Consider the following 144,179-nt stretch of genomic DNA (forward strand, 5'->3'; position numbering starts at 1 on the left):
AAACCCATGTGCTTTTCTGACAGCTGTCATCCGCCGTCTTTAATCCAGAGAGAACAGTGCTACCCGGTGGCGGCAAATTCCACGTGCTCTTGTTTGGAAACAAAGCCATGTGCTTTTTTGACAGCAGCCATCTTTAATCACCGTGCTGCCCTCTTTGTGGTGGCGGTAAATTCCACGTGCTTTACAAACCCATGTGATTTTCTGACCGCTGTCATCCGCCATCTTTAATCCAGAGAGAACAGTGCTGCCCTCTTTATGGCTACTACCTTAAGCACGTAGTAGCGGGCAATTTGAAAAGTTCTGTTAGCTATCATCCGTCATCTTTAATCAAGAGAGCGCCGTGCTGCCATCTTTAGCTAGATACCTTTGAAATGTGGTGGCGGATAATTTGAAAAATGCTTTTTGACAGCAGCTATCTTTGAGCACCGTGCTACCCTCTATGTGGTGGCGGCAAATTCTACATGCTTTACAAACCCACGCGCTTTTTTTGACAGCCATCTTTAACCAACAGAGTACAGTGCTGCCCTCTTTGTTGTGGCGGCAAATTCCACGTGCTCTACAAAGCCACATGCTCTTTTGACAGCTGTCACCCGCCATCTTTAACCAACAGAGCACTATGCTGCGGGCAATTTCGTTAGCTGTCATCCGACATCTTTAATGAACAGAGCACCGTGCTGCCCTCATGCGCGGCAATTGCGTTTGCTGTCATCCACCATCTTTTAATGAACAGAGCACCGTGCTGCTCTCTGTAGTAGCGGGCAATTTGAAAAGTTCTGTTAGCTGTCATCCGCCATCTTTGAGCACCGTGCTGGCCGGTGGCGGCAAATTCCACGTGCTTTACAAACTCACGCGCAGCTGTCATCCGCCATCTTACATCGCAAACCTCAGTGCTACACTCTTTAGTTGAAAAATGGTGGCGGATAAATTAAAAAGAAAAATTCTACAGCAGCCATCTCTCGACGCTAATTGCACAAGATGGTGGCTATACATGACTCCTTAAAGGTGCTTATGCGAGATGATCGCTATACATAGACGCTCTTGGGATGCTTGCGCAAGATGGTGGTTGCTCTTATGAGGTGGCTTAAGGATTCTTGGCTAGAGACGCCGCCTAAGGATGCTTGCGCAAGATGGCGGACGCAAGATGGCGGCTATACATAGCTCCTTATGAGACAGCCGGTACTCGATACAACATGTGATCAGAACATTGATTGATGTGTTCAGAACACAAAATAAGTAGAATCGAAAACTGTACTCGATACAACATGTGATTAAAACATTGTTTGGTGTGTTCAGAACACTACATAAGTAGAATCGAACGCTGTACAACATGTTAGGGGATACCTTTGTTTAGATTGAAACATAACAAGACTAGAATTGAACACTGCACTCGATGTCGTTACATGTGAACAGAACATTGATTGATGTGTGTTCAGATCACTAAACAAGTAGAACCGAACACTGTGCAACATGTTAGGGGATACCTTTGTTCTAAGAAAATTAGATTGAAACATGTGATCAGAACATTGATTGATGTGTTCAGATCACTAAACAAGTAGAACCGAACACTGTACAACATGTTAGGGGATACCTTTGTTCTAAGAAGATCAGATTGAAACATAACAAGACTAGAATTGAACACTGCACTCGATACAACATGTAATCAGAACATTGATTGATGTGTTCAGATCACTAAACAAGTAGAACCGAACACTGTACAACATGTTAGGGGATATCTTTGTTCTACGAAAATTAGATTGAAACTAACAAGACTAGAATCGAACACTGCACTCAATGTCGTTACATGTGATCCGATACAACATGTTAGGCGATACCTTTGTTCTAAGAAAATCAGATTGAAACATAGCAAGACTAGAATCGAACATTGTTTGATGTGTTCAGTACAACTTCAATGATTAACACGCACTGTTCACATATTGCATAGCTATCTCAAATCAAAAAACACACTGTGCACATATCGCATAGCTAACACTTCAAATGATTTGCTTAGTACGAAAATAAAAAAAATCTATACCGCGTAGCTAACTCGTTCATCGCACTGCTAAGACGCTTAGTAATTGCAAATATATCTCATACGAAAATCAAGAAAGCACACTGCGCAGCCAACTCGCTCGGGTCACTCGCTTAGTAATTGCAACACTGATACATACACGGATAAGAATGTTGCGAGATACTACATACTTACATGTTAAAAAAATATTAGGTGTGAAAGATCATAAATTATATGTGCACATATTGTCTCCTCCAAGTTGTAAGATGAAATAGACGCAGTACTGCGAGTTTCCGCTCTAGCTCGCGAACGGAAGTAGCATGATATCTCAGCAAAAAAAAAAAAAATACGCGTGAGCTTGCAAGTCAGACACAATGATGGATACCGCGATTCAAATCCTGGCAACTTATGCCGTCACCGATTCTCGTGTTAGAAGTTGTAAAACAGATTCTTAATTCCAGTTCTTTGACGTCAGGAAGGGCAACCGGTTGAAAACAATAGTGTATGATGTAAGAGGCTAGATACTGCCAGTTTTGCGTCAGGAAGGGCAACTCAACAAATTCTTGCGATTTAAAATCTTAGTTTTGCGTCAGGAAGGGCATCCAGCTGTAAAAAAATATTTCATGATACAGCGATTTGAAATCTAAGAAGAGCATCTAGCTGTAAATCCCCGATTCTCGTGTTGTAAAACAGATTCTTAATCCGAGTTCTTTGACATCAGGAAGGGCAACCGATCGAAAACAATAGTGTATGATGTAAGAGGCTAGATACTGCGAGTTTTGCGTCAGGAAGGGCAACTAGTCTTAAAACAAATTCTTGCGATATAAAATCTTAGTTTAGCGTCAGGAAGGGCATCCTGCTGTAAAACAATAGTTCGTGATACAGCGATTTAAAATCTAAGAAGAGCAACTAGCTGTAAATCCCCGATTCTCGAGTTGTCAAACAGATTCTTAATCCGAGTTCTTTGACGTCAGGAAGGGCAACCGGTCGAAAACAATAGTGTATGATGTAAGAGGCTAGATACTGCGAATTTTGCGTCAGGAAGGGCAGCTGGTCTTAAAACAAATTCTTGCGATTTAAAATCTTAGTTAGGAAGGGCATCCGGCTGTAAAACAATAGTTCGTGATACAGCGATTTAAAATCTAAGAAGTGCATCTAGCTGTAAAACCCCGATTCTCGACAGATTCTTAATCCGAGTTCTTTGACGTGAGGAAGGGCAACCGGTCGAAAACAATAGTGTATGATGTAAGAGGCTAGATACTGCCAGTTTTGCATCAGGAAGGGCAACTAGTCTTAAAACAAATTCTTGCGATTTAAAATCTTAGTTTTGCGTCAGGAAGGGCATCCGGCTGTAAAACAATAGTTCGTGATACAGCGATTTGAAATCTATGAAGAGCATCTAGCTGTAAATCCTCGATTCTCGTGTTGTAAAACAGATTCTTAATCCGAGTTCTTTGACGTCAGGAAGGGCAACCGGTCGAAAACAATAGTGTATGATGTAAGAAGCTAGATACTGCTAGTTTTGCGTCAGGAACGGCAACTCAACAAATTCTTGCGATTTAAAATCTTAGTCAGGAAGGGCATCCGGCTGTAAAACAATAGTTCATGATACAGCGATTTAAAATCTAAAAAGAGCATCTGGCTGTAAATCCCCGATTCTCGACAGATTCTTAATCCGAGTTCTGTGACGTCAGGAAGGGTAACCGGTCGAAAACAATTATCGAACACGCATCGCGAAGGCAAGAGTGTGCAGCGATATGCATGTTTAGACTTGCGGATTACGAAAGAAACATAACAAGACTTGAGTCTTAAAACAAATTCTTGTGATTTAAAATCTTAGTCAGGAAGGGCATCCGGCTGTAAAACAATAGTTCGTGATACAGCGATTTAAAATCTATGAAGTGCATCTAGCTGTAAAACCCCGATTCTCGACAGATTCTTAATCCTAGTTCTTTGACGTCAGGAAGGGCAACCGGTCGAAAACAATAGTGTGTGATGTAAGAGGCTAGATACTGCCAATTTTGCGTCAGCAAGGGTAACTAGTCTTAAAACAAATTCTTGCGATTTAAAATCTTAGTTTTGCGTCAGGAAGGGCATCCGGCTGTAAAACAATAGTTCATGATACAGCGATTTAAAATCTAAGAAGAGCATCTAGCTGTAAATCCCCGATTCTCGACAGATTCTTAATCCTAGTTCTTTGACGTCAGGAAGGGCAACCGGTCGAAAACAATAGCGTATGATGTAAGAGCTTAGATACTACCAGTTTCGCGTCAGGAAGGGCAACTAGTCTTAAAACAAAACAGATTCTTAATCCGAGTTCTTTGACGTCAGGAAGGGCAACCGGTTGAAAACTATAGTGTATGATGTAAGAGGTTAGATACTGCTAGTTTTGCGTCAGGAAGGACAACTCAACAAATTCTCGCGATTTAAAATCTGTAAAACACATTTTTATTCCTAAGAGAATCGAACCCGAGACTGCTGGGTGAGAGGCATGCACACTAAACTAAACTGTAGGCTATGGGTTTGTTCTACAGTCTTTGAAGTTGTATCGACGCAGTCATTCTGAGCGAGTTGTGGAATGCATGTGTTAGCTGAAATTGTACACGTATCTTCCGGCTGTAGTAGTAACCTTGAACGAAGACACGGTGTGCTGATAAGCGACTTGTAACTCACGAACGTCTTCTTAGCTGAGTAGCATTCAGCCCATGTAAGCTCTGTACGGAGAGGTTAAAACACAGTACTAATTAAAGTTGTAAAATATTCTGAAATAGTCCTCCTCTGTGGTGTAGTAGTTAGTGTGATTAGCTGCTACCCCCGGAGGTCCGAGTTCGATTCCCGGCTCTGCCACGGAATGTGTAGCATTTAGCCTATGTAAGTTCCTAACGTAAAATATCGTGATTGTACGGAGAGGTTAAAACACACACAGTGCCCACTCCTATCGAAAGAGCCTGCACGGTGTCGGCATGTAGGCTTCTCCTGATGAAGGAGCCTGCACAAGGTTTAACACCCCCTATCAACAGCCCTTACTTATTGCTGGCTTTTTTGCACACCCCGCCTCTTAGATCATACACCATAGGTTTACGACCGGTTGCCCTTCCTGACTAGGATTTTAAATCGATAACTAGATATCCCTGTGCCGGCACATAGCCTACTCCTACCGAAGAAGCCAGCACAAGGCTTATTGCCTCCAACCGACAGATGAATCACCATAAACGTCTTGTACTCAAAATCATTTTCGAAGGAGTCTGCACAAGGTTTAACGCCCCCTATCAACAGCCCTTACTAATTGCTGGCTTTTTTGCACACCCCGCCTCTTAGATCATACACTATAGTTTTACACGACCGGTTGCCCCTTCCTGACTAGGATTTTAAATCGATAACTAGATGTCCCGACATAGCCTACTCCTACCAAAGAAGCCTGCACAAGGCTTATTACCTCCATCCGACAAATGAATCACCCTCAACACTCTTCAATCATTCTCGCTACTTCGGAAGATAGCGGGTTCGAACTAGAAGCCGTAAAAAATAGCAAATGTTAGGCGAGGGACCTGCGCGATCGTCATAACATGATCTAGCTAGATGCCCTTCCTGACGGCATAAGTTGCCAGGATTTGAATCGCGGTATCCATCATTGTGTCTGACTTGCAAGCTCACGCGTATTTTTTTTTTGCTGAGATATCATGCTACTTCCGTTCGCGAGCTAGAGCGGAAACTCGCAGTACTGCGTCTATTTGATCTTACAACTTGGAGGAGAAAACATGTGCACATATAATTTCTGATCTTTCACCCCTAATATTTTTTTAACATGTAAGTATGTAGTATCTCGCAACATTCTTATCCGTGTATGTATCAGTGTTGCAATTACTAAGCCAGTGACCCGAGCGAGTTGGCTACGCAGTGTGTTTTCTTGATTTTCGTATGAGATATATTTGCAATTACTAAGCGTCTTAGCAGTGCGATGAACGAGTTAGCTACGCGGTATAGTTTTTTAATTTTCGTACTAAGCAAATCATTTGAAGTGTTAGCTATGCGATATGTGCACAGTGTGTTTTTTGATTTGAGATAGCTATGCGATATGTGCACAGTGCGTGTTAATCATTGAAGTTGTACTGAACACATCAAACAATGTTCGATTCTAGTCTTGCTATGTTTCAATCTAATTTTCTTAGAACAAATGTATCCCCTAACATGTTGCATCGGATCACATGTAACGACATCGAGTGCAGTGTTCGATTCTAGTCTTGTTAGTTTCAATCTAATTTTCTTAGAAAAAAGGTATCCCCTAACATGTTGTACAGTGTTCGGTTCTACTTGTTTAGTGATCTGAACACATCAATCAATGTTCGGATTACATGTAACGACATCGAGTGCAGTGTTCGATTCTAGTCTTGTTATGTTTCAATCTAAACAAAGGTATCCCCTAACATGTTGTACAGTGTTCGGTTCTACTTGTTTATTGATCTGAACACATCAATCAATGTTCGGATTACATGTAACGACATCGAGTGCAGTGTTCAATTCTAGTCTTGTTATGTTTCAATCTGATCTTCTTAGAATAAAGGTATCCCCTAACATGTTGTACAGTGTTCGCTTCTACTTGTTTAGTGATCTGAACACATCAATCAATGTTCTGATCACATGTTGTATCGAGTGTAGTGTTCAATTCTAGTCTTGTTATGTTTCAATCTAATTTTCTTAGAACAAAGGTATCCCCTAACATGTTGCACAGTGTTCGGTTCTACTTGTTTAGTGATCTGAACACACATCAATCAATGTTCTGTTCACATGTAACGACATCGAGTGCAGTGTTCAATTCTAGTCTTGTTATGTTTCAATCTAAACAAAGGTATCCCCTAACATGTTGTACAGCGTTCGATTCTACTTATGTAGTGTTCTGAACACACCAAACAATGTTTTAATCACATGTTGTATCGAGTACAGTGTTCGATTCTACTTATTTTGTGTTCTGAACACATCAATCAATGTTCTGATCACATGTTGTATCGAGTACCGGCTGTCTCATAAGGAGCTATGTATAGCCGCCATCTTGCGTCCGCCATCTTGCGCAAGCATCCTTAGGGGGCGTCTCTAGCCAAGGATCCTTAAGCCGCCTCATAAGAGCAACCACCATCTTGCGCAAGCATCCCTCATAAGGAGCCATGCATAACCGCCATCTTGCGCAAGCATCCCAAGGGCGTCTATGTATAGCGATCATCTCGCATAAGCACCTTTAAGGAGTCATGTATAGCCACCATCTTGTGCAATTAGCGTCGAGAGATGGCTGCTGTAGAATTTTTCTTTTTAAATTAACCGCCACCATTTTTCAACTAAAGAGTGTAGCACTGAGGTTTGCGATGTAAGATGGCGGATGACAGCTGCGCGTGAGTTTGTAAAGCACGTGGAATTTGCCGCCACCGGGCAGCACGGTGCTCAAAGATGGCGGATGAGAGCTAACAGAACTTTTCAAATTGCCCGCTACTACAGAGAGCAGCACGGTGCTCTGTTCATTAAAGATGGTGGGTGACAGCTAACGAAATTGCCGCGCATGAGGGCAGCACGGTGCTCTGTTCATTAAAGATGGTGGATGACAGCTAACGAAATTGCCGCGCATGAGGGCAGCACGGTGCTCTGTTCATTAAAGATGTCGGATGACAGCTAACGAAATTGCCCGCAGCATAGTGCTCTGTTGGTTAAAGATGGCGGGTGACAGCTGTCCAAAGAGCATGTGGCTTTGTAGAACACGTGGAATTTGCCGCCACAACAAAGAGGGCAGCACTGTACTCTGTTGGTTAAAGATGGCTGTCAAAAAAAGCGCGTGGGTTTGTAAAGCATGTAGAATTTGCCGCCACCACAAAGAGGGTAGCACGGTGCTCAAAGATAGCTGCTGTCAAAAAGCATTTTTCAAATTATCCGCCACCACATTTCAAAGGTATCTAGCTAAAGATGGCAGCACGGCGCTCTCTTGATTAAAGATGACGGATGATAGCTAACAGAACTTTTCAAATTGCCCGCTACTACGTGCTTAAGGTAGTAGCCATAAAGAGGGCAGCACTGTTCTCTCTGGATTAAAGAAGGCGGATGACAGCTGTCAGAAAATCACATGGGTTTGTAAAGCACGTGGAATTTACCGCCACCACAAAGAGGGCAGCACGGTGATTAAAGATGGCTGCTGTCAAAAAAGCACATGGCTTTGTTTCCAAACAAGAGCACGTGGAATTTGTCGGCACTACATAGAGCGCAGCACTGAGGTTTGCGATGCAAGATGGCGGATGACGTACCACATTTCAAAGGTAAGTAGCTAAAGAGGGCAGCACGGTGCTCAAAGATGGCGGATGACAGCTGCACGTGGCTTTGTTTCCAAACAAGAGCACGTGGAATTTGCCGCCACTACATAGAGTGCAGCACTGTAGTTTCGGATGCAAGATGGCGGATGACGTACCACATTTCAAAGGTAAGTAGCTAAAGAGGGCAGCACGGTGCTCAAAGATGGCGGATGACAGTTGCACGTGGCTTTGTTTCCAAACAAGAGCACGTGGAATTTGCCGCCACTACATAGAGTGCAGCACTGAGGTTTCGGATGCAAGATGGCGGATGACGTACCACATTTCAAAGGTAAGTAGCTAAAGAAGGCAGCACGATGCTTAAAGATGGCGGATGACAGCTGCACGTGGATTTGTTTATCTCGCGCTAGTGAGGTTAAGTTGGTAGCACTAAGGTTTAGGCCCGCCAAGATGGCAGCACTACCGATGACAGGCGATGAAAGAGGGCAGCACAGTGCTCTGTGGTTTAAAGATGGCGGATGACAGCTGTCAAAAAGCACGTGGCTTTGTTTACCACGCGCTAGTTAGGTTAAGTTGGTACCACTAAGGTTTAGGCCCGTCAAGATGGAAGTACTGAGGTTAGCGATGCGTTGTTGTCTGTCAAAAAGCACGTGGCTTTGTTTACAAATCTGTCAAAAAGCACGTGACTGTCAAAAAACACGTGGCTTTGTTTACCTCATGCTAGTGAGGTTAAGTTGGCACTGCTGAGGTTTAGGCCCGTCAAGATGGCAGTACTGAGGTTAGCGATGCGTTGTTGCCTGTCAAAAAGCACGTGGCTGTCAAAAAACACGTGGCTTTGTTTACCTCATGCTAGTTAGGTTAAATTGGCACTAGTGAGGTTTAGGCCCGTCAAGATGGCAGCAGTGAGGTTAGCGATGCGTTGTTGTCGATGAGAGCTGTCAAAAAGCACGTGGCCTTATTTACAAATTCAAATCGCCCGCCAAAATTCAAATTTCCCGCTTAAATTCAAATTTCCCGCCAAAATTCAAATTTCCCGCGCCGCGGGCGGCGGAGGAGGCCGCAGAACCCGCTTATTATACTACTTTTGCTATATTGATATTGTTGTTTACCGAGCGAGTTAGCTACGCGATATGTGCAATATGTGTTTCCGTGGATTCGTTTTTTCTATTAGCCAAAACATTGAAGATGTACGTTTGGTTTATTCATATTATCGTTTGCTGAGCGAATTAGCTACACGGTAAGTGCACTATATGTTTCCGTGGATTCTGATTTCTCTATCAGCCAAATCATTGCAGATGTACGTTTGCTATATTCATATTATCTTTTACCGAGCGAGTTCGCTACGTAGTATGGTTCTTTTTCTGTACTTTTTTATTTTCGCACAAGACAAATGATTGAAGGCAAATCATTTGAAGTCGTGCGTTTGATATATTCATATTACCGTTTACCGAGCGAGTTCGCTACGCAGTATGGTTCGTTTTCTGTGCTTTTTTATTTTCGCACAAGACAAATGATAGAAGGCAAATCATTTGAAGTCATACGTTTGATATATTCATATTACCGTTTACCGAGCGAGTTCGCTACGCAGTATGGTTCGTTTTCTGTGCTTTTTGATTTTCGCACAAGACAAATGATAGAAGGCAAATCATTTGAAGTCATACGTTTGATATATTCATATTACCGTTTACCGAGCGAGTTCGCTACGCAGTATGGTTCTTTTTCAGTACTTTTTGATTTTCGCACAAGACAAATGATAGAAGGCAAATCATTTGAAGTCGTACGTTTGATATATTCATATTACCGTTTACCGAGCGCTCAGCTTGCTAAGAGAAGTGCCGTTTAGTATGTCGAGAAGGGAATTTTTTTACAAAGGTATCTCTCTGAACAGTGTTCTGTTCTTCGATGCTAGTCTTGTTTATCTCTTGCAATGCAGTAAACAGTATTTTGAACATCTGTTGAATGTAACGACATGGGCTATAGTGTGCGATTCACTTATTTAATATTCTGAACACTCACATCAAATGTAGTATGTGATTCTAGTCCTAATATGTTCTGAACACTCACAACATTAAATATAGTATGCGATTCGAGTCGTGATATGTTTTCAACAGCAGCTTCGTAAGTATGTGATCAAGTGTAAACATGTATAACTATGATGATGTCATCGCTGCAGGTTAAAAACACGTGCACACTCTTGCCTTCGCGTCGTTACAGTAATGCACGTTTAAACTTGTTCGATAAAGCTATGCCCTGGCAGAGGAATAGGAGGAGGTGGTGAAGGAGGAGAAGGAAGAAGTCATAACCGCTTATGTATAGCCCCATCCTGTGTAGTAGTCTCTAAGCTAGCTTTCTTCCAATACAGCCAATCTATAGCCGCCATATTGTGCCTTGACAGAGGAGGAGGAGGAGGAGGCGGAAGTCATAACAGCCTATGTATAAACCCCATCTTTTGTAGTAGCCTCTAAGCTAGTAGCTGCCATCTTATGTAATTAGCGTCGGGAAGTGCATCTTGACGTAAAACTAAGAAGAGCCCCTTCAAGATGGCAGATATGAGGATAGATTCGCTCTCTTAGGCGTCGAGAATGCATTGAATTTTTGTTGTTTAAAGATCGCCGCTGACAGCTCTAAAAAGCACATGGCTTTGTTTGCAAGTTGCTTTACGTCGCACCGACACAGATAGGTCTTATGGCGACGATAGGACAGGGAAGGGCTGGGAGTGGGATGGTAGCGGCCGTGACCTTAATTAAGGTTAAATCCCGGCATTTGCCTGGTGTGAAAATGGGAAACCACGGAAAACCATCTTCAGGTCTGCCGATAGTGGGGTTCGAACCTACTATCTCCCGAATACTGGATAGGCTTTGTTTGCAATCAAGAGCACGTTAAATTTCAAATTTCGCGCGCCCATGTGCCCAAGGTGGCATCATTGAAGATTTAGCCCCGTCACGATTCTCTCTTTTTTAAAGATGGCCGCTATCAAAAGAAGCGTATGGCTTTGTTTACTAGAGCTGACAGCTGTCAAGAAAGGACGTGGAATTTCAAATTGCCCGCCACTGCATGTCTAAAGTGATAGCTATAAAGTTTAGTGCCGTAAAGATATCAGCACTAAGGTTAGCGATGCGTTCTTGTTTACTGTCATAAAAGCACGTGGCTATCAGCTTGACAGCTGTCAGATAATCAGGTGGAATTTTTCAAATTGCCCACTATTACGTGGCACAGTGAGGTTTAGTGTCGTTAAGATGACAGCGCTGAGGTTAGTGATCGTCTGTTTTTTAAAGTTGGTAGATGTCAAAAGCACGTGGCTTTGTTTACAAAAAGAGCAAGTGGCTTGGTTTAAAGATGGCTGCTGATAGCTGTCAAGAAAGCACGTGGAATTTCATATTGCCCGTCACTACATACCAAAGGTGGTGACTGTGATGTTTAGTGCCGTAAAGATGGCAGCACTGAGGTTAGCGATTAGTTGTTGTTTAAAAACAGCGAATGACAGCCGTTAAAATGTACGTGGCTGTCAAAATAGTATGTGGCTTTGTTTACAAACAAGAGCACGTGGTGATGACGACACGGTCACGTGGTCAATGACCCCGGGTGGTGACGCACCAGAGAAAGTGCCGACTCAGCGTGTTTAGAATTCTGTTTGCTCCCCTACTTATTAGAACGGAATGTCGTATGCAGGTCCTGTAATTTGACATCCGTAGGCGACCTGCGTCGTGATGAGAATGAAATAGTAATATAACCAGTCTCCGTGCCAGGGGATTTAACATGCCGGTAATCTAACCCGGGGCCCCTGTGACCAAAGACCAGCACGTTGGACAGTGGTATTAGTGATCACGAAGCTGTTCTCCTCGTTGTTAAAACTAACAGTGATAGAAAGGACGGTCGTAAATGCAGGACTATTAGGCAGCACCATATGGCTGATAAGACAGGCATGAGGGAGTATGATCACGGGAAGACCGTAAATAAATATGTAAACAGTCCGTGGGATGGGTTTACAGCATTTGTCGAGGAATCTGAAAACAGCTATATACATTTAAAGATGGTAAATTCTTGCTGTAATATAACAGAGAAGTAAAGAGACTAAGAAGAAGGTGCAGGTTACAAGAAATGAAGTTAGACATGTTCAGGAGTAACGAAATATTGAAGGAGTTTATTAGAAAATTGGATTTGGGGAAGAAGACAGCTAAAGATAAAATGATGTCAAGCATAATTGACAGTCATACACATTTTAGTGAACAATAGAATGGTATGTGTAGGGATTATAACAAACGGTGAAAGTCTCTCACATAGTTATGAGGGTGTTTAGGGGTTTTAGTAGGGCTGAAAAGGAGAGACTAGGTAAACAACGGATAGGTGTCATTACCAAAAAAGCAGATGAGTGGTGATTGTTTGGTTGATTGATTGATTAATATTTTAATACAAACGGAATAAATTAAAATGTACTGAACACTTGGTGGTCCATAAAGGATACCTACATTTCTTACCTATCAGCAATTCGCATGAGATCTGTCTCTTGGGTCGTTACGAGCTCTTCGTCACTTGCTGAGGTAAGGGCGGCTTTCATTATATCTACTTGAGCTACTCGAATGAAAGATTAACTGAAGAAAATGCTATGTTTATTAAAGAAATAACGAGGAAAGTTTTAGAAATCATCATTATAATTTGATCTCATCTTGCCCAATCAGTGCAACAATATTTAAAACGCAAAGGAGATGTATACTTGTTTGAGCCTTTGACTTAACTGCCTGATGGGCATACTTCCAGGAAACCATTGTCTTAAGTTAAGAATGAAGAAACGAAAGTCTGGACATCCTTAAATTCGGCTTCCATGTGATACTACATGTACCATCATAATGATTCGTGATGGTCCCGCCCTCGTAACACGAAATCTGGGGTATTGGTATAATTAAGGCAATCCAATCGGTGCGTGCCACACAGTGGTTGTAGGCATTGACCCTTAATTGAGTCGATGTGACCTGCGGCTGTCATTGACCGACATTTAACCTCCTAATTTACTTCAAAGTCATTGCGGACGATGTCGGCTGGGAAAATTATAAAATAGTGGCATATGGCCTTAATCTAAATCACTGAGGATGATGACACCATGACCATCCAAGTTTCTAAGCTGAAGGCTTAACACAATTAAGTTACATCGGTTGATGACCAAGGTTTCCACTTTACTAATCCAGCACATTTAATGCTCAATCAATCAAAGTCAAATAATACAACATAAACAATGCTCACAATTCTTTGTAGCAGTAAAATGCATTACCTTCGGACATTTCCCCTTAAGCGTTACGTTAATAATTCAACTTTCCCATAAAATAAACTAGGATTTCCAGAATACACGTTCAGTTTATTCACTTGGCTTTAAGTTATTTCACAAATACGGTCTTCACTAATTTTAATAATGTAATAAATTGAAATGATTTTTTTAAATCCTAAATAACAAATAATTCTATGTCCGCGGACGAATGGTTTCTTTAACTAGTACCTACTCAAATTATGACGTGATTATATTGTATAACTCTTTTATAATATTTATCGTCGTTTGGTATTGCGCTGCGGGAAGAAAATTTACATAATTTATTTCGAGTATTATATCTTGTTTCATGACATGACACTATAAGTTTAATCTAACACTAGCAATTATTAACACTTGGATAACCCTAGTTATTAAGAACAAAAAATCTGCATAAGTAAGTCGCCGTAAAATGTAAGCCAAATACTGTCATATCCCATCATGACATTTAAATAATGCTTTGTGCGCCCCTCAAAAATAAATCAATAACTACTACCAACATTCTAATTTTGGACACCCTGAAATTGGCTGACTTCGCTCATTATAGTCTAACTTCGTGGCTTCAAATACACATTCTGTTCTCGGTTAAGCAAGTTTATATTATCGAATGCTATCTATTAACACACACGTTACTCATGAATGAAAATTTCTACTAGTTCTTGCAAAGTTACGAACTTTATTCTAAAGAATACAATCTCATTTTAAACACTTAACAGGCAGGACAAATACCGTTATCTCCGAGCAGCGAACCCTCGCTCAGCTGGCTAGCGGGAAGAAGGTACCCTTCGCTGTCATAGCTTTGAATGAAAACACCTGTCCTATACGTTCATGCTTAACAGGTTTTGAGAGAATGAAATCTTCGACTTCGCAAATAAAATTACAAATACGACATTCATTGCCCAAACAGACATGTACAGAGATTTCCTTAAGATGTCATTCAATAATTATACACATCACAAATTAACACTTCCGTAGATTCTCTCACGATTTCGTCTCAAACATTATAGAAATGTCTTCCTCTGGTTCACGCAGAATCTCCCAGCATCATTACAGGGTTCCAATCACCTGTTCACAAATCCTACCTCAACTTATACGACAAATCCAACCTCTTGCCTCAAACTTGACAAATCTCAATGACAAAAGAATGGAATAATAATCTTTAGAATCCACAACGCATCTTCCATAACGTGACCTCGTATTTTCTTTAAAAATAGATTTTCCCAAAAATTACTGACAAGCTTTACTGTCATTTATTGCCAATTAGACACAGTTTAAATGGACATAGAATAGCATTACCCTTCGTGGAAGATATTCGCCGATCTGCATTATTCAACTCGACAGCGAGCTTACACCCGATTGAAACTGGGTAACCACGGATATCTCGCACCACCTAGGTCAAAATTCCCAAAGAAATATTTTACGTCAGATTAAACAAATAATAACTTGACACCACAAAATAATTTCACGGAAATGATCTACTTTGGACGTGACCCTCATTATTGTCTATTTATAACACATTACACGGCACTCGCAATCATTTATAAAATGAAAACAAATGACCTTTCATCATATTTCTGAAAATCACGAAACAAGTGGGTGACCAAACTGCGTCATAAATGCCCATTACAAATACATATAATTGTGACATCGTAAAACAGGCACAAAGGCGGTAATTTTGGCATTCCACCTACCTTACCTGCACGAGAGCTTCCATACTAGCTCACCAGTAACCCTCCTACATTTATTTTGCCACTTTAATACTTCTGGCTTCACGTTTGGTTTTATTCATGTTTCTTTCCTGAAAAATAGAGCACAGAAAAAAGAAATGCCCTTCAATCGATGTTTTCGCGGACCAAGCTCGAATGATTGGACTGTCGTCCGCACACGAAATACTTTCTTTTACGACACAATATTATTAGAATTTCACTACTACTACTACTTCGGTATCTTGACAATCGTCTTTACATCAGATTGAATACTATCTCCACTTGGAAGCAACCCCAGCCACATCGGCCAAAATCTAAGTTTCGCTGGACGTAGTCTATTTCTCGCCGAACAATTGACTCAGCAGTATAACCTTCCCTCGCGAGCTTCAATTACACAATGTTGGGTGATTTCAAGATTGCGCCTCCCTCTATTTATAGTTTTACGTCCCCTCTCTTACGCATATGTGTTGCCGCCGAGAAAATTTGCGTACTTTTTGCGACTTTGTGGAAATGTATTTGAAGCATTTTTTCCTGTAACCAAGTACTTGCTAAATTGCTTTTCGTATCAAATTAACTGGTTAATTGACCTCATTTGATAGGCACTATACTCTGACGACTTGGCGTGGGTTGAATAGACACGCGCGTTTTTCATGAAATATTCACGGAAACGGCTTAGCAATCTCAAATCTGTATTACTAAGGACCGATTGTCTTACAGATTATTACAGGAGACTCATTGTACTACGTTCACTGCTAATTCATTTTATTAGACATACTTACACCTCCCTCTGTATCCATCCACCCTCGACACGTGCGGACGACGTCACATCTCATAGCGTGGGAAAGAAAGTAGCCACCTTCCTGCCTCGTGTCGCCTCTGTGATATAAATACATATTCTAGATTCTAAAATACGATTAATATGGGGCCTCATGTTGTAACTTTACGACACAAATTTCTTGGGACACAAAGCTCATGGGTTCAGTATATATTCTTAAAAATCTGTGATGAAGGTTCTCACTGAAATAAGGAGCACCATATCAAGGTTTAGACTCGGCAGTTTGAACGCAAGTGCATTTATAGCAGTAGCGCATCTGTACATTTTTGCATTCACACTTGGCTTTTCTAGGAGTGTACTGCTGAAAACCAGGATACCTTAAAGTAATATACAATCTTTCAATGTAAAACATTGCCGTATGGCATAGAAAATATGATGCTTGGGCATTGCCGAGTACTCTAATTCAAAAATATATTGCACTTTCGTGACTATACATACCGGGTAGCATGGCAAACTTCCATGTCGAAGTGGTAAAGTTTAATAAAGGTGAAGGAATGGGTAACAAATAATTCAAATTTAGAAATAAAACAGAATATCATCTAAAATTAGTTTAATGGCACAAAGTTAATCATAGTAAAATATTGTTATTGTTATCGCTGATCTGATCATCTAATATTAGCTTACAATCATTTAAATCACTGAACACATCTCAATGCTCTGATTGGTTTGTCCAGCCCAACTGGAAATAAATAAAAAATTATTTATAATCAATCAGTTTATTCCATTAAGAAGAATTAAAACTTATTTAAACAGACGCTGATAGCCTAATGGACAGCATAAAATATCATCACACAATGGTAGCATTTTTTATCATATTGCATTTAATTACAGATGAAACAAGGCAGAAAGGTTATCATCATAAGTTGCTTGTGGCTAATTATAATGATTATTTATTAAATTTAGACGTAATAATTTACTATTATTATTAGCATGAGGGTGAGAAATCAGAATAATTATGACATATTATTAGCGATGGTTAGTCACCATCCTGCGATCATCTGAGCTACTTTTAACATGGAACCTTAGCATAACTAAACTAGAGAATTGTGGAGGTCTGAACCGACACTCCACAGACTACAGAGAACACTACCAACAACATCACTAACACTACTATTTACATGGAAATAAATTACAATACCCTAGCATGGTGAGTGGTCTCGCGTAACTTTCACAAAACATTCAACAGCAAGACGGTTTGAGAACTGTGCATCTTACTGAACAGGTATAAGCTAATCTAAGAGCTCCAACCACACAAAAACAATATTTCCAGAGAAAAATTACATATTACCAGGCTCACATCAAGGACTCACCAAGAACATCGCAGATTCATATTACTATCGCCACATCAAGGGCTCATTAACAATATCGCAGATTCGTATTACTATCCTCACATCAAGGGCTCATTAACAATATCGCATATTCATATTACTATGCTCACATCAAGAACTCACTAAAATCGTCGCAGATTCGTACTACAAGCCTCACATCTAGGACAAAAACAACATCGCACATTCATATTAGTACCCTCACAGCAAAGACTCACTAACATCATCCCAGATTCGTACTACAAGCCTCACATCCAGGATCCACTAACATAATCGCATATTCATATTACTATCCTCACATCAAGGACTCACTAAAATCGTCGCAGATTCGTATTACTAGCATCACATCCAGTGCTAACATCATTACTACCGGGAGAGTTGCCATGCAGTTAGGGGCACGCAGCTGTGAGCTTGCACCCGGAAACAGTGGGTTCGAGCCGCACTGTCGGGGGCCCTGACGATGCTCTTTTCCGAGTTTTCCCATTTTCACACCACGCAAATGCAAATGTACCCTAATAAAGGCCCCGGCCGCTTCCTTACCACTCTTAGGCCTTTCCTATCACATCGCTGCCATAAAACAGCTCTGTGTGGGTGCGACGTAAAGCAAATTATAAACCTCATTACTAACCTCACATCAAGGACTCACTAACATCATCGCAGTTTCGTATTACTAGCCTCACATCATGTACTCACTAACATCATCGCAGTTTCGCATTACTAGCCTCACATCTTGGACTCACCAACATCATCGCAATTTCGTATTACTAGCCTCACATCATGGACTCACTCCCATCATCGCAGTTTCGTATTACTAGCCTCACATCAAGGACTCACTAACATTACCGCAGTTTCGTATTACTAGCCTCACATCATGGACTCACTAACATCATCGCAGTTTCGTATTACTAGCCTCACATCAAGGACTCACTAACATCATCGCAATTTCGTATTACTAGCCTCACATCATGGACTCACTCCCATCATCGCAGTTTCGTATTACTAGCCTCACATCAAGGACTCACTAACATTACCGCAGTTTCGTATTACTAGCCTCACATCATGTACTCACTAACATCATCGCAGTTTCGTATTACTAGCCTCACATCATGTACTCACTAACATCACCGCAGTTTCGTATTACTAGCCTCACATCAAGGACTCACTACCATCATCGCAGTTTCGCATTACTAGCCTCACATCAAGGACTCACTACCATCATCGCAGTTTCGTATTACTAGCCTCACATCAAGGACTCACTAACATCACCGCAGTTTCGCATTACTAGCCTCACATCATGTAGTCACTATCATCACCGCAGTTTCGCATTACTAGCCTCACATCAAGGACTCACTACCATCATCGCAGTTTCGCATTACTAGCCTCACATCATGGACTCACTAACATCATCGCAGTTTCGTATTACTAGCCTCACATCAAGCACTCACTAACATCATCGCAATTTCGTATTACTAGCCTCACATCATGGACTCACTCCCATCATCGCAGTTTCGTATTACTAGCTTCACATCAAGGACTCACTAACATTACCGCAGTTTCGTATTACTAGCCTCACATCATGTACTCACTAACATCATCGCAGTTTCGTATTACTAGCCTCACATCATGTACTCACTAACATCACCGCAGTTTCGTATTACTAGCCTCACATCAAGGACTCACTACCATCATCGCAGTTTCGCATTACTAGCCTCACATCAAGGACTCACTACCATCATCGCAGTTTCGTATTACTAGCCTCACATCATGGACTCACTAACATCATCGCAGTTTCGTGTTACTAGCCTCACATCAAGGACTCACTACCATCATCGCAGTTTCGTATTACTAGCCTCACATCAAGGACTCACTAACATCACCGCAGTTTCGTATTACTAGCCTCACATCAAGGACTCACTAACATTACCGCAGTTTCGTATTACTAGCCTCACATCAAGGACTCACTAACATCATCGCAATTTCGTATTACTAGCCTCACATCATGGACTCACTACCATCATCGCAGTTTCGTATTACTAGCCTCACATCAAGGACTCACTAACATCACCGCAGTTTCGTATTACTAGCCTCAGATCATGTACTCACTAACATCACCGCAGTTTCGTATTACTAGCCTCACATCATGTACTCACTAACATCACCGCAGTTTCGTATTACTAGCCTCACATCAAGGACTCACTACCATCATCGCAGTTTCGTATTACTAGCCTCACATCAAGGACTCACTACCATCATCGCAGTTTCGTATTACTAGCCTCACATCATGGACTCACTAACATCATCGCAGTTTCGTATTACTAGCCTCACATCAAGGACTCACTACCATCATCGCAGTTTCGTATTACTAGCCTCACATCAAGGACTCACTAACATCACCGCAGTTTCGTATTACTAGCCTCACATCAAGAACTCACTAACATCATCGCAGATTCACATTACTAGCCTCAAACAAAGAACTCACTTATATCACCGCAGATTCATATTACTAGCCTCACATCAAGGATTCACTAACATAATCGCAGATTCATGTTACTAGCCTCAAACAAAGAACTCACTTATATCACCGCAGTTTCATATTACTAGCCTCACATCAAGGACACTAACATCATCGCAGATTCACATTACTAGCCTCAAACAAAGAACTCACTTATATCACCGCAGTTTCATATTACTAGCCTCACATCATGGACTCACTAACATCATCGCAGATTCACATTACTAGCCTCAAACAAAGAACTCACTTATATCACCGCAGTTTCATATTACTAGCCTCACATCATGGACTCACTAACATCACCGCAGATTCATATTACTAGCCTCACATCAAGGACTCACTAACATCATCGCAGATTCACATTACTAGCCTCAAACAAAGAACTCACTTATATCACCGCAGATTCATATTACTAGCCTCACATCAAGGACTCACTAACATAATCGCAGATTCGTACTATTAGCCTCATATTAAGGAATAACATCTATCAAGGAATAACATCAATGCAGATTCACATTACTAGCAATACATCAAGGGCTAACTAATATCATCGCAGATTTCTATTACTGGCCTAACACCAATGACTCACTAACATCATCGCAGATTCGTGTTATTAGTCTCACATCAAGGACTAACTACCGTCAGTGCAGATTCACATTACTAGCCTAACATCAAGGACTCACTAACACCATCGCAGATTCGTACTATTAGCCTCATATCAAGGAATAACATCAATCAAGGACTAACATCAATACAGATTCACATTACCAGCCTCACATCAAAGACTCACTAATATCACTGCATATTCATATAACTAATCTCACACCAAGGACTCATTAATATAGCCGCAGATTCATATTACTAGCCTCACATCAAGGACTCATTAATATCATTATTTTACACAGTTACAGTTTACGATTAGCAGACATCGGATTTGTATAAAAATGCTGACATGTGGAGCTACAAAACCGAAAAGGAAGTGCGCTTGAATGCAATATTCGACCAACTATTGTGTTTAATAACGCATGCATAGATATATTTTAATATATTTGAGATAAGTGCGTTCATTTCAAATGTCGTGTTTATTGTGCATGTTTTCGACATTTATATTACATATTTGAACCTATTCTAAACGAAATATTCATAAAAGTTATGTAATTCCTGCCTGAACCCTTTCGGCAATGAACCAGTTGAAAGGGCGCAGGCATCTATTAAGACATACTTCGAATTCATACTGGGATCAGCTAAGAAGCTGCAAATACGTTGATTGTGTCTTGGAGGACGTGAAGTGTGATCTGAAAGGTTTCCCAGGAAACCTCGGATAAGGAGGATCCAAAGGAATGTTTAACACCTACACTCACTCCCGAATTCAAGTACTGTCCGGTCACATCCGTAGATGTAGAGAGCACTGAAGCTAGTTTTAACGGACAAACACCACAGAATCAAAACCGAAACATGGAAAATGCAGTTGTAGTGCACTGCAAGACATAAGGACAAGGTTCTCATCGTGCATTTGTTGTAATATATTAATAAGTCTTAGAACGCAAAATAAATACATAAATTCTCCTTATTCCTAATAAATGCATGTATGATATATATGTAACCCTTTTAACATAAAAATGAGAAGGACTCCAGCAGGGTTAAATGGGCGTCGAAGGCATAATTTCTACCTCTCAAAAAGTTGATCCTCCGATGTCCATAATGTGGCGTCATAAATATCTCATGCGAAGAATTATATTCGGTACTACATGAATGTTACTGCTGTTACATGAAACGGAATGGAATGCACGTTATATTCACCTAGAACAACTTTAAATGATAAATACAAACATTTTTTAAATCCAATAGATTTTGTGGTTCGGTCCAATTTTGATCCAATCCATTCTAAGCTCATAAAATGCGTCACAATCGCTCGTATACATGGAGCATTCTCCAAGCGAAACATTTGGCTAAGTCCTTGATTCTTGACTGAAATGATGACTATTTTTATGTAACTTATTTTCTATCTTACCGTGTATGTGATTAAAGTATTCATAATAAAGGTAGGTTGATATTTAAAGCTATTATTATTTGCGCGTTTTTCAAATGTTTGAATGTTACAGACTATCCCAGTTTTATTTAATCAATTCCGCTGCAGAGGTTTGGCTAGATCATTATTATTTAATCAGTAACATGATTATTATGGACAGTATGGCGCTGCAATCGGTATGCCAAGAAACATACCGCATTGAGGCTTGTCGCCAGTGTGAGTCCAGATGGCACTTTTAAGTTCCACGAGTGGATATCTGATAGCATTAGTCAGCGTACGTTTGCCCTGTAGCACGTATCCGTACAAGTTTGCTACAATAGCGTTGGCCTCCGGGTGAATGTATTTCTCACCAGCATGGCTTCTATCCTGTATGCAGCCGTCTTTAGGTAGATTGTATATCCACCTAAAGACCTTGCCACACGTATTGTAGGAGCAGGGCTTATCTTCTGTATGCGTCCACAAATATATGGTTAGATCGGCTTTAAGACTATATTTCACATACATTGCAAAATTACGGCCTATCTCCTGAATGCGTTCGAAGGTGACGGGTAAGATTGTTCGTACGATTAAAGACCTTGCCACATATATTGCATGAGTTTGGCCTCTTTCGTGTGTGCGTTCGGAGGTGACTGCTAAGATTATAGGTACGGCTAAATGCCCTACCACACGTATTACAGGTGTAAGGCTTCTCCCCTGTATGTGTCCACAAATGTTTGATTAGATCACCTTTGCGGTTAATAGCCTTGCCACACGTATTGCAGGAATATGGCCTCTCACTTGTATGCGTCCGCAGATGATGGGTGAGACTGTCCTTACGACTATAGAGCTTACCACACGTATTGCAGGTATAGGACTTCTCGCCTGAATGAGTTTTAAAATGGTCGATTAGACTGTGTTTATGGCTATACGCCTTGCCACATATATCACATATGTACGGCCTTTCTCCTGCATGTGCCTTCAAGTGTACGGCCAGACACTCTTTACGGCTGAAGGCCCTGCCACACGTATTGCAATAACAGTACTCGTCTCTTGTATGCGTGCGCAGATGTTTGGCTAGGGCTGTTTTAACGCTGAAGGCCATTCCACACAAATTACAACAGTGTGGCCTCACACCTGTATGTGTACTCAAGTGATTCATAACATTAGTTTTTCTGTAAAACCCCATCCCACATGTATTGCAGGAATATGGCATTGTTCCTGTATGTGTCCGCAGGTGTTTCGTCAAATCCGCTTTATAACTAAATAACTTGGCACACACGGTGCATAAGTATGGCCTAACGCCTGTATGCGTATGCAGATGTTGGGTGAGACTGTCTTTACGTCTAAAGGGCTTACCACACGTATTGCAGGTGTAAGACTTCATGCCTGTATGAGACAGCAGGTGATTGACATGATCGGCGTCACGGCTAAAGACTTTGCCACACACATTACAGGTGTATAGCTGAATACCTGTGTGCGTTCCAATTTGTTTCGTCTGAACGCCTTTCTCCCTAAATGCCTTTCTACAGATATTGCAAGAGTTTAGTTTCTCACCTCTTCGGTTCCTGAACAGCTTTCCACAGTGATTGCAAGTGATCGGAATATCCCCTTTGATTCTCTTGAGATGACGTCCGCTTTCCGGAGGTGGATGATTTGCGTTGCTCAGTTCTGGGCTCGATCTACAGTGACAAATTTAAACCATGTGACCCATAGTTCAACATTCAATCCCACTACAATTCTCACTCACTGATATCCCCTGCAGAGAGCTCGTTCCTAATAACCATCACATATCTGAGGATGAAAGACATCTCAAGTCAAATTTAGAGTGTAATAGTGAATATCAAAAGCACATGTTTGTTACGAGGAGATGTTGCGTCTTTCCTCTCGAATGCCTAACATCACAATATAGAACGCAATAATCTTCTGAGTATTTAGTAATGTACGAGCTCACGGACTACCTCAATTAAGGAATGAACGAGGAGAAGTGGTCAAGCCAAAACGGGCGGCATATGCTTTGGAGTTCAGATCTTATTGAACCACATTGTGGTTTGTGTCAGGAGTGTAATTAGATCTTGTAAAAGCCCTTGTCGTTTGAAAGAATCCCAGTGTTCAGGACATTCTTTGCCGACAGTCAGTAAAATCCGCTCAATCGTGGCAAATAGTTTATATACCGCGCTCGATAGCTGCAGTCGCTTAAGTGCGGCCAGTGCGGGAGATAGTGGGTTCGAACCCAACTGTCGGCAGCCCTAAAGATGGTTCTACGTGGTATCCCTCTTTCACACCAGGCAAATGTTGGGGCTGTACCTTAATCAAGACTACGGCCGCTTCCTTCCCGCTCCTGGCGCTTCCCTGTCCCATCGTCCCCATAAGACCTACCTGTGTCGGTGCGACGTAAAGCAACTAGCTAAAAAGTTTTTTTGCTACTTGCTTTACGTCTTGTTTTTTTGCTATTTTCTTTACGTCGCACCGACACAGGTAGGTCTTATAGCGACGACAAAATAGTATTTACTGTGACGCGAACATAGTATAACACTCTCAGCTGGACCGGGAGACCAGTTCAATATCACAACGCAAAAAAGTACGAACAGACAGAATATGCGGCGGAAAGAACAATAATCTTTTGTCGTTTGTTCTGAATGACATCCTGTATGCCCGGGCAAGAAAAATTATGTACTTGTGAATGAATAAGGATTCGGGAATTTCTGAATGTTACTTTGATTAAAATTATCAGTATTACTGTGAACGTGTTTGAGTACAGTTTTCTCAATGTCGCTCCGACACAGACAGGTTTTATGGCGACGATTCAATAGGAAATGTCTGGCAGTGAGAAGGAATCGGACGTAGGCATAAAAATGCAGAGTTCAAGCATTAGCCTGGTAAGAAAATGCGAAATAACGGAAAACTCTTCTCATGGCTGCCGACAGGGGGGTCGAACCCCATAACTCCGGACAGCAAGCTCACAACTGCCTACCCTTAACCGCACCAAAAAAGAAGTCCATACGAAAGAACAGGGCTACTGCTGAATTGAGACTAAAATGAGAGAATGTTGCATGGACGATGCGTGTGAATCCACCACGTGATATTTGCAAAACTCCGCGGTCTACGTATAGAAGGCAGCCGCGACCAATGTGTTGACTAGAGAAGTAAAAACCACTGCCTTGGTTATTCTTCAGCAAGGTAATGCGTTAGACATACTCCTAACGATTCCAGACAGTCAGAAAACTAATTTCTATGCTCTGGAGGCCCGATTAGAGATGAGGTACGATGATAAAGACTTTCAACAAATTTACAATAGTCAACTTCACAGCAGACACCAAAAACATGAAGAGACACTGCAAGAATTTGAGGCAGACTTCGCGCATCTTGCTTGTATGGCATAATCCTAAGCCTGATCAAAAATTAGATGTATGGCTTTTCACGCGTTTGCTCTATTAAGCAGCGTTTCGTCTTTGGTCTGACACTAGACTCATCAGAGTGGGATGTGTCAGACCCTACCCACTGACGGTGGGGTGTATGCGGGTGTTCTCATCAGAAGCCTGTTTAAGAGGCACAGTCTGATAACTGCATTCGGGAGATAAAACTCCACAATATTCTCCATATTCTTAAGCTCCAAACAATGTTGAGTCACTTGTGATGGGAACATACGACCCAGGATTGCAAAGAGCCCTTCCTCTGGCGCACACAAACACGATAGATGATGCGTGAGTTCGTGCATTTTAATTTAAATCTGCTACACAGACCTAAAATATACAGGCACGGCTTCGACGGCTCGCCGAAGAGGAGTCTCTGGACGGAAAAGTAGAGAGGATTGCTTTGAAAAAATAGTCCAATGAATATGGAGAATATCGAAGGCGGAAGATTCGCAATTGGAGTTTTGGTGAGCTTAGACATGTCAGTAGTCACTGCCATAAAGATTTAAAGTTTCAGGAAAAATAATAAAGGGCCGGTGCTAAGGGGCGATCACCACTTGTCAACCCTGCTGCCCCGAGAAAAGTGGTACATGTCATTACACTTGTGCTTCACTTAGACAGTATCATTGTCGAAGGATAACAGAATGGTTTGGCTCGTAATTTGCTTCTGGACACCGGGGCCAAACCAACGTTGTCGCGAAGGACACTGTAAAACGAGATCTGAAACCTACAATAGATTTATTGAAAACCGCAACAGAAGACCCAATGAACACGTCCGGCGAGAAATAATTCAACATCGTACTGAGGAGCAAGTTGACAGAACATCGAGTAATAGTGGCTGATGTCACAGATGTTACTTTGCGAGGGTTGTAATGACTAAATTTGGGCTCACATTGGATCTGAAATGAGGATGCTTGAAATTCGTAAACGAAGAAGTCATTTATCGCAGCTGAAGCAGACGAGTTACTTCATCACAGAAGCGATAATGGGATCGTGGGTAAAATGGTTAATACAGACCGAGAAGAGAGGGGAATTGTCGAGACCGTTGCCGAGGAGGAAGTCTGCCCAGGATTATTAGTGGGAAAAGGTGCTGTAAATGCTAGGGAGTCTACCATAATCACAAAGGTGGACCTAAATGTTTTCCCAGTATCACTGAAGAGAGGCATTCAGGTGGCCTGCTGTAATCCGTTATAATCCACTGTTCGTGTAGAGAACACAAAGGAAACCCAGAATGTTCATCACGGCCATGCCTCTTGGACTGTGCAATGCATCAGCTACGTTTCAAAGACTGATGGAAACAGTACTCTGAAGTCTGGCATGGGAAACTTCTTTACTTGTAAGACGTGATAGCAAAAGGTAAGAATTTCGATGAACACCTATCGAACCTGGAGGAAGTTTTTAAGCGTCTGCAGCGAGCCATGCTCAAGGTGAATCCAAATAAATGCCAGCCCTTCCGGAGAAAGGGCACTTATTTGGGGGATGTCGTTTCCAAAGACGGAGTAGCCGTAGATCCAGAAAAGATACGTGCAGGAAAAGAATGGCCTGTCCAAAGAGATGTATATGAACTCCGGAATTACTTAGGACTATGCTACTACTCTTCACCTGCGAACCATGTGACCTTGCCGCGGTGGGGAGGCTTGCGTGTCCCAATGATGCAGGTAGCCGACCCGCAGGTGCAACCATATCGGATGGGTATCTGTTGAGAGACCAGACTAACGAATGGTTCATCGAAAGGGGGTAGCAGCCTTTCGGAAGTTGCAAGGGCGGCAGTCTAGATGATTGACTGATACGGCCTTGTAATAATACTCAACATGGTTTAGCTGTGTTGATACTGCTACACGGCTAAAAGCAACGGGAAACTACAGCCGTAACTAACTCCCGAGAACATGCAGCTCTCTCTGTATGAATGTTATACTGATGATGGCTTCCTCCCGGGTAAAATATTCCGGAGGTAAACTAGTCCCCCATTCGGATCTCCGGGTGGGGACTACACCAGAGGGGTCGATCATCAGGCTGATGGATACTGACATTCTGCGAGTAGGAGTGTGGAATGTTAGAAGTTTGAATCGTTGTGGTAGATTAGAGAATCTGAAAAGGGAGAAGGATAGACTAAAGTTGGATGTAGTTGGTATAAGTGAAATACGTTGGCAAGAAGAACAGGATTTTTCGTCAGGCGACTACCGAATTATCAACACAAAAACAAACGGGAAATGCAGGAGTTAGTTTAATAATGAATAAGAAAATTGTGTAGCGGGTAAGCTACTATGACCAGCATAGTGAAAGAACTATTGTCGTCAAGATAGACACCAAACAAATGCCCACCACAATAGTGCAGGTCTGTATGCCTACTAGCTCAGCTGATGATGAGGAAGTCGAAAGGATATATGAAGAGTTAGAAGATTTAATACAATATGCAAAAGGTGTTGAGAATCTAATTGTGATGGGAGACTGGAATGCAGTGGTAGGCCAAGGAAGAGAAGGTAATACAGTGGGAGAATTCGGATTGGGACAAAGGAACGAAAGAGGAAGTCGGCTGGTTGAATTCTGCACTGATCATAATTTAGTCCTTGCCAATACTTGGTTCAAACACCACAAACGACGGCTGTATACGTGGACGATACCTGGAGACACTGGAAGGTATCTGTACCGGGCGGTACACCTCTACGCCGCAAATTTAAATATTCCGCCAATAAATCTTCCTCTACCGGAGAAACTGTGAACTTTTAGAACTGTATTAACACATGAGTTTTCTTAGAAGAAGTCTCTACTATAAATTTTGGGATTACAAAGTTGTCTATACTGTGTGGATTTAAACGTGTTTTGTTTTCTATGGATCAAGAAGTGTGGATATTCGCTAACAGATGTCTCTACTCAAAAAACAATGATCGTGCACACTGGTGCGAAGTGAAGGAACTTTTGTTGAAGAATTTTGTATTTATAAGTTTTGGTCCTTACTAAATTTTGTTCTTTAATTTGTGGGTAGGCAATATTAAGCTTTCTTTCCGCCTGTATTGAACTCGGCCAATCAGTGATTTCTGTAATTAATTTTCCACCTATCAGAGGTTTCATCTTCGAATTTCCATTTGTAACTCTTAGCTACCCAATAAAGTTGAGTTGGTGTGTCTTTATTATTCATGAAAGGTCTCAAATCTTCCACGAGGGTTTAAAAACTGCTGATTTTCTCGGCTCTTCGCCACTTCAACAACATCTAGCTTAGTGTATGGAAGTATAGCAGGGGGCGGGAAGCGCCTCTTCCTTCAGGCAGCTTCTCTTGAACAAGGTAATGGCCGTTTAACATCTTTCTTTTTTCCTTGCTAGCTCAGCAGTTTAACCCGCGGGGCAGGTTCGAACCTTTAATATGTAACCCATAACATAAAACATGTAAATCTTTTCCTATCTTGTAAAACTTCATTTATCTTCAACTGTAATTCGGGGATAGAGAGTGCTTTACCCTCTCGAGCTACCCTTCATTTTGAATTTGAGGTGACTACGTTTTCGTAACCGTTTTTCTCTTCCTTCTTAATGTGTTAAATTTATTTTGTATACAAGTCACCTCCATAGATTGGGATTAGCCCCTATGCAATAGGCCTAGTGCCTCTTAGGTTTTAAAATGTGTATTTAGGAGTGCTAATTCACGCCTCCATTTCTTTTGCGTTTTGGGCCCTTTAAATTAACCTAGTATTTGTCCACTAAGGCCTGGTAAATGGGTACAAGATACCCCTGTTTCTTTGTAAGTGTGCCTTGAGGGCAGTTTGTAGTAAAGTCCGTGTATGGCCTTTTGATACGCTTGAAAAATCGAGAGCGGTCCGGCTCCTTCTTGTATTTTGATAAGTGCCTCTAGAAGGCCTGATTGTGTTAGGTGGGAGCAAGTGCTCCTTGTGTGAAAGGGTTTTCTGCCCTTTTGATCAAGTGTGTACCGTGGTAAAGTGAAGCTAATAGCTCAAGGAATGTAAAACTGGGGCTTGAAGCCCAGTACGTGTAAAGATCCCTGAACTTGTGTTTGAGTTTGGAAAATCATACTTGTACCTGATTTTTGTTTTATTACCTAGTGAAAATATGTTAAATTGCTTCTAAATCCTGACATTCCTGGTCTTAGACCTTATTGTTGGTTATTGGTTGAAGTCTAAAACTCCTTGTTAAATCTTGTTAAGTTTTGGTATATTGTGAAAATATAACCTTTACTGAAATTTTAATGCATCTTTCGGCTTTGTAATTAAACCCATTCCAGTCCGCACCTTCTTTCACCTCCGCTGATCCACCAAACCCTCGGAACAAGTGGTAGCAGAGCGTGGTTGAATGGGTCTCAATTTAGCCCCTTTTGACGGCAAAACATTACTTTGTTTTGAACTCTAACAATTTTCTCCGTCGGTGGAATTTTATTTCTTATTTTCTAAATTCGTCAATCTTTTGTCATCCAGAACGCCATTAGACTGGCAAAACAAGAAAAGTCGCAGGTGGAGAACAGGGGGCGACCTCGTGTAACTACTCCTCGCGTAGACAGACTTACCACTAGGGAGGTAAAGGAAGACCCATTTTTCTCAACATCACGGCTGAAAGCCACTTTGTTTAGCGACAAAAATGGTGTTCAACCATCAACCTCAACGATTCAAAGACGACTGAGATCCGCATTGCGAGACAAAAGCCACATGTTTCAAAAGCTAATGTTCGGAAACGGTTGGCCTTCGCCCGGAAAAATGAACAAAAACCTAATATTTGGTGGAAGAACATCCTTTGGTCCGATGAATCCAAGTATAATAGGTTTGGCTTAGACGGAAAAGTCTATGTGCGCCGCCCACCAAACCAGGAATTTAATACCAAGTACACTTTAAAAACTGTGAAATACGGTATGGGGATGTTTTTCATGGTACGGCATCAACGGCATAATGAACGCAGAAATATACAAATGTGATGCTGCATTATGCTGAAGAGGAAATGCCACGATAACGATCCAAAGCATACTGCAAGGATCATAAGGCAGTTTTTTCAAGATTATTTTCAAGAAGTATTAGAGTGGCCACCTCAATCCTCTGACTCATCACCCATTGAAAACATATGGGAGATGGTAGACATGAGAATTGACCGCTCAAAAGCTACATATTTAGATAACCTTTGGGAAGAAATCCAGAGAGCCTGGTATGCGATCAGCAGCGACGAATGCAGATGTTTAGTCGACTCTATGGGTAAGAGGTGCAGCGCAATCCTCAAAAATAAAGGTTACCCCAAGAAGTACTCATGTACTCCTGACCCTGTGGTCTGGTATTCTTTTGAATATTATTGATCAGTTTGAGTTGTGTTATCTATAAAACTGACTGTGGTACAATGTGACTCTGTTGTAATGATTCCTGTACAACGTAAAATTTTGTTTCCATCATAGTGCAAACATGTCTAATAATAAATTTGCACTTTATTCCAAACCTTTGCCAGGTGGCTCTATTATTTTGACCACCCCTGTATGTAAGCGAACTTAAAGCACAAAGAATAGCTATGTTAAAAAATCTCGTAAACAGAGCAGCAGTAGGAATAGCAAAGTTTAAAAGCGTGTACGCCATCACCTATCAATGATGCATGCATCAACGATTGTACTAAACTTCTCCCGCTAGAGTGTACAACGTTCGCATGTGTTTGTGCTGCTATCTTAGCATAGCCTATGTGCACGAACTTAAAGCACAAGGAATAGTTATGTTTAAAAATCTTGTAAACACAGCAGCAGTAAGAATAGCGATGTTTAAAAATCTTGTGAACATGGCAGCGGTAAAATAGCAAGGTTTAAAAGCATGTACACATCACCTATCAATGATGCATGCATCTTCTGCTAGAGCGTTTGACCATCGCTTGTATCTGCTGCTGTCTTAACATAACCTATGCGCACGAACTTAAAGCATGAAGAATAGTTATGTGTAAAAAAACCTTGTGAACATAGCAGTGTGTTAACTACGTAGGTGTAGACATTGAACTTCGCATGCTGACGTAGCATATCGCTTAACCGTGACGTCACGACCACGTGCTCTTGTTGGTAAACAAAGGTACGTGCTTTTATGACAGCTGTCTTCTTGACGGACCCTAACCTCAATTTGAAGGACAATAGAGCATCGCTAACCTCACGGTTGCAATCTTTACGGCGGTAAACCTCAAGGCTGCCACCTTATGCATGTCGTAGCGCAAAATTGAAAATCCAACAACAGAACATCGCTAACCTCACTGCTGCCTTCTTGAAAAGTTCAGTGTTCCAAACACTTAAAACAATCAAGCAGATACTGATTTATGTTCGAAAAACGCAACTCATCGCACGTCGGGGATTTTATAAGGTAATTCTCATAAGACGTGCCCCCTAGGTACCATTCCTTGTTCTGAATATAAAACCATTTACCAATAAAGATTAATTTTCTACACTTAACACAGTAGAAGCGTTCTTGCTGATAGCGATCGAGGAGGGCGTTAAAATGTATCTACTCCAGCTAACTCCTTCCGGAAGGAGGAGGGCGTAGGAAAGTATTGGAGGAGTCCTTTTTCCCTTTAGCCCATTAGCCCCTTATCCCATTAGCCCTTCAGCCCTTTATCCCATTAGCCCTTTAGCCCTAGGAGGATGAGGAGGAGGAGTAGGAGGAGGACGCAGTCAGGAAGAGGAGGTGGAGCAAAAGTCCTTTTGTTCTGAACACATCAATCAATGTTCTAATCACATGTTGAAGTTAACAACATCGAGTACAGTGTTCTATTCTAGTCTCGACCACTTATTTAGTGTTCTGAACACATAAAGCAATGTTCTAAACACATATTGAATCGTTCCGCATGAGCTACATGCTTGTAACCCATGCCAACAGATTGACTGATAGTTCATGTTACATGTTTATGCGATAACTTTTTCGACTGCTAGGGACTTAAATGTAACCAATGTATTTCTTATAGCACCAATCGTTCTCTTTAATTTTTACTCTCCGTGTTTGCGATAATAGAACTAGGTTTGAATCTATGTTTTTCTATTGTAACTAAATCAGATTATCGTTTACCGAGCGAGTTGGCTACGCAGTATAGTTTTTTCTGTAGCTTTTTATTTTCGCACAAAACGAATATCATAAGTTGTACTTTTGCTATATCGTTCACCGAGCAAGTTGGCTACGCAGTATGTGCACAGTGTGTTTTGATTTTTACACTAGGCAAATCATTGAAGTTCTAATTTTTCAATATCGTTTACTGACCGAGTTAGCTACGCGACATGTACACAGTGTGTTTTTAGATTTTTACACTAGGCAAATCATTGAAGTTGTACTTTTGCAATATCGTTTACTGAGCGAGTTAGCTACGCAATATGTACATAGTGTGGTTTTCGAATTTTACACTAGGCAAATCATTGAAGTTGTACTTTTGCTCTGAACACATCAAACAACATTCTGATTACATGTTAAATTTAACAGCAACGATTCTAGTCTTGTTATGTTTCAATCTCATCTTCTTAGAAAAAAGGTATCCCCTAACATGTTCTAAACGCATGTTTTATCGAGTACAGTGTTCGATTCTAGTTTTAATCACTTATGTAGTGTTCTGAACACGTCAATCCATATTCTGATCACATGTTGAGGTTAACGACATCGATTCTAGTCCTGTTATGTTTCGCAAGTCTAAATATGCACAATGATGTTATCGCTGCACACTCTTGCCTTCGCGATGCAGCTTTAAACTTGTTCGATAGAGCGATGCCTTGACATAGGTAGGGGCCTTAACAGCTTATGTATAACGGCTATTGTTTAAAGATGACCGCTGTTAGCTGCCAAAAAAGCACAAAGAATGTTTTTAATTACCCACCACAACATTTTTAAAGTATGAGATTTAGTGCTGTAAAGATAGCGGCACGATGCTCTGTTGATTAAAGATGAGAGCTGTCACAAATTTCCCTCCACCGCATGCATAACAGCAGCCGTCATCTTGCGCAGTAGCTTCTAAGCTAGCTTTCTTCATAAGAGTAGCCGCCATCTTGTGCGAGCACCTCTAGGCTGTCTCATAAGGAGCTATGTATAGCAAACATTTTGTGTCTGCCATCTTGCGTAAGCATCCCTAGGACGTCTCCAGCCATCTTGTGCAAGCACGCTTAAGGTGTCTCATAAGAAGCTTTGTATAGCCGCCATCTTGTAGAATTAGATAGCTGCCAATGCCAAAGGGTCTAAGTAGGAATCGAACCGTTGATCTCATCATTAGGCTACTGTTTTCTTATGCTATCATGTTCCTTATACTGAATACCTGGGTACTGGGCAGAAACTTTTCTCCGTTTTGCTCTAGGATGCACCGTTTTCGAGATATTTAACATTTTGCATTTAAGCCCCAAATTTAATGAATCGAACCAACATAGCATGTTATACTATCTACCATAGCTAGACCTGATCATGTTATGAAGACCTGCTTCAATACAAGCCAAAACAGAGCAAATGCCAAAGGGCCTAAGTAGGAACCGAACCGTTGATCTCAACATTAGACTATCATTTTCTTATGCTATCATGTTCCTCATACTGCGAGCGTGGGTATTGGGAGGAAAATGTTGTCCGTTTTGCTCTACGATGCACCGTTTTCAAGATATTTAACATTTTGCATTTAAGCCCCAAATTTAATAAATCTAAGTAGCACGGCGCGTTAGCCTCTAAGCTAGCTTTCTTCATAAGAGCAGCAGCCATCTTGCGCAAGCACTCTTAAGGCGTCTCATAAGGAGTCGTGTATTGCCGCCATATTGTTTCCGCCATCTTGCGCAAGCATCCTTAGGGAGTCTCAAACCATCTTGTGCAAGGACCCTTAAGCCATCTCATAAGAGCAGCCGCCATATTGAGCAAGCATCCCTAGGGTGTCTCATACGGAGCCATGTATAACCACCATCTTGCGCAAGTATCCCAAGGGAGTCTCATAAGAACCTGTGTATAGCAGCCATATTGCGTAAGCAGCCCTAAGGAGTCATTTATAGCCACCATCTTGTGCAATTAGCATCGAGAGATGGCTGCTGTAGAATTTTTTTAAAAGTTATCCGCCACCATATTTCCAAGGTATCTAGCTAACGAGTGCACCACGGTGCTCTCATGTTTAAAGATGGTGGATGACAGCTGTTAAAAAAGCAAGCGGATTTGTTTTCAAACAAGACAATGTTGAATTTTTCAAATTACCGCCACCACATTTCAAAGGTATCTAGCTAAAGAGCGCAGCACGGTACTGTCTTGATTAAAGATGGCGGATAACAGCTAACGGAACTTTTCAAATTGCCCGCTACTACGTGCGTAAGGTAGTAGCCATAAAGAGGGCAGCACGGTGCTCTGTGGATTAAAGATGGCGGATGACAGCTGACGAAATTGCCTGCAAGAAGGCAGCACGGTGCTCTGTTAATTAAAGATGGCGGATGACAGCTGTAAAAAAAAGCACGTGGCCTTGTTTACTGCTTCAAATCTCGCGCTAGTAAGGTTAAGTTGGCAGCACTGAGGTTTAGGCCAGTTAAGATGGCGGCACTGAGGTTAGCGATGCGTTGTTGTCTGTCAAAAAGCACGTGGTTGTCAAAAAAGCACGTATGTTTGTTTACCAATTCAAACCTCGCGCTAGTTAGGTTAAGTTGGCAGCACTGAGGTTTAGGCCCGTCAAGATGGCAGCACTGAGGTTAGCGATGCGTTGTTGTCTGTCAAAAAGCTTGTAGCTGTCAAAAAAGCACGTGGCTTTGTTTACCAATTCAAATTTTCCGCGGGAGGAGGAGCGGGCCCCTGGGAAGGCCTCCCGTGCGGCGGAGGTGAAGCGGGCCCCTGGGAGCCGGAGGAGGAGGTAGCGGCAGAATCCTGTATTTAACTACTATTTAGGTTCCTTATCAACAAACTAAAACACGTTCAGTCAGCATCGCTGTGCAGTAGTCAGAATAGAATGCGTTAGCCTGGATATCCTATCATTCTTATGAACACCATCAGCTCCACGAATGTTCATCAAGCGGGCCGCTTTGATGAGTTCTGTCAGAATCTCACTGTCAGCAGTAGAACAGTCATCAATCCACAGAGGTACAAATTGGTTCTGGAGCACGTGCATTGCATCCTCAAGAAACTCACAGTCCTTCCTCGGCAGCAATGATGGAAATCTTCTTATAAAGAATTGTACAGAAGTAAACTGTTCATCTTCAATTTTTGCATGTTTCAGTACTTCATCATTGAGAGGGAACTTATACTCACATGCTGTGCAGAAGTGAGCCCTGGCAGATGAAAAAATTGTATGGAACTTTGCATAAAGGGGAATTTTTGATCACTTTTCGTTTAACATATCTGGAAAGCAGCTCCTTTAACAGGTTCGGCGTGAGTTCTAGTAGTTTATGAATGTGAGGGGAAGCACTCTGAAATGTAGTATTGTGATTCTCAAATAAAGAAATGACAGCATACAGGAAGGCGCAGTATGCCTTACTTAAGCCTGATGACAAAACCATAAAAAATTCTTCACGATTTTGAATAAGTTCTTATTGTTTAGCACAGGAGTGTCAGATTTTGAGACACAAGCGAATCTTCTTGGCGCGACCTATTCTGACGACTCTATAGCTTTGCTCTTTTCCCGTTACTTGGAACTGCTAGGCTCGGCTTTCGGAATCGTAAATGATACTAAGCATCATGCACACTGAGCATTAACAAGCACCTCATCTTGAATGAAACCAAGTAGTGGATCCCACTGATCTAACAGCATCTGCAGACACCTTCCTAACGATAGCCATTTTGTGCAAACAGGTTTCAGTGTTTTCTGCTTTTCCTTCTTGTGAAACTCTTGGATCTTTAAGGCGTTCCTTCCTCTTGCAACACGTTTCTAAATAATGCAAAGTGCTCGCACCTTTCTCAGATGTCAATTTAATCAAATGGCACGAGTAACCCAGTACAAAGACAGACTACACAATTTTGAACTGGTATTTTAACACTCTATTACATCCCGTTGAATCACCCACCAAAGGATGCGACAGAGAACAGACTACTTTTTCCTGCTTTGCCAAGAAACAGGTGATGACAATAGGGTAAAGGTTAGCACTAATATTATTGCTCCTATCTTAAACCAAAGAAAATGGTACACGTTGCATGTAACGAACGAGTTCACTTCTTGAAACCATGGTCATATCATTCAAAATATCGGTGGTTTTCGAACGACCAGAGAAATATTTTTTGCAATTTCTGAACCAGCAAACAGAGCACCACCAGGATTGGCAACAGCTAACGGGATATTCAAGTGAACAAGCATTCCGCTCTTACTATATCAAGGTCGGCTCCAGAAGTGGTAAAAAGCGAGTTAATTTTCTGACTGCCATCCTTAAATTTTGTATTGGAGACGTGTTTAACAGACGTAATGTGATTTACTAATTGCCTTCTTCCTCCGTAAGAAACGTTTATACCACACGAGCACATGGAAAATGAAGCGAATGTTTCGCCTTCCTGTACTGGTATAAAACAAGGAAATTCAACAGAATATGCCTCCCTAAATGACCGATAATATCTTTTCTTAATTGAATTCATTACGAGCACCACTAAAAATACTAAATCGCTTACAAATTTGTCACAGAATTCCGCGAGTTTCAGAACTACCGCCAATAATACTCACACCAATACACAGGAAGCACGACACATTCACAACCTGCCAATTTTCATTGATTCCATTGCCTCAAAATCACCGCCTGTTACTTGTTTGGGAACATCTCAGTGAATGAAGTAGCAGTTGAAGTCGAACAGGTGACAAAAGCACGGTGATAATCGATAATGTGATTATCGATATATTTACCGGTCGAATTTCATACACTGCTACTGTCAAAAGTCGAACACATCCGATTAGACCGCGGATATTCAATGACGCTGTTCATCCGTAGAACCGTAAAACACACTCAATAAGGAAAATCCGGAGTACTTGGCAGGTGTGTTAGTGGAGTGGTAACACCGTCTATGCAGAGTGGTCTAGATATTCTAGGAATGAAGACAAGAAAACAGAAATTACTTGCTTAAAGGTATAATCCGTTTACAACAGACAGATGGAAAAAGTCAATCACGCAGGCCAAAATAAGCCGTAACATGAAGTGGTACCTCCCATTTGACTCTGTATCCCGTGCATTTACATGTCGCTGCGGGATGCATGACTTCCTAACAAGCGCAGTAGGGGGAGGCTCGATCTCGTGATGTTGCACTTTTAGGAGAAAATAAGTGGACAATAAAAGGGGTAATTAGGTTCTAGATACGATAGGCTATACCACTTCACCATCACACAAGATATTGCCACCACAAGACAACACGACACCGGTCTGTATGTCATATGTTTTGTGGCTGCTGAAAAAGGCGTCTTTTGTCCATGTGGGGAGAGACCTAGCAACCCGCTGGCAGCAGTTCTACATTGCTTGATAACAGGCACCGTTACCAGTCAGCCGTACAATTACAGTGTTCAAATGACGAATTAAAAACGGCGATTGTTGAATTTTTAACCAACATGAATGAACTTTATTTCATCATCATCATTATATGTTTTAATCTTCGAGCCATTTTATCATATCTTTACCTTTTGTATCATCATAACATCAATGTATTTTAATTGTCTTGCCATTTTGTCAATTTTAGCTGAAGATGTTCCATAATCGGAACGAAACATGTACTAGAGACTATATGGTTTATATTATGTAATTAATAAGCCTATCATATAGAAATTGATAAGTATTGGAAGGTGGGAACCTACTCATAACTTAACCTTAGTTGTGCTGAGCCAATACGGAATAAATATGAGCTTTATAAGCTGCAATTTGGCATATATTGCGTGGAGAAGATGATGTATTATCAAAGTAAGCGTATAAACAGGAAGTCTGTGGAAAGAGGCGCATTATTATTCATTAATTTATCATATGGCATCTACATGAACAGTGCAATAAATTACAGATTTATATCTACATTATTTACAGGAAGAATTCACTTGTTTCTACATTGAAACATCTCAGTGGTCATTCTTGTGTGATGTGCTTCGCAGCTTGCCTCCCAGCACCAAAATCCCAGCAGGATGATGACTTTTTCCACCATTTATACAGCAGATCTGCACACACATCATGGTTGGTCCGGATCCTGTTTAACTTCGACCACACTTTCCGAGGTTGTTCAAAGCCAGGTACCTTCTGTGTAATGCATGGCATATATAGGGATTCTGCTGGAGCAAACTGTCTCAATTCATTGGACCATCTCTCAGTCAGATTGAAATTACTGGCTATAAGGTTCTCCGCCATACAGATGGGTGGATGTCTTGACTAAAGTCTGTCTATATGTAGGTGTAGGATATCCTCATGTATGGGCAATCTTTGATTATTCTGGATCTTATTGTATTCATTCATCAGAACAATGCATCTACGGAGGAATATGGCTTAGTACGGGCAACCATTGAATTGGAATTGATCTGATCATTCTCACTGTGTCATGTAGCTATTCTCTTTACATGAGGATTGTTCAGCCAATACTCCGCAGTAGAGCTGAGCAGCTTAGAGTAGTTGTACTTGCACCCTAAGAAGAACCACACAGTTTTCGAATTATGTTCTTACGTGTCTGAATCCTGGCAGTGTTCTTTCTCAGATGTTCTGTCGAGTGTAACACCGAGTGTTATCGAAGTATACTTTGAGGTTCGTTGAAGACTTGGTTCGAGTCTCCATTTTCGAAAGTATTTTCTTAAAACAGAGAGATCTTTTGTCAACGTTTCTTCTGTCTGCTCGAAGCAGAGGTCTTTAATGGTAAGAGCCCAGTCATCTGCATACCCAAATTTCCAGGATTTTGTGGAAGGTATATCCAAGAGTGGAGTTGCTCACGTCCGTAGGTTTTAACCTAAAAGTACCCTATACGTGCTCCAAGCGAGCAACAGCGATCAGGCTGAAAATGAAAGAGGTGTAAGGGACGAACAAGACAGCGAAGGGCCGATAAAGTGCACAACCACCTGAAAAGTGTAAGACTACATGCAGATATGGCCCGAGAATGAACTGACGGGACAAAAGGAATCACAACACTGGGCATTGCTAGCAGGCAGGACAAACGCCAAAGAAGCATATTGACGAATATTCTACTGTAAAAATGGAGAACAATAGATATTTTACACATCCTAGCATTCAAATTAACATGTTGAAATTATCTCCCTTAAGGTCTGTGCCCAATATCTATAAACGACTCATGTTCACAAAATATTGCTTTACTGAGAGAATGCTTGTTGAATTTCTGTTTAATTCACTCCATTATATACATTACTGAGAATATATATACAGGATTATCTAGGTTAATTGGCAGTGATAGTTTGAATATCAGGTGAAATTTTATGAGTAGCAACAAAAGTAGAGTCTCTCAGTGTGTTCTAGGCTGAATGGAATTTCACAATACATCTTTCTGCTCACACCACCGTAGATAGCAGACGATCTGATCCACTATTTTGTTATTTCACCATGATCACGTCTATAAATAAGAAGACCCTGGAGGAGTGGCAAAATATGGTCAGCTCATGGCCATGTGACGCACTGCAAGTGGAACGTAACTGCAGCACTAAATGGCTAGCTCAGGGCCATATGTCTCTCGACAAGTGGAAGCTAACTTCGGCACTAAGTGGTCAGTTCATGGCTACGTGTCTGTCCACAAGTGGAAGCAAACTTCAGCAGTAACTAGTCAGTTCAGATCCATATGTCTCTCTCCATAAGTGGAAGCTAACTTCAGCAGTAGGTGGTCACTTCAGGTCCATACGTCTCTCTCCAAAAGTGGAAGCAAACTTCAGCAGTAACTAGTCAGTTCAGATCCATATGTCTCTCTCCATAAGAGGAAGCTAAGCTTGGCACTAAGTGGTTAGCTCAGGTCCATATGCCTCTCTCCACAAGTGGAAGCTAACTTCAGCAATAAGTGGTCCGTTCAGGTCCATGTGTCTCTCCACAAGTGGAAGATAACTTCAGCACTAAATGGTCAGTAAAGGTCCATATGTCTCTCCACAAGTGGAAGATAACTTCAGCACTAAATGGTCAGAAAAGGTCCATATGTCTCTCCACAAGTGGAAGATAACTTCAGCACTAAATGGTCAGTAAAGGTCCATATGTCTCTCCACAAGTGGAAGATAACTTCGAAAATAAGCAGTCAGTTCAGGGCTATGTGCCTGTCTACAAGTGCAAGCAGACTTCAGCACTAAGTGGTAAGTTAAGGTCCATATGTATGACTTCACAAGTGGAAGATAACTTCAGCACTAAGTGGTCAGTTCAGGTCCATGTGTCTCTCCACAAGTGGAAGATAACTTCAGCACTAAGTGGTAAGTTAAGGTCCATATGTATGACTTCACAAGTGGAAGATAACTTCAGCACTAAGTGGTAAGTTAAGGTCCATATGTATGACTTCACAAGTGGAAGATAACTTCAGCACTAAGTGGTAAGTTAAGGTCCATATGTATGACTTCACATAGTGGAAGATAACTTCAGCACTAATTGGTCAGTTCAGGTCCATGTGTCTCTCCACAAGTGAAAGATAACTTCAGCACTACGTGTTCAGTTCAAGACAGCATGTCTCTCTCCACAAGTGCTAGGTAATGTGAATACCAATTATTTAGCTCAGCACCATGTGTGTCTGCACAAGTGGAAGATAACCTCAGCCTACTAAGTGTTTAGATCAGGACCATGTCTCTATCCACATGTGAAAAGTAACCTCATCACTAAATGGTAAGCTCAGGGCCGTGTGTCTTTCAAAAAGTCAGCAATTACATTTTTTGTCTTTCAAAAAGTTAGCAATTACATTTTTTTTTCATCTTCTTAGCATGTTCTTTTGTGATTCGGTGCCAAATTGAAATGGAAAATATTTTAGACATTTTGGAAGAAGTCATACAAGTTCCTGCCTTATATTTGTAGACTGCTGAAGTGACAGTCAGGTCAATACAGCACCAGAAATGAGATATAAAGAAAAGGTGGGAAGCAGTAGATACTGTAAGAGTCTGTCAACTGGAGATTTCAGAAGCACCTAAAACCTGTGATATTCAACGGACTAAGCTACTGTCCCCTATCTTCTATACCAAGAAGAATGATTATAAGCAAAAGTCTTGTTGCTTTCCTGGTTAGAGAGTGCCTCTCCACAATATATTATGGTGTGACAAGTTGGTGGGGTAGTAGGATAAGTTCCTGATAAACATACACAACAGGAAATTCTCCTTCACTCTCAACAATAGCTATAAAGACCAACGGTAAATTTCATTTTAAATATTGTGCAGAGACGTGAAAGCATGATCTTGAAACATGATATAACTCCTTCATTTAACCCAATTTTTTACACAAGGTGTTACATTAAATAATACACATCTTACGAGGGGATAAAAGGCATAGTAAGACGAAAAAGAGGGCATAGATAGTATGTGTAGTGCAAACGCATAGATGGTTTATTGGTTAAGCTGGAAGGGTAGCCATGTTATTTATTTACGTCACTTGGAGGAGACTTCACGCACGACCGAGTGACCAGTGTTGCCATCTCCTGAACTATGTCAAATTACCTCAGAGTACGATCAATAATAGATCAAGTAACGAAATATTTCCCATGCTATTATGAAGTCCCTATCAATTATACTATTTTACTACAGCAAATTCACGTCTAGAGGTTCAGTATGGCAGGCGGTAACGCGCGACTACACCAACTGAAAAGAAGACATGCTAGGGAAAGTGCAAACATCACACGTCGCGTGGAGAAAGCATGAGAGTTTACTGAGTCTACCTCTCCCGAGGATTACAAATACTGTAAGGATAGGTTAGAAGAGACTTTGGATAAATTAAGTGCCCTGGACGATGATGACCTAAGTACATGTAAGGAATACATAGAGAAAACTTGAAAGCGATGTCGAATCTTAGACTCACGAACACACAGACGGTACCAACACTTGCCTCAACCACGTTAAGACTCCCCACAATAAAACTAGAACCCTTCTCAGGTAATATAGAAACATGGGCACGTTCCTGGGAACAGTTCAAACAGTCAATCAATAAGGACACATCACCGTCTACTATTAATAAACATTTAAGTCTGCGGGGTTATTCAGAGGGGGAACTGAAGCACTTGATTGAGGGCATCGCAGTGACGGCCGAGACATATGAAGAGACTAAGAAAACTCTTGAAGCTCGCTACGGCGACAAGAATATAATCATACAGGTCCACTTGGACTACACAGTCCATCCAGTTTGCCACACCGGACGCACTTAATTCTACGTGTATTGACTGCAATCGCCGCATTCAAGCTTCGTCATAAAATTGTCATAAATCAAGATGCATTCAAGCTTTACGTGCTCTCGGGGAAGATGTGGAAACCTATGGCCGAGTACTTGCACCGAAGATTCTCCGAGCATTTCAAGACGATACATGCCGTCACTGGATCATTCATGCCAAGCGATAAGACCTTTCGAAGGGTAACATCCTCAAACTAATGGAGTTTCCCGGTGAGGAAGTTAACGGAGCGCTTACTACACAAAAGATTCGCGGTGAGACCTCGATATCATCAAGCCAATACTAAAGGTTTGGCAGGAAAAGAGGTCAAGGGACCGTTTGTGAATCAAGAGATCACTGGGCTCAGGACTGTAAGAAAATCACAAATGTTACGCAGCAAAAGGAGAGGCTGAAGAGAGCTTACCGGTGCTTCCTGTGCCATGGCGTTCAATTGTCACAAGAAAGGAAAGGCTAACTGCAAGAAGTCGCAACATAGGTCCCTTTGCGACAATGGGAGAGTCACAAGACCTCAGTAGATCAGGCCAACACAGCCTCTGTAGGATCACCACACCAGGTTTCACATTCTTGCAGACAGCTCAAGTAAGAATCACTGGACCTACAGGGCTAAGCCGACTTACTCGATGTATACTAGACAGTTGAAGTCAGACAATATTTATATCAAAATCACTGATAGACGACCTACAGCTACTAACCACCCACAAAAGAGAACTGACTCTTTGCACATTTGAGTCCAAGACTAACCCATTATGTCAGCGCAGAGTCGTCAGGTTCAGTATGAAGGGAGTTTATACCAACTTTACGGATACCATGAATGCTTACGAAAGTGCACACTCACTCTCACCTCAACCAGCAGTTCCACAAGACATCAAAACTTGGGTGCACGTACGCAAATTGCAGTTACCAGACCCTGGGTCTGATTCGAAAGAAAACATACCCGTGGAGATCTTAATTGGCAGTGACGAATATTGGAAAATGTGAAGGACGGTTCACCGATTTGAATATCTGAATCGATCGTTATGATTCCGACACTTTTCGATGGATCTTAAATGGAAGCCGATCAGGTAGTGTGTGAATTCTACTGTTGTCAACTTCATTCGACAAGCTAGCTCACGTCCGGATAATGAACTAAAAGAAATCTGGGATCTAGAGACAATGGGAATAGTTGAAAATTAAAATCGAGATCTAAATGAGAAAGACTCTGCTATTCTTCAAGAATTCAAGGCAACCTATCGCGTTGAAGGTCGTTGGAGAGTAGTCTGCCTACCAAGAAAGCAGGATGTTCTTCCTTCAAGTATCAAGATAAATGCAGAACTTCAATTTCATACCTTGATCAAAAGACTTCAAAACAATAGCACTCTAAAGGAGGTGTACTACAACCAAATACTGGATCATATTATGAAACGACAAATAGAAGTCACACCCACTGAAGGTCCAAAGAACACCACACTGTATCTCCCACACAAAGATGTAAAGGAGAAGCTGGGAAAAATAAAATGGAGAATAGTTTTTGACGCGTCTTCTCACAAAACCAACTCGCCGTCCCTCAACGATGCTTTAGAGGCAGGTCCAAACCTGCTACCGGAGACACTGGCTATTCTAATATGATTCAGGCTACATCCCAAGGCCATCATTACTGATATTACACAGGCATTTCCTCAGCTTGTCTTGCACGAGGATGACAGGGACTTGACCAGATTCTTGTGATACAGGGTCACCCGGAATAGCAAAGGAAGTTACTACACGACAGACGAGGTAGTGAGCTATTGCTTCACTAGGCTCCCATTCGGTTTGACTTGCAGTCCGTTCTTGCTTTCAGCAACACTGAGGGAACTCGCCGACAGATACAAGACCACATTTCCTATTGCAGCACCACTCATAGATGACAAAACCTTTATGAACGACTTCGCATTCGGCACAGAGAATGACAATGGTGTGATTGCCCTGTATTACGAACTTACTGCACTGATATAATTGATGAAATTCCAACTAGCGAAATGGGCCAATAATTCAGACTCGCTAAAGGCCATCTGGAGAGCTAAGGGCCAAGAGGTCAACGTAGAGACGCAGGTACTAGGCGTTTACTGGAATACAGAAACGGATAACCTTTACATTGACCCAAGAGAGATCACCAAGGCTACACCTGAAGGACCAATCACCAAGAGGAAGTTATTAAAAATTACGGCTAGATTCTATGACCCACTCGCACTGTTATCCCCCGTATCCCTCCTCAGTAAGCTGTTATTTCAGGATTCGAGGAGCAGAGGAATTGACTGGGATGAGTTGCTACCTCTTGATATCGGAGCATCATGGAACATTTGGGCATCCTCCTTATCCTCTCTTTCATGGGTACAAATTCCGTGGAGGCTAGTTACTTCAACAGAGCACAAGGTTCAGATCCACGTATTTTGTGATGCCTCAGAAAGGGCATATGGGGCGGTTTTGTACATTCGCACGAATGCGCAAAGCAACGTACTCGTCCATCAGGCCTGCAGCAAAAAAGGGCTCACACCCGTCAAGGAGAGAACCTTGCCACGACTCGAACTACTAGCAGCGCTAGTGGTAGCGCGATTGCTGTCCTATTTCTGCGCAGCCACAGGCCACAATAACACTCAGGCAATACAATGGACGGATTCTACTGTCACCTTAGGTTGGGAACACAGTGACCCAAAGAGATGAAAAACCTTCGTCTGCAACAAAGTAACGGAGATTCAATCGTACTCAACTCCAAGTCAGTGGAGGCATTCCCCTGGACATGAGAACCCAGCTGACCACCTTACACGAGGATTTCATGGTGACCAGATAAGGATTGAGTGCAAGTGGTGGAATGGACCCACATGGCTTGCACATCGTGAGGAATGTTGGCCATCCGGTGCTCAAACTCCAAGTGAGGAACTTCCCGAGGAGAAGAGGAGAAACATATTCTAGCGTTATCGACAGTTCTAAGTTCAGTTCCTACTGGAAACTGATGCGTATTACTGGTTGGATTCTTCGATCTACACACTACACTCGCCATCCAGAGAAGCTTACAGGAGAACTAACAGCGGTGGAGTTCGCAAAGGCACGTACATACTGGATAGGAGCTGTTCAACGAGAATGTTTTGCACTAGAACTTCAAGCACTCGAAGACGGTCGACTAATTCCTAAAGAATCCAAAATAGGACGCTTCAACCCCTGCATTGAAGGCGGATTACTCGGCCTGGGAGGTCAATTTCACTGTGCGGACCTCGCTAAGGAGTGACGAGACCCAATACTTTTACGGCTCTCATCGATACACGTATCTACTCATTCGGCAAACACGTATCAGATTACATCATTTTGGAGTTCGGGTAATACTGTCGGTGCTCCGGAAAGAGTTCTGGATCCTTAGAGCTCGTCAAACTGTTAAGAGGGTCTTGCACGCCTGCCTCCCATGCAGAAGCCTAGAGGGCAGCAAATCGAAGCTTCACTACCTGCGGATAGGGTGAGACCGTCGAAACCCTTTGCAATTACCGGGAGAGACTTCGCCGGTCCCCTCTACATCAAAGTAGGAATGACGATGGAAAAGGCTTACATAGCACTATTCACATGTGCTGTTACATGTGCAATGCATTTAGAGTTATGCTCCAGTATGAACACTAACACATTCCTTGTGACCCTTCACAGGTTTTCTGGTAGGCGTGGACTGCCACATTCCATATACACGGACAACCCAAGGACATTTCAGGCCACCAATGCAGAACTGTCGAAACATTGTAAGACACTGTCATCCTCAGAGACCCTTCGATTCCTCGCCAAAGACGGTATAACTTGGAAGTTCATCCCCCCACGGGCAGCTTGGTGGGGAGGATGGTGGGAGAGAATGGTAGGCACAGTTACGTTATGTTTAATAAAGGTGCTGGGACTATCAACACTTACAGAAGAACAGCTTAACACCATCCTAGTCAACATTGAAGCTGCAGTAAATTCAAGATCGATCTCCCATGGAGATGTTGCTGAACACCTGACGCCGGCACACTTTCTTGTTGGTCAAGGAGTCATGACCGTGCCCACAAGCACCAGAATCGACTACCAGACTTGCCTTGACAAGAGAATTCAGACTGAGACAAAAAGCTGTCAGATGACTTCTGGAGAAGATACACCAAGGAGCACCTCTTAGAACTCAAGAGCTTTCATGAAGCTCGAGGTGTGTCTGGGAGATCCATTGAGTTCCAACCCAGAGATTTGGCGTTGATTCAAGAAGATGGACGACCACGCCAATTATTGAAAATAGCAAGAATAGAGAGGTTACTAGAAGGAAGGGACCAGAAGATAAGGACTGTGATTCTTCAAATCCCACAGGGACACTAAACAGCCCGACCAATTCAGCTGGTCATCCCCCTAGAGGTTGACCAGGGTGGGGAGAATGTTGGAAATTGATAAGTCACAACTCGAGAACCTTCTTTGGACTGTGTTATGTGTTATACCTTTATTGATGATGATGATGCTTGTTGTTCTAAGGGGCCTAACATCGAAGGTCATCGGCCCGATATATCTTTACTTAATATCATCGTGTCACAACTGTTGTATCTTAGGTTCTCAGATTTTGGTAATAAAAAAAGGAACGAGTTACTAGTCATGTTTTCTTGACTGCTCTCCCAATATCACGACACTAAGATTTATTACTTAGCACTAAACTACACAGGACTACACATACGCAACTTTCGCTCACACACAGTTCGCATGCTCTCTCTCTTAGTTTCTCGCTTGTTCTCACACTATATACTTTTACATTCACACACAAGGTAAGCAGTTATGTCAGGAAGTCACACGTTCTCTCCTTTGCCGTCAGTCCACACTCAAGCACGCTTGTCCGACAGTCACGGCATTCTACCCACTTCACAGTACTTGCAGTCACTCGCTAACTGAGCTCACGACTGGACAACACCAATGCCAGACAAGTCATTCCTCCCTCATATACCTGTACCGGCCCTTTCAGAACAGTCCGGATGCTAGATGTATCCAGGAACCTCACGAGTTGTAAGACTCCTGATTAATCTTCGGGTAATTTTCGTAGGGCTCTGATGGTTACCACGAATGGAGGTGAGAGGGGACCAGCCTAGCACTTGAGTCTTGTTCGTGATTGGCGTGGTCGAAGCGTAAGTGGGTGGGCCGATACGGTGACGTCAATGGCCCGTAGCAAGTTGGCATGGCGGACGCTATAACCATTACAATAGTAAGAATGAAGCAAAATTAAACCCCATCCGTAAATAGAAATAGGCACGGTGGAATAAGGATTTTCATAAGCAACATTTTTATTCGTGGTCATATTTGAAGATTGTTTTCTAAATTAGTTTACTGTGTCCCGTTACACAAGACCTACAAAGAAACATGACAATTTGAACGTAGAAGAGTATGTATATATAAGAGCATTCTTCAGTTATGTGCATGGCTCTGCTATGACTACTGAGAGAGTATAAGCCGGTATTGGATGGTTCTGAGGACTGTGCCACTACTCGTGAATGTGCAGTAGGAAAAACTCAATGCACCACACAACAGAAGAGAAGACTCAAACAGAAAACAACAAATAATCATTTCAGAATTCATAATATCCATCATCAAGTCAAACCTTAGGCTACGACTAGCGATAGCAGAACCTGCCGAGAGCACAAGTGTGAGCTCATACAACCACATCCCACGGAGCACAGGAGTGATGATCAAAGCTTGTTTCATGCACTTGTGACAGCAAGAACGTAACTAGCAAACAGCCCAATGGCACATCACTCCTAAAATAACAATTCTGAAATAAAATTATATCATTATATTATTATTTACCTAGATTTGTGAGATAGTAAATTCAATTACGTGAAGATCTCTGGCAAATTTTCAGATCAAGTTATCAAATTTAAAATTCTTCTTGTAGCTGTCGATTTTATTACTTTGTACTAATTATGTAAATGTGATTGCAGTCACCACACTAAAAGCACTTGATTGACAATGTGCACTAAAATGAAAAGTAGGAAATAGCAACAATCCACAACACTGGAACAAACTTGTAATCAACACCATGATACCTTGTTATGCTTACAACAATGTGGAAAATTTAGTTTAAAACTCTGATATCTAAGATGTGGATCTACTGCACTTAATGTTTCACTTCTATAACCCTTCTGCTTCGGCGTCCACAAAGAGAGTAATTTTACTTAACACACAATAGAACTGGACAGATCATAAGAAATGAAAGCTAACCAAATAAATAAATTTAATAATGACAATATTCTTTATGTTATTGTACTACTGAATGGAGCCATCAATATACTGGTTAATGGAGCTAAATTATGTAACTTGAAGTAATTACGTTGTTTTCAACGTCCATAAAAATCTAACAATTTTGAATTTGTAGATTTCATTTACTATCTATAAACATGGCTTCCTCTGTGTGTCACTGCTAATACACACATACATAATTTCTGAGAATAGTTGCAGATGACATTTCAGAAGATAAAAATATGATGAACAAATGATGCAGTGTCAGTGAAAGAAAGAATACATTTTTCATCATTTCTTAAATGTATTATGAACAAATACACTTCAGAAATATCTGGATCTACCAGATTATTTTGCAGATATATATTCAATTATACTACACTGAGGATCATTAATATGATATTACAGTTTCTGAATATTTAAGATAATTTAACCAATTCATTTTTAATAAATTACAGTTAAATGTAACCTTGTAAAGAAAGGATTAAATGGATGAAAATGGTCAATTTTTGGAGATAAAATATCCACAAATGAACACGACAGTGAATAGGTACAATCTATTCCTTTTAGTATAGGGTTTGTGGTGTACGTACTTTGTTTCTTCTTTGATGTAGGGCACGAGCTGGCCAACAGTGTGTTGTTCGATGAATATTTCCTTCTTAATGTCTTCAGAATGCTGTAAGTAAGAAATAAGAAAAGTAGAATAAAGAAGTGAGGAAAGAAATATAAACAAGGAACAGCTGAGGAAATAATTTTCATAGACACAATAAGAGTATAAGTAATTTACCTCCCAATGTAAAAATATAAGAATGGAAAGGAACAGACAAGTGATAAGAGAGATAAGAATATGAAGAGAAACATATGATAGGATAGCACTACACGAGGTAGCAATAGGAAAGGAGAAACATGAAAGGACAAAGACTGTCTCCAAATCCTTACACAATATCATTCCTTGCTCCCTCTTCTTTCCTTTTCCTTTCATTCTTATTTCCACACTGACTAGCTAATTTCTTTATCCTCTTACACTCACATTACCCTGATCCCATCTTTCTACACATGACTTGACTTGTCGCTTCTTCGTTCCTTTCCATTATCTCATGTACGTTCCTTCCCAAAACACCTCACTATAATATCAAATAATCCCACATTACTCCTACCACTCTCCCAACAAGTGGACAATAACCATAGAAATATCCAACATACCTCTCTGTACATCACATTAAGACCAACAAGCATAAGTAAATAAATAAATGAATTAACTAATTAATTAATCAATTAATTAATCAACCATAAAAACAATCAATCAACACCTGAGCTGTCACACAGGTGGCTGAATGTTTATCAATTGTTTACGTAGAAAAAAAATTTGGAAATTTATGTAACAACACTCTTTGTAAATTATTTATATTGCTAACTCCCCTTCCTATAAATGAACATTTGCCAATATTTGTCCATTGAATTTAAATTATCTTCATGTTGTGATCTTTCTTACTCTTAAAGAACACTGACTAAAATTTATTCATGTACTAATGTCACTCCAAGCGATCTCCCCAATGACAACTCGCAATATACCACTTAGTCTTGCAGCTTGTTTCCCTTCTCCAAGTCTTCCCAGCCCAAACTCTCCAACACAACTCCTTTGTCAGAAATCACCCATAAGAAATGGAGCTGCTTTCTGTTTATTTTTTCCTGTTCTGTAATCTGGTGATGACCCCATACTCTAATTGTGGCCTTGCTGGAAAATGCCCTCTCCTTTACAACACCTATATAACCTTCTTTCTTTGTTTTCTTGAGTCTCCTGTGAAACCCATTTTATGTATGCCTTGTCCTTTCATACCTTATCATGGACTGGAATCATCTTTAAGAGCGTTTGCTTGTCAATATGGTAGGAACTAGGTTTAGCTGTACCCAGGATTGCTGTGAGAGTAGCAGTGAAAGATCTTTAGAATGTCATATTCAGGTCAACGGAAGGGAAATTTATGCTCTCTGCTAGGGTCTCATTCTGATCTTCCAGCTTCTACCTCTTGACCTTCCCAGGAGGTATCCATTCCTCCACCTGCACAGAACTTAGAGGTCCTTAAATCCGCTATGACTACCTTATGTTGAGGTGCCACACCGTCATATACTTTACTAGTCAGAGATCATGGTGCAGAACAAGGAAAATGTCAATTTGGTTGCTGGAGCAACACAGGTATAGGTGACGAGGTAACTGATACAATTGTTTAATAACACATTACAAATAAAACCCAGTGATTTGCCTCGGTGAAATCCAAAATACGATTTCCATCATCATTTTAGGTACCATAGGTATTACCGCCATGGCAGATATAACCATTCTTGGAGTGATCAATATGCAGAGATTGTGGCATATAAGTGAAAAACACATCCCTGACATCTTGGGATTTCTGGCTTTTCAAAGCAAGCAAGGTACGACCTAATTAAAATAAGTATTCTTTAATTATAAAATTCACCTAAACATATCCTAATTACAACAAGTTAAATGAAACAATAGAAATTTAGTGACAGCAATTTTCCTATGAAGATTAAGCTCTACAATGTAAAAATTGTGTAATAAAGAAGTGTGTGTAATATTTACCAATCAAATAACTACGCCTAATTACAACAGTTTAACTGAAAAAAGAAATGCAGTTAAAACTATGAACATATAAATGTTCATTGACTCTGTACACAACATTTAGTTTGATGATGTTTCCCTGATTTATGGTAAAGACAAAAAGATGAAAAGTTTGAATGTAATTAACAGTCAATGAACAATGGCCACTTGGATTACTAACGAAGATTAATTAAACATAACCTAAGGCAAATTAGGATTAGTTTTGATGATTTTTGCAGTTTCCCTTTCACCAAATAATTATTTTTAACAATCTACAGTACTTTACATCACGCCCGCACTGATAGTTCTTATGGCGATGACGACATAGAAAAGGGATAATATTAATGTGAAACCATGGAAATCCTGCATTTCGGGGCTAGGGAATTCGATCCCGGCCCTTATTTCTAATCCCGGGATTTCAGGATTACACTTTGTCGGTCCCGGTATCATGGGATTATCCAGGGATTGAAGAATAAAAATTTAAAAAATATGAATATCTTACAGAAATCAGCTGTTTAACTAGCAAATCGAAATTTAAACAAAATCAATATATTTTACGGTATACACCTAGCTAATGTAATCACTCTACCTAATCAGACTTAGGGTCAGACTTACCAGACTTTAAGTCACTCAGTCTCTATGTTATAATTACTCTTTTCCAAGAATCAGTGATATCTCTTTAAATTTACATAAATTTAAAAAAACTTATCCAACAAACTCCGCAAATAAACTCTGGAAATTAACAACGATCTCTCTGGACATAGACTAAATAGATGACTTTCATGTAACAACATAAGAAGTAGGCAGACAGTTTCTTAGCAAAAAGTATTTAAAAATAACATTAATCAGTCAAATTTCACATTTCTCATATATATAAAGAAAACTCATTTAATAGGAACATTCTAATTTGAATTGCGAAAATATGATCCGAGAAATAACAAAGCGTCCAGTGTCTCATCATCAACCCTGCTTCTCAATTTGTTGCACATATATGCAGCTGCTAAGAAAAGCGCATTCAGGTTCGATGGAAGTTGGAGGAATCATTAGTAAACACTTATAAACCTGCTCTAGGTTATAGCTCCGAGTAGAATTTGAAGACCGGCATAGGCTCATTTCCTTCTTAACAATTCTGGAAAATTCATTTTCATTCAATGCTTCAGGGGACATAATTATCATGCTGTTTTCTATTTCCAGCTGAAGCTTTTCTTTGAGTGCCAAATCACATTATTCTGTATTTGTAGGCTCGAAATTTTGTTCTTCATCTTCGTCATTCCTTTTACCATTTAATATCTCAATTCAAGAAACAATCTGTTTTCTTTCTTTTTCTGGACTTTGCTCGAACTTGAAAATGTACGCTTTATTTCATCATCGAACGTCAATGCCACATTGTCACTACAAGGATTTTGTAGGTAGCATAACACGCCACTCAACTCATTTCTTCGGCGAACTTTCAAGCGCTTTTGTAAATGTATCTTGAATTTAGAAGCCAACTCGGAGATATTGTTATTTAACTGCCTAAAAAGAAACATACGGGCAGCAACAGCTGTGCATAAATTCGAATCAGTGCAACACAGTGCTTCTATGGTTAATTTGACTGGAGCCACGACTTTAATGATTTCATCGATGAGCTCCAAATTGGACTCTTCCACACCTGTCACACACCTCTGGGTCAATGATTAATGACTAACAGATGAAATGATATTGGAGAGTGTTGCTGGAATGAAAGATGATAGAAGAATCTTGATAACCCGGAGATAAACCTGTCCAACCCCCGCTTTGTCCAGCACAAATCTCCCACAATCAATGATTTTGTCACTAGCCAGACTCAAATATGTACACCTATACTGTTGTTTCTAGTTCCCAAGTGTTGGCAGCCTTGTGTAGCACACTGACCCATATTTCCACATAAAGAAACATAACAGAAACATACCACGTGTAAATTCTCATGCTGCAAGTGGTGACTGCTGGTGTTAATACTGGATAAGCACATAGTAAATTTTGCCGCTACCAAATTTATTCAGCTAGTAAGGGTCAAATTCTGATCCCGACAAAGATATCTGGAATGAGACTTACAAGTGAAGCATTTCCTGTTCCTTCAAGCCAGGCTGGTTCTTCTTTGATCTTTGTTTCCAGATCCATTTCGCACTGAAAGTGAAGTAGTTAGAAGGTACTCAGTTTGTTGATTACTTCCAATGATCTTACCCTGAAATACAGGCCAGGAAAATATATTATAATTTTGCTGTCATTATTGTCTAGGTTATTTGTCAACAGACTAAGCTACAAGCCTGTGATATTACATGATTGTCAATATCATGGCCGTAGCAAAAAACCCAAATTTGACATGACTGTTGATGTTATGATCATACATATAGAGCCACAAGTTGTCTACGACTATATTATGATCATAGCCAAGGACCCCCAGTTTTATATGACAGCTGATATTGCAATCATGTAGTTTTACATAGAAATGAAACCACAGCAGGATGACCTTTCCATTTAAAATTCAAGGTAAGTAACTGAAACTAACTGAACAATTCCCAGATCCTTGAGATTTTCTCTATCAAACTTTTCCCTCTTAGGATCAAATTCTCACAAACCGTTCACCAGTCATCAAGCTGATCCACGATTGCATTATTTGAGACATTTTCTACCCATCTGATCTTCATCAACTTCCGATAACACCACATTTCAAAGGCTTCAACTCTGCTTTTCTCAGCACCAGTTATTATCCCTGTTTTACTTCCATACAGTGCCTTACTCCATACTAAATGTTATTCAATCTGCTGAATCTAAAGGAACATAATGGAGAAAATATTGGAATTCAGGCAGGATTTAATGATGATATTAATATTGAGAAGGGAAATGATAGTGTACCATGGCAACTGGTCTTGGATACAATATAAAAAATGAAGGCACACAGAGTAAACCAAATTATCAAAGCCGTATATGAAATGTGAGGAAGTAGTGTGAAAACTATAACTGGATAAACAAACTGGTTCAACGTAGAAACAAAACTTCAACAAGGATGTGTATAATCTCCTCTACTTGTCATTACAGTCATGGATGAAATCCACAAGAGTATGCAATTACAAATGGGAAGCAAAGAGACAAAGGCCTTACTCTTTGTAGATGACATTGTAATTTGGGGAGATGAAACAGAAGTACAAGAGCAAGTTACAACATTGTATCAGGAGGTAGAGGTAGAGGAATACAGCATAAAATAAGTGTGGAGAAGGGTACAACAGCAGTAGTAATGAGAGGTAATAGAGAAGGAAGAGACAATATTGAAGAAAATGGAAGAATATTAGAAGTTGTGGAAAGATTCAAGTATTTATGGAGTATTCTTGAAGAAGATGAGAAGATAATATATAATAATAGTTATTTGCTTTATATCCCACTAACCACTTTTTTTAGATCTTGGAGGAGCCAAGTTGGTGGAATTTAGGCCCACAGGAATTCTTTTATGTGCCAGTAAATCTACCAACATGAGTCTGACATATATTTGCACCTTCAAGTACCTACAAACTGAGCCACATTCGAGCTTGCCAAGTTGGGGTCAGAATGCGAGCGCCTCAACACTCTGAGCAACTCAGCCTGGTGAAGATGGGAAAATGAACGGAGAAATTGGAAAGAGAACTGAACAAGCTTTACCAATGTGTGCGATAAATAGTGTGGAACTGAAACGTCCTAAAGAAATGCAAATAAATTCTGCAACCTATGTGTTTCACTCCAATTTTGATATATGTGGCAGCACATGGACAGCAACGAAACATGACGAAAGCAGAATCCAAGCAGCCAACGTGAAATTCCTTAGAGGAATAATTGGGAAGACATGAAGGAATAAAAGCAGAAATATAGAAATTAGGGACAGAATTGGAATTCCTAAAGTGCAGGACAAGTTAGAGACCAGTAACCAGAAATGGTATTGACACATGATGAGAATGGAAGAGGACAGAGTTCCAAAGAGAATGTTTAGAGAGAAAAGAATAGGAGAAAGGTAATGGGAAACGCTGACAAAGAGGTGCCTGTATAACGTGATGGAGAATACAGAGAAGAGAGGAGTAAAAGTACCAGAAATATTGAGGTAAGGAGGGGAGTGGTGGAGAGATAGAAAAATGAGAAGGCCGTTGATCCACAACTCAACCCACAAGAATGGAAACTGAAAATGAAGAACAATCTCTTCAACAGAAGCCAAAATTTTATACACCACTGCTATCAGCTCATTTCATTGAACAATGCTACCAACCTTTCTTTATTTGTCTGTGCATGTCGTGTCTAATGAAAGAACTGAGGGGTGTTTACCAGAGCGCCCCTTGAAGGGAGTTCCATGTCAGACATTGATTTCAATGTTTAGCAGTTTTTATTGTTCCCCTCGTGGTATGAAACTTGTCTGTGTTGAATACCTCTCGAGTGGTGCCTCACCTAATTCATTTCAGTCAATAGTAGTGTTTGTTAGTCAATAATATTTTACTGTAAAGGTATACAAACTGCACTGACTACCATTTCTCACACATGTAACACGAGCTCCGTTCCTGTGGCCAATTGTGTTGATTCTTGCTTATTGCCAAGGAACTGTTATATAAAACATGAGAAGTAAACACTGGATATAGCTGTTATGGGGTAATAATATGATACAGAAGAATACCCATAACAACACTGATATGCCAAGAATTCTACACATTCGGATAATCATACAGACATCCCAAATGGAACAACTCACAAGATTCCAAACCTTAATACCATATTTTGCAGCCTACAGTGTACAGAACACATCAACATTCACAGCGTCACTTTTAGATCACAAACAGATGTAAATAACAGTTCAACACATTATTACAATTATCAACCAATCAATCAATCAATACTGATCTGCATTTAGGGCAGTTGCCCAGGTGGCAGATTCCCTATCTGTTGATTTCCTAGCCTTTTCTTAAATAATTTCAAAGAAATTGGAAATTTATTGAAGACCACATTTGGTAAGTTATTATAATCCCTAAATTCCCCATCCGATAAATGAATATTTACCCCAATTTGTCCTCTTGAACTCCAACCTTATCTTGATACTGTGATCTATCCTACTTTTAAAGACACCATTCAAACTTAATCATTTACTAATATTATTCCACACCATCTCTCTGCTGACAGCTCAGAACATACCACTTAGTTGAGCAGCTCATCTTCTTTCTCCCAAGTCTTCCCAGCCCAAACATTGCAACATTTTTGTAACGCTACTCTTTTGTTGGAAATCACCCAGAACAAATCGAGCTGCTTTTCTTTGCATTTTTTTTTTCCAGTTCATGAATCAAGTAATCCTGGTGAGGGTCCCATACACTGGAACCATACTCTAGTTGGGGTCTTACCAGAGACTTATATGCCCCCTCCTTTACATCCTTACTACAACCTCTAAACACCCGCACAACCTCGTGCAGAGAGCTGTACCCTTTATTAAAAATCCCATTTATGAGGTTACCCCAATGAAGATCTTTCCTTATATTAACACCTAGATACTTACAATAATCCTCAAAAGGAACTTCCACCCTATCAATGCAGTAATTAAAACTGAGAGGACTTCTCCTACTTGTGAAACTCACAACCTGACTCTTAACCCTCGAACCATTGCCTGCTGTCCATCTCACAATATTATCGATGTCATGTTGCAGTTGTTCATAATCCTGTAACTTATTTATTACCCTGTACAGAATAACATCATCTGCAAAAAGCCTTACCTCTGGTTCCACTTCTTTGTACATATCATTTATATACATAAGAATCCATAAAGGTCCAATAATACTGCCTTGTGGATTTTGCCTCTTAATTATTACAGGGTCAGATAAAGCTTCATCTTCTCTATTTCTCTGAGATCATATTTCTTGAGATATCACAACCCATTCAGTCACTCTTTTGTCTAGTCCAATGGCACACATTTTTGCCAGTAGTCTCCCTTGATCCACCCTATCAAATACTTAAGGCAGGTCAATCGTGATACAGTCTATTTGACCTCCTGAATCCAAGATATCTGCTATACCTTGCTGGAATTTTACAAGTTGAGCTTCAGTGAAATAACCACTCCTAAAACTGAAGTGCCTTCTATCGAACCAGTTATTAATTTTGAGTACATGTCTAATATAATCAGAAAGAATGCCTTCCCAAAGATTACATGCAATGCATGTCAAACTTACTGACCTGTAATTTTCAGCTTTATGTGTATCACCCCTTCAGGGGCTACTATAGCAACTCACCATTCATTTGGTATAGCTCCTTCAACCAAAAAAATCAGATAAGTACTTCAGATGTGGTACTATATCCCAATCCAATATCTTTAGAATATCCCCAGAAATCTCATCAATTCAAGCTGCTTTTCTAGTTTTCAACTTTTGTGTCTTATTCTAAATGTCAATGTTATCATATGTAAATTTTAATATTTATTTAGCAGTAAACTTCCTCTATCTGGACATTATCTTTGTAACCAACAATCTGTACATACTGCAGACTGAATAATTCTGGCCTTTGAAGATCCTCACATACACATGCCCCTTGTTCCTAATTATTCCTGGAATGTCCTTCTTGGAACCTGTTTCTGCCTTAAAGTACCTATATATACCCTTCCATTTTTCACTTTTGCATGACTGCCAATTATGCTTGCCATCATGTTATCCTTAACTGCCTTCTTTACTAGATTCAATTTCCTAGTAAGTTCCTTCAATTTCTTCTCACTTCCACAGCCATTTGTAACTCTATTTCTTTCCAACTTGCACCTCCTTCCTAGTCTCCTTACTTCACTGTTATAATAAGGTGGGTATTTACAATTGCTTAGCACCTTTGGAGGTACAAACCTGTTTTCACATTTCTCAACAATTGCTATAAACCCATCCCAGAGTCTGTTTATATTCTTATTTACCATTTTCCACCGATCATAGTTACATTTTAAAAACTGCCTCATGCCAGCTTTATCAGCCATATGGTACTGCCTAATAGTCCTACTTTTAAGACCTTCCTTTTTATCACATTTATTTTTAACTATGACAAGACAGCTGCATTATCACTAACGTCATTTATTACTTTGGTTTGTCTGTAGAGCTCATCCGGTTTTACCAGAAGCACATCCAGGATATTTTTCCCTCTAGTTTGTTCCATTACTTTCTGAATCAGCTGTCCTTCCCATATTAACTTATTTGCCATTTGCTGGTCATGCTTCCTGTCGTTCGCATTTCCTTCCCAATTGACATCTGGCAAATACAGATCTTCCGCTACAATCACATTCCTTGCCATCCCACATACCTGATTATCTTATCAGATAATTTTGAATCTGTGTCAGCACTACCCTTTCCCAGTCTGTACGCTCCAAAGACATCAAGTTGCCTATTATCTTTAGAAATGAGCCTTACACGTAGAATTTCATGCTTGTCATCCCTACTTGACTTCCAGATCTCTGTACCCTCATCACCACTCCCTAGACCACCCTGTTCCCCTGAATGTACCTCACTATTACCCTTTGAAACAAATTTTCTAACTTATACGTACCACTGCTGTTTAAGTGAAGGCCATTTGAGCACAGATCCCTATCTCCTACCCACCAATTATGATCTAGAAACTTCACTCTCAGTTTCCCACATACCCACTCCATAGTGTCATTTAAATCCCCAATCACTCTCCAATCAGTATCCCTCCTACACAGTATTGAAATGATAATAGGCTAATCTCTGCTACCTTAAACTTCAAACATACTGCATTTACCAGATTCCACACGTCCCGAACTATGTTAGTAGGTACTTACACCAGCTTGCCTTACGTTGTTGGTACCTATGTGAAACACTACCAACTTCCTTCTCTCCTACATTCCTAACATCTGTCTCAACCTAATTCCTGGAATAAACTCTACCCTGGATCCCTTTCCTCCACACACTTTCCCCACATGTCTAACCATGGAATCCCCCATGACCAGAGCCTCAAACTTACCCACCTCATTTGATCCCCTCCTTTCCTGGTTAGCCCTATCTTTCCTGATACCTGCAGAAGTTACTTTCCCCTCCCTTTTCTCCCTCCCATTATACACTAAATCCTTAAATTTCTTTAACAAATCACCATCCTTAATACTTCAGCTGCGTAGCACTTCAGAAAAATTTTCCATACCATAAAATCAGTTATCTGATTCACTTAAACTGAGATACCTACATACCCAGTTAGAAGACAATAGGGAAAGACTTAATGGCAATTGTAACGCAAAGGCTGGGTTTTATCAAAAAGAAAGTTAGTTATATAGAAATAAATTATTAATGCTAAAGTATAAAAAACATTTAAAATATAGGTCCTTTTCAACATGTAGAAATCCGAAAATGAGAAAGATTAGTATGTACTTGTACAGTTCTCAATTGAGTTCCATAAGCATGGCAAAAGTAAATAATTGACACTTGAACATTACCGACAATATGTTAGAGCTTGTGGACACTGCGTAAAACGATAGAAATCACAATTTCTCAATGAAGAAAACTTTAGAGAAGTAACCCAACGGAATAGGTCGTACGGTAGGCCTACTACTGGCTAATACATTACATACCTCTCACTTCGAAACGAAACCAAATATTGCGATGTAGGTTAATAGTAGTAAATTATAACCTCGTTCACAAACGCTTGATGAACAACTTTGATATCTATCAGGCAGTAGAACTGGCTGGGTCACGAAATTGACTACTCGAGAATATACGGACACTTATTTTTCTTCATCGTTATTGGACTCCGCATAAATAGCCACCGTCCAACCACTGAACCTCTTCGATGTATACAATTTTTAAATTAAAGGCCTTACGAAATAAATTGTTCAACTAGGGAAAGGACATAACCATTAAAGTAGGGTCTAGATGACTGTCTAGATAGTAAAACATTAACGTAGGATCACAATGCGTGTGTGATTCATCACGGTATTTAACTAGCAAACAGATGGAGAGATTAATAATGGAAATATGAGAGAACATGAGCTCAGCGCTCAGAGGCTCGATATCTCGGTGAGTGTCGCGTATTGTCTCTACTGTATTTGATGCTAGCAATTCGGCCTGGTGTAAGTTACCATTGTAAAATGCTGCCGTGATTTTAAAGAGGGTGTTCTTTAAATGACAGAGTCTGTATGATACGGTAATAATAGCAACGTAATTCTTTAAAATTAAAACTATATTTGTTGATAAATAATTTATTCCACAGGCTAAAACCATTAAAAAAATGTTTGTGACTATGTTTCGCGTTTCTTTGGATTGCGATCGCCTCCTTGGCGTGACGTCACAGCGCTGTTGCTGCTTCCAGGCGTACACGTGTACGCTTTTCTCGACTTCGATCTGCTTCTTATAAAGGTCGCAACTATTACAATATCCAGCTCTGAATTCCCACAATCCTTGGTGTCTGAAGGGTAACTATTCTCGCATATTCGCCTTCGCTTTAATCATGCCCTCACTCCTCTGTATAAACATCGATTTAACCTCTCCCCACTCCTCCTGTCTATGTGGTACTCCGAGTGCTGATGTAAATCAGTTATTATTCCAGTGCCCTGTGTATGATTCTTCTCGTCCGGCTTTTATTTCTCGTCTTATCAGTCTTCAGAAATCTCTCCCCACCAATGTCTCCTGTTTGTTTACCCATATATCTCCTCCTATAATTCATGCTATCAATCAATATTTGGATGATTCTCATATTAATTTGTAAATTACTGTCTTTTTCATTTCGCACGGTTACATACTCCTGCTTCCACTGTTTTTTGTTTCTGCGAACTTCCTTTGTTATGTTTCTCGTTACTTCAGATGTGCACATAGACATGATGCTCAACTCTGTTCTTGTGACTTTCGTAGTGGGAATAATTGCGTGTGATTTCGCATTATCAGTGTAATATCACGATAATATGTGTTGTGATTGGGTGAAATATAGAGCCCATAACTTCTCCAACATAGAGGTGTGATGGCCCAGAAATAATGTGTCACTGCTTCAACTGCTCCAGTGACACGACTGGAGCAGTGACACGTTGCTGGTCCAGTGAAAAACCGGTCCAACCACAGATGGAGCTGAGGAGCATGACTCGACGGTGACACGCTACCGGTCCACTGACAGCCGGTACAAGCTCAAATGGAGCTGAGGAATATAGCATTGTAGGCTTACGTAGTCGGCTGATGCACGATTTGCTCTGTTCTTCGAATATGTCATGATCACGCCTGTCTTATCTGAATCGACAATGGCACACTAGTGGTAGGTTGAAAGTATAGAAAATATTTTTTATCTTCAATTAATAAATTCATACATAATAATGTTATTTCTTTTACGTACCAATAAGTACATTTACGGTTTTCGGAGACGCCGAGGTGCCGGAATTTTTTCTACAGGAGTTGTTGAACTTGCCAATAAATCTACTAATAATAATGTTATTTGCTTTACGTCCCACTAACTACTATTACGATTTTCGGAGACACCGATATGCCGAAATTTAGGTCCCGCATGAGTTCCTTTACGTGCCTCTAAATCTACCGATACGAGGCTGACGTATATGAGCACCTTCAAATACCACCCGACTGAGCCAGGATCGAACCTCCCAAGTTGGGGTCAGAAGGCCAGCACTGTACCGACCAAGCTACTCCGCCCGGCACAATTTTATTTCAAGAAGTAAATTACAAGTAGACTTTCTGGAAAAAGTAATCCGATTACTTTTACCCAGTTACTTCCCAACTAGGAAAATGATAACATTTTGTGTGCAATTCTTCCCTAAGATTGTGACATGTGAATGACCTATAATGTTGTTTAGAAATCGCCGATGATCATTTTGAAATATCTGACGTTTTAAAAAGTATTAAGTGTTGTGAATTTAAAATGTTCATTGATTATATTCGCCAGATTAAATGATTACTTATAGTATTAAAAGTGACGTTTAACTATATTTTAACTATGTTAAGAAAAACAGTCATTAATAATAATCACAATAATGTATTATTATTATTATTATTATTATTATTATTATTATTATTATTTGTAAAAACGTTTTAATGCTGAAGTAGATTACTGTGGATTTCTTTCGTTCACATGAAATATTGAACACCATACCGGATGTCTCCGTCCTGTTCTTGTCACAACCTCCCGAACGGTGCGGGACGACGACGGCTGTGTCACTGGACCGTTTGCGAATAGCAGTAACAACACTTCCGGGTACAGCAAACTGCGAGTCGCAGCGCAAGACTGTCACAGTAGCAGTGGACCGGTAGAGAAGAGGATCCTGGAGCAGGTTGTCACTGCTCCATTCGGAGAATAGGTGACGCGAACCGGTACGCCAATAGCGACACACCTCTAGAACAACAAGAACGACTTCAGAGGTTGGCGACGATGATGCTTTATCTGATTATAACATTTTCAGATAATCCAGAAGACACTGGTAGTATTTCTTCGCATATGTAGGTAAGATGAAAAGAAATAGACGAGTGGTAATTATAGTGCAGTAAATGTTCGAACTTAACACTGCGACCGGTGGTATTTGAAGGTGATCAGATACGTCAGCCTCATGTCGGTAGATTTACTGGCACGTATTATAAAGGAATTGTGGGAATAAATTCCAGCACCTCGGTGTCTCCGAAAACTTTAACAGTAGTTAGTGGTACGCAAAGAAAATAAAAATACCGGTAATTATTTATTACTATCACAAAGTCAGTCGTTTCCTGCCAAATTAATTGTATAGTTCACCATTATTCCAGTAAAAGAGTGTATGCGTAACTTCCAGTCTGTGTATCACCAAACTTTGTTTGTGTAGAATATTTATCAGCAAAATTCGTATCCATTTATTACCTGGTCGTTATTCATTGTTCCTGCTTATGAGGCCACAACACTAGTTGCAAATCGAGGATTGTGGCGACGTTTAGTAAATTCACAGAGGCTTGCAGACTGAACGCTGAAAGGCATAACAGTCTATAATGATAATGTATGTATGTATGTTGATTTACTCTTGATGCTTCGCTTTTCGTACTCAAATGTGCGGTATATGGACTTTTGTTTTCTTTAGCTCAACATAACTTCACGCTGGGTATTATTATTAAGTAATTGATGTGTAGCGATGGCATATTCGTATGGATGAAAAGTACTATGAAACTGTAGTTACAAATGTATATACAACCCATAAGAGGTTTATTTTTGAAGTGGTCGGTTTGTTCAAATCAAATTCTTCATTTGCAAATGAGGCCTCTACCTCGGTGGCAAATGATACAGAAGGTGACGTGAACGCTACTGATCCACGAAATATCACTGTAATATTTGTCACAAATGAAACCTAATCATTGATTTACTCAAATAAAGTCTAAAATCCCAGGTAGATTAAGAAATAATGGAAATATTTAATTTTACAGAATACATACTTTACTGCCTTACAGCTATATACAATTTTTTCTGCGTCGCAGGGCTTCCGTGTTTTGTTTGTGTGTAACACAACACTTTCGTGTGTCATGTCTTTGCTCACGGTAATGCTTTGGTGTCGTGTCACTTCAACTGTCAATTGTCTAATAGTGCTGTTCCTTTAATAAATATATATTGGTCCAGGGATCATGCTATTTTCCGGTTGCTTCGGCACGAGATTTAGGTCTTGTAATTTCCTTATTACATGGTGATTTTCGTCGTCAAAAAAAGCGATAACATCCTTAATGTTGTTCACCTCCATTTTGCTTTTTGAACTGTCCGCGCTAGACAAATGTACAAAGATAATGAGAATCCACAGACATGGCACTTCCATTCATCGGTGCCAGCCCTGGACCTCAAGAAACAAACAAAAGACGGCGCGAGCAGCGATATGCAACATGATCGACTCCTGTTTACAGCTCGTAAGTACGTATTCATATTTCTTGCTAGTAACGACGGTATTTCTTAATCTACCTGGGATTTGAGACTTTATTTGAGTAAATCAATGATAACCTTTCACATTGTGACAAATATTACAGTGATATTTCGTGGATCAGTAGCGTTCACGTCACCGATACAGAAAAATACATTATTCTCATCGGTTATGAAGACGAAAGGTATCCACGAAATGCCACTGTAATGTATGTCCCAAATGGAAAATAAAAATTCATTTTACTCAAATAAAGTGTAAAATCTGCGATAGGCCCAAATTAAGAAATACTACGAAATATTTTACTACCTACAACTATTTTTTCTGCTGCGTCGCAGCACTTCCGTATGTGTTTTGTTTGTCTAACACTTTCGTGTGTGTTGTCCTTGCTCACTGAAGTTGTTTGAATTAATTAGGTGTCTTTTTCTTCATGTTACTCATTCCTTTGTTGCCTTAGCTCATTCATTAAGGCCCGATTGTATAAAACAGTTGATCCTAGATCAAGGCGTAAAACTTATTCTAGATCACGTTGATCCTCAAATTTGTGTTGTATAAACGTTGATCCGAGATCATTTTTCCTTAATCACGAATCAAAATTGATCCAACGATTTCCTTGGATCAAGCCTTGTGATCCGGATCAAGTAGTGTTCTTGTACCGGTATTGTAGGCCGCATTTATCAACGTGAAAAGAAGAGGGCTTTTGTAGTGCAAAATAGTGCCGTAACAATAATCACGCTAAGAAAAAGAAAAGATGTTCTGCATTTTTAACGGTATTTAATCTGATGAAGGGATTTTTTATCGCGATTCTGTCTTTGAATTACAGATGTCTGACTTCTCCGATTTTTCTTCAGATGACGATAATGAAGAATTTCGGCGGTCTCTCCGAGTATTCCAAGAAAGAGGAAACCCATTATTAGAACTTAGCGACAAAGCTTTTAAGATGAGATTCCGTCTAACCAAACACACTGTTGAGGTTATGGAAGGTAGACTTCGAGACTGTCTAATGAGACGAACGAATAGAAACCAGCCACTTACTCCAATGTTCCAGATTCTATTGACTCTGCGATTTTACGCGACAGGGAGTTTTCAAATCGTAGTTAGTGATTTATTCAGAATTGATAAAGCTACGGTTTGTCGAGTCATCCATAAAGTAACGCGAGAAATTGCTGCGTTGAGACCTCAATTTATCAATATGCCGACTGACCAGAGAGAAGCAAGGAGAATCATGCGTAATTTCTATGACATAGCTCATTTTCCAAGAATTCTTGGTGCTATAGACTGTACACATGTGCCTATCATATCGCCAGGGGGTAACAACGCCGAAGTGTTCAGGAACAGGCACGGATGGTTCTCCTTGAATGTACAGGTTATATGTGATGCTAATCTGCGTTGTCTAGACATAGTAGCAAGGTGGCCTGGATCTGCACATGACAGTAATATATTCGATAACTCTAGAATTCATACTCGGTTTGAGGCGGGGGAAATGCCCAAAGGATTTCTTCTCGGAGACAGTGCCTACCGTTGCTGCGAGTACCTTCTCACTCCAGTATTACACGAAGCGACACCTGCAGAGATGGCATATAACAGAGCTCATAAGAGATCGCGATCCACAATTGAAAGAACTTTCGGGCTAGTTAAAAGACGATTTCCCTGCTTGAAGATGGGTCTTCGAGTGAAATTGCTTCGGGTTCCTCCTATTATAGTGGCAACGTTTGTCCTACATAACATGGCCTTAGATTCCATAGATAGTGAACCTGAAGTAGAAGGAGATATTTTTGCAGGAAGAAGGGTTTTCGAGGAAGCTGGGATGAATGGAGGAAATACTGCTGTTAGGAATGAAATAATTAACAACGTGTTCAGGTATGTTTTTAATATTTCTAAGTACTAACAAGGCTGTACATTTGCTTTGGCTTTAGCCGTTGCTAGCTCATATTTTTTTAATTTCCTGGTCTAGTTTGAGATTTTCCATTTTAATGGTGTGTTCTGCCTCTAGACATTCCAGTCTTCTCTTGTAGAAGTTGTCCCTTAAACTTCCCTCAGCTTCAGCTCTTCTCTTTTTAGGAGGTGAAGTTCGGCTGCTGGGGCCAGGACTGACATCTGTATCTGGTACTTGTTCCTAAAATCAGTCAGTCAGAATTGAAATACGAGAATGTGATGATAAAGAAGAAGAAGAAGAAGAACGGTCATGCTGTAAAAGCTAGTCGAATAGTAATAAGGAACAGTTAAGCATGTGAAAAGTATATTTGATTTATGACCGGTTTCTGGAATGACAGTTATCTATAGATGAGTAGTTATCAGTGACCGAACATGGTGATACATTTAAAATGAGTTTCCGAAACAACAGTTATCGGCTTATTCACAGTTATCTGCGCAAAGACTGGTAACTGCAGCTAGTGCTGTAGGTACCTCTATGCTAGAATTGATCCCAGCAAATTAGTTTTGTAAACATTAGTGATAATGAACTGACTATACTATATTTACAGTCATTCATTCTAGTTTTAACGTGCTTGGGTGTGCTAGAGTTTACAATATTTCGGTCCGTAGGTTTACTTCCACGTTATCACTGGCTTAGTAACTGATTCCACCTGTATGGTGTCATCTGTCCCAGCTGTTTCGATTACAATCACCTCGGAGCATAACGCTCCTACTGTAGATAAATATTCTAACACGGGAAATGAATCGTCAAATAAAATGGAACTCAAATCAAACGGATTTTTACCAGGCTCAAATTGATATTTGAGTGCAACTATAATGTTAAAAATTTCTTTCATCAGGCTTTGAACCACGAGTCTCACCAACAGTTCGTGAACACCCAATCTGAAATTAGGGAGTATTTACCATTAGCATTTACATTTGTACTACATGATCTCTTAGGTACCGGTATGCACTTACTATAAGCCTGCTGAATAATAAATAGTCTACCGATTTTTGTTGCTTTTTTAATGTTACCGTATTATATCTTTTAACCGGTGACGTGAGGTCTGATAGACTCCCAATAAACATAAAACATCTGGACTTCTTTAATAAAAAATCTCGCAGGGAGCTGTAGTTTATGTTAGCTTCTTATCTGTGGACTTAACGTCAGCAGTTGCGAGAGTATTTTTGTCAAGGCATGTTGTGTGGTCAGTGTAAGTAAAACTTCTCAAGTGACTAGTCCGTTGCAGTTATAAGAAATACAAATCCTCAGTTCGAAGAGTACATTACGGAAATACTAATGAAAAATGTAGTGGTACCGGTATCTATTTTATTTTGGCTATTAAAAATTGCAGTTTGTAACGCTTTCGTATTGTTCAAGTTGTGCCGTGAAAGCCCAGAAGAAATGGAATTCTTGAAGAGTTTGGCATCTGATCAGGTGAAATTACACGCACTTTTTTTCATTTATATTATTATTGTTTACGCTTGTGTTCTGGATCAGAAAAAAGTGATCTGTTTGGTAATCGCGGTGTATTTCTATAATTTTAGTGACGAACGCATCTAGGTGAAATTTAAGACTATATATGCGTGCTGTGAATAAGAAAGAAGGGGAAATATAACTAGTTTTTGCGTTATTAGATCAGATATATTCTTATTATGAGAGATTATTACACGCTGAATCAGATAGATTGAAATGACTGTGTACATATTTGCCAACCAGTTCTCATTATAGGAAACTTCTGCTAGTAAAAGTAACTAGATATTACCAAAATTACCCTAAAAACATTTGCGTAGATACATCTATTGGAGGACGAGAAATACTTAACATGACGATATCTGTACTGTTAATCTGTACTTATTAATATGGATTTAAGTTTCCAGTTAACAGCGCAGTTAGTTAAAAGCACATTTAGGTAACTCATAGGGAAATGTAGTGTACCAGAAATCGGCCATTATATGTAATATCTATCTGAATTAACACCCTTAAGTTTTTTGCAACATACAGTAGTCACGTAACTTGATACGTTACCATGTTGTAAGAAACCCCACTGACAGCTATTTCCTCCACGAAAGCAACAGATTGAGTTTGAGTTTGTGATTCGTTCACTGCAGTTTCCATTGCAAGTGCAGGATCCTCCACATCACATTCACGTACATCTAAATAATAAAATTAGACATTATGTACTTCCATAGTAAATGTGCAATGTATTTAGTTAACCTGTCATTCGTCAACAAGGGGTAGTTTGTAATTTTTTATTGGAGTTACCGATGACCGATTAATTAAGGTAAAGGGCTTATCGCAATATTTACTAGAACGAAAAACAAACTAACATCAGACATAGTCCTGTGTATCGGTAATTAATTTACAATGCCTTATGCTTGTGAAAAGCGTAGCTCTGTATGAGTCTACACTTCGAACATCCTGTACCAGTATTCCTAATTATTTATACCAGGATTTCAAGGTTAACTTACCAAAAATAACTTCTTGGTGGAAGTTCGCATCGCAATCGGACTCGCAGGCTAGTGGAAGGAATTGGGGTTTTAATGCTGCTACGAGTTTCCGTCCAGCTTCATCCACCGTAGGTTGTACGAATGGACCTCCGCCTGTTTTATGAATGCTGACCTAGTAAGAATGTACAGTTGGTTAAGTACGATACTCCGAAGTCTCAACTAGTGATTAATACGCAAATATGTATTTCTTTACTTACTTTATCGTCTGCAGCAGACTTCTTCGTTCGTCGTTTTACATTCTTGTAACATAACTGCAATGTTTTCCAATCCCGTCGTGCCACATTTGCGTGGGAATTGAAGTCTGAAGCTAGTGCTTTCCAGGCGTTTTCCTTCTCTTTCGTACTTACAGCATCAGTCTTTTTATTTTCAATCGTATTCTTATATTTAGTAACAACTAAATCAATCAACAACTCCTTTTCGTACGCTGTAAAATTTGGCGCTCGATTTCTTCGCTCATTGACATCCAAGTTCATGTCCATTTTTCAATCGGTGTTTGAGATCTGATTGACACCAAGATTGACACTACGTCACAGAGATTAAAACATGAAATAACGTGACTTTACTACCAACATACTCCTGATTAGTACGAATTTCCCACGCTGTTTACGACGTTGCCAAGCGAAATTCTACGATGACGGATCAAAGTTGATCCGGATCATGAGATCCGAGATCAATGTTATACAACACAACGAGCAGCTTGGAAAGGATCATTTTCTGATCTTGAATCAAAATTGATCTCGGATCAGCTATGTTTATACAACCGGCCCTAAATGATATATGTATTGGTCCAGGGATCATGCTATTTTGCTATTTGAACTGCCCGCACTAGTCATATGGATGAAGACAATGGCATTTAACAGATATGGTCCTCCCATTCGTCGGTGCACCTCAAGAAGGAAACAAAAGGCGGCACGAGCAGCGGAATACTACATAAAGGAGTTCTGTCTACTGCCCGTAGGTACATATACATATTTCTGTAGTAACGACGGTGTTTCTTAATTTAGCGCGGATTTTTCACTTTTTTGGTGTAAAAGCATCTACTGTATTATGCTCCACTTGGGACAAGTATTACAGTGACCTTTGGTCTTCATAACCAACAACTACCTTTTAAGCTAAAAAGAAAAGAAGACTCTTTTCCTAAAATACAGTTAAATACAATTTACATTAAGATTTTTTACAAATTCTACTCATAATATCTTCTGTAACACACACAATCAACTCATATACAGTATGTGGAATCACTTCAACAGATACTATAGACCTACACTATTGCTCCATGATTTAAATGTCCACTGCTTTTTTTAAAAACTCATTTTGTACCTAATGTGCATAATGACCTGCTGCATCTTAACCAGATCCTCATTTGAGACTGCTTTTTACAGTTCAGAGTTGTATATCGTCGATTTGGTCTAACATCTAGGTCATCACCCCTGTTTAATATTGATATAGATTTGGTTTTTGGGACTTATCGTCATACATTGTGCAGTTTTATTGTGTCAAATGTGTTATTTCTGTACGGTTTGCTTCATTAAGGAACTGTGGTGTCTTTTACCTTTTCCCTACGAATATAACCTCTAATGTGCCAGAACACCTCTGTTACTGCGTGCAGGAATTTTAAGTGAGCACAATTTAGGCTGCCTGAATGTTGTCATTGTATGACATGAGGTGTATAGTACTGTACTGTAATTGATATATACTAGATGCACTCGATACAACCTAATAAGCAAGTCAACATGTCTATGTGTAGTGCATGATCTCTGCTTATCCTGCAGATCCAACCTCGTATTTAGCCCGTGCTTATGAGTGGTATATTGCTTAGATATATTAAGTCTCTTAACTCATGTACGCATAATGCAGCCAAAAGAAGCAGAATAGCTGCTTTCAAATAGAACTTTCGAAGTGTGCTGCAGCAGGCACCCAGTGTCACCAGCGCAGCCAACCTACCACTAGAGCCTCTCGTCTCACCTGTGATTTTACTGAATTGTCATCTCATCTGATCAGGACGAACTGGAAGAAGAATTTGATTTCCAAATTCATTATTAAGGTGATCTGCTGGATGATGTTGATTAAAACAACCAGACAAATGTCCTCTAGTTCAGTGTGTGAGACACAATTGCAAACAGGAAGTGTATTTCAAATTGACAGGTGTATTTACTACGCTGAACTCTGGCTTATTTTAGTCGTATTTGGAGTCTTTTTAGCATAACATTTAATGAACTAAATAAATTATTCTTTTTGTACTCATAACTATAGTTATTTATCTCAGCACTGACCTAATTTGGTTCTTTTGTTATTGACACTGCCGTATGAAAGGTGGCCGATGTATTTTTCACATTTCAGAATTTTTATATTTGTTTCAAATCATATTGTCCCCGTACTAGTTCTGCCGGTGAACAAGACTCCCCAGGGGTGCTCAGTTCAACAGGACCGCTGACTTAAAAAATATGCAAGTGGCAGGATTGTCATAAGTTTCAGAAAATAAGAATGTTTTAAGTATAGAGAACATATCACACTTTTATTCAAAGAAAATAAAATATTTGCCACCCTGACATCTATGATAATGTAAATGATCACTACGTTACGTTAATTACTATTGCACTTGATGTGACAAAAAAAAAAAAACTAACTAATGGGATGGTACACGTAACTTAGTTTCCCTACTATTCTAACAGAGTGTTGAATATAACATTATTTTTTCTTCGTTTGAATACATTCGTTTAGTAATTTAAAGTTTAGTAAATTAGAAAAATGAGTTCTTGCGTAGAATTCCTCGAACAATCTGGAAAAATGCATTAATTTTAATAAAGTGTATAATTGAAAATATCCAAGATTAGTTAGTTTTACTACCTTGACAAAATATGAGTGAAATTCTGTTCATCAAAAAAATTTTAACATCTAAATGAAAATTTGAATTTGCCTTTGTTTTCTAAAAGTTAATTCGAGACGTCGAGTATATCTGTTCACGTCTTCCCACTTATCTCCTCGTGAGAACTATTAACAAAACTTATTATCGCTTGGTCATTATATGAACAAAATTTAGCATTACGACCCTTCGGAAAGATCAATAAATAGAAAAAAATATTTCCTCAACGTGGAAATCCTGTCCACACAATGAATTAACACCATCAAAGTGTCACACATCACCACAACACAAATGCACAGAAAATAAATGTCTTATCAATAGAAAATCTCTAAATCTACAACTACCTACTGTAAAATGCCAAAGAAAGAAATATCTACAATATTTACACGTCATCATCTGGTGTTAATCAATCTCACCACTCTCCCATTAGCTCGTTCCAACATGTTGAAAAGATAAAGTCTCCACGTTAGTACGAAATAAGACATCGAAAAGGGGGCATGCCTGGTTCCGAACTGTAACATTATCAGGGTATTCAATTGAGGATCTGTTCTCCAGACCTAAGGTCCTCCAGTAAGATTTACACGTACCATAAACTTAGAATTACTGACATTCATGAGCACTATTAAGATGTTATCCTGAATTATGGAGTACATCGATCAACATGGACTTGTCCTTATCATCAGAAGACATTACTGTATTAACTACACCTCGTATAATCTCGAAGATTCCGTATTTCCATTATACCATGATCAACATCATGTATAAAATATTACTACATTAACACGTGAAAATTCAATTTCACAAAGACTCCTATTGTACGTACCAATTTCTCATAAACTACACGTACAGTACAACATAACGACGACCATAACTCATCATAACCACTTATCACACATGTGTAGTCATGAAAATTATAAGGACCTGTCATCGTCCCAAAACAAGTCTTATCCTCATTAAATTTGTCTTGATGATTAACTAATCCATTAGTTATCATATACCACAATGCATGTACTCTAAATGAATTCATGCACTCGATTCGGAATTAATATCCTGATGACATGCTATCGTAAATATGAGGTACGAGTAAAAGTCCAATTTACCATGAAAATGTTAAAAATATTGGGAAAATATCACCTCGATAAATTCATCTGACACAGATTAACTTACTAGCATAATGAAATTCGTACAATAGGAAAGAATGGTTCCGAAAACACATGGATAACTTCAACTGATCCATCGTCTTCAAGCTCGACAGCACATGGTCATGAATCAAGCAAGTATGCAAAATAATCTACAAGTCCTATCACACATCTAAGAAATAACCAGTGAAATACGGTGAAAAATAAATAAACTAGATATTATAGAACAAATCTAAAGAAAGATTAAGAGTAGAAATAAGGAGCTACATAGAACAGATATAAATAAGACGTAGTTGACTTAACTTATTTAGTTGTCTTCATCTCGAAGTCTGGGGTCCTCAATCCCACATTCTAAGGCGAAAGCCCCTGCATTTCGCCACTGCTGATGCTGGTCAATGCGCTTCGAACTTCATGATGAAATGTGTGGAGTCACTGGCACGAACTTCCATCTTCTGGCGATGATAATGTAGAGGTTCTCTTCCACGTTTACTCTCGTACGATTGCTGAAACTTGTACCAAATGTATTAAGAGAAATCCTGAGCACACATGTAATTTAGGATGAAAAGAACAAGTACATTAAAAATTTATCTGCTATTTCGACGTCTGTTTATTGTACTAATTCAGGTCGTAGATTTACACAATTCGTAGAAAGCGTCGAGCACAGGAATGAGTCCACTATCCCTGATGATAGTATTCTACTGACGTTCTGCGTTGAAGTCCGCTAGCGAAGTACACGAAGTGACTGCAGTGAGTAAACCAGGAACATGTGAGAACTTGTACTCTTATCACTTGCCTTAAATATCGTAGTTGCAGGAAGTGAAGTCAACTCAAGTACTGAATTCTTACGGGGTTTGATTAAATACTTTCACCTTCATTTCTTGCCAAAATACCGTTGACATCAAGTAAAAATTCAGTTATTAATTTTAGAATTCACGCGGGACATTATTAATACGGCTCAGTCAAATATGATTCATGTGTATCTTCTTAATTATGCGTATCACGCCGCCAAAGATCTTATAAATATTTTATTTATTATAAATCGATGTGATTGCAGATGAACATATTCTGGCTATTTTATCTCTCTTATCTTTTATTTTTATTATTTTTTCCCAGTCAGCCAGCTAACCCCTTCAAGTCAGAAACAGGTTCTCTATCATCTGGCCTAGGCCACATGCGCTGCTGCCGACAAAGCGAACCCCAGTAACACACTGACCCATATTCAGTCAGCCGAGACCTTGGTACGGTCACAATATATATATTCTTTACTGCATATTCTTATTTAACATTAGCATTAATGTAGTATCTCACAGAAAAAAGGGTGACTGGCAGTGGCGAAGCGTGCTAGTATCCACTGTTACTACTGGTAACAGTTTGAAAATATAAAACTGAATATTCTTTAATAATTAATATTTTTGTTTCTTCGCTAGGATGTGTCGCGAAAACTCTATTGCAGGAGCCTGCCACCACCAGAACTAAGCGAGAGGCTGTTACCACTTCATGCAGAGGTTACACAATGAATCACTTCTAACAGCTAGGCGCCTGCGCCAAGGAATGCCCCATTCCCCTCAACACCAGGATGTATCCTACTAAGTTCTCCGCTCGTGTTACCACAGGAAAGTGGAAACAAATGCTTATAATGTTGGTGCTGAGTTTTTTGTCTGTTATTATTGTGTTATTGTTTACTATCATAATACAATGTGACTTTTCTTCTTAAAGTGTGAATTTATAATTAATTTATATTAGGTAAGGATAGCTTATAGGACTTCACAACATATTAAACACTAAGCACTAAAATGATTGCTGTCACTTCCACCTCAAATATAAGTGATTTGGTGGGCCCAGAATATTCATGTAGGCCTATAATAGAAAGGTTAATGATCATGCTATTTTTGTTGAGAATGTATGAAGAAGAGAAAAACACAATTGAAGACATGCGCGGAAAAACGGGTTAACCCTCAAAATTGAAATATTTGAGTTATGCGCTGCCATCTGTTGTCGGATGCGAGAGCTATCTTTCATGATATTCGGCTATCCTCCAGGGATCATATTACGTTAAATACAAAAGGCGAATGTTCTTGCGTTTCTGGATTTGCTCTTTCTGTAATGTCGAGATCGGGATAACCCACTGCTGCAACTGACATCTTCGGCATAAGCAGTGGGCGAATGTCTCATATAATTCAACAGAAAAACATATGGTTCTCCTCAGGTAAGATTGCATGTTTTACTTTTATTATGTACTACTAGGTAAAGCAGTAAATTCACATTAATGGAAATTTTGCTGTGTTTTATAATACAACCCAAGTTTTTTATTAAATAGCACATTTATTATTTACTTATTAAAGGTGGGCAAAAGAGGATGTCATAGCAATCACCCAAGTAAATGCAGTGATGAAGACCTGGCATTTGCTCGAGCTCACATCAGCGGGCTCAGTCCAGTCATTATTCTAGGAGAAGAAACCCGAATACGAATTACCTAAGTGGAGAACTAAATGTATGGAGAATGTACTCCCTCTATTAAGATAAGTGCAACCTCTCAGCCTTGGCATGAATTGTAAAGTATTCTACAAGTACAGTATTGGCTTAGTAACATCACGTACTGACATGTGATAGCCTTAAAGTATTCTACAAGTACAGTATTGGCTTAGTAACACCACGTACTGACATGTGATAGCCTAAAAGTGCAAATTTCATCGGAAAAGAACATTTAAAAAAGATAGAACTTGAATCTAAGTTGACCTTTCATACCAAACAGGCTAAACTGCATATGAAAATCTGATGAAAGACGCATAATCTTAAAAAAATAATTATTCTGTAATGGTTATTGCTTTTGATACGCAGCAGTGTAAGCAACCTCCCCACCCCCAGCCCCCATTTGTCTGTAGGACTTGTATTTTATAAACGTCAACTTTAGACATACAACTTCTGTATTCATAATATTTCTAATAATGATGCAACAATTTTTATGTGGTCGGAAGACATTGCAGCGGGGGGGGGAGCGGATGACAATGTTTCTTTTATTTAGCATTATGTAGAATCAATCCCCCTGCGTAAGTGCATCACTTAATTGTCTATTTTGATTCTTGCTTTGGCGAAATCAAGAACCTTAGCTTGGTTAGTTTCTGGCTGTATCTGGCACAATCTGGCAGGTTTGATGATGTAGTACATAAATATTTGCTACCCGGACATGCATTTTTACCTTGTGATTTCTTTTTTGTTTGTTTTACGTCGTACTGACACAGATAGTTCTCATGGTGGCGATTGGATAGAAAAGGGCTAGGAGTGGGAAAGAAGCTGTATGGCCTTAATTAACGTACAGCCCCATCATTTGCCTGGTGTGAAAATAGGAAACCACAGAAAACCATTTGAACCCACTATCTCCTGGATGCAAGCTCACAGCTGTGTGCCCCAAACCGCATGGCCAACTCGCCCGGTTTTACCATGTGACCGGGACTTTGGTCTTATTGAGGAAAAAAGAGGCAAGTGTCTTATATTTATGTTCCTGATCAATGGATGGAGCTAGTTAAGAAAACTAGAGTTTAAAATCCTTTCAGTGTTGTCGAAATGACAACTGGTATCTTTATCACAGCAAAACCTCTTCTCGATAAATTCAAGACAAAAATAGTGTCAGAATATGGTCAAAAGGTACTGCTGAGCAAGATTACTTGTTTGAAAGTAATTAAAACCCAACCTTTTAAGCTCTTTCTTAAGTATAGCTATGATGACATTGTGATGGGTGATAGGTGTGTGAAGGATTGAAGAAGTTTAATGTAAAGTTTGTTTTTGTTTATTGATAATGTCTTGTTTTGGGTAATAAAATGTGAAAAATTATATTGTCTGCTTGGACCTTATATTTACAAAAAATAAATGAAGATAATGTCTTTTTCTTTTTTTCAGTCTCATTCACAAACCTCAAATTTTGGGTATTAGAAAGACAAACACATTACCTGGTATACCTTCACTTAGTTATGAGACATTTCCCCTCGAATATCTTGGTCGAAGAGCTACAAATCCTGCAAAACTGAAAGATTTACGGGAACTGATGTAATATATTCCACCAGTTTATCATGAATACTACCAAAACCTTAAATCTGAGACTATTCCCTATGAACCATAGCACTGATTACTGTTAAATAACACTTTTAACCATATATAAGATACTGTTATACTATTTTGGAAATGCAATAGACATAATATAACATGTTAAAAAGGGGGTAAATGAAATATGTAATGATTACTTTTGTGATCTTACAAAAAATATATTTATTTTCAATATCATCTGGGATAGGTGTGTATAGGATTGAAGAAATTTAATCTGAAGTTTTTCTTTGTTTATTGATAATGTCTTGTTTTGGGTAATAAAATGTGAAAAATTATACTGTCTGCTTGGGCCTTATAATTACAAAAATGATTGAAGATAATGTCTTATATTTTTTCAGCCTCATTCACAAACCTCAAATTTTCTTCATTTTAAATAAGTGTCGGTTAACCCGTTTTTCCAGGCATGTCTTCAATTGAAAAATGTAGACCCATGCCTTCTCTTAAAAATTTATTCAAGGAATCATAAAGAACAGTACGATATTTTCATGACTTGTGGTTCATACATCAGGACTGGTTATGTGGTTGTGCAAGAATGAATAAAGTGTATTGTTGGCCATGTATTCTATTTTTCTCAGAAAATAATGCTTGGAATAAAGGCAGTGTGTACAATTAGATAGTTTCAGAGTTTTGAAGAGACACCATGAGGTGTCTCAAGTACACATCAACGCTGTTGCTGATATGACTCAGTTCAGAAGGTCCAGAAGAGAGTTTTGTTTGAGTACAGCGTACAGAAAGAAAATTGATGATGATTATGCTTGTTGTTTAAAGGGGCCTTACATGTAGGTCATTGGTCCTCAGAAAGAAAATTGTCGATCATAATAAGCTAATAAAAAATAATAGATATATTGTCATCACTTTAATAGATACTGTGTGTTTTCTTTCAAAACAGGGATTACCTTCCAGCGGTCATCGGGAAACTGAAGAATTCGATAACAGAGGTAATTACAGGGAGTTACTAGCACTAATTGCTAAGAAAGGTGATGTATTTCGGCACCACTTAGAAACATCTACAGTTTCCTCAGACTTTCATCAGATATACAAAATTATATTATTGAAGCCATAGCTACTTTCATGACCAGCGAAATTAAAGATGAGGTTAAGAAAGCAAACTACATATCTATTATTTTGATGAAGGTACAGACGTTTTTAACAGAGCACAACTCTCGACTGTGTTTAGATATGTTAGACACGAAGGTGAGATTCAAGAGAGGTTTTTGAGATTCATTGATGTAAGTGGTGACTGTCCTGCTGTTTCCCTCTCTAAACATCTCTTTGGAATGTTACAAGAATTTCAGTGTGGTGAATAGTTAGTAGCAGGAACATTTGATGGCACAGCAGTGATGGCACAGTGGGTTGCAGAAAGTTAGTCAGGGTTAAGTATGACCAGACTATATTTGTTCATTGTTACAGTCACAGGCTCAACTTGGTATTACACCAATCTGTTAACCACATCAAGGAATGCAAAGTACTTTTCCAGACCTTGTCCCGGATAGCGCGTTTTTTTCCATCATCCTCCAAAAGGGGTGCTACTATTAACAAAGTACTGCAGAAGCGATTACCAACTGTAGCACCTACCTAATGGATATATGCTGATAGGTTCATTGAAGTTGTGTCCTCTCTCTATGTATATCTCCTTGATTTCCTTGATTTCCGACAAAAGAGTAGCGATACAAAAATGTTGCAAAGTTTGGCCGGGGAAGAATTGGGAGAAAGAAGAAGAGCTGCTCGACTACGTGGTATGTTCTGAGCTGTCAGCGGTGAGATTGCCTGGAATGACATTAGTAGACAATTAAGTTTGAGTGGCGTTTATAAAAGTAGGAAAGATCACAATATGAAGATAAAGTTGGAATTCAAGAGGACAAACTGGGGCAAATATTCATTTATGGGAAGGGGAGTTAGGGATTGGAATAACTTACCAAGGGAGATGTTCAATAAATTTCCAATTTCTTTGAAATCATTTAGGAAGAGGCTAGGAAAACAACAGATAGGAAATCTGCCACCTGGGCGACTGCCCTAAATGCAGATCAGTATTGATTGATTGAACTCTACAGAGAAATGAAAGCTAACGCAGACGAATGAGATGGTGGAACGAGAATTCAAGCTAAGGGTTACTATGTTACCCTGCAAGACATCAATTTCGATTTCCCATTAAATTTATTTGCTGAAGTGCTTCCTCAATCTTTTGTTCCATATCAGATTCTTCAGAAAAAAATGTCATATAACCTTCTGTTTCAAGGAGATCCAGCAATTTTATGCGTTTTCTTGCAGACAATCAGAAGTAATTTTGAAACTATCTGGTCAAAGTTACAAGAAAATGAAGGGAGGCAAGATTACCCTCAAAAGCGCCAGAGAATTGATTTCATAGGAACTAAGAAAACATCATATCTCCGATTGTATTTGGAAATAATTGACATATCTGTGCAACTATCAGATAGATTTTCTGATATTAACAACCTGAAGTTCCTTCAGTTAATTGATATTTTCCAGTTTACCAATTTTGCGAAGGAGTTCCTGAACAGTGCCTGTCAGTCGTTAGTGAAGACCTAGGCTATGGACGAAATTTTTACTGCATGAAACTTAAAAGTGAGCTCTCTCTCCTCTACACGAAGTCAGACCTTCTGAAAAATAATGCATATGACCTCTACCATTATCTGCAACCCAGTGGTCTTAAAAAGCATAATCAGAAGCTATGGAATTGATTGACCACATTCTCACGATTTTGGCAAGTAGATCTAACGCTGAAAGAAGCTTCTTGGGCTTAAAAAGGACATCCACCTTCAAAAGAAATTCACAAGTACAGGACAGGCTCTCTCTTCTTTGATTGTGATTGAGAAGAAATTTCTGAGTGACATAATGAAGCGGCCTAATTTCTACGATGCTGTGGTAGATATTTTTGATGCCACAACAAGCCGTAATATCAAGCTCAAGTACAAATAGGAAATACTGAGCTAAGATTTCAAGCTGTGTTAGAAATTCATTTTAAACTTTAGGTGTTCAATATATTATGTGCCATTTTCAAAAGATGTGATCTTATACAAAAGTAATGTCAATTATCAAGTCTACCATTTTTATTAAAGACATCTGTACTGCTCATAAAAATGCTGCGGTGCCAGTAACAATATACTTTTTTTTGCTAGTTGCTTTACGTCGCACCGACACAGATAGGTCTTATGGCGACACAATATACTAACAGAAGGAGTGTGGTAACACTTTTCAAACATCACATGTCGTCACTGATGATTGGTAAAGATAATCTTTTTCTACAGTCCCAGTTAATCCTTTAACTCTGGCGGCGTGCTGTATCAGTTGTGTTGTATGGTAGACGGTTGGGGAAATTTGACCTTTATGAGATCTAGCGGTTGTTCCAAGAGCCTGTAGTGACTAACAGAGGTCCATACTAGATGACAGGGAAAAATTAGAATTTTAGGGTTAGAGTGACGTTCATGCTTGTAATGTCCCATGTAATTCTCATTAATGGCCAGTGTATTAGCGCTCCTATAGGTAGCTTCAATGAAACATATAATATTTCATAATGCGTGGAAAGCTATTTACTGCAGGTGAAGCTTTATCCTCATGTCAGGTTTTGACTTTCAAGAAAATTAAGACTCAGCCAGATCTGGCCAAAACTGTAGATCTAAAACAAGTATGGGAAGCTTTGCATGAATGAAAACAACTAAACCTAGCTCGATAGCTGCAGTCCCTTAAATGCCGCCAGTATCCAGTAGTTGGGAGATAGTGGGTTCGAGCCCTACTGTCGGCAGCCCTGAAGGTGGTTTTCCGTGGTTTCCCATTTTCACACCAGGCAAATGCTGGGGGTGTACCTTAATTAAGGCCACGGCCGCTTCCTTCCTATTCCTAGGCCTTTCCTACCCCATCGTCGCCATAAGACATATCTGTGTCGGTGCGACGTAAAGCAAAATAGCGAAAACAACTAATCCATTCGCAAATAAATTTGACAGACTATATATATATTTGCTATTGGCTTTACGTCGCACCAACACAGACAGGTCTTATGGCAACGTGTATATATTTTAAAAGAAGTTAGTCAACCTGTGTCTCAATAACGTAAACATGCGATAGTGGAGAGTGGAAATTATCCCATACAGGGGGCATGACCAGCCATCGTAGGCAACCATCCCTAAGGCATATGTTTTCACGTTGCTGGAGTGAAAAGGTCAGATAATTTTGACTGCCTGTGATAAAGTATAAATATTTAGGTAAACTGAGAGTGGTGTTGCAGCTTTTGCAATTCAATTTCACCTATTTTCTCGATAGTTTCCAGTCTCTTTTAATTATCATTCTGAGCAAAGTTTGCCCAATCTTGTAGGTCTTGCCTTATGTTCTATTTATCAGGGTCTTTATCGCAGAGAATCAAATGACTGTGATGTCATTGTAGAAATGTGTGGTAAAACAAAGCGCATGGAACACATGCTAAAAAAAGGGCATTCTTATTCAGTGGTCCAGTCTAGCAGCAGTATAACACTCTCCTTCATGTTTACCAGAAGACACAGATATATTTCCAGCTTCTGAAAATTTATTAGTTAAGAAAACCAGACCCAAGTTTTGCACGGGTACTGTGTTCAGTGTGTTAAATGTCATGTAAATATTCATCTTACACTGAACAATATTGACCTCTGCCTCATTTGTCAACATGTCTAGTGATAGCTGGGGGCGAGTGGCCGGAATGATGAAGTTTACTTGTTGTTTTGTATGTGATTGTTATGGTAAGCACAGAGGTTACTCAACGGTACCAAATGGCTGATAACATAATCACTTAAAAAAAAAAAAAATAATAATAATAATTGTAAACCGGGCGAGTTGGCCATGCGCGTAGAGGCGCGTGGCTGTGAGCTTGCATCCGGGAGATAGTAGGTTCGAATCCCACTATCCGCAGCCCTGAAGATGGTTTTCCGTGGTTTCCCATTTTCACACCACGCAAATGCTGGGGCTAAACCTTAATTAAGGCCATGGCCGCTTCCTTCCAACTCCTAGGCCTTGCCTATCCCATCATCGCCGTAAGACCTATCTGTGTCGGTGCGACGTAAAGCCCCTAGCAAAAAAAAAAAATATGTAAGGGAGTATGAAACACAATTAAGCATTATTGGTCATTGCTGAACTCTGGATACAGTATGGCCGCATTGTGGTTCTTCTTTAAAGTGAAAACAAAGGTAATATTTGCCCAGTGTCTGAACTGAATAAATTAATGGAATCTGAAGTGTACCGGTTGATACACCTCTACGCCACACATTTGAATTTTCTGCCTTAAGGTACTTCTCTACTGCAGAAACTCTGAACTTTAACAACTGTATCAACTCAAGCGGTTCTCAAAAGATGTCACTACTATAAAATTTGTGATTACAAAGTTTCCAATACTGTGTGGATTTCATAGTGTTTTGTTCTCTATTGATCAAGAAGTATAGACTTCCTCTAACGGATGTCTTTTAAAAAAAAAAAAAAAAAAAAAAAAAAAACTATGAACATGCACCCTGGTGCGAAGTGAAGGAACTTTTTTTGAAGAAATTTTGTATTTATTAGTTTTTGTCTTTACTAAATTTTGTTCTTTCATTGGTGGGTTGGGAGTATTAAGCTTTCTTTCCGCCTGTTTTGAATTTAGCCAATCAGTAATTTCTGCAATTAATTTTCCTCCTATCAGAGGTTTCTTCTTTGAATTTCCATGTGTAACTCTTATCTACCCAATAAAGTTGAGGGGGTGTGTTCTTATTATTCATGAAAGGGCTCGAATCTTCTGCAAGGGTATAAAACTGCTCATTTTCTTGTCTCTGGACCTCTCAAACAACATCTAGCTCAGTGTGTGGATATGTAGCAGGGGGCGGGAAGCGCCTCTTTCTTCGGGCAGCAGTTCTTTAACAAGGTAATGGCCGTTTAACATCTTTTTTCTTGTTAGCTCAGCAATTTAACCCTCGGGGCAGGTCCGAAGCCTTTAATATGTAAACCATCCATTGAAACATGTAAAATCTTCTGGTCTTTGTTAAATTTTCATATAACTATAACTGCAAATTGGAGATAGAGAGTGCTTTACCCTCTCGAGCTTCCCTTCATTTTGAATTTGAGGTGACTATGTTTTTGTAACCGCGTTTCTACTCTTTCTTTCTGTAATATCTTAAAAATTTGCTTGTACGAGCCCCTGCTTATCGGCCTAGCGCCACTTAGGTTTTAACAAGCTTCATGTAGGAGTGCAAGTACACGCCTCCATTCATCCTTGTATTTTGGGCCATTTAATTAATCTGTTCTTTTTTGACGAAGGCCCCGTAGGTTGGGTACAAGTTACCCCAGTTTATTTGTAAGTGCCTTGAGAGGCAGTTTATGGGGAAAGTTGTTGTGGCCTTTGATAGGCGTGAGAAATTGAGAGCGGGTCAGCTCTTTCTGATGTAATAAAGTGCCTCTAGGAGGCCCGATATGGTTTTCAGGGATTTCTGCCCTTTGAATAAATGTGTGAAGGTGGGCTAATTGCCCAAGGGTTGTAAATATTGGGGCTCGGACCCCTGAAGTTGTAAACCCCCGGAACTCGAGCTTTCTTTGTAAAACTATACCGTGTACCTGATTATTGGATTGTTGTTGATTGTTTTTGTTATATTCTATGTGAATATTGTTAAGTTTGGTCATTTTCAAAAATATAACCTTTGTTGAAATTTTAATTCTTCTTTCGGCCTTGTGGTTAGACCCATTCCACCCCGCACCTTCTTTCACCTCTGCTGATCCACCAAACCATGGTTACATGAAGGATGATGGATTTCATGATTTATGGTCACCAAGCGTTTGATCATTTTTGATATTTTATTTCATTAATTGTTTTTATATTTTCTTTCAATGTGTGTGTGAGTGTTTGTGTGTGTTATCGTACTAGCTTCGGTCAGTGTTCTTTTTCTCCAGGAATATGAGGTGACTATTCATTGTTGCTATCCATTTATTTGTAAGAATATTCTACCATACAGTTAGAACCATGTCCACTACCTGGTGCTTGCCTTGGTGAGGGACTCAACACTATTCCTTCCACACTTCCCGTCCAATCACCACAGGTATTCTATTGAATCAGGTCCTTCCCTCCACATCACAGTGCTTACAATGTCCTCTCTCTTCCTGCTACCCGTCCTATATATTTCTTAAAGTTGGCTCACATCTACCAACCAGCACTTGATCGCTATGAACTTGTCCACTGGGACAGGTCCAATGGTAGGAAAGGAGGTGGAGTAACACTTTATCATAGAAATGACTTGTAACCCAATGCATGTTGCTCAGCTGGGGCCTGAGTTCAGGTTTGTTGAGATTACTGTTAGCACAGCAAAAGTTCCTGGTGCATTAGTCCATAAAGCTCGTGGCACAATGGACATGACTGAGTTTGAAGCTTGTTGATTCGACTTTGTGCCTATCTATGAACGTGTAATAATAATAATTATAGGTAGCTTTAATATCAACCTAAACAAAGAATTAGCCCATACTGCGATATTTGTAGATGTGATGTCTTTCTCTAACTGGGCAATCCTTCCTTCAAATCCTGTTAATCACAGATATACAAATAAACACAGCTCATATATTAATGGATCTTACAGCTAACAAGCTGCAGAAGGTTGTAAATCATGGCCAAATTCCTATTCCATCAATCTCAACTCATTACCTCATGTACCGAAATACAAGATAAACTTCAACACCTGTAGAAATATAAAAAATATCAATTTGCCTAACGTAAGGTATGATGCCCATAACGTAACCTGGAATGATACTCTACTTCTAGAAAATATCGACACAAAAGTCGACAGATTTAATGCTCTTGATACCAGACTGCAGGACAAGTTAGTCACCCTCCCTACCCGTGGTGAAATGAGAAAATTGAAAATACGAATGTTCATTATCATGCACGTTTGTGAGAGTACAAGAGAACTGTCAGTGGATGTGATTTCCAAAGCTACCTTGTGGTTAGAAACTGAGTCAAGTGAGTCCTAAGAAATCAGAAATATAAATACTTAACTCTTCGAGGTAAACTGAACACAAGTAACAGTTGTGCACTGGGTATTGTGAGAGGTCAGCAGCAACAGATGGAACCAACAGACTTAATACATATTTTGTAGAATATAGAATACCTCCTAACCCAATCACCTAAACAGGTACCAGTCATTCACCTCACAGCGTAATTGCCCACGTTTTGTTCTGGCAACCATGTTATGAAAGTAATTTACTCAATTAAATCTGCAGCTGTAATGTAGATAACACCATTATACAATTTCATCTGTACTATTACGGGTGCCATTTTTCCTGTTGTGACACATTTTCAACTACTGTCTTAAAACTGTTAGCTTTTCTTTATTTTGGAAATATACAAATGTTATTGTATTGCCTAAGAAACTTGATCCCAGACTGACCTTTGATTATTGCCTAACCCTTTCTCCCGGTTCTTCCTCAAGTTTTGGAACAACTTAGGTTCAAACGAGTACTGTGATATTTAAATTAGTTCTCTTCTTGACCCTATAAAATCATGTTTCAAGAAGGGGTACAGTTCTGCACTTGCTCTCCTTGATGCGACACAAGACATCAGACTTGCTATGGAAACTTGCCTGGTGGTGCTTTTGGCACAATAAACTTACAGCAGTTAGTTAGGGAGATGGAATCCTTCTGGTTTGACTCTTTAACACTGAGATTTTACATCTTACTTGAAGATCTTGGCAGTGGGTATCAGCTCATGACAGCCTTTCAGAACTGCAAACCAGGAAAGTAGGGAACCACAGGGAAGTGCTTTGGGACCACTGTATTATTTGTTGTACATCAATGAGATCTCTAAACTAAAGTCATGTTCTTACGACTTATCTGCAGATGACTTTCAAAGATATATCCACTGCAAAATAAATGAATATCGGATGTATTTCAAAAATTATTGCTGACTTGATACAACTAAACAAATTTGCATGATCTAAGTAGCTTCTCAGAAACTCCTGTGCATGATCAACAGTATACGTCCACCTCTGCTAATAGAAGATAAATTCGTTTCTTACAATACAGCAGTGAAAATCCTTGGCGAGATTATGACTTAAACTCTAAATTGGATAGAACATACCAAAAATGTATGTCAGAAATATTTTGCCTTGCTTCATCCATTGAAAATAATGTCGGTTGTCTTACCAGTGGACATGTGACAAAGACTCATCCAGTCTTTAATTCTTCCAAACCTCTACAACTGTGTTGTAGTCCTTGATGATGCAACTAAGGAATGAACGATGAAATTGCAGCAAGGTTTGAACTGTTGCCCCAATTATTTTTCAAGTTGAGCTATGATGTGCGAAGACTCCTTAGTATCAAGAACTTCACTGGCTGAAACCTGAAAAATGTTGTTAGTATCACATGTATTAATAGAGAAACTCGTATATAGCAACTCTCCTGAGTACATTTACTTTAAATTTTCAATTTTGTTTCCTTCCATAATTGTAATATTCGATATGCCGTACCCTTGCTATTTCTCTTCATTCTGCATCTATGTATAAGAGTTATTTTACTGTGAACTATTCCAGACTTTGAAATTTCCTACCAGACATTGATTCTTGCTGAGATTACCTGTTGAAAGCTGTGCACTGTACAGCTGAGTGCATGAGTGTATTTCTTGTATATTAGACCGAGTTGATAATTGTGAAATATGTGTATTTATTTTGTGTGTTTGTTTGAGGAGTATTATTTCATATTGGTTAATGTACAGTGTACTGTTCTAATTTTATTATACATGTGAGAGTGTTAGTATAATGAAACTCTGATAGATTATACATTCTTGTATCTGCAAATAACTGTAGTGGATGGAGTTAAGTGCAAGAGAGGACAAAGAGCCATAAATTTGCCACTTGAAAGAAGCAACATATAGAAAAAGAAAATAATAATAAAATTGTTTATATTAAGTATTATTACCTGAGGGGATATAACACTGATTTGTTGTCTTTAAGGCATTGTTTTATGAAGGAATTAATTCCTGTGATTATATAGGTATTGACTATCCATTGCGTAAATTGTCCCTTTTTTTTCTTCTGTGATAGGCATGACAATTTTGTTTAGTTTTTTGTTCCTGTAATATGGAATCCTCTGTATATTGTAGATGATGCTCATATTATATTTGTTTTTGCTATAGCAAGGGAAGTCTTTTCCTCTCTTTGCTCAACAGATGGACAGCAGCGAAACCACCACAGTTTCAATTCCATCAAACAGTGCTAGCAGTAAGTAAATACTGTAACTAGGAACTGTTAGCCTCCTTATTTCAGTGTGGCACAAAGGGTAGAAATAGGCCAGAATGAAGGGCTCTGTCTTGTTTCAGCATTGTGCTACTTTTCTAATTATTCACAAAAGGCAACATTCATTATAACATAAATATATATAAATATAAATAAATATATTTGCCCATTAGAAAAATGTGCGTTGTTCATATTTCCACTTACTAAAGTGCTCATCAAACTATTTCAGCAGCAGTGTTTGTTCCTGTGCCCTTTCTGAAGTGCATGTAATCTTGATGCATAGCATCTTCACTATATGTTTTTTTGCTTACGTCGCACCGACACAGATATGCCTTATGGCGACGATGGAATAGGAAAGGCCTAGGGATGGGAAGGAATTGGCCTTGGCCTTATTAAGTTACAGCCCCAGCTTTTGCCTGGTGTGAAAATGGGAAACCACAGAAAACAATCTTCAGAGCTGCCGTCAGTGGGGTTCGAACCCACTATCTCCCGATTACTGGATAAGTTTACTGGCCGCACTTAAGCGACTGGACTATCGAGCTCAGTCATCTTCACTATTCATTTCTTACAGTAATTCTAACCTCTTGGAATTTCTCATAATTTCTCTACTTGGCAGGCAGACATACTTTTTCCATATATTTACCCATGATACCTGTATAAGTATAGACCAAGTCCATGCATTTCCTTAGGTAAGGGATCTCTATGCAGGCCACCTCGTACAACCACTTGTACAGTAGCACTCATTCTCCGAACATTCCATGGTTTTTGTTCCGGCCTAGCTATGGCTAGTTGCTCGCTACCACTTCCTAGGACAGATAGCAGCACCCTTCAGCACCCAGCCGGAAGTGGTGTGGATGGAAGGGGATGAGAGACTGTTATGCTTGAGTGCCTCATGCGAGAGGAGACAGGAACACGTGACTGACTGTTATCAAGGGTATCTGCCCATCAATATTCAGTATTATGTATTATAATATGTTATATTAGTGCCGTAAGTGTAACAAATATTGTTTTTTTAATCAAGTGAGTGATTATGTACAAAACATGGTCCAATTACCGGGCCGGATTATCTACACCACGAGGACCTCGTGAAACCAGCGTGGCATGTAGTATGGACGACTAGTTTCAACAGTCACGTGGAAATACTTGGAAGTTCACTTGAATGACATTATCTGGCAGTCCCGGGTTCGATATTCCAGCACCAGAGGTAAACTAAACTGAAGGCAGGTCAGTACTATTCATTTAAGGCTCTCCTTTTCTACTTGTTATTGTCTTACCCCCTCCATCATGGAATCCTCAACAAGGCAAAAGCTTCTTAAGCGCTGGGAAACTTTCGTTGAGAATTTCATCGCTCAGCAACATTTGAATTCGCATGAAATTAAACTACGATACGAAGACATGAATGCATTAATGTCGAAGTTTGATGACGTGCAGTCAGAATTAGAATTAGGAGACGTTGAAAACGAGCAAGCTCATGATCAGGCGCGTGCCGAATTCGAAACCAAATACTACAAGGTAAAGGGCGAAATGAGTAAAATAATAGCGAACCTTGAAGAGGCATCACGCAACACGGTAGATTCAGGAAGAACTCAGGTCAGCAGTGTTGCGAGTTTAAAGTTGCCGGCTATTAACATTCCACATTTCAATGGAAAATACAAAAACTGGCTCTCATTTGTGGACAGTTTTCAAGTTATGATCCATAACAACAATTTCACAATAACAACAATAATTTTGATGTTGACGATTTATTAAGCAGCTGTGACGATATCCAGGATGCTCTTCAGTAGCAGTCTGAAATTATTAATTTACTAGAGAGTGGAGGATTTCACCTCAGGAAATGGTGTTCAAACCACCCAGCATTACTAGAAGCAGTTCCAGAAGAGGACAGGGAAACCCAGCTGCCTTCAAGTCTTGGTGAAGGCACTAACGTGAAATCTTTAGGCCTATTATGGCATCCAGTTACTGATCATTTTCTCATTTGTGGCAATCTGTATTCAGACAGTCCCTATCGTACTGATACTCATGTAACTAAACGAAAGGTATTATCTGTTATTGCATCAATATTTGATCCACTTGGGTTGGTCAGTCCTTTGGTAATTTCTTACAAGATTTTTATGCAGAAACTTTGGCTAGTCATTCTGAACTGGGATGACAGACTACCATCTCAACTAGTCAGAGAATGGGAAGAACTTCACTTTAAGCCACAGGCAGTAAGAGAATTTTGTATTGAGCGGTTAGTCACATGTAAGGGACCCCCTGTAGATATACTAATTCATGGTTTTTCTGATGCTTCAGAACAAGCTTATGGGGCTTGTCTTTATGTATGGTCTGTCGACAAAGGAGGACGGACCTGTGTCAGGTTATTATGTTCTAAATCCAGAGTAGCACCGGTGAAGAAACTGACACTACCAAGACTTGAACTGTGTGGAGCACTACTACTTGCCCAACTACTCCACAAGATCCTTCCAGCTTTGTCTCTGCCAGTCAGCAAGTTGTACCTGTGGACGGACTCCACCATTGTCTTAGCCTGGATCGCATCTCCTGCCACTCGCTGGAAAACATTTGTGGCCAACCGAGTCTCTTCAAATCAAGAATACTCTCACAAGGCAGAATGGAGACATGTTCCTACCAGTTGCAATCCAGCAGATTTAATATCCAGAGGTGTTGCTCCAGGACAACTACAAGGTATGAACCTGTGGTGGCATGGACCATCCTGGTTAACTGAGCCCACTGAATCATGGCCAGACACAATCTCGGCCCATGCAGAAGAGGAACTACCTGAGTCACGAAGCACACTTCCTGTAGTCATGTTGATAGGTAAAAATTGGGATGAACTTATGCTGAAGTACTCGTCACTGTCCCGACTGACTCGAGTTACTGCATATTGTTGGCGATTTGTTCACAGTATTGCAAATCCTCAAGACAAGAGGTTAGGGATATTAAATGCACAAGAGCTGCAGATAGCCTTGCACTCCTGTATCAAAATTCCACAACAAGTGTGTTATGCTCAAGAGATAGCCAGTCTCAACTCTAAATGCTGCAAGGAGGAGTAAAATTACAGATTTACATCATTTCTTAGATGATAAGGGAATGCTAAGGGTAGGAGGAAGATTAGTAAATTCAAAACTACCTTATGACACTAAGCACCAGCTTATCCTTCCTCCCCAGCATGCTCTCACAAACCTTGTTGTGATGGCAGAGCACATTAGGCTTTTACATGCAGATGCTCAGTTAGTAATTGTATCATTAAGAGAAAGATTCTGGATTCCCACGGCTAGGGCAGTTGTTCGTAGAGTCATCCACAAGTGCCTGACCTGTTTTAGATTCAAGGCGTCAACAGCTGAACAGCTGATGGGACAGCTCCCTGTGACCAGAGTGCAACAGAGTTGCCAATTTCTTAATGTAGGAATGGATTATGCTGGTCCTTTCTTCGTCAAGAGGGGAAATGTAAGAAGCAAACAGACAACGAAGAGCTACATTGCATTGTTCATCTGTCTGGCTACCAAGGCTCTTCACCTGGAGGTGGTGAGTGACCTCTCTACTGAAGCCTTTATGGCAGCCTTGAGGATATTCATAGCTCGACATGGGAAATGCTCCATTATCTATAGTGATAACGGGACTAACTTCATTGGTGCCAACAGAAGAATGCAGGATCTGCAAAAACTATTCCTTTCAACCCGCTTTTGTGAAGAGATAAGGAATTCATTAGCGATGGAAGGCATCACGTGGCACTTTATACCTCCCAGCTCTCCACACTTTGGCGGACTATGGGAAGCAGCTGTCAAGTCCATGAAGTACCACTTGAGAAGAGTTGCGGGTAATGCGCTACTGACATTTGAGGAGCTATGTACACTTACTGCTCAGATAGAAGCCTGTCTTAATTCTCGCCCCCTATCTGCCTTATCCAATGACCCCAGTGACCTTAATTATTTGTCACCTGCTCACTTCCTAATTGGTGCCCCCCTTACAAGCATTCCTGAGCCTGACATTACTGACCTGCCCATGAACAGATTGTCTCGATGGCAGCATGTCCAGTCAGTGCAGCAGCAGTTGTGGAAGAGGTGGTCTGCCGATTACCTGAACTCACTGCAGCAGAGGAAAAAATGGACCTGTCCCAAGGAGAATGTATCTACTGGAACAGATGTTCTTCCTCTCTGTTGGAAGTTGGCTGTGGTGGAGACTGTTCACCCTAGGAAGAATGGACTTGCACGAGTGGCTACCATCAGAACAACCAGTGGTCTTTTTAAATGACCTGTTAACAAGTTAATTCCATTACCTATTGAGAACTAAACAGGATCGTGTGGTTAAACATAATGTGTTTCATGTAAATATTTGTTTCTTTGTTAATTTCAGAGTGTAATTATGGTGTTGTGTGTGATTTGAACTGAGAACTTATAGTGTGCTTAATTCATACTGCATAATAATGGATGAGGACACAGTCAACCTACTTAGTACCTTCTATTAACAGTGTGTAAATATTTTGTTGCTTGTGTTTCTGTTTTACTTATGTTTATGTATATATTTTGTTGAATGATCAACTCATTTTGGTTACTGAACATGAACTCTATATGTCAGTGCCTGTGTGAGACTTGAAAATTGAACTGAACTCTCATGAGGGCATATCAGGCAATTTATTTTGGTTGAATCATGGTGATTCAATGGTGAGGAGCATGTTCTGGCCTAGCTATGGCTAGACCACCTAGTTGCTCGCTACCATTTCCTAGGACAGATAGCAGCACCCTTCAGCACCCAGCTGGAAGTGGTGTGGATGGAAGGGGATGGGAGACTGTTATGCTTGGGTGCCTCGTGCGAGAGGAGACGGGAACATGTGACTGACTGTTATCAAGGGCATCTGCCCATCAATATTCAGTATTATGTATTATAATGTGTTATATAAGTGTCGTAAGTGTAATAAATGTTGTTTTTTTAATCAAGTGAGTGATTTACGTACAAAACAGTTTTGCTCCATCATATGGTATGCTGATGGGATTACAGACTAGTTATATGTAAGTCCAGTGACTGTTCCTTAGTTTCTCTGGTATACATTTTTCATGGATCTCTTTGTTGCTTCCTTTTCCCACGTTGAGGGTGAGATCTCTAGGGTGTGACAACAAGAGGTTCCTTGTGATCAAATAAATACACCAACTGTCTTAGGACACTGTTCATAAGGAACACCTAGAGCTGATACTCACTGAAGAAGAAGTTCTTAATATCACATAGTTTGATAAATTATAAAGGTAATAATAGAAAACCGTTGTTCATCTCAAATATAGATACTCCTAAGGATGTTTAGAATACATTACTGTACGGCATTGACTGTATGGAAACGAAGATGGATAAGAGCTGATACAGAAATAACATGAAGGAAACTTCTGAAATGTGCTGTTATGTTGAACGTGATGTTGAAAATTCAGGTTGCAAATAAATAGATAGTAAATAATGTTGGTAAGAGGAGAAAGATTAGCAAAAATCCTGAAAGAGAGGTTGGTAACAAGCAAGTTGGGAGCACGCAGCTGTTAGCTTGCATTTGGGAGACGGTGGGTTTGAACCCCGCTGTTGGCAGCGTTAGATATGCTTTCCGTGGTTCCCATTTTCACACCAGGCAAATGGCAAATGCCTTAATTAAGGCCATGGCAGCTTCTTTCACCCTCCTAGCCGTTCCCTACCCCATCGTCGACTTAAGACCTATCCGTGTCGGTGCGACATAAGGAATGAAAAATGTTTTTGGTAGGATGCATGCTGAGTAACCCAGGATTCTTACAGCTAACTTCAGAAAAGTATATGGGGTGGGGATTAAGTAAGGCATTGGTATACATTACAGTGCATGTGCAAATGCTTATGAAGATATTAAGAAGGTTAGCACAGGATATGGTGACATGAACCAGTCTCTAGAGTTGGAGGGACACTGGTAATATATTAGCAGTTTCTCACAAATGTGCCTACGATTCATTCATATTATGTTTGAAGTAAAAGCTATGAACCTGTGTGATTTGGATTCCATTCATGAATAGAGGTTGTGTGGCTGTGATAAAGTAATTGACGGTCATGGAGAGCTACAGGCTTGCTTCCGTGCTTGGTTAGTCCATGAACTTGTAGCCCAAACAATGATGATGATGGTGATGATATATTTTCTGTTCCTTGTTTCAGTAGAAAATTAGTGGAAGTAATAAATACTTCAGGTGCTGTGTGAAATGGACCAGAAAGTTGAGATCAAGGAAGAACCGGTCTTGTTTGATGAAAAATCAAGTACGTCATATGTAAGTATCCTTCCAGATTAATTTATAGTGACTAGAATTTAATTCATGTTTAACAATTCTGTGTTAATATATATTGGAACTGAACTCCTTAATATCCTACTCTTTTAATTAGTGAACATTCGGGGTTATTCTAGGTGATTCAGAATAGTAAACAAACTCTCCAACTAGCACTTCTACAAGTGTTTCATTGTTTTCTCCTTCCATTGCTGGACACATGTAGGGCAGCTAATAGCGCTAACAATTACGACATGATACAATGCTTGTTGGTTCATTTCCATTTTTTAAGTTTAACATTGATGGTAAAATACTGAATTTATTGTGGAAGAATAAAATTTATTTGGTCAGCTGTTGAGATATGGGCCAATCTCTCATCTGATGCCCATTTGTGTATTACGTAGATATAGACACTAAGGAGGTGCTCCATGTGGTTACCATCCATCCTTACACATGCTTCAGACGCTCTTGTCAGTGAATCATGAACTCTTGGGGTCATACCTGCACTCAGATTTGGTTGCGTGAATTGTTAAGGCCCCTGTAACACGTATGTTATGGATAGGTTGGTCTTACACCCATGTATGTAGTGTTCCCATTGGCAGAAATTGAAAGGATTCAGGGCAGGTGAATGGGGAGACTCTGCTACTGGCATCTACTCAACTAATCATTCACCCACGAAATGTTTGGTTTAGATGCTGTTGCATAAGGTACAGAACTTGAATTATTAGCCTATCGTGCATGAAATACATCTGTTATCTTTCTGCAATGGCGAAGTTCCCCAATAGAGCTGTTAATTCATTGTAGGTATGGAAATTGGTGATACTTGGTACCTGTTAATGTTAAAGTTTATGGTAAAATGTGTTGTCTAACGGGTCTGTCACCCACGATAACTGCCGACAGTTGATACTGAAGCAAACCTAAAGCTATATCTCCATGATTGCTCAAGAATTTACATCTGCCTGCACGGATGTGTTCTGGTAAATTAATGTGCCATCTCTTGTGAATCCTGCAACTTCAGTAAATAAAATGCTGTCTGGGAACAGTGCATCTTCAGTGTCCTAGCTAGGAACCAGTGGCAGAACTGTAATGTCGACATACACTCATGCTTAGAAATTGAGGATAATGCTGATACATGGTGGAACAGCGGTATGGTGGGCAGATTACGGTTTTAAATCACCTCGGGGTATGACCATGTGTTGCATTTGACCTGCATTCGTCGCACGGTCGTGCTGGCAACAGTCCAAATATGCAGATGTATGTTGGTGCATGTCAGAGTACGGTGCAGCGAGTAAGTGTGCAGATCTGTACAAAGGTGAAAAATGAGAGTATCCTCCTATTCAATACATCATATATTCCATCATTAGACGGAGTAAACAAATTCAAACATGTTATGGCTCGTTTGAGCCATCTTCAGTGAGAAATGAGGGGGGTTGAAATAATTTATATAAGTTAGCAAATGAAAAAACAAACAAAAGAGAGCCTAGACAGAAACAAAATAGCACACACATACAATATTTACATTAATATACAGAGCCAAAAACAACTCACTTAGGTTAACACAGTTTTTAGTTTCAATTCTTATTTTAAATGAACACCTGTTTCACTGAATTTTGTTGCAGTGAGTTGTTTTTTGCCCTGCATATTGATGTAAATATTGTATACTTGTGCTAATTTTGTTTCCGTCTAGGCTCTCTTTTGTTTGTTTTTTAATTTGCTCCATCAGTATGTTTTTTGGCATTTTTTAACTTATATTATGTATATTATTTCAACCCCCTCATTTTTCACTGAAGATGGCCCAAACAAGCCAAAACATGTTTTAATTTGTTTACTCCGTCCAATGATGGAATATATGATGTATTGAATAGGAGGATACTCTCATTTCTCACCTTTGTAAAGTGAAAACCATCAATACAGAATGATTCTAATATCTCGTAATAAGCGTGCAGATGTTTTCAGACGTGCTAATGGTGACTGTGTGATGAAAATGGCTCAACGAACACATATTGATGACGTTATGTGGGGTAGAATAATAGGGCGACTGGAGGCTGGTCAAACACAGCAGGTCTTAGCACAGGCCCTCAATGTTCCACAAGGTGTGATCTCAAGATTATGGCAATGATTCCAGCAGACAGGAAACGTGTCCAGGCGCTACAGTATGGGACGTCCGCAGTGTACAACACCACAAGAAGACTGATATCTCACCATCAGTGCCCGCAGACAGCCATGGAGTACTGCAGGTAGCCTTGCTCGGGACCTTGCCACAGCCACTGGAACAGTTGTCTCCAGACACACCGTTCACAGACGACTGAACAGACATTGTTTATTCACCCGGAGACCTGCAAAATGCATTCCACTGATCCCTGTTCACAGGAGAACCCATAAAGCCTGGTGTCAAGAACACAGTACATGCTCATTGGAACAGTGGTCTCAGGTTATGTTCACAGACGAGTCCATGTTTACTCTGAACAGTGATTCTCGCCGAGTTCTCATCTGGCGTGAACCAGGAAGCAGACACCAACCCCGTAATGTCCTTGAAAGTGACGTGTATGGAGGTAGTGGTTTGATGGTGTGGGGTGGGATTATGATTGGTGTACATACACCCCTGCATGTCTTTGACAGAGAAAATGTAATAGGTCAGGTGTATTGGGACGTCATTTTGCACCAGTCTGTCCATCTTTTCAGGGGTGCAGTGGGTCCCACCCTACTCTTGACGGATGATAACGCACGGCCCCACCGTGATGCCATCGTGTAGGAGTACCGTGAAACAGAAGATATCCAGCGAATAGAGTGGCCTGCCTTTTCTCCAGACCTAAGCCCCATCGAGCACGTCTGGGATGCTCTCGGTCGATGTATGACTGCACGTTTTCAAACCCCTAGGACACTTCAGGAGCTCTGACAGGCACCGGTGCAAGAATGAGAGGCTATATCCCAGCAGCTGCTTGACCACCTGATCCAGAGTATGCCAACCCTTTGTGCCTGTGTACGTGTGCACGGTGATCATATCCCATATTGATGTCGGGGTACATGCACAGGAAACAGTGGCGTTTTGTAGCACATGTGTTTTGGGACGGTTTTCTCAACTCATCACCAATACCGTAGACTTACGGATATGTTTCATTTGCGTTCACTATGTGCCTATGCTATTAGCACCAGTTTTGTATAGTGCCACGTTGTATGGCACCACAATACGCAATTATCCTTAATTTATGAGCATGAGTGTAGTTGTCTGGTGGCCAAAGAGCTTGCACATGTTGGATAAGGAGTGTGTGGTTATCCTCAGTATTGTCAGTTCTTCACAAAATTGTTGTTGAAGAATTACGTTTTTTAAGGGACAACACAAGCATCTCCGTCTCCAGCAGTGGACTGTGTGACTCCTACTGGATCTGTTCTCCTTGCTGCGAATGATCCTATGTCTGCAAGTCAGCAGGATAGCCTGCTGAATAATACTGCAGAAGGAATGTGGAATTGTGGATGTTGTTCATTATACATAACACGGGCCTGTAGCTAATCCATAGTGGAATTCCATGTCTGGCATTTCCTTCAAGAAATAGTAAGACTCATTTTCACCATTTAAATCATTCACTCTCTACTGAATCTCCAGTTTTGCTCTGATACATGACTGCACTAGCAGCACAACCTGAAGTGTACCAGTAACACACTCAGTGCACTGCAAACGCAACCATCAGAAATGAACAGTGATCTTCAATGGGAAGACGGTCTACATCACCGAATGCTACACATACTCGGCAGAGATAAGATTGCCCTCATCTCAACAGGTATTGGTTTTGGATATTTAATTATGGGGTTATTCTACCATTGACCAATGTTACCTACTGTAGGAGTATGGGACACCTTTTACACTTTTATTCTTGTTATCCCTTTATTATACTATCAATTTGCTTTCCATATTTCTTATAGGCTTCAGCGGATGTAAAGGATGAAGTAACCATAGAAGAACCTACAGTTGATCAACTTGTACAATGTTTCAAAGAAGAGGAGGAGTAAGTACATTTTATATCTTACACCCGTAACACTAACTCCCTCTGTGTACAAGTCAACCTCGGGATCCCATGGCCCAGGTAGTCATAATGTTAAAAGTGTGATACTTTGTGTTGTACAATGTCAGCAAGTTTACCCAACCAAATTGATGACAACTCAGCCGTTGACCCTTGAGAGGCTCGGTGTACTTTGCTATCTAGTGGACCTTAGAGTGAGATACAAAAGCAGCCAGCCAGATGTCCTGCATGCCTGCTTATCACCCAGAGGCTCTGGTTTCGATTTCTGGTCTGGTCGTGTATTTTTACGTTAATCCAAGAACTAGTTCAAATGCCACTTAGCTTACCTGATGAAAATTGTGGAGGTATCTGATGGTGAGATGGCTGCCCAGGTCGATAAATCCAAGAATATAGGCTGAGAAGATTCATTGCACTGACCAGAAATCACTTCATAATGTGCAGGCCTTGAGGCTGAGTAGTTATCGCTTGGTAGGCCAAGCCCATTATGGCTGTAGCACTGTGGGATCATGTTTTTTATGTTTGGAAATTCTGTCCAATATTAACAACCTACTGGACTTATATGACTTGACATTCATGCGGATATTGGCTAGGCCTTCAGCTCAAATGATGAGACTTTCACGCGCCATGGCATACTTACTAGGTTATATTTTGATCACCCCTGCAAGGGTCTCCTTTCTATGATCCCCCTTTTGCGATCTTCTATAAGTAGAACAGGAATGTGGTTTATTTACTGCTCTCCTTCTGAGAACTTCTACCATAACACATCGCCCAATTGTAGTCTCTGAAAGCACAAACTTTTCATTAGGTGTTAGTCAGTCTCCTAGCCACGGTTCCAGATGTAGTAAAGGCCAGTGACAGCAATGCTATTGCTGAGTTATTGATAATGATTTGGAGGACAGTTATGGCAGTTATCATGATAATGATAAGGAGATTTTAAGTGAAGGTGACAATTCATCAGGTAAAAGTTACTGTGAAATTGTATTGAAAGTTCCATGTGCGAAAGCAAAACATAATGACTGGGTTGTGGGTTAGTAGTAGTGATAAACAGACAATTATTTATCACTTTACAGGCTCTCTAGGGGTGTTGGGAGAACTGAGAGACAAATATTTAGATAATTTTGTATCGGAAATCCCTGTGATTTTGCAGTTTATTGACCCATTGCTTTTCCGCATTGCATGGGAAACAAATATTTAGCTGCAGGACAATTATTGGAACCAGATAAGAAAAGAAAAGATACATAATATCAAGTGGTTTGACACTAATGAGGATGACGTTAAGGCCTGCTTTGCTCTCTGCATTCTGATATCCCAGGTTCGTAAACTTTGAAACGTAACCCATGGCATCAGAGCCCTGAAGGTCCTTGGTAGAGTTTTATGATATTTTTTGGTGGTAATGATTTGCAGTGCAATACTCCAAAAGTGCTATAATCACTTCAGATAACATTTCTATTGGAAAAATTATTGGTGAATGAAAAATGTACTCTCAACTGTTTGTCATAATGCAGTGCTGAAAGCCTGGAGCTAGCAGCCATACGTCGGCCACAGCGGAGGGATGTGAACAGTGTTGTCAGACTGCGGTTAGCTGATCTGCCACTATTATGGTTGGTGCTTAACCTAAGTGAGGATATCAAACTGATCCAGGTTCTCAATAGTGCACATTTTGTGGAAATAGCTGTCGGAGGAGCCGATTATTCGTGCGCTGTAGTAGCTGCTCGCTAAATGGCCATAGAACCTGCACAATGCATTCAAAGTCTGACGTCAGAAAAATAAAGAACGGTTCCGGGATGGTTATGCTGGCCATTATCAGGCTCATTCCTTACAGTTAACAGTGACTCAGTAAATAATTCTATATGTAAATGAACATCTGTCACTTTTCACCGTCAATATGCGCAGTATTATGCCACCTGGACGGTTACAAAATATCCACGCATCGCGTGAGAGACTTGACCTGACCATTGTATGTGTCAGTGAGAGCTGGTTGTCCAACAAAATTTATGACTCAGAACTGTTTCATGACGTGCTGATATTGTTCCATAGGGCTCGGTCCCACAGCTGTGCAGGGGGAGTTCTAATAGCAGTCAAGCCAGAATGTCACCCAACTTGAGTTTGTTACGTGGAGACAATTGCCAAAGCCCTGTGGGTAGAAATTTATTTATTATTTATTGATTGACTTTAGCAGTGGCGAAGTTAGGGCTCGTTGCCCTCTCTTACACTTAACCACATAATTAATCTACAGATAATACATATATAAAAGAAAAACACTATTCTATCATAAAATCAAAGATAAGCTAAAAATTACAGATTTGGACAACATATAATGAAGAAAGAAAGCAGAGTTCAACAAATAAAATAGAATAAAATTCTGAGCGTATAGATAATGAGAAAGAGACAGTCATAATGAAAAAGTAAGATACAAACTGGAAGAAATGAGCAGTGCATAAAGAGAACACAGTAAGTAATAAAGTAAATGGAAATATAAGTATGGCCGTAAAAGTGATTTATGTACATGAGTAAGTAGCTAAATATTATGTACATTGCACTATAATAATAATAATAATAATAATAATCATCATAATTACGAGAAGAAGAATTATTGGAAAGAAAGATTTTTAGGAAGAAAGTCTTACAAATGGAAGGATTCCAAGGGAGGAAGGAAAAGAAAACAGGCACAAAGTGGACTGAAGACAGGAAAAAGAAACACAGTGAAACAATGAAAGAATACTGGAAGAAAAGGAAAGAACAACTAAGGAGGAACAATTGAAATTGTAACGTGGTCCTTAGAAGGCCGGAACGCAAGAAGAAGAAGAATAATCATAATAATAATAATCATAATATACGTCATCATACACATGAAACAATCAGCGGTATTCAACAGGTAATCTCCACATGCAGTCTTCAATTTCGATATGATTTTGAGTTCCTGACAGCAGCTGGGAGTAAATTCCAAAGTTGTGACCCAGCCACAACGAAGGATCTGTTGTACATTGAAGAGTGGTTGATGGGAATAGCGAGCGAAGTGCCAGATCTAGTGGTACAATTATGGAATGTGGATAATAAATGGAATTTTGAAAAGATGTATTTGGGTAGATTTTCCTTCTGAGATCAATATATAAGTAATAATAATAATAACGTAAACGTTTCCACCTTTTCAATACAACAATATATTCACAAAATTACAAATTATACGGTACTAGTTTCGACCCATCTAGGGGTCATCATCAGCCGTATTGGAGCAAAGATCATTTGTGGCCACAGTCTGTCCTGTCGTTTCATGGACCGAAGACCGATATGTCATTGAAATAACGGCAAGTGTTCATCCCAGTGAAGTTGGTTGTCGGCTGCAACTTAAGAAAGCTGTTTTTCATTCGTCCTCTTCATCCGTTTAGCTTTGTTGGCAAATCCGCGCACGAAATATTGATAGTAGGAGCATAGGCCTAAGAAACTCAGGAATTCATATACATCTCTGGGGGGACATGCCATTCTTTTACCGCACGTATCCTCTCCGGTTTTACGACTACACCGTCTTTGGAAACGTCTCACAAATACCTGACCTCTTCCCGGAAGAGCTGGCATTCCTTTGCATTCAGCTTCAGTTTGGCCCTCTGCAGCCGCTTAAAGACTTCCTCCAGGTTCGATAGATGTATATCAATGTTACCCTTTGCAATCACGTCATGAAAGTAAACGAGGCTGGTTTCCTATCTCCTGATTAAAAACATACCAGGTTCATTCGACAAGAGCTGCAAAACCTGAAGGTGACTCTTGTTTCTCATATCCGATTCTGGCCATTGCTCCACATTTTCAGACATTGACTCTAAACGCTCCTGCATTCACTTCATGATTCATGTACGTATAAGTGCTAAAGAATGGCAAAATTCTTCACTAACATCCTGTTGACTGGTCATTACAAGGTGAGGACCATTTGTATTTTAAAACCTAGCAAACCAAGCAACTAGGCAGAAAGCTGTCACCTCATAGCCCTTCTTACGTACTCCTATAAGCTGTTTGAAGGTCACATCTATGACAGAATGAGTAGCACTGTCATAGAGCATATTCGAAATGAGGCAGGCTTGAGACAAGAATATAATTGCTGTGACCAAGTGGTACCTCTTACATCCTGAAAACAACTTTGGTGTTTGTTGACTTTACTCCAGCCTTCGACATCGTTTGGCGTTAATACATGCCAAGTGTTTGGAAATTCCAGTTACTCGTTGGAAGCAAGATAAGCCAGGAGAGGAAGTTTAACGCTGGATTGCCCCTAGGATCCGTTCGTTCACCATTACTGTGCAACTTTTACATATCTCACCTTCCTGACACTCCGGCCAGAAAATTCTTCGGAGCCAACAATCTTGTCCTAGCCACACAACAAAAGCAACTGGAAGGAGCGGAAAAGTTGCTGACCAACAACTTATCTACCTGTCTTTCTTCTACACTAAAACCACTGGTGACGTCCAGGGTGTGCTGGACGGTTCAGTAACATCCTGCTTATATGTTTAGTTTGGCCCCGATGTATGATGCGAAGTACGAGCAAAACTATTCACCTCTCCGTCGACAAAAATAATGTCTAACCGGCGCACGAGTGAAATGATATGTACTACTTTTCTCGGGGCAGGAGGGATGACATGCGGTGCTTGCCCATTTGCACCGGCCCTTTTTAGTTTTGCTGAAACTTTGAGTCTTTATGGCAGCGGCTGCTCACATGTCCGAGCTTACTCCAACAGAAATCTCCCACCTTCGAGGTTGTCCATCATCATTGCACTGGGTTATCAAAGCAATCATATCTACCTCTTCGTCTAGAGGCACCTCCTCATCCAACCGTCGAAGCTGCACGTGTAGATGCGAGCTCTGTGTAGCAGCTTCGAATTAAAATGCATGAGTCACCGCATTATCTAACCCATTTGGGTGCGCCAGACTAAGAGGTCGTTGCAATTCTTGGTCGGATATATTCATCATCATAGGCTCTACTGAATTAAAGCTCTTCTGTGAAATTGCATATAGGTGAATGATAAGCCATACAAGCAAGACGCGCGAAGTCTGCCCCAAATTCTTGTAGTGTTTCGCCACGTTTCTGGCGTCTGATAAGTTGACGATGTTAAATTTGTTGAAGGTCTTTACCACCGTATCCAATCTTTAATCGGGCTACCAGGAATTGAAATTTGATTGCTCACTGTCTGGAATCGCTCGGAGTATATCCAACGTAGCACCTCGCTGCGCATTAACCAAGGCAGTGCCTTTTTCTTCTCTAGTCAATCCATAGGTGGCGGCTGCGTCTTAAAATTGCCTTCGATACTGCACCCGCCCACCTCCTGAGTCCCAGACTAGCATTAAGGTGGTGGTTTCACACGCACCGTCCCTGCAACACTATCTTATTTTATTCAGAATTCAGTAATAGGCCTCTTCTTTCGTATAGACCCCTTTTCTGGTGATGCAAATCGGTCCTCTGTAGTCATTGTTTTACGCTCTACATCAGTTTCTATTTGTTTTAGTCCTTGATCAATTTCAGTTATGTTAGATTCTACCAATCTATAGTTTTCAGCTCGTTTCTGAGAATTTCGCTAACTTTTTCTCCAATAAACTAAAATTTTAGGCTTGTCTTCTTAGAACTTCTTACCAACTTCCACATTTTGTGCCAATATGTCTGCAACATCCGCTATTTCAATAATTTCTTTATCAGTATCATTACCTTCTGCTACTATTACTGATCGAAGTCATGACCGTAACGCGGTATTGCTTCCGGAAATATCCTCATCGCGTTCTTCCAGCTCGCACTTCATAACGGCAAATTGTAAATTGATCAAAGTCACTTTCATCATAGCCATCATTCCTGGTGTCGTCTTCCTTATATCGCACTATCCTTTAAAGGTCACGAATTGCCCAAAAACTATCCTACCTCTGACGCCAGTTGTTACATTCGTAAGTACCGCGAACGTAAGTTAATTTCCATTATGTAGGAATATCTTGTAAATCTGATTACAGCTCTACCAGGAAAACTATACGCCGGGCGAGTTCGCCTTGCAGTTAGATGCCCGTGGCTGTCAGCTTGCATCCTTGATGTAGTGGGTTCGAGCCCCACGGTCGGCAGTCTTGAAGATTTTTTCCGTTGTATTCCAATTTTGCACCAGCCTAATGCTTGGGCTCTGCATAATTTAAGGCCACGACCGACTCCTTCTCTCTCCTAGGGCTTTCCTATCGCAATGTCGTCATAATACCAGTCTGTGTCGGTGCGACACAAAGAAATCTACACAAATACACATTTACGCCAATACTAATAATTTTTATCTAAATAACATGCAAGAAATCAAAATCTTCGTACTCACAAGTACATATATTCCCTTGGCCTGGCATACAGCACGACATTCAAAACCAACGACAAATAATTGTTCTCATTTCTGCCGCATATTATCTCTCTTCCTAATTATTTGCGTATTGATAATCAACCTTTCTCGCAGGTGAGTTGAGAGTATTGCAGTATGTCTGTGTCACAGTCAATAATATTTATAATCTCTTCGCCATGGCTGACGGGCAGTAAAGAATGTTCTAAACCTTATTGGTACATAAAACACTTTGATTTTCTCAAACGACAAGGGCTATTACAATAAATAATTACAAACCTGTCACAAACCACTGTGTGAGCGAACAACATCAAAACTCCAACGCATACGCCGTCCCCTATGTAGGAGTGTAGTCTTTTACGAATTTCAATAGCTTCTCCTTTCGGCTAGACAAGTTTCCCTCATTCAATCTTCAAATGAGGTAGTCCATGAGCTTGTCAGATTATTGCGCGTTTTACTGCGACATTAGGCATTCCGGAGAAGAGACGCAACACCTCTTCGTATCAAGGTAGTACTTTTGAAAGTCACTACTACACTCTGAATTTCACTTGAGATGATGTTCACCTTCAGGAATATGATGGTCATTATTAAAGAGCTCTCTGCATGGGATAGCAGTGAATGAAATTTTCAGTAGTCATTCCTCTGTTTGTGGGGTTGACTGTTGAAGTATTGGTCACATGGTTTCAATTTGTCACTGTAGATCGAGTCCAGATGTGAGCTGCGCAGATCATCCACGTCCAGATCGTGGCCAACATCTCGCGAGACACAAAGGGGATTGTCATTTCAACAGCGATGACTGTGGTAAGCTGTTCTATTCCCAAAGCAGCCTGTCTAAGCACGTCATGATCCACAAGCAACAAGCGCTTTATGAGTGCGGAATATGCAAGAAATACTTTACAAATATCAACAACTTGACAGTGCACATTGGGTTGTACACAGATGTCAGGAGCATCGAGTGTTCAATATGCCACTTGCGGACGTTTATAGACGAGAAGCCCTACTCCTGCAAAATCTGTAGCAAAAGCTATGTCTTTAAAAGGGACTTAATCGAGCATATGCCGATGCATTCAGATGTAGAACTGCATTGGGGCAAAGCCTTTAGCATCGAAAGGAGTATGATGAGGCACATGCGGACGTATACAGACACAAAACCGCATTGTTGCAATATGTGTGGGAAGGCCTTCAGACAGAAAATACAGCCGATACCACACATGCGGATACATACAGGCGAGAAACCATATAACTGCCTCACGTGTGGCAAAGCCTTCACCCAGAAACAAAACCTAACTACACACGTCAGGAAGCATACAGGTGAGAAGCCGTGCTCCTGCAGCATGTGTGGTAAGGCCTTCATAGATAAAGGTACGTTAACCAAGCATGTTCGCACGCATGAAGGTGAGAAGCCATACGCTTGCAGTATGTGTGGTAAGACCTTCATTGATAAAGGAAAATTAACCATCCACGTGCGGACGCATACAGGCGAGAAGCCGTACTGTTGCAGTACATGTGGTAAGGCCTTCGTAGAAAAAGGAGCGTTAAAAAAGCACGTTCGTATGCATACAGGCGAGAAGCCTTATAAATGCAATACGTGTGGTAAGGCCTTCTCCAGAAGGAGAACCTAAACACCCACGTCCGGACGCATACAAGCGAGAAGCCGTACTCCTGCAATATGTGCAAAAAGGCCTTTAGACAGAAGGAAAAGTTAAACAACCACGCGCGGACGCATACAGGCGAGAAGCCGTACTCTTGCAATATGTGCGAAAAGGCCTTTAGACTGAAACATACGTTAAATAAGCACGTCCGGACGCATACAGGCGAGAAGCCGTACTCATGTAGTACGTGTGGTAACGCCTTCGTAGAGAAAGGACAGTTAACCAAGCACGTTCGCACGCATACAGGTGTAAACCGTAAAAATGGAACGCGTGTGGCAAGGCCTTCACACTAAGAAATTTAACCACCCACGTCAGGACTCAAACAAGCGCGTAGCCGTGCTCCTGCAATCTGTGTGGAAGGTCCCTTAGAAAGGAAAAGCATCTAAACTTTCACATGCGTATGCATTCAGGGGAGAAGCGATACTACTGCAATATTTGTAAGGTCTTTGGACTGAAAAGAGTTCTACCCTCTCACATGCAGATACTTACGGGCGACAAGCAGTACTCGTGCAATATTTGTAGTAAGGCCTTCCGCCATAAAGGCGATCTAACCAGACAACGCGGGCGCAAACTGGCGTGAAACCGTTCAAATGCAATATGTGTTGCTAAGCTTTCAGTTATAGAGAAGTTTTAACCATACATCTGAGGACACACAGTGGAGGTGCATTGCTGAAGCTATTATATGGTAGGGGCGATCTATCCAAACACATGCAGACAATAACGCGTATTAATACAACAGGTGTGGTTACGCTTTTAGACGGAGTGGCGATATAACGAATAGTTGCCGACGCATACTGGCCTCTAGCCGTACCAATGCTATATATATGTGTGTGTGTGGCAAAGCCTTTACCTATAAAGACCGTCAAATAGATCACATACGGTAGCATATGAGCTCCAAGCCGTACTCATGCAATATGTGTAGTATGGCCTTTAGTCAGAAATGTGCGGTCTAACCAAACAATTGCAGACGCATACAAAAGGGGAGCCATACTCATGCAGTATGTGTGGCAAGGCCTTTAGCTAGAAACACAATAAAGCCCGGGATTTGCGGTTGCATACCGCTTAAAGGGTAATACTGATGAGCAAGGCCTTCACTCAAAAATGCAAGCTATTGCGACGTGTTGACGGGGTAAATAAATGAATAAATGCGTACAGAACCTGTTAGCGTCCTATTTCTAAGATTTATTAACTTGAGTACTACAATTACAGATTTGCACACACACACCCACACTAGATAGCCGAGCTAGAAGTTACACAAGCACACGTACACACTTACATGGTTCGCGCTCTCCCTCTCTCTCTCTCTCTCTTAGTTTCTCATGTTCTCACGCTACACAGTTCTACATTCGCACACAAGGTTCCATGTCGCACGGCTACACGTTCAATCCTTCGCCGTCTGTCCGCCCTGCAGCACGCTAGTTCGACATCACGGCAGTCCACACGGGTCGGGATAATATCTGCTGTTCACTCAAGCCGCCGAACTCCGTTCGCAGTCTGCACACGTCGTCACCCAGTGTTCTCTTCGCTGCTGCTCCAGAACTTCCAAGGTTCTTCTCCAGCAGCCAGCCCCAAGAGACCCACATACACACACGACGTCAGGGTAACAGGAACGAGTGCTCGGCTCCAACAGCCAGATGCTCCATCAGGCTGACATCCTCAGCCCAGGCTATCACTGACTGCGCTCTTCGCTAGCTCACACCAGCGAACTAAGTCTCACTCGCTAACTGACTGACTGTAGGCAGGTCGTTCGTCTCTTATATACCTGCACTGGCCCTTCTAGAATCGTCCGGATGCTGGATTAATCCAGGAACCTCGCGAAATCGAAGATTCCAGATTAATAGTCGAGTCATTTCCATACTCCACGGCTACGGGGCCGCGGGCGGAATCGAGTGGGGCTGGCCTAGCACGTAACTGCCGCTCGTGATTGGTGCGGCTGAAGTAAGGGGGTGGGCCGAATAGGGTGACGAGCCGGACCCGTACCAAGTTGGCATGGCGGACCCTATAACCAGAACACTATTGAAACATGTTGGAATACATGCGTGCTGGTTAATGTAAGATACTCCGTCCTGGAATTTATAGGTGCCCATGTGTACTCACACTGGCGATAAGCCTTACTGATGTATGTTTCTTGACAAACCATTCGATCGCAGTACCATACTGTCCATAATAATCATAATAATGATATAAAATAATAATATTACCAAACCTCTGGCTGCGTGATTGATCAAATAACTGTGATGTTTGTAAGACTCAAACATTTCAAAAATTAGCAAATAATAATAACTGTAAATATCCAACTTATCTTCATGGTAACACACTATTCTCATACACAGTAAGATAGAAAATATGGAGAGTTTAGCCACATATTTCACTTGGAGAATGTTCTGTGTATACAAGCTGAATTTAAGTGGCCTGCATCAAAATTGGAGAGAACAAATAAACATTATGTATTTTAAAATATGTTTATATTAATCATTTAAAGTAGTGTTAGGTGAATGTAAATTGCATTCCATTCCATATCACCTAATAGCAATAACATTTATGAAGATGCTAGTATAATTCTTTGCTTGAGATATTTGTTACACCACACTATGGACATCATAGGGACAGCTTGCTATGAAGTAGAAATTTTATCCTCGAAGCGAATTTTACTCTGCGAGTGTCGCTCTCATTTTTATATTAAAAAGTTCACATTTACATTATTATCCGGAATAATTACCGTATGTGTGTTCTATGCTACATTGTGCTAAGGGAATTATTAACATATTATAACAGATGCATAATTTGCGTGATTATATCCATGTCATTGTTTGCTTTGCAGTGCACTACAACAGTCTCTTCAATGATTCGTGTTTTAATCCTTTGGCGTTTGTTAAAACTAACTTCAGTGCGGAGAATGATCTCTACATCTACGTATGTGGGCGAGTGTATATTTTCAACATTGTGGTAGTTTCTCATTATCCGAGGTTTCCTGATAAACCTTTCAGTTCACACTTCACATTCTCCAAGACGCAGTCCACTTGTATCTAGCCTTTTGAGTGATCCCGGTAAGATTTCGAAGTGTGTCCTGATAGATACCTGTGCCCTTTCAAATGTTTCAGTGCCGAAAGTGTTCACTCATTAATTACTTAATGTTTTTAATATTGTCTGTAGAACATGTTAGAACATGCAAACTAAAATCCGAAAACATGCACAATAAGTACGAAATTTGAAATGTACTGTACCAAAAAAAAATGGTATCAAAGAGCATGAGATCATACTAAGGGGTGCCTAGTGCTTAGGAGTGGGTACAGAGAGGAAGGATTGCAAGGCGAAATAATAGATATAACTTTCTCCCACTTATTCAGTCTATGAAAAAATGCCCTATTATATCGCATTATTGTAGTGGTCAAATGTATTTATTGGAAAATATGTTCCAATACCTACAACAAAATATCGAAAAATAGTGTTCATCTTATAAAATATCTTGTTCTCTAAATGTGTAATTGTTTTTTTTCAACCAGATATGTCCATCATGATATTCTTGATGTAATCAATAAAGCATGTTGAAGTTAAGGTAATATTTCATTTTAATGAAATCCTTTCTACTACCTTTTGTGATTTCAAAGAATGTTTTCTACATATATTAAACAAAGTAAGTTCTATAAATTCTCGTGAAATTCTCAAATATTTTTAGTCATAAATATATATAAAACACTTGAAATTAAATTCGATCTTCCGGTAGAAAGTTCTAAGTATTGTCCTATTTTACGTAACTTATTGCACACTCTGTATGAATATTGCGAATTAGGAGTTTATTGTAAGCCTTCACTACAATGAAAATACTGAATTGAAATTCTAAAGTTCCAACAAGTGACAGCAACAATATTACGAGAGCTAACATTAAGACACACTCTCTTCCAAAAGTCTGTCTGTATTTCTACTGAGAGTGAATTATTGAATTAAGTTATCAAAAGTTAATTTTCGATGTTTATAATCTGCTAATAATTGTTCATCAAAATATTAAGTAAGTGAGCTTTTGAATTGAGTTAATATTTTTGTCAGCAGTGACATTGCATATAAGAATCTGTTGAGAGTCTGAATTAAGTTTCTAAACGAAAAGACGCGTACATCACCTGTAATATGCCTTGTCGAGCTCGAACTGTTGAATACTGCTCCGCAAGCAACAATCTGGAACTCAGCTAACAGCAAGCACCGCGATGTTCCATAGTATCGCGTTCCAGGAACCGTCCATCGTAGTACCGAGCCCACGTTCCGCGTTGATCTGTATCAATATCCGTCGATCTACGTCATCTTAATCGATCCGTGTCGTTCTCCATCGATTATTGTCGTCTTGAGTCATGTTAATACAAGAACGGCTTTAACACAAGTAGGTAACTGTTAGTGTCCTATTTTGAAATAAGCACAATTTTATTTGCTGTATTATAACTGATTAAAACGGCTTCAGATATAATCACCATTCACCAGATGAGAAATTTGTCGAAGCACTGTTTCTTTCCTTTCTTACTAGTCCCAGTTTGTACGTAAGTTGAAATAATTGGAAATGAAAAACACATTTCTATGCACAGTTCACACTCACCACACATCGTTCGTATGTACCGAAATGACTCATTCGAAGCACAGTTTATCATGACTCACTGTCGCAGTAAAAAAAGAAATAGCTCTCTATTGTAGAATAGTGTGATATTTCTTCTCACTGCCACAGTTCCTCAAGTATTTGTGTACCAATCCTATAATTACGAAGTATGCGTAATGTATTACGGCGTATTTACAGTTCATTAGACATTTTGTTCACACGAATTGGTTTCAAATGGTACACTCTGTTATGAAAATTATTAAACAGTCTTTATGCACAAGTTAAAGTGGTTTTATACTTAGATAATATTCAAAATAGTTAATTTGTTGCAAATCTGCACTCACGATATTCTATGTTGAAACAGTTCATGACTATTAAAATTTAAGGTAGTCGGGCTAGCTTCAAGTTTGTTAAAGTTATTCACACGGAAATCGAGATATTTTATAAGTTCAAATACTGGCGAAATATTACAAGTCATACAACTTCACTGTTATAAACACATTAGTTTCCAAAGTTCGAATGTCCCTGTCGAATTGTAAGTCCAACAATTTCTCAAGAGAATTCAAAGGTTACTCACTGGTGTTCAAATAAACTAAGTGTCAACTTGCTGTCGAAAGTAATACAAGTATGACGACGTTCCCGTGGAATGAACACTAAGTTCGACTTCACTTGTCGCGAGCAGCATGACTGACAAGCCGGCTGTGAGCGAAGAATTGGTACTGCCTTGTTGTGGCCGGAGCCTCAGCTTTTACTCCGCAAGGCCAATGTTAATCGCTACGTCACGAGTAAATGTGTGTTTCTTGCTTGATATCTCTTGAACGCCTTTGTGGAATTTGCTGAGATTGACGTATGTTTGCCTTCAGAACACTAGCTATACGATGATGTATGTCACTTTTATCTTCATCGGTTAAAAAGTTTGTCAATTTTAGTTCTCGTACCTTCGAGAGAAATGCTTACGACACGTGGCATGGACGTCAGCTGCTTGCTACGGGGAACTTCGTATCGAGCTCACGTCTGGCACATGAACATATATTAGTGCCGTCCGGTAACTTTAGAATAATGTACCTGGCTAAAACAGTTCCTGGTACACATCCCTTCCCCTCTTAATTAAAAAATACGAAATATTTCCTTATCTTAATTGCCTACCCTTTCTGCGGAACATATTTCTTAAGGTTAGAAGCGTTATAAATCCCTTCTTCGGTTCCATCTAGATTCTCGACCTGGTATGCTCCATTTGCTATCTTTAGCAACATACCTTTGAAATGTGGTGGCGGGTAATTTGAAAAATTCCATTAGCTATCATCATTAAACAGAAAAACCTTAGTGCATACGCGAAGCTAAATTCTCATCTACCATCTTGATGGAGGCTATCCTTAGTTTACAACAAGATATCCTTTCCGACGCTAATTAGCGCTTAGAGGCTACTACACAAGATGGCGGTGGCTGTTATGGCTACCTCCTCCACATCCTCCTCCTCCACTACCTCCTCCGCCTCCTCTACCTCCTCCTCATCCTCTGTCAAGGAATAGCTCTATCGAACATGCATCGCGAAGGCTAGAATGTGCAGCGATAACATTATTGTGCATATTCAGACTTACGAATTACAAAGGAAACATGACAAGACTAGAATCGAACACTGTACTCGATGTCGTTAACTTCAACATGTGATCAGAACAGCGATTGATGTGTTCAGATCCATAAATAAGTAATCAAGTCTAGAATCGAGCACTGTACTCGATACAACATGTGTTTAGAACATGTCAGGGGATACCTGTGTTCTAAGAAGATCAGATTACAAAAGAAGTGTTTAAGAATAGAATCGAACACTGTACTCAATACAACATGTGATTAGAATATTGATTGATGTGTTTAGAACACGATACACGATACAACATGTCTGGGGATACTTTTGTTCAAAACATTACAAGACTAGAATCTTCGTTGATTCACGAGTACATAAATGTCCTTGCCCTGACTTACAGCTTGACATTCAAACAAGAGAAGAAATATTCTCACTTCCGGCACACATTCTGTCTCTTCGTACTTTTTGCATAGTGATCGTCACTTGTCTCCCGGTCCAGCTGAGAGCGTTATTACAACTCCTTGACTCGTAATAGTATAGTGTGTTTGTGTCACAGTAAGTAATATATAAACATTTTGCCATGGTTGAGCAGATTTTGCTGACTGTCGGCTAAACATTTTCGTAACTTTATTAGTACCTACAACACCGGAGTTCTCTCAAACGACACCAAGGGCTCTTGCGAAAATTAATTACACACCTGCCACAACCAACAGGGTGGTGGAACAAGATCAAGACTCCAAACCATGTGCCGTCGTTTTTGTAGGAGAGTAGACTCCTACGGATTTCAATAGATGTATGTTTGCCGGACATAAGAGTTTGTACTTCCACTTTCGCCTTTACAACTACCTCCTAGTACATTATTTAAGGGGACCCGTAATGGAGATAAAGGGTTCAAAATCAAATTTATTTTTGATATGAAATTAGCTTTGGAATCCCTGTGTCAAAATGTATTATACTTGAAATTATTTATTCTTAATTTTTAAAATAACTCATACACGGAAAGTTGTCACCTGGTAGCCATCATGGTAAACGGAGTTTTCCGTGAGTGGTCTGTATATTGTTCTAAGATTGTTTCTGAAGCTCAGTATGCCTAGAGGTGATAAAAGTTAGGAAGCGCGTGTATTGGCAGACGAAAGCTAAAACATGTAGTAGTGTAAGTGAAGTTCCGTTACAATCACAAGTATAGGGACCACATTTTTCTAACCTCACTGACGTACCCAGTGCTAAAAGTGCGTCACAGAAGTGTACAACAGCCTTGTAAGGGCAATGCAACCAATTAATGAATTAATTTATCAATTCTTTCTTCTATTCTAAGTGAACATATGTAGTGTAAACAGTGCAGTAGTAGTGGCCTAGAAATAGCTGTAGATAATCATATAGGCATTAAAGCGGAGCTGGAAATGGTTTGTAAATATTGCAAATACTGGGTGAAATTTTATAATTCACCAGCAGTAAATGTGAATGTGACTGAAAAAAGTAACTTGTGCAGTGTGAATATTAGACTAATATTATAACCTTCCAATGAGTGTCAGACTTAGGTTGGTGAAGACATTGGAAGTTTATGGTGAAATCGACATCAATGAAAACATATGTCCGATTATTATACGTCCGGGAGTGTCTGAACTCAAGTGTCTCATCCAACTATGTGAACGACAGGCAACGGTTTAAAGGTGTCTGCGGGAAAATGATAAGCTCTGATTCCCGTGGTGCCTCGTAAAATTACGGTAGATGATGAGACGTCGCGGCGTATAACACAGAATTGAATTAGTATTACAATTTCATCAAGTGAAGTCTGTTAAATGCGGGTAAATGGCGAGAACATCAATGGCAGAAAGGTACCGGAGGCCATGGAATGTGTTGAATTAATCGGGCTAAGCTCAGTCTATATGTGACGGCCAGACCCTGGTACGATTCGATGATCGAGATTCATGACGAAATTTTCAATTGATAACCAAAATAATTAGGCGGCAGATTATTAAACGAATTCCCTTGCCGGCGTAAATGGTCATACGAGAGCGCTATGCTTTAAGAGTCAGGTGTTTTAATTGTCAAAAACATATGGAAGATGAAAAGTATAGTGAAGCCTCGAAAAGCAAACCGTCTGTTATTATTAGAATGTAATTTGGGATTTTGTTTTCTGATGGGAGTTGATTTCAATCTTGTTGAGTCTGAAAGAGAATCATACGTAGAGAGAGAGATTGTACAAAAGTTAAAGGAAAACACAGTACGATATTGACAAATCATTGTAAAATAACGTGTTGTAAAACAAAATACGTATTTTGTTTATTAGAACACCAAGGCAAGTGTGGTGTATGAACATTGTAAACAATACTAATGCTTGCAACTCTACTGTAATAGATATTTATAAGTTTCAGGTAACATGGAACCGGTGATCGTTAGATATGATTATGAAATGACTGCAAATTCCAACATGACCAGCTAAGCAGTAATAGCATCTCGAAGGATCTGATGAGAATTATGACGGATACCAATGGCTAATACTTAAGAACTGGCAGATGAGAGGTGACATCTTCACGGGATTCAACCAAGGATGAGTACTTAAATGATATCTCATTATTCCGCTTCGTAGTTGCTTTTTTTAAAGTAGAGTAGCATGTTTCTTTATGTCGAATTGTGACGTAAAATCATACAACTTGAAGGCGACCGTTCCACTTGCAATCTTTGCTTTGCGTTGAACAGGAGTGTTGTGTTTGATACGGTAATTCAGTTCGGATCGTGAATATATTGTACGATAAATCGTGTGAATTTTTAACGATCTCTGGCAAGGTTATATAGGTTGATTTTGGCATCGATGGCATTCGTATTGAGATAGTGTCATTATAATGATTGTTAATTTAATTCGAGGTTTAATATACTTCGGAAGGACCTAATAATTGTGAAGTGCGTAATTTAGGGTCATCACAGATCATGTTCTTACATAGAATACTATGTTTCGGGAATGCAGTTGTGATGTTATTACGGTAATATTGAGCTAATACGGCGATAAGATTAATAGTCTTCATAACGTGAAATGCCTGAATATATTTTAGAAAGGAGAATTTGATGTGCATGACATATATGTGATGTGATGGAGTGTTTAACGTAATAGGATCGTCAAAATATGCAATGGTTAATGTAATGTGAAATGTTATAGATGTGTCATTGGGATTTACCTATTCTTGGGATGATGCGTTGTAGAGGTCCTGATGTGAGTTATTGAGGTAGGAATCGAATTAGTCATGCGTGCGGATTCGGTATTATTATAATGAATGATAATTATTTAGGCATGGGGCTGTGTTTGGAATAATATTAGGGTTTTTCGTCTCGTGAACACTGATAGCATGATCGTCGAATTATATCAATCAAATACAATGTAGGCACTTGCGCACCGTATTGGAAAGATACATGATCTTCACGAAGTAAATAACATTGTATGATATCAGACCACGTTACAAGGGATATGACCTTCAATGGTGAGTAAGTCTATCCTTTTGCTAGATGAACATCTCTGTAGATTGTTTGAGTTAGTGGTTAGAGCTGACACAGTTTTCCAGGTTGAACTTCGCAGAGGACACCAGAGCTGCAGAGTCTTCGTAGTTAGAAATCATTGTAGATGTTGTAATATATTTCTAATGTCCATTATTTAGGTACGGATGCTGTTGATGTCCAGAAGGGATCGAGCGTATATTTTTTCCCTCTTGTCCAATGTTGTTGTATGATAAACTATGGTGCTATCTTATGTCATTCGATTATTTATTGCCTGTCCAACGATTATGAATGCAATTTATCGGTGCTTTCAAGTTGTCAGATAGATTTTTTTTAAGCAAACTAAGCGATGATTAAGTATGAATAGCGGGATGTTGAGACACTTATTTGAGTCAGGACAGTCGTGCGAAGCGAATGAGATTTTGCAATTCCCAGTTACCTGTTTAAAAATGTGGTGGATGATAAACATCATTTGTTAAGCCTTCAGCACTGTGACATACTATCGATGTGTAAAAAGACTAATGACAAGAGTTGAAAGTTAGATATTTTCTTTCCTTAATTAACGTAATATTCAATTACTCCTATGTCCATTTGTGGGTGTTTTCAATATATTTTTCTTCTAATTATTACTCAAAGCATTTTCTTAGTTATTAAACAGAAAATCCTTCCATAAAAGAAATATATTCAGTGTTCTCATTTTCGTAGTATCAGAAACGTTAGGATTATGACCTAGTTTAGGATAATAAATAATCATCATCTCTTCACATCAACCGAGCCAACATGAGTCCACCATAAGATCCTGTGACCCAACTCCAGAACCTTACGTCCCTTGAGTGGAGATTTCATGTACCTCCGCATGACACTGGACGTGGCGCAGCCCAACATTGAGAACCCTGAATTGAGATATTCATGAAAGGTCACAATATATAGCCTTTGCTGCATTGGGAAGAAAATCAGCTGCGGATATGCTATATGGAGTTTTAATTTTACCGTGTCCACCTGCAAAATTTCAAGACTATAGCTACGTAATAGGTTGAGCTGTAGGTGATGTTGCACTAAAATCTGTGTGAGATGCAGTGAAGAAGCAGTAGGGGCAAATGACCGTGATAAACCTCCTGACCTCTGCGGTGCCTTCGATGGTACGCGGCAAAAGAGGGGACATACCCCTAATGGTGGAGTATTATCGGCCACTAGTACTGACCCTGGAAAAGGAATAGATGAGAATGAAAGATTCCCATAAAAAAGATTCTGCTGCCAACTATGAGGGGTCAAGTTGGGCGATGGAGACAGGAGTGAGAATAAGTTTTCAGCGTTCCGTCCAATGACATAATATTCGATGTGTAAATTATTAGGGTGATGGCGATAGAAAGGTAAATAATGATGTGAATTCTATCAAACCGTATGCAGATACCGTAAACATAAATAAGCTGGAATGCCTGGCCATGTGCAGAAAAGAATGGGATCACGACTGAGGCGATTTAAGGAAAGTATGAGGGGACGGAAGTTGTCAAATGGTAAGCGAGTCAGTGGGAAAAGCAGACTGACTCACCAATAGACCACCTTCAAATCTGCTGTGGCCTAGGAATCTGGCAAAACCTGGATAGTTCGGAAGTTATGAAAAGAGCAATGTGTGCTCTGTATTTTCACTCACTGTCCTCAAATGAAGACCCCGATCATGGATTGTGTCCGGTAGATCCTGAAGGCTGGTGCAAGTGTAAGAGTAGCTTAATAACTGAAAAAATGTACTATCATCCAAATGGTCTACGTCTTCCTGTCATGGGGATAATAAAGCCGAATTTTAATGACTTAGCACTCCCTGACCTGTTGAAACAATGTCTGCACGGCGGGACACAAAGTCCAAGTGAGGGTGTAAACAATGTCATCTGGAGTCGGATTCTCAGGACAGTGTTTGTGGGCATTTATACCATACACATCGGAGTATTTGATGCAGTAGTGGCATTCAGTGACGAAAAGCAACAAGACACAAGTTTTGAAAATCCTGCTGTTGTGTCGGGAGTCGAACTGTTGATGACATGCTATGACGCGACAAGGAACGACTAAGGAATGCTAACCTTAATATCCAATATTTATCAAAAGAAGCCCGAGCTGCCAAAAGAAAACTTCAGGAAAAATTTGAAGAGGAAGGTGACCCAAGTTAGGCTTATTATGACATTCTAATTTTGGTCGCTGTTTTCTCGTATATTTACTCATTTAATTACACAATGTACATTTTCTCAGAATCTACTACATGTAGAACATCGTGTAGGGGTAGCTTGCCTGCCTCTTACCCGGAGGCCCCGGGCTCGATTCCCGGCCATGTCAGGGATTTTTACCTGGACCTGAGGGCTGGTTCGAGGTCCACTCAGCCTACGTGATTAGAATTGAGGAGCTATCTGACGGTGAGATAGCGGCCCCGGTCTAGAAAGCCAATAATAACGGTCGAGAGGATTCGTCGTACTGACCACACGACACTTTGTAATCTGCAGGCCTTCGGGCTAGGTCAAGGCCCTTCAAGTGCTGTAGTGCCATGGGGATTGTTTGGATTTCTACTACATGTAGGAACTTCAAAGTTTCACAGTTTGTTCAAGCGCTCCATGTGTATTCAAGGTCTCTAACTGCCTGGTTTCAAATGCATATTCACCTTAATGGAAGCTGTGTTCAGCAAAATGCACATTTTCCAACTTGCAAAAAGTTGTATTTATTAAACTATAATTTCAGTTTTATACGATTCATTATCTGGACCTTAAACGTATAAGAATGCATACGTCTGCCGTGGGTAGCTTTGTTAAAAGGCACGTCAAGCATTGATATTTCGGCATTGTGAAGAAAGGCATTACAGGTCCCCATAAATGAGGTAGTCTGTGACGTCGTACATTTCGAAATTATCAGAAAAATATTGCCTGTGATATCGTAAAGTTAGGCTTTCGAGAGAAAAGACGTAACATATCATCCTAACAAGTGAGAGCTTTTGAAATTTAGGACTACACTTTGAATTTGACCACAGATGATACTCAGTAATAGGAATGTGATTTTCAGTAGTAACGAGCTCGCTGCATGGGATATCAGTCAGTGTAATGTTCAGTAGTAGTTCGTCTGGGTGAGACTTGTAGTGGAGTTGACTGTTGAACTATTGGTCACATAGTTTAAATTTGTCACTGTAGATCGAGCCCAGAGGTGAGCTACGCAGGTGTTCTACCTCCGGATGGCGGACGACATTTCAAGAGACAGGATCAGGTTCGTCCATCCATTTGCGATCACTGTGGGAAGCAGTACAGTAGCGGAAGCAGCCTGTCTGAGCACGTCATGATCCACGTGGACCAGGTACTCCACTTATGCAGAAATTGCCAGAAATGCTTTTCAAATAGGAGCTCACTGGCAGTGCAAAGCGATTCCATACGGGTGGCCAGAAATTTCGTTGCTCAGTATGCCAGAAAATGTCCAAAACTCCTGGCCTTTGAAGAAACAGGCGCGGATGCATACGGGAGAGAAACAATTCTCTGCAGAGCATGTCGCACGACGTTTAGACCCAAATCCAACTTAATCGAACTCATGCGAACTTATACAGAAGATCAGCCTCGCGAATGCACTATCTGAGGCAAGTCATGTAGAATGAAAGCTCATTTAGCCAAACATTTGCAGCCTCATGTAGGCAACAGGCCAATCCCATCAAATATCAATTGCAAGTCATTCAGCTGGAATGAATTCCTGTCCAATCACTTGTGGACTCTTGGAGGCGAGAGGCCATTTGTTGTAATAGTTGTGGGAAATCCAAATGCAGAAAGGTTATTTAAAAATACACATGAGGACACATGCAGGCGAGAAGCCTTATTTTTGCGAAATCTGTGAAAAGTCCTTCACCCGTAAAGGTTATTTAACCGCACATCTGCGGACACATACAGGAGAGAAGCCATATTAATGCCAAATCCATAGCATGTCCTTTTCCCAGAAAGCCCAATTCATCGCACATTCGCGCCGTCATACAGGAGAAAAACTCAATCAATGTAATTTTTGTGGTGTGTCCTTTAGCCTTAAACATTAGCTAACGAAACAATTTATGACGCATACTGGCGAGAAACCAATCCCTTGTAATGCTTGTGGGAAGGCTTTCAGTCGTAAGTCAAACTTAACCGAAGACCTGCGCACACATACAGGCGAAAAGCCATTCCACTGCAACACCTGAGGCAAAGCCTTTAGGAATAAATCCAATCTGAACGAGCACTTGCTTACTCATAGAGGCGTGAAGGCAATCATTGCAATATCTGTGGCAAGTCCTTTAGCAGAAAAGATTATTTACCCAAACAAATGCGGTGTCATACACACAGGAATTTGAACAAATGCAATATTTGTGCCAAGTCATATACCCGGAAATCTTATTTAGCCGTTCACGTGCGGACGCATACAGACGAGGAGCGATATTTTTGTAATATCTGTGGTATGTCGTTTAACAAAAAGCTTATTTGGCCAATCACTTGTGTTCTAATGCTGGCAAGGTGCCCTACCACGTGGCAGATCCTGTAGCCTGAAAGAAGATGCCAGATGCGGTTGCATCAGGTGTAAACTATTGCCTGCAGTATCTGTTGCAGTTCCTTCACTAGGCAGTGAGCGTGGTCGGTTTACATGTAGAGCAATACTGCTATAGATTTTGCTGCAAATCCTTCATTCTCTAGAGCACGCTTTCGAAACATCCGTGGAATCATACGGGCAAAAGGTATATGTGGGCTGAGTATTACTATAAACAATCCAGAGCGTCTTGCAACTCAACAAAGCCTTATTGGTTTCATACTGGCGAGAAGCTTCACTGCTGTATGTTTTGTGGCAAATCGTTTGAACGCAGCACCGTGTTGTCCACGCACACGGGCGTTAGGGCGCATGAGTTTTCATGTGTTCATTTCTTTTGCATAGGCAAATCATAGAGTGGGCTCTCGATGGCATATCCGAACATTTGGCTTAATATTCCAGTTTCATTGTTTCCATAACACAGGGTTAGTTCGTATTACCGTTGACCATTTAATAATTATTTAAGTGTCACTGTCTTTGGATATGTAGGATCTATGTTCGTATTGTATCTATACGTTAAGTATTGTCGATGGTGTGTCCTGGGTTTGAACAGTAGGATTGGGGTAGAACTGCATAGAAGGGATTCATGGGATTGCTGGCCCATAATTGGACCAATGAAATAATGTACTCTAGTGTCCAAAAGTAAAGCATAATCACTAAACGTGGCCATACAACCTGATAGGAATGTCAGACGGATTGCTTAACAATCAGAAGCTGAATCACCCACCATATGTCCCACAACTTGTCCAAAAAGAGGGTCAGAAATTTTCTGATAGCTAAGGTACAGCTTTGGCAACAACTAACAAAACTTGGCAATGTCTTCCACAACAAAATATACTGTTAATACGGTTTATACGGTTTCGCAGCGATGTGGTCCTAGAGCTCTTGTGGCAGTCGATCCCATTCCTCGGAAAGGACAGTGCGAAAGTCTTGGAGGGTTCTTGTTGAATACTGAAGAGATGCTATTCGCCTCCCCATTGCTTCTCAGGCATGTTCTACAGGATTCAGATCCACAGCCCTCGCTGGTCAATCCATGCGACAAATGACTTCCCCAGCCAGAAATTCATCCACCAGATCAGCGCGGTTTGGTCGGGCATTATCTTCCATTAAGGGGAAGTCTGGACCAACCGCTCCTCTGAAGAGTCGAACATGTGGTCTCAGTATCTCATCCCCTTATCTCCAAGCGTTAACAGTGTTCCTCGGACCACCCATGAAGTTGTGCAGGTCCGTACGGCCATCCAACATGATGCCGCCCCACACCATTACGCCACTACCACCATACTGGTCCCGTTCCACGATGTTCCTGTGGTTGTATCGGCTACCCGGTTCTCTCCAGATTAATGTGCGTCGGGAATCGTTCTGCAAACTGAAGACCGATTCAACTGTGAAGAGCACATACCTCCATTCATTCAAGGTCCAGTTTCGATATTGACGGCTCCACAGTAAACGGGCCCGTCTCAGTGCTGGAGTTAGCGGGACGCACACCGCTAGACGTCGGGCGAACAGCCCTACTGTTCTGAGCCTCCTGTACGCAGTTTGCCGGGAAGCGGCAATCCCTCAGGTGGCTGCAAGCTCCGCCGACAATTGTTTTGCAGGTCCACTCCGATTTCGTTGGGCGTTTGAGGCCAGATATCGGTCCTGCTGTTGGGTAGTTACCCTTGGTCGACCTGGCACTGGCCTACGACTGACACCTCCTGTGTCTGGAAATCGTCTCCAAAGCCTGGAAATGAAGCCTTGTAGCTCATTCAAGGTTGGGGCGACCTCGGTCTCTGTCTGGCCTGCTTCCGGGTGGCCGAGTATTCTACCCTGAAGAAGAGGGTCCAAATGGCGTAGTTGTGTCATAATGTTGTCACGTTCAACACGAGGCTACACTCCACACACGATAACAGGTCCACTAAGACTCAGGGAATATGGCGCTCAGGCACTGGCTCCGCTTACCTTACGGTTACGCCGCTAGTCAAAGCAAGGAACACTCCTTTCCTTTACCGAGCGAACACATGAGGTTTGTATTTGCATATGTTGTGCGATTTGTGGTCTATTACATGTTGCGCTGTTTACTCGTAACTTATTCTTATCTTTTGGACCGTAGTATAGCACTATTATATCTGTATGGGGATCTGAGTAGTGGAGCTCTTTTCAACACTCTAAAACTTCGTTCACATACTTACTATCTTAAACGAAGCTGCTGTTACCTACAACTGATGTTAAGAACACCGATTGTTGTGTTCAGAACATTAGCATTTGTCCTAAGAAGATAGATTCGAACGGAGAAAAATATATCGCCTACTGCAATGGTAACAAGACTAGAGTTTCTGAAATGCTAGCGCAAGATGGCGGCTATATAGGCTCTTATAACCTCCTCCTCCTCCTCCTCCTCTTCTCGCTCTGACAAGGCATAGCTTTATATCTCCATCGATAAAGTTTAAACATGCTTTTCTATATCGATGCGATCCTATGCATAAGGCTGGAGTGACCACGTGCTGTTTTTCTCTTTATAACTTTCAGCGATGACGTCATCGTTATGAGGTTTAGACTTGATAGTTATGAATGTAAACGCCAATTTACAAAACATAAATAGAGCTAATGTACATCTTCTGTCATTTGCCTAGTGCGAAAATCAAAAACCGCTGAAACACATAGTGCACATACCGCGTTTTAAGCCGCTCGGTAAACGCTAATTTACAAAATACGAATACAGGTAACGTACATCTATCATTTGCCTAGTGGGAAAATCAAAACCTACGGAAACACATAGTGCACATACCGCGTTGTTAATTCGCTCCGTAAAAACTAATTTACGAATACAGCAAACGTAAAACTACTATCGTTAGCCCAGGGCGAAAATCAAAAACTACGGAAACACATAGTGCACATTATGCGTAGCAAACTCGCTCGGTTAACCCTAATTTACAAAATACGTTTACGGCAAACTTACAACTTCTATGATTTGCTAAATGCGAAAAAAACTGCGGAACACATAGTGCACATACGGCGTAGCCATCTCGCTCGGTAAACGTTAATTTACAAAATATGAATACAGGTAACGTACAACTTCTGACACTTGCCTACTGCGAAAATCAAAAACCGCGGAAACACATAGAGCACATATCGCGTAGCCAACTCGCGCAGTAAACACTAATTTGCAAAATATGAATACAGGTAATGTACAACTTCTATCATTTGCCTAGTACGAAAACCAAAACCGCGGAAAACATCGTGCACGTACCGCGTAGCCAACTCGCTCGGTAAACGCTAATTTAGAAAATAGGTATACAGCAAACGTACAACGTATATCGTTTGCCTGGTGCGAAAATCAAAAACCGCGGAAACATATATTGCACATACCGCGTAGCTAACTCGCTCGGTAAACGCTAATACATCACAACACGGGTTATCGTGCAGAACACCGATATACGCATACACATCATTCAGTTTTCGAAAATCGGAACACACGGAGAAGAACGTTGCGAGATTGCACTTACACGATTTTTAATTTACTCTACATACACACACAGATATATGAATTACCTAAGACACTTACATTAAAAAGGGTGGGGGAGATCAAATAATATTTTTTGTATGTACTCTGCGCTAAGTCATAACAGCAAATGAGATCGAATACTGTGAGTTCTGCTACTGCTTGCAAAAACGTGAACGGAAGTCACATGACAACTCAGGAAAAATACACATCACCTTGTTCGCGCAGAGACAAGTAAGACACGCATATTTAATTTGAAATAAAATGATGGATAACACGATTGAAATCTCGGTGACGTAATGTCCTGTTACTGATAGAACTTAGGCGTTAGAAAGGGAATCCGGCCGTAAAACAGATTCTTGTGTTTGTTTCTGTTACTTGATAGACTGAGTTTCTACTAATTATACCTTAGCGTTGTCGTCAGGAAGGCAATCTCGCGGTAAAACAGTATCTTTGATTCTGGCCAAAAAGTCATACAACACACAGGGCACACTATTTGTTATTCAACTACTATGTTATATACACACGTCTGTTAATGCCTCTTACTCGAAAGCGTCAAGTTTGATTCTACATGACTAAACGCCCAGCTCAGGGCCCGAGGGTCGCTAACTCACGCTCCAAAGTTAAGAGCCACTGGGGCCCCTCTTAGTCACCTCTTACAGCAGGCAGGAGATACCGTAGGTGTTATTCTGCCGCCCCCACCCACAGGGAGATGTCTTCGTGTTGGAAAGGGACAAGAGCTGACCAAGGGAGGTCGGATAGGTTAGATGAAAGTGAGGAGCCCGCTACAAGTAAGTAGAAGCAATGTCATGGCCCAGATCAGTGCCGTTGGGTCGTTAACTCACGCTTCCAATAGGGGGCCCCCTCTTATTCGCCTCTTACGGCATGCAGGGGATACCGTTGGTGTTATTCTACCGCCCCTACCGATAGAGGGATCTTCATTAAGACTCTAATAATTAAATGCTTTTTATTTTCGTTATGACATTACCTGACACATGGTGATTGCATAGCACGTTGGTGATGATAGTAATGATTATTGTTCTAAGAAGAAGTACTACTAGGCAACTATCCTCTATATAACACTAGTCAGAGGGAGAAAATAAAACGGGATCAGTCACTTTGAAGAAATGAAGTTATCGACTAAAGGAAGACATGGGCTACGAAGGGCGTGATGAATACAGGTAACTTACAACTTCTGTAAGCTTGGGAAGAGTCTTGGCCTATTCAATAAGTAAGTAAAAGCAATGGTAGGACTCAGCTAAGGGCCCCGTGGTCGCTATCTCACACTCTCAAATTCAGAGCCTTAGCGGGCTCCTGGAGAAGGGCCTTGGCCTACGAAGTGACTACTGCTCTGCGTGAGGACCTGCACGAACCAAGGCTTGTTCCAAATTATTCTCGACACATTCAGAACAAATCATGGTACCTGCCCAAAACTCTCAGTTCCATTTCCACTTCTTGAATTGAAATCACCCATTGGCTCTACATTACTTTTGCTGATGTCCCTGATTTTACGGCATACTATTACTATATTTTTCATATCAATTTGATTCAGATAATTTGTGCGTATCATAAAATCATCCATTTAATTTGTAAACAACCACCTCTGTAGCTGCTTTGAACCAAGAACTCATTGTGCCACCAGCTCTCACTGAAGCCTTCTCTAACCCCTGTAACTGCTTTGAACCAGCAACTCATTGTGCAACCAGCTCTCATTGAAACCTTCCCTAACCCCTGTAACTGCTTTGAACCAAGAACTCATTGTGCAACCAGCTATCACTGAAGCCTTCTCTAACCAATGTAACTGCTTTGAACCAAGAACTCATTCTGCCTCCACCTCTCACCGATTCCTTCTCTAACCCCTGTAACAGCCACCACCTCCCACTTACGCTTTCTCTAAACATTGTAACTGCCAACACCGCTCTCTGAAGCCTCCTCTAACACATGTAACTGCCGCCAGCTCTCACTCAAGCCTCGCCTAACCCCTGCAACTGCCACCAGATCTCACCGAGGCCTCCTCTAACACCTGTAACTGCCGCCAGCTCTCACAGAAGGCTCTCCTAACACCTGTAGCTGCCACCAGCTCTCACTGAGGCTTCCGCAAACACCTGTTACTGCCACCAGCTCTAAAGGAAGCCTTCTCTAACCACTGTAACTGCCGCCAGCTGTCACTCAAGCCTCGCCTAACCCCTGCAACTGCCACCAGATCTCACGGAGGCCTCCTCTAACACATGTAACTGCCGCCAGCTCTCACTCAAGCCTCGCCTAACCCCTGCAATTGCCACCAGATCTCACCAAGGCCTCCTCTAACACCTGTAACTGCCGCCAGCTCTCACAGAAGGCTCGCCTAACATCTGTAGCTGCCACCAGCTCTCACTGAGGCTTCCGCAAACACCTGCTACTGCCACCAGCTCTAATGGAAGCCTTCTCTAACCACTGTGACTGCCACCAGCTCTCACTCAACCCTCTTCTAACCCCTGTAACTGCTACTACCTCTGACCAGAACCTTCTGTAACAACTGTAACTGCCACCAGCTCTCACTGAAGCCCCTGATGCTAACGGTGGGCATTTAGAAAAAGTCATATATGAATGATTTTGCGTGTGGTTTGCTGGCACGTTCTCTTCCTGAGTGTTTCTCATGATTCGTGTACAGTCGTATTCTTATTTCAATTCCATCCTGATCACTCCATCATTCACGAAGATAACCGCAGCTATTCACTGTTTGCAAGTTTCCTTGTAAGCATTCCCATCTTCAATTCTTATCACTTTTTAAGAGCAAATTAAGAACTCCTAACCTTTACTTCTTATATCATCCTGCCAAGATCGCGCTGACTCGTAACAAGTTCAATTGCATCCTGTTTGCTGATTCAAGTGCTGTCTTATTTCCTTCGATGAAGCAGTAGCGGCAATTGGGGGTACGAGTGGCAGTAGTCGTCCTCACCCTGCATTGTGGAGACAACATTACGTATTTATTCCATTTTACCCGCAAAAATAGGAATTGTGGGAATTATTTTTAAAAGCCATTTGTACATGCCCTCTTGTCTTATCACTTATTTCTTTCCTTTTATATTTATTATTAACAATAATATCAGGGGAAGTACGCACAAAATATTTATCGTTGCGGGTACTCGATTTTTATATCGCCACAGGATGTAGTGGAGACTTTGTATGCCCCTTGAGGAAGGGTAGTAGGGGTATATTGTTTTGCCAAGATCATGGACACTGAGGTGCCATTGAACCGCTTGCCACGCGCATTCTCCAGTCTGGCAATCTCTTTAGTGTCTTAGTTTCGTAGTGTGCGGTCAAGTTTTAAATTATTTTCAAATATGTAATCACGCCATACTTGTATTAATTGTAATTATTGATCCTTTGGTGAAAGTTTTTTGTACTTTATGGAATCAAAATCACAAAAAGCTATTATTGGGCGCGTTGATTAGCTCAGGCGGTTCAGGCGCTGGCCTTCTGAAACTAACTTGGCAGGTTCGAACCTGGCTAAGTCCGCTGAAATTCCTCAGCCTCGTGTCGGTAGATTTACTGACACGTAAAGAATTGTAGTGGGAGAAAATTACAGTACCTTGGCATCCCCCTAACCCGCCAAAGGAAGTTGGTGAGACGTAAAACTCTTATTACCGGACTTAACTTACGAAAGATTCAACCGTCACCTCTCGGTCTAAATTCGCTGAGAGAGCACTTTGTAGGTTTATTGCTCACCCCCACTTCGAAAAACCCGGGTATATTTTGCTGTCTGTACCCCAAATTCTAATTTCCAATGGCTGCTATTTCATCACGTAGGGTTCAGAGACGCTCCATATTCGTGTTAGAACTCATTCGCGACAACTCCGCATGGGAAACGCATATTAACATACCACACGAAAATCGTGCTTATATGAAAATATGTAACTCTCCAGATACTTTCCGCCAATATGCACCCACGCTATTTTACTCGGAACGCAGCGGTGATCCCATTTATCGGATATGAGCAGCAGCTGGAGGGACAAATCGCATCACAACAATGGTCAATGTCATGTTATTTTTGATCAGTTTTATAAACGTTTCATTTTGTAGAACTTCACATTTAATTTTCTTCCAATTTTAGGATTTTAGAGGAGGCCCTCCTTCATGACTCCCGCACCTTCCCCTAAACTACCATTTCATCCAGCGTTACCTTCAGCCTAGATAGCAATACCTTATTCCCAGACTTCATTAAGTCCTCTTCACCCACCTTCTCGTGGTTTGGCGTTGACATGGACTTAGCAACATAAAAACAAAATTCAGTTATACCTCTTTTATCACAATCGGTACGGTAAATATGCATCAGGCATAAATGCAATTCTATATAACTTTTGTTACTTAGCATTTATCGATAGGAACACTAAATTCATAAATATTTGAGAATTATATGTTAGGCCTTCCTCTAAACTACCATTTCGCTCAGCGTGAATAATTTTTTTGGCTAGGGGCTTTACGTCGCACCGACACAGATAGGTCTTATGGCGACGATGGGATAGGAAAGGCCTAGGAGTTGGAAGGAAGCGGCCGTGGCCTTAATTAGGGTACAGCCCCAGCATTTGCCTGTTGTGAAAATGGGAAAACACGGAAAACCATTTTCAGGGCTGCCGACAGTGGGATTCGAATCTACTATCTCTCGGATGCAAGCTCACAGGCGCGCGCCTCTACGCGCACGGCCAACTCGCCCGGTAATACAATATTTATAGCCGAGATTTTAGTTTCCCATTTCCTGACTTAACATACCAATTTTTATTAAATTCTCTTCGGTCAATTTCTGCCCGTACATACAGTCAGACATACATACATACATACATACATACATACATACATACATACATACATACATACATACATACATACATACAGACAGACAGACAGACATACCGTCAGACAGACAGACAATCAGACAGACGCACAGACATACAGATAGACAGACAGACGGACAGTGAGCAAGACAGACAGACAGACAGACAGACATACAGATAGACAGACAGACGGACAGACGGACAGTGAGCAAGACAGACAGACAGATATACCGTCAGACAGAAATACAGACAGACAGACAGACATACAGGCAGACAGGGGTGACGGGAAATTAAAATATGCATTTCCTTGTTACTGTGGACACGACCGATACAGAAATACCATTCTTTTTTAAATTCCGAGCAATGCACTGCAATAAAGAATACCGGTATTAATTTATGTAGTGTACATAATGTTCAAAATGCCTTCGGTTAGCATCAATCTACCATCACACTGAATCACACTGTATACTGTACATAATATTCAGTAGTATATAATTTCAATCTAGGACAATCCAAATTTACCAAAACGATCATCGTGAACGCCATAGAGAGTTGTTTTCCCAACTGTCCCAACTGGGCCCTAGACTAAGAATTCAAAGAGGCCGAGTAAGGGAAACGGGAGTTATTGAACTGCCTGATGGCGAAAATCAAATTAGGAAACGAAGTCAGTAAACCTGATGGGCCTCTAAACTACGGCCAGAAAATGTTGTTAAGGGTTATATTGAACCCGAGACCACGCATCCTATTGGTGAAAAACTTTAAATAATACATATATATTAAATGTTCAGTATGAAAACTGCTGAGCTGAGAGAAATAGTCAAACAGAGGCAATCGAAATATACGTAAAGTTGAGTCCATCTAAATTAATAAGCCTACTCAATTCTTGTTTTATTTTCATTCTGCAAACGAAATATTTGGTGAACCGAAGGAAGAAGCTGAATTTTTGGGGTCTTTTACGACTTGGAATAGAGTAGGTTACCTCTCTTTAGCATATCTACTCCAGTGAATGACCCAGAGGCGTTTTGTCGTTCGGAGGTCAGAACTCAAGCTACTGATTGAACTTGAATTTGTGGAATTATATATTGCCCTAAACGAGAATTGGAACGCTTTAACCTTGATACAAGAAGTTGGAACGCTATAATATTTTCAAATAGAAATTCGTGATAACCTCGTGATAAGGCTAACTAATCGTCCCGACTAGCCATCCGTGCCAATCGTCCCGTTCCAAGTTTACGGCGTTTGAATTGAAAATTATGATCGCAATGGTTAAGAGATTAAATAGGTGTTTTGCATATCTGTACACTCAGAACTTTCGATGACGAGTTGTTTTATAATGTATGCAGAGTAGTGCAAGTAACGGGTTCGGCCGCCACCTTCCCCTCAGGCTCTCGGGATAATGGCAAGGCCATGTTTGTCAACAAAGCCACGTGCTCTTGTTTGTAAACAAAGCCATGTGCTTTTTGACAGCTGTCAAGCTGACAGCCACGTGCTTTTTTGACAGCGGCCATCATTAATCAACAGAGCATCGTGCTGCTATCTTTAGTTACTACCTTTGAAATGTGGTGGCGGCAATTTGAAAAATTCCACGTGCTTTTTTGACATGCTGCTATCTTTAAACAATAGCGACTATACATAGGCTGTTATGGCCTCCTCATCACCTCCTCCTCCTCTACCTCCTCCTCCACTGTCAAGGTATACCTCTATCGAACAAGTTTAAACATGCATCGCGAAGGCTAGAGTGCGCACGTGTTAAGCGATGACGTCATTGTGCATGTTTAGATTGATCGTTTTCTCGAGAATGAGTAGGTGTAAGGAATGCAATAATTACAAGATTTTTGAACGCAATAAAATATTTATTCCCAATGTGCTACAACAGTGTGCTGCTGACAAGGTTGCTATGCTTCTTAACAGCTTTCTGCGAAGAAGTAGCATGCTTCTGAAATTGCAATGCCACCTGAAACATTCAAATTAAACAAAACACGTAGAAATATATTATACCAAGTATGTTACGCTTTACAAAGAAGATCATGCAGTTCTACACTTGTTGTTATTCATGTGGCTTTTTCCATTTTATCGTCATCAGGTACTAGAAGAAGTTCATCTATACACTGTGTACAGTGTTCAATTCTCGGATTCGGTCCATCCCAAACATCATCACCATTTTCCCCTCGATGCTTGTAATGACGTGGACAGGTTTTGCATAAAGCTACATCGATTGACATCTTACTGGGTATGGAAGGATGTCCCAAAAATCATGTACGTAAGGGACAGCGTACGCAGATGAAAATCCTGGCGGTATGAATTGAAAAAGATGTTTCGGCATCAAGGTTCTATGCTTATGGAACATCTTAATAGCTTCAATTACTCGTGTAAGATAAATAAGATGTTGCATATGAGCATGCGAGCAGCATGCACATTTACAGTTTTGTTTGTTGCACTGCTCCATAGCGTGCGATTTCGAAGCACACACTAATGTTGATGATAAAGGGTTATCCTTATTTATAGCCTGGTAACAGCATTCGATAGCGGATGGTCAGTAACATCACTCATATGAATAATAAGACAGTAGGCTGCTGTGTTAGCAGGAATGTTTTCAGATGTTTCAAATTCTAAACGAATATCATCACGAGATTCTTTTGTAGATTCTTCATAAGAGCAGTCTATAACTACAATTGGTGCTTTATTTTTAAATTCTTGAGGAGAAAATAGCGGACTGTCTTCTTACTGATAATACGATGATTGGAATTTACAAAACATGTCACAGAGCATCCCGAATTTATTTTTCTCAAAGTTAATGTCTGTGTTTTCATAGGGATAAGTAATTCCGTTGAGATATAGTCTAACATGTCTTAATTTACAGTGATCAATCAGTGAACTATCTTTTTCGTGATTGAATTTACGATTGGTTTGAAATGCGAAATAATATACAAGAGCTTCTCAGTAAAACGTGATGTTTTCACAGCCCAGCAATGCATTTTATAGGTGGTAACACAGGATATTCCTGCAGTCACCAACTTCAGAAACGTATAGGTAATGGTGCATCATTTTCTACAACCTTGAGCAATCGAAGTTTTTCACGATCAGAAAAGGTTAATTGTGGAATCCTGCATAATATACGATGAAGTGTAATTTTCGATTCCACGAGTGTTTCTGCTGCTATAAGAGGATTGTGATCACTTCGGTTACAGATCAGAATAACCTCTTGTTTTGCGTTGAATATAATACGTGTAAAGTATTCTGCGAAGCCAAATATATGTTTTAATGATTAACATACCCGTAAAAGTTCCATCCTCATTAATCATCCAGTTGTTAGTAGCTTTTGGACACCATCCTGCCATCCGCAAAAGACTACTTTCTTCATCACAAAAAGAAGGGTAGAGTTTCATTGCACTTGTAATACCAACATTCTTCGTTCTATCTCTTTCAACAGTATTTACTTCATATCGAGCTTCAGAAAAGAGAAAAGCCAGAGCATGGTTATTTAGTTGTGATGTGCTTGGTCCACTTCCATCTGATTTATCTAGTCGTCCTTCAATATAAAGGTAGCTTTCGTGTGGTAATTTGTATACATCTTGCTGATTAATAATAAAGTGAATTTCTTAATTGTTTTTAATCCAAACGTAAAAGGTTGATAGGAATGAATCTCACTTCGTACTACACCTTCATGTGTTTCTAATGTATTCATAATGTCTAGTATTTCCGCCATTTTGTTGTTGTAGCGTATAACGTAAATCTAGGAGTATCTGCTTATGGTTATCTGTTAACACGATGAGTCTTCGCAAACATGTAGTATGTCTTAGGAATGTACACCGTGTTTTATAGATGTTTTTCATAGTGGTTTGAGATGAAGTTTGTAAGCTACGTACGCGTGCCGATCTAAATGAATAAGCTGATTATGTTTATTTACAAGTCTAAGAGTAGTGTTGCTAATGTGTTTTACAGACACAGGATGATAAAGAACTACTGCTGGTTTCTCACAAATAGTATATCCACGTTCCTCTGTAATTATAAAGTCGTCCAAGACGTGCGAAGGTTGTAGATTACTATTCAAGTCTGTAATAACATTACAGGTAATGTCCACATGATAATCACGGAAGAGTGTTATAGGTTGATAAGACTCGTAACGTACGTTCGGTAGGAGCTCCCTTGATGAAAATCCAAGCAGTGGTCCAATCAAATCAGGTTGTGATTTGAAGTCAATCGTAAATGATGATTCAATAACACATTTATGTGTAATGTTGCTTACGGTCATTGAGAACTTGTAATTATTACTAAAACTCTCCTCTCCAAACTGATCAATTAAGGTACTTTCAATGTAGTCATGAATATCGTCTACTGAATAACTACTTGAGGGCAGAGTTAGCACATACTCATCGTAATAGAACTTGTTTCCACCATCACGCCCATTATAGATTTTATTGTAGGTTTCAAACGATACTAGACCAAGACCATGAAGCTGATAGCCAAGTTCGATCGGCGGATTAAAGTAGACGGTTGTTTCAGGTCCTTCTGCGCGTATAGCAAACGTTTTTTCTCTGTTAGTCATCACGTGCACACTAATGCTATTTCTCTACTGTCTGGGTTTGATATAAGAACATAAGACATAATCGTCCGCACATACGTGTATTAAAGTCTTGCACACGGTTTTTATTATAAACAATGTCTGCACTGCTTCCGAAATAACGTATGAACTCAAAGGGAGGAGGTAAGTCTCCATACGGTAGCTATCGAAATACCATACGTTAGATTGACGTTTTACATAAGCAACGTAATGAGTTCCAGGTCCGCGACTGTCGTCCAAGTTAATTAAGGCACTTTCACTTTCTCGTGGGCACGCTGGTAGTTGATCTCGCATGTACACACCTCGAAAATAACGAATTCCTAGTTGTTTAGCAAATGTAAAAATTTCTTCATACATTAGAGTTCGATGTGGCAGTGCATTCAGTAGACGTTTTTGGAGAAATATAGATGCCAAGCCCTTTCTTGTATGGTGCTAGCTTCATGTGTACACCTTTGCTTCGTAATGCAATTGCCTCCATCGTCTTGTTATGACGTTCACTCTCTTTCAACTGTTGTTTCGCTTCTTCTACAGCCTTAACAGTTCTTACTACAGCACTAGCACCACACAGCAATGACCCCAAAGCTGCTAAGCCAGCAAACAGCGCAGGAAGAAATCCCCCTTGTTTTGGTACAGGAATAGCTCGTGCACGTTTACTATACATTGCTCTGCAATTTGGAGAAATTCACGCTCTTGCTGCGCGGAGTGTCATAGTAAGAGCTACACGAGGATTGTATTCCCCTCGAATAGCTTTTTGTTCAGCCTTTATAACATCTTTCCATCCGACAGTTTGTTCTTCTTCATATCGTTTGGATATCGTTTTTGACCATTCTGTACACGACTTTACTCGTCAAGAGCGAATGATAAACTAACTGTTACCTCCTGTTTCGTTTAATATATATATATTACTATTGCCAACTTAAGGATTCAATTATCATGAACATTATAAAGCAGCAAGACACACTACCTGTTACCGACATTGTACCACATCTCTTACCTAGTTTTAGTACAACTACAAGAAAACGTCATGGAACTGTAATGCACGATCTGGTTAAAGATGGAATAATATATTTTGAATTTAATTCACATGAGCAAGTATCACCACCGGACGATGTGCCTCTTAATTCTCTTATGATCTTTGACGATGTCGCAACAGAACAGCACAGCAAAACGTTATTCGTGCATTCTTTAGTATGGGACGACATAAATATGTTGATTGCATCTATTTGTGCCAAACCTATTCTCGTCTGCCTAAGCAGTTGGTACGCGACAACACAAATATTATTGTGCTTTTTCGGCAAGATGAGCGCAACATGCGACATGTGTATGACGATCATGTTAACACTGATATGACATTCAATGACTTTAAACGTATGTGTGCTAAATGTTGGTCATTACACCGTTACAGCTTTTAGTTATTAATAGAGAAAGTGATGTACAGCATGGACAATATCGCATGGGTTTCGATCATTTTATATGTATTAACACAAAATTACAGTGACTACTTGATCAAAAACCATCATCATGTTAACATCTAGCAAGGAGATTACAAAACATATCTTCCAAGCTCGAAACAATATCCGACAGAAATTTAAAGAGCTTAAACGTATTCAAGCAGGCACGGATTTATTTTTAAAAACACAAGTAAGTACACCACTCAAAGAAATTTTTAATTCTACTTCATTGCCGCAGTCTACTTCAAGTTTCGCTTCTATGCAAGCATCATATGATAAAGAGAAGCATAAAGAAGAAGAGAAGCGAGATGAGGAAGAGGAGAAGCAAGATATAGACCAAGAACAGGATAAGGAAGAACATCTTAACGATACTTCACCATCTAAGCGAGTTGAGTTTTTAACTACAGATGTTATTGCTGAAGCACCAACTACATCGACGCAAGATCTATCATCTTTGTCTGAGGTTATGATCACGCCAGAGTATCGTAATCAGTTCAGAACTTTTATTCAAGATTTCTATGGATCCCTATTTGCGCTTTATATGGAAAACCTTTTTACAGGACAAAGTGACACCACCTACGGTATTCGCTACGAAAACGACTGTTCCTGGATAGGAAATTCAAATATTAAGATTAATAGCAACAAACATATTGTGAAAGGTGTTACCTGTAAACCTACGAAAGGACTCTTAGAAGTTCTTTTCTCACGAATACCTGACAAGGATATAATTTTACAAGATCTTAAAAAATGAAAAGCAATACTTTTGCTGCTGGCGTAACACGACGTAATTACAAGAGAACAGAATCGGTAAATGCGAATAAGAGCTGTTTCCGTCTGCACGGGGTCTTAATGTTATCTACAAGCCATTGTTGCCATATGTGGACGTAAGATACTGGAATGGCCCAAACTTACTCGTTCAACGATTACAACCTTTAAGAACATCGCAAGATGCCGATCTCACATGTCACGAAACAGAAATACTAGAAATAGGGAGATAATTACTACATGCCGGTATTATTTTGTAATGGCTCGTCAAGAGAAGATCTCACCTGTAAAGGTAAACATCGCATATGAGTTACATAAACCAGCACGTCGCACGTACTGTCGCAGACGCGTTATTACAAGAAGAAAAGATGATCTCTGGCAAGCAGACTTAGTAGAAATGATTCCATATGCCTCTAGAAATATGGGGTGTAAGTATCTACTTACTGTCATCGATGTGTACTCGAAGTTTGCTTTTGCACAACCTGTGCGTTCTAAGACAGCAGCTCAAGTCAAAGAAGCATTTAAACATATTGTTGAAGAATCGAAACGCTACCCAAGGCTTCTTCAAACTGATGAAGGTAAAGAGTTTTAAAACAAGGATTTTTCTTCTTAGCTCAAGTTACATGGCATTCAACACTAATCTACGTTCAGAAATCTCAAGGCAAGTGTTGTAGAATGCTTTAATCGTACACTCAAAGCAATGATGTGGCGAGAATTTACATCACAAGGTTCATATCGTTGGATTGATCTGCTACCTAGAGTTGTATCTACCTACAACGATACACTTCCCCTCACTATCAGAACAAAGCGACGTCTTCTTACAAGGAATACACCTCGCCTAGATGCTATTCATCTTATAATTAAAACAGCTGATCCGCGCCGCTATCGCTTTAAAGAAGGTGATTTTGTTCGCAGCAGCTAACACAAGTCTGTCTTTGCAAAAGAATACACACCTAACTGGAGCACAGAAATTTTTCAAATTAGGAGTGTTAAGTTCACTAATATCAGTTACGTATTTACTTCGCGATCTCAGAGGACAGCCTATTGAAGGAGGATTCTACATCGAAGAACTGCAAGAAACAAAATATCCTGATCACTATTTAGTTGAACGTGTTATTCGACGACGTGGAAATAAACTGTATGTTAAATGGCTTTGTTTGAAGAACAGCTTTAAGTCATGGATTAATAAAGAGGATGTACTTTAAATCTCGTGGGTGTTTTAATCCTCCATCTCTCCTTTTTTCTAATTAAACACTATTACTAGGACATACTGTAGGATTAATATTAAATAATACTTGAAATATGTTTTAACAATTCATATTTATTTTCATATATCTACATTTTTATCTGTGTTATCCTTTCTTTATTTTACTGTCTTTGCTACTCAGTTTTCCTTCTATTGCACCGACAACAACAAATGCTGCTATTTTCTCAGCAACAGATGCACTAGGTGATGGCACACGCAGCATAGCTTTACGAAGCAGATGTTTATCAGTTACACGTCTTAGTTTAGGATACTTTTGTCGACATGGAAGGTCACGCTCTTTGCAGGCAGCATCCAACTACGTGCCAAGCAAACTTCAAGTCGTATTCTAGGGCCGCAGAGAACATGAAGCTCGAAGGGAAGAAGTTCAATTACTTTACTGATGAACCCATGCCCAGCATGCTTCCTCACCTTTCTCCCAGCACGTTTCTTCACCTTCTTCTTGTTTACTCTTTTCGCAGCCATGATAAGTGTATAAGCGAAGGTAACTCGTTAGTTTTAGGTCCGTGATACAGTTTAATCAGTTGATATGTACGACACTGTCCCACAGAAGGTCTTCTACCTAAACTCACGTGTTCATGATGTAAACTGCACGTTTGAAGCTCTGACAAAACAGGATATTGAGTCCACTCACGAGGCATTTTATCCCTAATCTTCTTTACAGCATTCGCAGCTACATTAACCAAAATTGCCTTTGGTAATGCATTCAACTCTTCTTCAGTAAAAGTGTTTAGTTTCTTTTTGCATGCATTAAACTTTACGATTGCCTTTTCAACTGCGTTACACTTAGTACCTGTTAGAAATAACATGATGCATTTACTCTACAAATGTTTCTTTCACACTAAACTTATTTCGACACTGCAGTTTACATATGTTGTTCACCTCCGGGCATGTACTGCAACACAACCAATCAAAGAGCAAGCACACATTTTGTAAAGACTGTTTACTTGTTTCTCTACTATACTCCTTCGGAAGAGTTTTAAATGAAGGACACCCTAATTCATGCATGTCGATAATTTCACTCGATGATGGTAGATACTCACGCAGACATTCTTTCTTTTCACAACCCTTTAAAAAAACAAGATCTGCCCTTGACAAATGTGCGTTCGTCATTAAAGATAGAAAACGATAAGGTATTCCTTCTCCTTCCCACCGCAAACCTAACTTTTTTGATCCATTCAGTCCGGTTTTTAACTTCATCTGTTTGTACACAGTAAGGAAAAGGTGGACTAAATACTAATCTAACAAGTTTTGGTGCCCTTACCACACTGCAATCTAACACAGCCACCTTTTTAAACACAAATTTGTTGCCGTTTACTTTAAAGCCCTTTTCTTTATCTGTGTGGATAGCATACCAGTCAGTTGCATCGAAACTGTAATATAAAACTGAGCAGTAATCAGTTAATGATTATGCGATTTAGAGACATTCTCATACTAGCTAGGATCGCCCGATGTGTAGGCATAAATCCAGTAAAGACTGAATGTTAATTTGCTCTTAGAACTGTGTGAGCTTAGACTCAACGGCGTAGATTTGCAGTCTAGTATTGAATTTCTCACGCGGACACAAATTAATCTGCCATTGTACAGGCCGCTAAGATAGGAGAAGCTAGGTGAATCACACTAAGAATAGTGAGCTTAGCTGGAGAACAAATAAACTAACATTGTACTCACCCGTATGTGTTGTTAGAACCGAGGTGCGCGGGGAGTTTAGCACATGGTTTAATTGAAACTAACCGTCAGATCCATGATATGAGTGACGCTGCTGTGTGATAGTAAGGGAATATGCACATAAACAGATGCAAATATTAACATAATCTTTCCGTGCAGTTAGAATTATACCGCAGGCACGCTCATCAGTAAGTGCTAATACATAACGGCGCATCCCAGTTGTACGAGAGAACGCCAGACAACGACAGTTGCTGTCAGGAGAAGGGGAAGTCCAAGGATCAAGCTGAATCCAGGATCAAAAGGGTCGTGAACGAGCCAACGGCCTTGGAGCCATGATCAAAAAGAAGCAAGACCATGGGGAAGCCACTGGTGATGATCCAAGGACCGGTGACCATTGACCACACCTGTACTATGGAGGTCTAGGAGCCTGCAGACCGCTATGGAAGATCGCTGGGAACAGGAAGTATTCAGGTGGGACATACTCTTTTCCTAAGCATGGGCTAGGATAGGACAGCTTCGCAGATGTTTGTAAATAAATATTTTTCGCCCTTCAGGCAAGAATGGTATATATTTCTTCTCAGACACAGATTTGTAAATAGTATAGTTTCTTTCTATTTGGGTGTGTTTTTTATTTAGCCGGCCCCGTGGTGTAGGGGTAGCGTGCCTGTCTCTTACCCGGAGGCCCCGGGTTCGATTCCCAGCCAGGTCAGGGATTTTTACCTGGACCTAAGGGCTGATTCGAGGTCCACTCAGCCTACGTGCTTAGAATTGAGGAGCTATCTGACGGTGAGATGGCGGCCCCGTAGTAGAAAGCCAAGAATAACGGCCGAGAGGATTCGTCGTGCTGACCACATGACACCTCGTAATCTGCAGGCCTTCGGGCTGAGTGGCGGTCGCTTGGTAGGCCAAGGCCCTTCAAGGGCTGTAGTGCCATGGGGTTTGGTTTGGTTTTGTGTTTTTTGTTTGTTCACTGCTGTAGATTGGATTCATGGTGTCTTGGTAAATAGATTTATGTTAAATATTTCGAAGGGTCTTACAATATAAGATCATCAAGGAAAGAGACCTGTACGGTCTAGTAACGTCAATAGGCAGAATTTATGAGTTAGGTAAGCCAGGTAGCATGGCCATGTATTACAGACGTAGTATCCACGACTTGATGTCAGCGTTGTAGTCCGGAGAGTCATCACCACCACTCCTTCAGATATTCTCTAAGATATGTGCATGGATCAAATGGTAGACCACAGAATTCAGGGACATGATGCCAAGACCAGATTAATATGTTTGATTAGCCCATAGGTGGCCAGGCTGGATAAGCTTTAGTTTGCGTGGCTACGCAATAGATAAATGTACGATGTTAAATGGCCTGTAGAGAGATCCACATATGAGCTGTGTTGTGTGCAGATATACGCACGAAGTGAGATGAAGAATTTATACTTCGCGATATATAATGATATGAAAAAGGGCCAGGCTTTTAAGCCTCATATTTGCATGTATGCAATGAATGATGGAAATCATGTGTTTAAAACGGGCCCTACTGTGCTGTCAGAGGGTTGGGCTGGAACTTTTATGAGGTCCTGAAAGGCAGGAATGATGGCTGCCGTCGTTACGTAACCATGTTTGGAGGGGTAGAGAGAATATAGAAGCTGCCGGTGACGTAATTTACTTTGGTTCGAGTTTCCCCTACATTCAAGAAGCAGGTCAACAGCCCAGGCAGAGAGTGTGTGAATAAGGCCGTCTGTGTTAACTCGAAAGCTACAAGAATCCATTCATTTCATTATTGTATTTATTACGGGGATCGTAGATGCATGTGTTTACATTTTTGTCACGCTTGGAGATGCCTTATGTGCACGTGAAGGTTCTCGTGTTCGCATCCCAGCTGGTGAGCTGTAATCTCTGCGTGTGTAGTTCTTAAGTATTTAGTTGAAATAGTGTAATTAACGTCCTGTAGAGCAAAGTAACTGTTTCCCTCCACCGGGGACTGGTAAGTTAAGTATTGCTAAATCTGTTAAAGATACCCTCTGTAAGGAATCAAAGAGAATCTGTCCACACCAGAAACCCAAGTCCAGCCCAGGCGATAAATTAGTTGATTACTTCTATACTTGTATAAATCTATATACAGTATAATTAACTTTTGCGAGTTTTGTTTGTTTCTTTGTTTTGCGTACACTTTATGTTGCAACAAATTGTTATTTGCAGGCTCACACGACAATTGATATAAAGAAAATCCTAGGCATATTTCCTATACCTCTTAAGTTATAAGTCACTCGAACATTTTTCCACGGAAACAGACTGAGCAGCTTGGTGCCGAGAGGATAGAATCTTATAGTAAGATATATGCCAAAGTGCGACCCATGAAGCTAGGTATTTCTATGATGCTACAGTACTTCCGATATCTTCTGCGCCGAAACCCACCCTTACCGAGAACAATACCCCAGCATATACACACACATCGGGAGATTATGAGGCGTAGATCGCGAATAGGAAAGGCCAGATAAACAGCATTGAACTGGAAACGACCCTCATTACCAATGCAAATAAATATGGGACTAACACTACCTGCAATGAAATTCAAATTAAGATTAATGAATGTTTATTGATATAATAAAATTAAAAACAGAAGCAAAGAATGAAGCAAACACTTTAAAATATAAATTATCAAAGGATACATACATGAGCAGAGTCTGTTGAGTTGATGTGGTAACATCATGTCGTGAGCAAGGCATTTTTCAACTCCAAGATAAAATTACACTTACGACGGGCTCACCGCTTTAAAAGTAATCTCATTCCATTATCTGCCAATACATATATAATCCACACAGGACAATTAGATCGTTTCTTCCGCGAGATTGCAATCATCCTTCACATACGCGTCTTTAAACTCCACCATCATCACAACAATTACCCAACAACGATAAGCTCCCACGCATCATGGAGAAGAAGAAACCATGAGCAGATAATACAAAGTAATGTAGGTACCGTCATGGCGCAGAGGGGGAACATCTCTGGACCAAAGAAACAATGATCAAAACCAAAGAGAAACACAGGCATGCCCATAGCCTAAATATAAGGCAAACAAACATGGCGGCGTCACGGGCAAGCCAGCGACCAAGATAGCCACAAAGCTAAAATAAATAACACCGCACCCCAAACAAACATAAGGTACAGAAACAAGATCAAAAATGAAAATTAGCCGAGCGATACGTGAACCTTTCGCTCCCCTCACTCGCCAACACACACCCAAACATCCAGACATTGCCGGTATCGTCAACAATATGAGCTCAACTCCAGTTAACGGTCGAAATCCAATTCAAATACTATGACTCTCACGGTCATCGATAAAGGTCTCATACATCTCGGAAGCAGTGTGCACAGCTCAAACAATTCAGCAGTGGGATCAGAGGATCCCGTAGTCATACATACACTCATCAGGTTACGCACCTCGTACGACACGAATGAAACTTCACGTCGACACGGGGGCGTGCTTTCTCTTGACGGCGTAACACTTTAGAATGCAGTGCACATAATTAAAAACACCCTGAGACCCAGCTATCAACATAACTCAATCACTATGAAACAACAAGCATGCAGCCCATTCACGCAGCAGAGCAGAAGGATGCGTATCAATCAGCTATGAATAAAAGCGAGAAAAATCCACGAGAGAACCGTAGAACCAATATTAAAACAAGAATTACCATACCCGAAATATTAGCCGTCAAAATTAAAGGGAGGATGGTAGTATAGGCTGAGTTTGAACCGATTAAAAACCCATCTGTAGCTTAAAAATGCCACTCCGATCTGCGTGGGCTCCATTTTATATTCTTCTATCTATAAACAACGATCCAAAGAGATATGACAACTATCTCGTCGGAAAGAATGATGTCTCGCGTTCACAACCGAGAGAGCTGCCCTCTCTAGTGCAATAATGGAAATAGTTAAGTCAATCAATGAGCAGCCCGGAAAAGGCCATTAGAAATGACAGAAAGATAACCTTCATGAAGCTGCCATTCAAGCATGGCTCACTTCTCAGCATTCGCTTGACGTGTATTGGAGGCTTTAGAGCACAGTATGAGTCACGGATGGTGAAACAGAGGATAGAACACATGGATTTTAGGACGTGTCAAATAGCAGCAGTGAGGTGGTTAATAGAGGAAGGTCAGGGTCCGTCAAGATGACAGCTGTCAAAAAGCACGTGGCTTTGTTTAAAAACCATAGCACGTGAACGCTCACGTGGTTACGACGTCATGTGGTCAATGACTCAGCAGAAAAATGCTTACGCCATGTTCCGGTACCATCATAGTCCTTACTACTCATGCTTCCCCCTTAATTTCGCTATCGATCACGTGCCCGTGTTTAGCCTTAGACGGAATTTACTACCCACTTAACGCTGCACTCTCAAGCAGGAGCGGTCTCTACCGTCCTGGTACCATCTGCGGAGCGTGGCCCCCATTCAGGAAGGATCCCCAGAAAATTGGACCTTGCCAATCACCACATTTGTGGCAGGGTGAACCTGCGAGGATCAGTGCTGGGCTCTTTCCTGTTTGCTGGCCGCTACTTGTTGATTTCTTTTCCTCCACTGAATAATATGCAGGTAGTCTCCCCTGGTCTGAGTTCGTTCGTATTTTGAATGTTAGATCGTCCCATACACACACTGTAGGGCTTGTTGCAGCGAAAGGGCGGCAAGCCGGCGTCTGCAGACACAGAGACGTTGCTCGGACTGTCCCTCCCGTCAAACGTACTCTCAGTGGGGGTGTCGACTCGTCCAGATCTAACGAGGTGGAGATCATTTCAGGAGACACCGCACTCCCATCGTTCGAACGCAATGCCGTGCTCAGTTTTAGCAAACGACCCTCAGCCAGGCGTGGTCCAGGAATGGAATGTGCGTTCGAAATATCGATGTTCATGTATCCGCAGTTCACATGTTGACATTCTTCATCGACCCACGAGCCTAGTGATCCACCGTTCAGGCTTATTTTCTGTTATTCTCTCTCCGGTGATTGGAGAAAAACAATCATTGTAGGGGTTTTCTCGTCACACGGCTAAGAAGTGTTTAAAGCTTTGGCGTCATGTTCATTTAAAAACCGCGGCGTGTCCTCTCATACATTCCCCGCTCCACTAAGCGATGGAGGTAGGTATCCAATGCCTCTACGCTTAACCAAACGCTTACATTTATCGAGTAATCCCACCGTGTGCGATTTATTCCAAAGATCCTTCGCCACACACACACACACACATTCGAGCTTCCAAGGCAAGGGCGGTGAACCTGTGCCTTCCGACACACAAACCTCCCTTCACATTCTCTGTTGTGTTTTTGATAGGTCTAGCTCTTCTCAAGAGACGCGGCGGCGCGACGTTTCCATCCATCGAAAGCAATGTCGCCTTCAGTTTTAGTAATAGCAACTCAGGCTGACGTAGCACAGAGCTGAAATTAAACGAAGCGCAAAGTGCATTCGACACGTCATCGAAGGAGACGCAGCCACGCTTACAGATTGCAGGACCCGACGGAGCTCTCAACAGCGACTTCGACAGGAGTCTCGCTCCTCCAGGGAGCTTCACAGAAATACTTACCGTCGGGAATCCATCTCCTCCTTCTCGAAATATTTCTGGCAAATCAGTTTTGGTAATGATCCTGCCGCATGTTCACCTACGCAAACATTTCAACGACTGGGTCTCGATTGTTAATACACTGACTGACAGAGCAAATGCAACACCAAGAAGAAGTGGTCAGAACTTTATGCCAATTGTAGGGTAGACTGACGTCACTGAGGTATGCTCATGATGTGAAATGCGCCGCTGTGCTGCGCACGTAGCGAACGATAAATGGGACACGGCGTTGGCGAATGGCCCTCTTCGTACGGTGATTTCTCAGCCGACAGTCATTGTAGAACGTGTTGTCGTATGCCACAGGACACGTGTATAGCTAAGAATGCCAGGCCGCCGTCAACGGAGGCATTTCCAGCAGACAGACGAGTTTACGAGGCGTATGGTGATCGGGCTGAGAAGGGCAGGTTGGTCGCTCCGTCAAATGCAGCCGATACCCATAGGGATGTGTCCACGGTGCAGCGCCTGTGGCGAAGATGGTTGGCGCAGAGACATGTGGCACGTGCGAGGGGTCCAGGCGCAGCCCGAGTGACGTCAGCACGCGAGGATCGGCGCATCCGCCGCCAAGCAGTGGCAGCCCCGCACGCCACGTCAACCGCCATTCTTCAGCATGTGCAAGACACCCTGGCTGTTCCAATATCGACCAGAACAATTTCCCGTCGATTGGTTGAAGGAGGCCTGCACTCCCGGCGTCCGCTCAGAAGACTACCATTGACTCCACAACATAGACGTGCACGCCTGGCATGGTGCCGGGCTAGAGCGACTTGGATGAGGGAATGGCGGAACGTCGTGTTCTCCGATGAGTCACGCTTCTGTTCTGTCAGTGATAGTCACCGCAGACGAGTGTGACGTCGGCGTGGAGAAAGGTCAAATCCGGCAGTAACTGTGGAGCGCCCTACCGCTAGACAACGCGGCATCATGGTTTGGGGCGCTATTGCGTATGATTCCACGTCACCTCTAGTGCGTATTCAAGGCACGTTAAATGCCCACCGCTACGTGCAGCATGTGCTGCGGCCGGTGGCACTCCCGTACCTTCAGGGGCTGCCCAATGCTCTGTTTCAGCAGGATAATGCCCGCCCACACACTGCTCGCATCTCCCAACAGGCTCTACGAGGTGTACAGATGCTTCCGTGGCCAGCGTACTCTCCGGATCTCTCACCAAT

At 40.5% G+C, this 144,179-nt stretch overlaps 1 protein-coding gene and 1 non-coding gene across 2 annotated transcripts; one reads left to right on the plus strand and one right to left on the minus strand.

The window, feature by feature from the left end:
• Positions 1 to 16,674: 16,674 nt before the first annotated feature.
• Positions 16,675 to 86,003, minus strand: LOC136875089 (uncharacterized). Its single transcript, XM_068227697.1, has 5 exons — positions 85,887 to 86,003; positions 53,477 to 53,606; positions 49,383 to 49,465; positions 23,523 to 23,647; positions 16,675 to 16,802 (listed from the first exon to the last, which is right to left on the minus strand). The coding sequence occupies exons 2-5, from the start codon at positions 53,540 to 53,542 to the stop codon at positions 16,759 to 16,761; spliced, it is 318 nt and encodes a 105-aa protein (XP_068083798.1). The 5' UTR covers positions 53,543 to 53,606; positions 85,887 to 86,003; the 3' UTR covers positions 16,675 to 16,758.
• Positions 63,142 to 108,774, plus strand: LOC136874213 (zinc finger protein 260). Its single transcript, XR_011018292.1, has 4 exons — positions 63,142 to 63,335; positions 93,122 to 93,228; positions 97,141 to 97,223; positions 104,268 to 108,774. It is a non-coding gene; the product is annotated as a zinc finger protein 260 (transcript).
• The last annotated feature ends 35,405 nt before the right edge of the window (positions 108,775 to 144,179 follow it).

The sequence above is a fragment of the Anabrus simplex genome, chromosome 5 (assembly GCF_040414725.1).
Source record: "Anabrus simplex isolate iqAnaSimp1 chromosome 5, ASM4041472v1, whole genome shotgun sequence".
NCBI classification, from domain to species: Eukaryota; Metazoa; Arthropoda; class Insecta; order Orthoptera; family Tettigoniidae; genus Anabrus; species Anabrus simplex.

Coding starts and splice junctions, on each gene's coding strand:
- LOC136875089 (XM_068227697.1), bottom strand. CDS start 53,542: ATGGATCTGGAAACAAAGATCAAAGAAGAACCAGCCTGGCTTGAAGGA. Junction 49,466..53,476: donor GAACAGGAAATGCTTCACTT/GTAAGTCTCATT, acceptor TCTTACTTACAG/CATTCTGAAGACATTAAGAA. Junction 16,803..23,522: donor GCTGTTCAGGAACCGAAGAG/GTGAGAAACTAA, acceptor ATTTATTTCCAG/TTGGGCTGGACAAACCAATC.